Source organism: Oratosquilla oratoria, chromosome 4 (genome assembly GCF_046742065.1).
Source record: "Oratosquilla oratoria isolate Oo_2021 chromosome 4, ASM4674206v1, whole genome shotgun sequence".
Classification (NCBI taxonomy): Eukaryota; Metazoa; Arthropoda; class Malacostraca; order Stomatopoda; family Squillidae; genus Oratosquilla; species Oratosquilla oratoria.
The window spans coordinates 80,044,024-80,184,506 of NC_134780.1; the positions used below are offsets into that span (position 1 = coordinate 80,044,024).

Genomic DNA, 140,483 nt, shown 5'->3' on the forward strand with positions numbered 1-140,483 from the left:
TCTGCACCGAATGAGAATCAGCCAACAAATAATGAACTTAAACTGTCAAGAAATAGATTTAATTTTGGAAGTGGGTAGAAACAAATTCGCCAATCGTGTAGTAAATGAATGGAATAAATTTCCTGCAGAAGCATTGCAATGTAGTGCAGTTCGAAGTTTTAAGATTCATTTAGATACACACCTAAGCAGTATGCTGTAATGCCTGCCATTCATTTTATTTCTTTATTCTATTAATTATTATTTATCTATTTATTATCATATATCTGTTAATTTTTATTCTTTATTTATTTATTTTTATTTTAAATTATTTTTATTTTTGTGTTTTTATTATCTATCATTATCTATTTATTCATTTTAGTTATTTACTTATCTATGTATTTATTTGCTTGTTATTATTTTCCCCCGCATCAGACCCAGTTATGGACCAAAAGGTAACCTATCGGCATGCTCTTCCTTTGTAATCTTTAGTAAAATGAGTGCCGGAACCCAAATGCGCACAGTACACAAATGTAGATCAACAAACGAAGCACAAATGTCCCAACACAGATTCAAGTAATCGAACTAAGCTCACCTTTGTACGTTCTCGACCTTGATGGCGTAGGGAAGAGCCAGCTGGTCCAAGACTTTGGTGAAGGTCTTGTAGTGTTTGGGTGCTACCATGACATCGACAGCGATGTCGTCAGTTCGGAGAGGTGTCCAGAAATCGAGTTCATACTTCTCTCGAACTTCCTCGAGCACTTTGACTTCTTCCTGGTTGCCGAGGTGGAAGCTGAGGACGCGGTACCTGAAGGAGGCGAAGAAGAAACTTAATACTTCGGGAAGGAAAGATTATCTCAAAGATGTACTCAAGTAGTGTACATCAAGAGGATGAAAAGCTTTCTTTCTATCAATATTTTACATTGAGAAGAAATAAATAAGATAAAACGAAATTAGATCAAATAAAATATAACAAACACAACAAAAATAGATAAGATCTATGGACATGAAAATAAGATCAAACAAGATATAATGACCTAAAGTAAAAATTGGATAAACTACATACAGAAATAGCATAAAATGAGAATAAAAGATAAGATAGAGAACTGAATAAAATGAATTAAAATAGAATGAAATGAAATCTGTCTTCGCACAGCGAGATGCATGGCTGAACTTAAAACATCCTAGTGAAAACCGAACGTAAGGTTTGCAAGTCACCCTCCTTTGTATTCCCTTGCATGACTGGCTAGTCTGTCCGTGTCGTCAAGCTACACTAGACAAATAAACAAGTGAATAACTAAACACACATACACACACACGCGAGCGCACGCACACACACTCTCTCACTCTCACACACACACACACACACACACACACACACACACACACACACACACACACACACACACACACACACAAGTTCTATACACGTAAGTTAAAAGGAAAGATCCCTGGCTACCACCTGTGCTGTTCTTCCCCGACCCCTGGTCCTCGAGTACTAGGCGACACCCAGAGAATCCCCTGGTGCCTTTGGCGCCAACGCTCTCACCCCGAGTAGTCGACAACGTCGTCCTCGGCGCCGGCGATGGCGGCGCTATGGGCGACAGCGACGGAAAGTGCCAGTGCCAACGCGGTGAGAGCCAACTTGCCCATGATGCCTTCTTGGGTCCGTGCAAAGGTGCAAGTGCCAGGAGCCGGGCACCCGACGCCTTATATCTCTCTCACAACGAGAGAGAGAGAGAGAGAGCGAGAGAGGGAAGAGCAGAGAGGGAGGTGGCGAGTGGGTGCCCGGTGGGATGACTTGAGGAGTTCGTTTGCTGTGGGCACTGGGAAGCTGTAGGAGTACGCAGTCTGAAGCGGCTCTAGGAGTATTTCCACTAAGTTGGCTGTTCTGTGGGAGTTCGCAGACTAAGACTGCGGCAAGTTGCAGCTAATTAAAGACAGGTTGTGACAATCGAAGGGGAGGTTGCAGTAAATCATGGACAGGTTGCAGTAATCCATGGACAGGTTGCAACAAATCATGACAGGCTGCAGTAACCCATGAACAGGTTGCGGCAATCCATGGACAGGTTGCCGCAGTTCATGGACAGGTTGCCACAATTCATGAACAGGTTGCGGCAATCCATGGACAGGTTGCCGCAATTCATGGACAGGTTGCCACAATTTATGAACAGGTTGCGGCAATCCATGGACAGGCTGCGGCATTCGAAGGAAAGGTTAGATCAAATCATGAATAGGTTGCGTCAAATTATAAACAGGTTGTGGCAATCCATACACAGGTTGCGGTAATCGAAGTTGAGGTTGCCGTCATCACTCATGGAAGGGGTTGATGCAACCCACGGCGAGGTTGAGGTGGTGACGGTCGTGAGAAAAAACAAAATGGCGGAGGCAACAGGCAGGTGCTGGTGATAAGGGTTATGTTACGTGGCGGGGTTGTTCATCATATCACAAGGTGGTGATAAGTACTGTGGTGGGAATGGTGAAAACAGACGGACGGCGTCGTGGTGGTGGGAAGACAAGGGAGGAAAAAGGGTTGATAAAAACGGGAGGGAGAAGAGGGAGGGAGGGAAGACTGGAAGAGAGGAGGAAAGGGAGATGGTCGGAAAGTGGGGTGGAGAAAAAACATCTTTCACTCTTTCAGGTCGATAAGACTTATTTGTTTATATATTTATCCACTTATTTATTTAATTATTAATTAATTTATTTGTTTATTAATTCATGTATTTCATTTATCTAATCATTTGTTAATGTATCTAATTATTCATTCATCTATCTACTTTTGGTGTAGTGTCAGTGTGGTACACTCGGTTGATGATGTAATTGATTGTGCGGTTTACGGAAATATTTGTATATAACCCTTCCACGTTGAGACAAGCAAGCCTTCCTTTAGCAGAGTTAATCTTCAGGATGTCTAGGAAGTCGGATGTAGACTGCAGACTGTAGGTGGTAGGAGTGTAAGGAGTCAAGATGGTGCAGAGTTTCTTAGCAAGTTTGTACGTTGGTGCAGGATGCCATGAAACTGTGCACCAGCTTTTACACTCCTACCACCTACAGTCTGCAATCTACATTCGACTTGCTAGACATCAACCGAGTGCACACGATGACACTACACCAAAACTAGATACCCCAGATACACAACTCTGACTGCTTGAATGCTGCACTAAAGAGGTCCCATTCATTTGCCCCCGCGGAAACAAGTACTGTCAAATCGATGGTGTGGCAAAAGTATCCTCCCTTGGAGTTTTAATGGCAAACTTCTTCATGGGCAGCATAGAAGAAGTATTCAGAAAAACAGAGAAACCAGACATTTACTGTCACTATACTGACGACATTTTCATAAAAACCAAGAACAGTCATGAAGCTGAAAAACTACGACACCTACTACAAGAGACCTCTATGGAAGAGGGTGTTGACGAAGCTTTGCGCTTCATTGACATCCTAGTGGACCAAACTGAATATTCTTTTAACACACAAGTGTACACTAAACCCACAAAAACCCACAAACCCTGGTCACTGCCTTAATGGTTTTAGTGATTGCCCTCAGAGATATAAGGACTATACCATCGGTGCCTACATTCGAAGAGCACTCACCCACTGTAGCACATGGAAACAAGTACACAATGAAATTGAGCGCTTCACCCAACTACTAATCAATGATGGCTTCAGTGAAAAAGATATTAACCACCAGACCAAGAAAATAATGAACTGCTGGTACAAAGATGATAAAAAATAAAAATATAGAAAAAATTAACATCTATTATAAATCTACATTCTCATATGCCTATAAAGAAGATGAACGTACAAGGAAACAGATTATAAAGAGGAATGTCAAACCAGCCAACCCAGTGAAAATAATAAACTTGGTGATCTATTATAAGACAAGGAAAACAAGCCACCTCCTTCTTAAAAATAGCCCCTACCAAGAGAGAAAGGAACTTCAGAAATCACATATCATCTATAGGTTTACTTGTGCACGAGGGAACTGTGAAGTCCTCCCCTCCACCTATATTGGCATGACGACAATGAGGTTATCCCGTTGCTCTTTATACCACCTTACATCAGGAGCCTCGAAAAATAATTTAAGAAAAGTCCATGGCACATTATTAACAAGAAATATCCTAGAAGAAAACACTGAGATTTTGGAGATATGTACAGATACCAGACACCTCCCAATTTTACAAGTATTATACATTGAAGAGTTGAGCCCAAATCTCAATATACAAGCAGATGACCTTAGGGCCCTCCCAAGTATGAGACAAATCACCACAAGCCCAAGCATAAGACATAACCCAACAAATCAAAGCCGAGACAAAAACGCCGCAATCCCAAGCACAGGACATTTTGTCACAACATGGAGTTGGAGGTTTTCCCCTAGCACGTGACATTTCATCACCGCCTGAGTTATCAGGTAACATCTCCCAGGTGACCTGGTAACCTCCCCCAGTGAAGAGCAAGTATAGAAATTTAAGTATATAAAGTAACATAATTAAATATAACACCAGAATATTTTTTATTCTGAACAGCTAGAATATTCCTAAGAGCTACTGAAGAAGGGTCATGAACCCGAAATCGCCATATAGCAAACATAACCACCTACAGTGAAATCATAAACTTCCTTTCAAAGGAACATAAGTCCATAGTAAGACATATGGAAAATACATTTATGAAAACAATAAATGAACAATTAGGCATCACTTTCAGTGATACACACACACACAAACACACACACACACACACGCACACATATATATATATACATATATATACACAAACTTAAGTTTGCTATCCGATCGTTCGTTATCCGATCTTGTTTTCAGGAACGCAACCCAATCGTATAGTGGGGAAAACCTGTACGTATACATACATACATATATATATATATATATATATATATATATATATATATATATATGTGTGTATATATATATATGTATATATATATATAATGTGTGTGCGTATTGTATATATATATATATTTATATATATATATATATACATACATATATATATATATATGTATATATATATATATATAGATATAGATATATATATATATATATATACATATATGTATATATGTATGTATGTATATACTGGTATACATATAAGATGTACAGTATGTGTGTGTAAATGCAGTTTATGAATTTTGAACGCACTTACACAGACTGTACGACTGTGACCAAATCGTAACTGGGGAGGAGCTTACACCAGAAGACGCTTGGCTGCGACTAAGCAGTCAGGGTCATTGACATTCACCTAAAGGCACCAGGGGATCTTGGTAGGTGAGCTCGAAACCGAACACGCCTCTCTGGCTTGCCACCGGTATCAGAAATAAAAATTGAAAAAAAGGTATGGGAGAGGAACACATGTCATGGTCCACATGTATGAATGGGTTGAATTAGGCCTATTGTCCGGAGAAGAGTGATAATGGAAAAATATTTCGTAAACTTGGGGCCTCCTTAAAAAACCCTCAAGGTCAAAACAGTTTCAGAGTCATCGCATCGTTTCGTGGCGAGAGTTCGGAGGAAAAAAATCCACATGCCATGTAACTCGTGATGAACGACAGAAGATAACTGTACTGAACCAAAAGGGAAAAAAAAATGCAGCTTTCTTTGTTGCAAAAGAGAGGCTGCATGTGGCTATTTATTTACCTATACAAATATTGTTGTTTATATATATATATATATATATATATATATATATATATATATATATATATATATATATATATATATATATGTATGTATATACATATATGTATTTACTGTACTTGTATTCATTTACTTGTTTACTTTAGCTATACAGCTAATTACTTATTTCTTTATCTAGCTACTTATTACCTATTTGTTAAATATTTGCCTAATTATTAACTTCTCTAATTGCCATTTACGTACAGGTTTTTTTTATCTTTCATTGATATTTTTTTTTCCAGTATTGCATTCATTTACATTTCTGGATGTTGGTCCTCCCGTAGTGCTTATGCACTTGCCCACCTCTTACATAAAAAAGATGCCCAGAAAGGGGGATATCGTAAGTGTGGGGGGGCAACTTTCCTTTGCTCCCCCTCCGGGGGTGTGTGGGAAAGTCCAAGGGGGGAGGGGGAGGTGGGGAGGGAGGGAGGTAGGGAGGGTAACGCGTCAGCGTGAGAGAACGCCCGCTGGTGGCCGTCCGGGTCGACACAACTCTTCGGCGTCCTCAGTAGGAAAAGTTGACGTAATCTCACCCAAATTCAAACCAAGAGATAGTTAATAGTCCAGCGATAACCAGCGTTTCTATCCTGTGATCAAAAAGAATTAATTTAAGGAAAATGGTAGGAGAATGGATGGGAAACAAAACTAAAAAACTGATCATATTTTTTTCAAGAGAGGAGTAGTCGCTATTCATAAAAGAATGTTGGGTGATTTTGGTCTAGAGAGGTGTCACTAAAACGTATGCAGTCGTGGTCAGAATATATCAGTATACAGAATATAGGAATATATAGTGAATCACTCTGTCCAATTTCCTCACAATTTGTAGAGAATTCTTTCAGTCTCTCGCTATATACATACCCTTCCTCTAAAAAAAGAAAAGTTATATACATACATACATATATATATATATATATTATATATATGTATGTATTTATATATTCATATATATATGTGTATATTACACACACACACACACACACACACACACACACATATATATATATATATATATGTATATATGCATGTATGTATGCATATATATATATATATATGTGTGTGTGTGTGTGTGTGTGTGTGTGTGTGTGTGTGTGTGTGTTTTAGACCAAGAAATAAGAAAAATATATGATATTGCATCGGACTTGAAATATCCTAAATATGTTGTAGATAAAGCACAATATAGGGCCAGGAAGTCTTATTTTAATACATCCCAAAAATTAATTTTTTGCAAGAAAAATCTTTTAGTTCTTCCCTTTCATGAAAATCTTGTAAGACTTCCTCGCATCCTTAAGGAGTTCAATATTAATGTTATTTTCAAAAACAGTACCATCAAAGAACTCCTCATTAAAAATTCCCCTTGCGATAATGTAGGATGTGTCTATAGTATTCCTTGTAAACACTGTAGCTCCTGTTACATTGGCCAAACTGGTAAAGAATTAAATATTAGGATGAATCAACATAGATATAGTGTAAGGATGGGCCAAATGTCTAGTGGGGATTTTGTCAATGTAAGAGACACTAACCATAGTAATTACCTTTTAGAAAGGAACATCATTGAATCCAGTTTTATAAAGAGCAATTTTGATCACAACATCAACTTGAGTTTAGGTTTATTAAACTAAATAATTTCATAATTAATAGGATAGTAAAGCAGTACCATGGCTCCTAATTGTGCCAGATGTCCTGTGGACGTTTCGGCCACATGGTTATGCTCTCTTGTATTTGCTGTTTTATTGTTTTATTATTACTATTATTAGTTCCATTTGTATATGAATGTATGTGTATGTATATTGTCCGAAGCTTTTATGTGGCTATTACTTTCCCCAGTTTTCTTATTTCTGTATAGATATTGTATTCTATTTCTCTTTCTTGTACTCTGAGGATGTCGTAATAGACGAAAACGTTTAGTATTCTGACTTTATTTTCCCTGTTGTTTCTGCAATATATATATATATATATATATATATATATATATATATATATATATATAATATATATATATACATATGTATATATATACATATACATATATATATATATATATATATATATATATATATATATAATATAGACTGAGTCACAAGTAAAAATAGAATAATATACTAGATATAACTCAAAACAGGGGTTTATTTCCAAGCAAGTCCCAAGAAATAATATAGCAAAAATATACTTAAATGCAAATAAGAAGTAATGCCGTAATACATGTGGTAGTTCTACACAAATATTAGAATGAAAGATCACAAAAGTTGTTTGGACAATAATACTAAGTATAAATATAATTGCTAAGACTGCTGGACAAGTATGCATCTCAAACAAATTTCCTAGAAGATACTTTGAATTACATAACTTTGAATTATTTGGATTTATATATCAAACTTGTTCCATAAAATTGAAGCTGTGAACTTGAAGGATCTTTTGTCCAACGCAGTTCTAAAACGAGGTATTAACAGAAGCTCCACTGAATTGTTTGTTGTGAGAGTGTTTACAGCGTACGTGGACTGAAAACAGTTCTAATAAAACAGAAGCTCCACTGAATTGTGTGGTGTGAGAGTGTATACAGCGTACGTGGACTAAATTATGTTTACTCTATCTGCTACTGTAAACCAGTTGAGGCGACTAAATTGTGATACATCAAGATATTTTCTAGGATTTAATTTAGATTTGTGGAGATTAATATCCAATGTGTACAAGACTACTGCGTGTCATTAAATCTGCAAAATATTGAGTTCATAGATTTTGTTGTCAATGCACCATCTTGTAGATATATGTATAACTATTGTACAATTTGTACTACAATTACTTAAGTATTAAGTAAATAAATTAAGCCCGTGTCCCCGGTTAGTCTCAACCTAAGGAAAAGACAACATTGTGTCTTTTGGGGTCTATTGGTTGTTAAATATGTCTTATCACACACATATAAGTGTAAATATTTTGTTTTATGGAGACACAAGTAGATAAGCGAATGGTAAAATGTGTTTATCCTTGAAAAATAAAGAAAACGAAATTTCACTTGGATAGAAAACAAAATAGATAAGGGGTAACTATATAAATTATCAAAAGGTGGTCAAAATATAGTTTGCATAATGTTTAGTATTGGTTATGATAATACAAATGGCAATTTAGTGCTAGAAAGACCATTGATGACCATTCATTCTGACTGAAAATGACCAATAACATATTTAGCCAGAAAACAGGAGAATCCCAACGAACCGTAAACAATTTTGCAAATTATCAAGTAATCAAATCATAAAAAGGAACGACAAATCCCCTGAACTAGAAATGAAAAAGTTTCATTAACTAATCTAATTAGGTTAGGTTATGCTAATTGTTGGGTCAGAAATCGAGTAGAATGAAGTGAGAATCCTATATTTCGAATAAAAAGGTACTCCATGCTCACGAAATTGCCGAAAATATATATTTTCTAAGACAGTCACAATGGTCAAATTATAGGTTATATTCTGACTGACTTGAAGTGATTTTATTCAATTAAGGAAAACATCTGGAAGTCAAAAGCTATATATACTATCTGCCCCTCAACTGGATGATTTTTTCTTACGGTAATCCGGACATTTTTATAAGCAACACGCACGCACGCACGCACACACACGGAAAGAAAATCAAGAAAGGCAGCTACAGAAGATATCTGAAAAAGAACAGCTTTCCTCACAGAGTAATAAAAAGTTGGAACAAGTTAGATGAGAAAGTGGTGTGTGCAAAAACAATACATGAATTTAAATATAGTTTAGATAAAATGAGATATGAAGACGGGACACTACGAGCATAGCTCCCCTTTCCGCAAAATACAACTAGGTAGATACACACTCACACACAAGTTACAAAAGTGAACATGGTTTTTCCGCATAGCCTAAGATCGTACCTCAAATAAATAAAGCTGTTAAAATTCATTTAAGAAAAATAATAAAATAAGGCAATGAATAGATATATTAATATATTAATTAATTCATAAATAAATTAATAGATCAATGAATTATTGAGTAATAATTAAACGACTAAATTAATAAACAGAAATTAATGATACATAAATATATATAAGTAAATAAATTAATAGATAAAGAATATGCCAACATGACGGCGTATTAAAAGCTGTTTATATAATATATATTTTTGTTACATATAATAACCATTTTCATTACCTGTCAAAAAATTATTCTTATTTTGAATTTGAATCGAACGCACTCGAACGCGGCGGGTGTGTCTCGCGGGTACAAGAAGTTTCAGATCAGCTGATTACCCACTCCTGCCCTGAGACGGTTGAATTTGTTTATGCAGTTCCTCTCCACATTAGCAGAAGGACTAGGCTCACTTCACGAAAAAGAAAATAAGAGAAAATGAGTAAATAATGAGAATAAGAGTAAATAGACTATATACTTAGAGAAGCTTTGAGACCACGCCCAGCGTCAGCTATTATAGATTTTATGCGTAACGAAATACGGTCGGTATTTGCGATGGTGTGAGAGGATATGGAGCAGTCTTTTTTGTGGCTTCTCTCTCTCTCTCTTTCACACACACACACACACACACACACACACACACACACACATGCAGCAGAGGTGAATACACACACACACACACACACACACACACACACACACACACACACACACACACACACACACACACACACACACACACACACACACACGCACGCACGCACGCACACACACACACCTCGCCTGCCACTACGGCGGTCCAGGTTCGACTCCCGCTCAGAGCTGAAATTATTTCAGTATTGCTACGCTGCGGAGTGTGTGCGTGCGTGTAAGGTCACAGCATTACCCATAGATCGGTCATACGAGCTCTGAGCTCTCTTACGGGAGGGAAATAGCTGTCGATCACGAGTCCAACACGTGATCCAAAGATAATGGTGAATATACACACACACACATATATGTGTGTGTGTGCTATATATATATATATATGTATATATATATATATATATATATATATATATATAATATATATATATATATATATATATATATATATATATATATTGCTGGTAACCACTAAGGAAATCGGAAGAAAACAGTAATCCCCAAGCGCTTTCGTGTAATTCCCCTGAAGTTGTGAATTACACGAAAGCGCTTGGGAATTACTGTTTTCTTTTGATTTCCTTAGTGGTTACCAGCAAAATTTGTGGATCATGTGCTGTTTTTAGTGATCTTTCTGCATACATATATATATATACATATATGTATATATATATATATATATATGTGTGTGTGTGTGTGTGTATGTGTGTGTTATCATTATTTTTATCATTATATTATTATATATATGTATATATATATTTATATATATGTACATATATATATATATTTATATATATATGTGTGTGTATATATTCATATATATATACATATATATATTCATTTATATATTTATTTTTATGCTTATTTATTCTTATTCATTTATCAATTTATTTGGTTTACTTCTTTTTTGATTGATTCCCCAATTTATTCATCAATATATGAGGTCGAGTTATTTTCGTAGCAATGAAATTAATAAAAAAAAAAAAAAATACAGTAAACATACGTGTTGACCTCCTTGTTTAATATGCCGTTGGCACCGGCTGCTGCCGCGTCACTCATGCAAACTTCTCAGCATCGTCTCCCCCTCAACGTCTCCTACGTCTTCGAAGCTTATCGTTTCCTTGCGTCCAGTTAGTTAAACATTTTCATTTGTTGTTTTCTTGTTGTGTCCCAGTAACCCGACAGCTTACACCATTAACTCGTATCACTGGGGATGAAGGCTGAGTGGAGAATGGTTGCATTAATTGTGATTTTTCGAAACGGCCCGAAGGGATTTCCACCCGTCTTCTCAATTTTCCGCACGAGGTTGGAAGAGTCGCCATGTATATGAAGCAGCTGGTCCTGAGGTGGAAGTGACTGCGCCTTGCTGCACTGCTTCTGACCCCGGTAGTGTGCCGGAGACAGGGAAGACCTTTCATCCAAGAAGACCTATGGGAGTAAATGTTGCAATCAAGACAGACTGCAAGAGACTGACGTCACAAGACACGTCATAGCACGTTACACAAAGTAACGTTCGCTCCAGCACCATGCACGCAAATGCGCACACACATTTTAGGAGTAATGTGGTACTGGGCCGCTAACGAGAACCTGACCTTCCCACGATAACGAGGGAGAGCGACCTCACAACCCAGGTCAAACGCCCAGCGGTCAGCTCCGCTGTCAACTTCCACAAGGCGACCGTTAAAGACTACCATACGATGACATTTCTTCTGTATATATATATTTTCCCTCCCTGTTCTATTTCATTGATGCCATGTTTTCCTATTGTTCTAGGTTAGGTATATTCATTGTAATTAGCAAAATATTGAGTGTATCACTCAATTAGCTTCACGCCAATTTTGGCCACTTGTATATCAGTGCTATCTGTAAATTGACGTAGTGTCGACCGACACCAAACCCTTCTTCGCCACGGCTCAATGCTCCGTGGACAGATTGAGATTTCACCACGCTGAGGCTCGAGCAGGCAGTCTCCTCTCTGTTATCCACGCAGAATAAAGTCCATAAAGCTCATCATTGTTTACATTCGAAAAACCTGCTAATCGTTGGTCGCCTGGGCACTCAATTATCTACCTCTAAGCCTCCGAAGAACTTATCAACAGTGTAGATAGGAGCGCAAATCCTCACACACGAAACAAGGAGTGGTGGATGGGAGTGTGTGCGTGCCTTGGCTGACTACGTCTTCTATACAGGGAAAAATCCCCCTGATATATAGGTAGATATCTATCATTGTCATCATTATTCTTGTTATTGTTATTCTCATCATTATTATTAACATTATTATTATTATCATTATTATTTTTATCCTTATTATTATTATCATTATTGTCACTATTATTATTATCATTATTATTATTATTATCACTATTATCTTCATTATAGGTTCTATCAAGCCAAAAGACTACGTGTTTTTATTCAGGTGAGGGGACGAGTGACCTTAGCCTGGACTGGGTCTCGACCTCTCGGGGCCCCTTTCAGCCCCGTGTCCGCCCATCACCCGAATGGAATTATCCGTCCGTTGCCGTAACGTAACGGAACCTCCAAGGAGCGTGTCACATCTGATCAAAGAAACCAACTCACCAAATATTTCATTCTGACTGCCGCCTGGCGATTTTATTCAGCTGCTGGGCACCTCAGGGAGCCAAAGGGTTAAAGTGTCTATCTGCACACCACTACGGACCAGAGACACGAAGGGTTCGTTTATGGTTATCCCTCTTGAGTTCCTCCCATCCTTCTGCCCTGCTATTATCCTTCCTGAAATCTATCCTTGGTCACCTTCGTGACTGAGACTTGCCAACGTAGTGGTACCGTCTTGGCCTGCTCACTCAGCGGCCCTGAGTTTGGTTCCCGCTTATGGCTAAAAATCACTACACCAATGCAGTTCGGCACCCGCTCCGTGCGTTCGTGCATGTGTGTGTGCGCGCGTGCATGTGTGTGTGTGTGTGTGTGCGTATGTGTGTGTGTGCATGTGTGTGTACGTTCACAGATCGGGCCATATATAAGTTCTGAGCTCTTATTCTGAAGGGTAATAGCTGTCGATCGAGCGATCCAAGACCATGGTGAATCAACTTTTTGACGAAATATTCATCGAAGATAGAAGCGCTGGTTATTGTAGATAAAGTAATCAATACATGTACGTCCATTGCGTAGCTAGTAGGCGTAAGCGCGAGGCGGCGGCGGTGGCGGCACTCCCAGCTTCAGAATCTAACGGTTTTAACCGCCTCTCGTTCTCCGCAAACTCTCTCTATTTATCTATCTCTATTTCTCTCTCTCTCTCTCTCATTCTCTATCTACCTATCCATTTCTCTCTATCTATCTCTATCTTTCTATCTATCCATCTATCTATCTATCTATCTATCTATCTATCCCTCCCCCCTCTATCTCTCTCGTGGTCGATTGTTGTCCAACGCAGTCACCACATTCTTCGCATCCCTGAGTGAGGCAAGAAGATGGAGTGGGTTGTTCTCGTAGTGTTTCGTCAGCAACGCCAGCGGTTCTGTCCTCTTGGACAACATCGCGCCAAAGAGGTCAAGTCACAAAGGTCAGGTCAGTTAAAAAAAAAAAAAAAAAAAAAAAAAAAAAAAAAAAAAAAAAAAAAAAAAAAAAAAAAAAAAAAAAAAAAAAAAAAAAAAAAGGGACTTTATATATGGGGAGCTTACTACGCCAGGAGGCGCTGAGTAACTGCGGCCGAAGCCACTATCTTTGTCCAGTTGTGTGTTTGGACTGTTGGGGGCAGGTAACAGACACTATTGGGCATCGGAAAGGGATGAGGGACTCGAACCCATTACCAAGCGAACGCGAGACCAGCGCACGACGAAGGAATAACAGAAGATAGAAATGATCGACGCTATTTTTCGATTGAAGGCGAGTCTCAAAAAAGAAACAAAAATGCATGACTTTGATTACACAAGTCGACGAAGCAAGCACTAAGACAATATTGCATTATATTGCATGACCCAGCATTCACGAATCCAGATGCTCTTAATGTACAGACTGTACCGTCCCTAGGGATAGTCCTCTTCTGATGTTTAGCGCCGTATCATGAGCTCAAACATACATGAATGGACGGATAATGAACTCTTCTTCTTCAGATTTAGTTAAATTCTGCGACATTTTTTCAATAAAAACCGCGAGCGTATTCGCAATAATCAATTCAAAGGCGCTATTATACAATGTTTAACTACTATGACGTTCCGCCGATGAATGATGATGAATGGCTACGTGGCTCGGGGATCTTCGGAAATCTTGGCAAATCCGTTCTTATAAACATGATTCTAACCAAAATATGACTATTACGATGATGGAATCGACTGGGATCATTTACAAAACCATCTCTAAGAGGGAGTGGGTTGTTTAGGAAAATTATTTCGTCTATTGCATTTTCATCTCTAAAGTGCAGCGCCGGCAACAGCGGGTTCGCTGTGATGGAAGTAAGATCTACCTCAGCCCAATAGATTCGTGTGATGCCAGCTAGAATAAAGACTTTAAAGAATACCACAAGGATTGTCCCTTGACATTTTATTTCATTCTTATTTTATTTCATTATTATCTTATTTATTCGTTTATCTATTTGTTTATTTAATTATTTATATTTTTATTCACTATATTTTTTTCTAATTATTGATTTGCTTGTTTATTAATCCATTTATCTATTACCACTTTCCTTTTGCTAAATCCGTACGATTTAGCTCAGATGCGAGGCAGCCTGGTGAGATTTCAGACTTAGTGGTCCCCTGCAAGACCAGCCTACCCATGGGAAGGACTGTGCGACCTTCGTACCCGACCACCATGTGTCTTCATTCGGCCTGATAAGGTTAGAAGCCCAAATCGACCTTTGGACGTGTGGTTGAGGACATTTGGGCCTTCTGGAATGGCCCCGATTGCGATGGGCGTCTGGAATCGGTCTCGACTACAGGGACTACAGATACCAGCGCTGGTCAACTGCACCTCGCATGTCCGCAGACTGCAGGGCGGGGGAAGCCAGAAGCTTTCCCCCGCCCTGTACAAAAAGTACTTTTTGCACTGGATGTAATATACGAAAACTCTCTGCTTCGTTAGTTTCTTTTTCCAAGTGGTCTACTTTGCATAAGTGAACACACGTACCCGTGTCGTTATTAGCATATATATACATATATATATATATATATATATATATATATATATATATATATATATATATATATATATATATATATATATATATATATATATATATATATATATATATATATATATGGGGCAGAAACAGGGAACATAAGAGAGGAAGAGAGAAGGAGTTCGAATGTGTTTGAAATGAGGTGTCTGAGAAGTATGATGGGGGTTACTACGCTGGATAGAGTGAGAAATAGGAGGAGAGCAGGGGTGGAAAGGGAGTTGGGAGATAGGGTTGATGAAAGAGTATTAGGATGGTTTGGACACATGGAAAGAATGAGTGAAGACTAGTGAAAGAGGTATGGAAGACAGATGTGGAGGTAGTGAACATGAGGGGACGTCCTAGGATGAGGTGGATGGATGGGGTGAAGGGGGCTTTGGGGAGGAGGGGAATGTCTGTTGAGGAAGGATGGGAGAGGATAGAAGACAAGGGTGAATGGAGAATGGTTGTATATGGAGGATGTTGTGATGCATGAGGTGGAATGGGCGGGGGATGGGGGATGAGGTAGTATGTGTGAGCAAAATTTGACGCAGCCAAAAGGGATTTCTCCCCGTCTTCTCCTTTTATGCATGGGGAGACGGAAAGGGGGGTTCGCCGATTTAATGAAACGGCCTTGCTGTGGATGTGCTGTGTCTTGCGACACTGCTAGATAAGAGGGAGGGTGGAGGGGGTGTGGAGTGTATTTGGGGATGGAATGGGTGGGAATGATTTTATGCCTTTTCCTTTTTGGCTACCCCCCTTGTAAGGGGGAAAAAGCCTTGGTAAATGTATGTATGTATACAATGAAGTGCAGTGCAAAATGTATGGAGTACGGAACTGGACCGAAGAACGTACTGATGGAAACGAGTTAGGTGCAGCCTGCCACGCGGTTTCGTTTCAACAACAAAGAGGGAGGGGAGGGGAGGGGAGCATCACAGTACACGCACGTTAAGGCTGAGAGATTTCCCCATCTGCCATACGTAACAGCAAGATGCCGAACCGGCTTTATTTTATGTGTGTTGACTGAACAAGGCGTAAGGCGAATGTACGACCATATGTAGAAATACCTTTTTATTTATTCATTTGTTGGTTATCTAATTATACATTATTTATCTGTTTGTTCATTCACTTATTTATCTTTTTTATTATTTACCGGGAGATGCTCTTGGGCGAGTCTTGCAGTCTTTCCTAAGTCAGGAAATACCAGCAACGATGTCCTCACATACGATATGTCTTCATCGGCAGATCCAAAGGACCATGCGTCTTCTCGTTTCTCTCTCCCTATCTCTCTCTCTACAGTATGTTTGTGTGTGCGTGTGTTTGTATGTGTTTGTGTGTGGATGTGTGTATGTGTTTGTGTGTGTGCGTGCGTATGTGTGTGTGTGTGTGTACACGTACCCGCCCATGTGTGTGTGTGTGTGCGTGTTTGTGTGTGTGTGTTTACGTGTGTGTGCGTGCGTGCGTGTGTTTACATGTGTGTGCGTGCGTGTACGTGTGTGTACGTGTGTGTGCGTGTGTGTGCGTGCGTGTGTGTGTGTATGTACATGTGCGTGCGTGTACGTGTGTTTGTGTGTGTACGTGCATCCTCTCGTTCATCAATACAAACTCCTTTAATGTGCTGAAATCGGTAATGTATAAACAAAGTTAATTGAAACACCGTAATTCAGTCAAGATAACTAACATTTCAACCCTTCGCCGTATAAAGTTCCTCTGGCGTGAATAAAATCGCCTGACGGTATCTAAAATAAATAGCTAAAATCACACAACTCAGCGAGAGCGTCGAATGAGGCCAAGGAAAGTTGATCACTATCCTATGCAATGTAGTAATTGCGTTTTTCAACTTGTTTCAATTTATAATGGCTGAATAAATTAAACGTGACAATTTGAGTGCACACTTCATAAATAGACATTATTTCTGTAGCACTTCGTTAGAAGAAATGCCATACTCGAAACCATATAGCAGCAGCAAGCCTGGGAAAGCGCAGCCTCTCATATTGTTTACATTGCAAGCAGCGCCCAAATCAATGACGTGTCTCTGGACTTGCTTGGATGCGCATGCGCACGACTTGACGCCTGATATGACGTCATTGAAGCGAATGCAGACCATGTATATTTTGTCGTATTTTTCAACTGTTTATTTAATAAATTACTTATCTTTCTATTTATTGATTTGTTCATTTATGTTTATCTACTTATTCACTAATTTATTTATTTCTACATCGACGCTCCTTCAGTTGGTTCAAAACAAATGCATACGTCATCAGAGCAAAGAGGTGTGATTATAAAGTTAGATGAGTCCACAATCTTATGAACCCCTTCGGTGCAGTTGATGCCTGGTTATTGTCAAGCGATTTTATTCACCGAAAGGAAACCTCCATGCGCCAACCAGGAAAAGATCTTCAATAAACGCCAGCGAGGCGGTCAACGGAGCTTAAAGCAGATGACAACTATATAGCGCCGAACTCGCCGCCGTCTCCCCCTCTTTTAGCAAATGCCAGCTCCCGTAGTAGATAGGAATACAGGGAATATTAACAATTTCCATTTCGCCAAGATACGTTTTGTCAATTTCCCATTTCTCCAAATTACATTCGGTCAACTTTCTCGTTCGCCAAATTACTTGCCAATTTTTTTCGCCAAAATATGTTGAGACTAAATTCCCATTTCTTCAAATTGCCAAATGCAAAATTACTATTCCTCCATATTCCCATTTTGCCAAATTATGTTTTCCAATTTCCAATTACGCCAAATTGTTTTCCAATTTCGTCAAATCATGTTTTCCAATTTCGCCATATTACGTTTTGCCAAACTTCCATTTCACCAATGTAGGTTTCCGCCTGATACACCTCACCCGAGGGAGTAGGGTGAAATGTAATTTGGCGAAATGGAAAATCGCCAGGACGACCAGCGGCGGCGTCCTCTGGCTCAATGTCCGTGGGTGCATTTGCCTAATTGCAGTGGACAGGATGTGCGTGTGTGTGTGTGTGTGTGTGATTCACCATAGTCTTGTATCACGTGTTGGACTTGTGATCGATAGCTATTTCCCTACCGGAAGAGAGCTCAGAACTCATATATGACCGTGGGTGCATTTGCCTAATTGCAGTGGACAGGATGTGCGTGTGTGTGTGTGTGTGTGTGATTCACCATAGTCTTGTATCACGTGTTGGACTTGTGATCGATAGCTATTTCCCTACCGGAAGAGAGCTCAGAACTCATATATGACGGTGAATGTATGTGTGCGTGTGTGCTTGTGTATGCGTGTGTGTGTGCGTGCGTGTATGTGTCTGTGTCCACGTGTACATGTGTGTATTTACCTAGTTGTATCTTACGGGAAGGGGAGCTACGCTCGTGGTGTCCCGTGTCCGTATCTCGCCATATCTAATTTGCTCTTAAATTCGTGTATGGTTTCTGCACACACTATTGTTTCGTCTAGTTTGTTCCATACATCCACCACTCTGTGGGGAAAGCTGTTCTTTTTCAGGTCTCTTCTATAACTGTCCTTTTTGGGCTTCCTTCCATGTCCCCTTGTACCTGTTTCTCTTATCCCAATTCAATAAGTCTTCTCTATCAAAGACTTTCATACCTTTCATGATTCTGTAGTCAACAAGTCACCTCTTTTTCTTCTTTGTTCCAGAGTCGGCAATTCTAGTTTTGACAATCTCTCTTCATATGACAGATTTGATAGTGTTGGGGCCACCATCGTAGTTGCTCTCTGGGTTTTCTCAATTTTCCTTATAACAAATTTGGGCCTTATCAGTGTGACTAGCATTCTTTTTATATAATTTCTTCATCCAAGTAAAAGCCAAAGAGGCTCATATAACCTTCCACACCCTCGTCCATGTCATTCACATAAATAGCAAATTTATTGGAGCCAATACTGATCCTTGTGGAACTCCACTAATCACTTCTTCCCAAGTAGAACTCCTATCTCTGAGCACTACTCTCGTTTTTTTTTTTTTTTTTATGCAAGAAGTCCTCCATCCATCTCATTAGCTTACCTTGTATCCCTCCTATGGTTTTCAGTTTTCTTAATAGTTTTTTGTGTGGTACTTTGTCAAAAGCTTTTTCCAGATCTAGGAAAGCACGATCAGCCCATTCGTCCCTTCCTTGTACTATATCTTGTAGTCATGAGTAAAAACAGATAAAATTTGTGGCACATCTTTCCTGTCTAAAACCAAATTGTCTCGGATTTAATATATTATTCTCCTCCAGATGATTTATCCATCTACTTTTTATAAAAATTTCCACAAAATTGGGCTACTATGTGTGTGTGTGTATAATACACCATGGTCTTGGATCACATGTTGGTCTCGTGATCGACAGCTATTTCCCTCCCGGAAGAAAGCTCAGAGCTCATATATGACCGATCTACTGGTAATGCTTTGACCTTACACGCGCACGCACACCCAACTCCCCGCCACGAGAGTTAGAGTAACAACTCGCAGCGCAGCGATACTGAAATTATTTCAGCCCTGGGCAGTATTCGAACTCGGACCGGCCTAGTGGCAACCGGGAACTCTAACCACTACGCCACTGTGTGTGTGTGTGTGCGTGCGCATGTGCGTTTTCAATTTCAGTAAAAGTTTATATGGCAATGTGATTCACCACGGTCTTGGATCACGTGCTGGACGCGTGATCAAGAAATGTGACCTTCCCGAAAGAGAGCTCAGAGCTCATAAGTGGCTCGATCTATGGGCATCGCAATGCAAAGAATAATTGTGAGATTGTTCGGTCTCAAACAGTCCACTGCTGAACGAGGGTCTCTCCCAGCCTTCTTCATAAGTCGCACAACAACGCCAGCCTTTGCCACACTACTCCTGCAAGCTTTCCTCTCTCGTTTCTTAAAATTCTGCCTAGTCATCTCCACTCATAAAAGAACACTGATCACTGTTAATTTATGATATCCCTACGTTCTGCCTGAAACTTCACCTTTACAACTTTTATAAACACCTCTTTGGGGCGATAGTGTCCCCATAGGAGATGGTTACTGTTGACAAAATACCCTCTTTCGTTCTATGATCCCCCACCAAAACGTCGAAGACAGCGGAGGAACTTGTCTACATTGTAAACACACTTCCTCCTCCTCCTTCGATCACCCCAGGACGGAAAACCCACGACAAAGAGTAACAAGTTCCTGTGTGCGTTCGAGTCCCGAAAGCACTAGGTCGAGAGGTCCTCTGCATCCCTCAGCACTCCCCAGGAAATGCTGAGTGGCTTTGCTGACCGAGGACGCCCCGGCGACGGTGGCGACCCAGATTGCTGCAACGACCATCGCTACTCAGACCAGACCGAAGCCACATAACAACGGGTACAGCGTTGAGGAGGAATGAAGCGAGGGATAATAAGTGGGGAAGTGGAGAGTGGGATGTGGGGATAATCGAATCAAGACCCGTGTTTCCCTCTTCCACCTTTCTCATAATTGTCCTAATGTCTCAATATAAATATATATGCATTTATTAATGTATTTTATTTGTTATTTACATTATTATAGTTTTTATTTATTATTAATATGATTTTTTTTTTGCATCCGACCTAGATATGGATCAAAAGGTCTCCTGTCGGTATGCTCCGCCTTTGTAATATATATATATGTATATAAACAATTAAATAAACAAACATAAATAGATTGATAGATTAGATTGATAAATAAATGAGACAAGATAATAGACAAATAGGTAGGTAAATGGTTAAATAAACAAATAGAAGGATATCTCATCACCCACTTAGGGCTTACCTACTTTAGAATTATTTGTCCCAATTAACTAGAATTCGTAATTAGTTTAGCTAGGTTCTGATCAAATCAGAGGGAAGGAGAATATAAACTAAATATTTTCCATTTACAAAACTCCATTACTAAGAACTTTAGTTAATTATAAATGTGTATGTAATAATAAAACATTAAACAACATTTATAAGCAATATACATTATTACCTAGAGAGGTAGTGAGAAATGGGGGATTAATTTGTCTCTTAATAATTCGCCATTTTTATCTAATATTTTCAATTAACACTTTCACTTTAAGCTATTTATTAATATTTTTAGTTTGCAGTGGAGAAGATAAGACATTTACCTATTTATTGGTCGTGATTGTGAAATAACAATCACTTTCCTAATCTTCTGTCAGGACTTGGAGTCAGCAAATAAAAATCACTTTCCTGGTCTTCTGTCAGGACTTGGAGCTAGTCAGCAAAGAACAATCACTCTCCTAATCTTCTGTCAGGACTTGGAGATTGTCAGCAAAGAACAATCACTTTCCTAATCTTCTGTCAGGGCTTGGAGGGAGTAAGCAAATAAAAATCACTTTCCTAATCTTCTGTCAGGACTTGGAGATAGTCAGCAAAGAACAATCACTTTCCTAATCTTCTGTCAGGACTTGGAGGGAGTCAGCAAAGAACAATCACTTTCCTTATCTTCTGTCAGGACTTGGAGAGATTCAGCGAAGAACCGACATTCGATCTGGTAGACACCATTCAGGCCGAGACGTTGTTGAGGGTTGGCCAGAAGACATCAGGAGAAACAGTACACTGTTCTTCATCTCCACTTCTTCCTTATTACCTAACTACGCGTACACTTTCGGAGTAATTTATATACTTGCATAGGTATGACGTCACTTTAGGAATATATTAAGAACGTTCGAGTTCTTTTACACATTCAAATCAAGGTTCGTTTTAGAACGTCACTTCTACTTTCGTTCTCACACCTGCACTAGCTGAATCGCACGGGCGGTTTGACTATACATATAAAACGAACTTCTCTATTGCGTCCGCGGTCTAGTGAGACGTTCAAAACGTACCTCTATAACCACTTGCAATCATGTACCTTATGTGTGTGTGTGTATTTATTTACCTAGTTGTATTTACCTAGTTGTATTTTACGGGAAGGGGAGCTATGCTCGTAGGGTCCCGTCTTTATATCTCATTTTGTCTAAACTATTTTTAAATTGGTGTGTGTGTGTGTGTGTGTGTGTGTGTGTGTGTATGTATTCACCTCGGATCTGCTTCAGTCTCTTGTCGAGACAGCCAGACACCACCCTACTGCAGTGAGCTCAGAGCTCATTATTTGCCGATCTCTGGGTAGGCCTGAGACCACTCGCACAGCACACACCGGGACAGCAAGGTCACAACTCCTTGACTAACGTCCCTTACCTACTCACTGCAAGGTGAACAGGGGTTACACGTGAAAGGAGACAAACCCAACTTATCTCCGCCCGACCGGGGAATCGAACCCCGGTTCTCTGGTTTGTGAGGCCAGTGCTTTACCAATCCGCCACCGAGCCGTGTGTGTGTGTGTGTGTGTGTGTGTGTGTGTGTGTGTGTGTGTGTGTGTGTGTGTGTGTGTGTGTGTGTGTGTGTGTGTGTGTGTGTGTGTGTAATTATTATATTATTTCCATAATCATGAAAAGAATGACTAACGCAAATAAGTAAATTAATAGATAAACAAACAAATATGTCAATGAATAATGTATTGAGTTTAATGGTACCTATGAATAATTATCATATGTAATTTCGTTATTTTTCTTTGCATTTGTATACATACGTATGGTCTATATGGCATCGCGGGATTTGTTTGAAAACTGACCCTCTGGCCTATTCTTGCACATCACTGTATTGCATTACCCATGCCATTTCGACTGAAGGTGAAGAGCATACGCCAAGAGGCGCTTAGCTGCAGCCGAAGCATCATCCTTACCCGCTTTGGGGACTGTTGGGAAGTCGGAGAGGAGTGCGGGGTTCGAACCCATAGCTAAACAAATGCGGGAGCAGTACGCTTCCGACTACGCTACCAGAGCACCATACATGTTTATGGTCGACCAAGAGGAGAGAAGGACAACAGCCATGTCGTCTTGGGAGTCTGAAAATATAAAAATAAAAGGTTCGTTTTTGCTCTTGCCCAATCCCGCACCGTCGCTCATATAAATCGTCCGACAGCTGCCGAGTTATCGGTTAGTTCATGTGCGGCCAATTCATACACCGGTCGCTTTGATAAACTTTGATAAACTTTGGGAAGGTTTTAACTGAGAGGATTAAGAGCGGAACAGAGGGAGTAATTGGTGAGGAACAGTGTGGGTTTAGGAAAGGTGGGGGTTGCGTGGATCAAGTTTTTGTGGTAAGACAGATATGCGAGAAAGCTTAAGGAAAAGGTAAAGGAATATTATTTGGGCATTTATGGATTTGGAAAAGGCTTATGACAGGGTAGTCAGGAAGGCACTGTAAGAGGTATTGTGTATGGGATTGGGGGAAACTTGTAAGAGGATTTTTTTTTTTTTTTTCTTAACGAGAGTAGTAGAGCCTATGTTAGAATTGGAAATGGAGAGAGCGAGTGGTTTGAGGTAAAGGTGGGGCTACGTCCTATCGCCATGGCTGTTGAATGTGTGTATAGATGGAGCGGTGTGGGGCGTAGCCGCGTAGAGGCAAGGGTAATGGGCAGAGGACTAGAGGTGGTTTAAAGAAAACGTAGATTAACTAAAATGAATAAATAAATAGGCAAATGAATAAATTATTGATCTAATTAATGATTAAGTAATAAGTAAATGAATAAATGAAAAAACAAATTGATTAATAAGTAAATGACTGATGGCAATTCCTACGACGTCTCAAACCTTCATGGAATGTCGTTTTTGAGCGATCGCGCGCGATCTCATTTGATCGAGGGGCAGGGTGTGGGGGGGGGGGGACCTGCACGAGTTTCAGTCAGAGTTTCTCAACTTTTTTACCCTTGCGTAACCTTTAAAATGAATTGCATGTCTCAAGGAACCCCTGCGGGAAGAAAACATATACCATATCTTTCTCATTTTATTTTCATTGTAATAATAGGTTAGATAGGATGATATCTATATTACATTATTGAAGTAACCAAGAATATGTTGTGCGTGTTGAATTATAATACGTATATGAAATTAAGTAAAAAATCAAAAGTGCATTAGCTTATCTCACTTGTTCTCGCGGAACCCTTAGGGACCTTTTGCGGAACCTTAGGGTACCGGGGAACCTTGGTTGAGAAACGCGGCTACATACGCCTTATACTGTACCTTGCTTTCACTTTAATCTCCCTCCAACAGCTACTCGCTCGAGCCTTTGGCATGAATAGTAGCATCCCCCTACCCCCGCTCACCCGCCCTCATCTCCACCTGAACGGCCACCTTAGGGCATCACGCGCAGCCTCCGTGATTACCTAGTTCACAGGACGAAAGCCGCTCTGTTTCTGTTCGTTCAAAAACGACGACAGGTTTTTGGGTGATGAAGAGGTTGGGGTGGAGAGAGGGGCTTCCTCCCCTCACAAATGGCACCTTGAGTTATCTTGTTAGCCCTGTAGATACAGCACAGCTTCAGAGGTATTTTGTCAAGTTTTGGTATAAGAGTGGAAACTTGGCGGAGTACACCTGTAGTGATCCCTTTCTTACTTAGTTATTGCATATATTTATTGTATACGTAACTCTCCTTTAACATTTACAATAAATATATATTGAGATTACGTACTACATGTATGATAAATGAGTATTACATATACAATAAAGGAGAGTTACGTATACAAGAAATATATGCAATAACTAAGTAAGAAAGGAATCTCTACACACCTACGGCCCTTATCTACTTATCAGTTTCCATTTCTTTGGGTAACCTTCGGTCTCAGTACCAATAGATATGATATGGTATCCGTTCATACCAAATCCTGGATATAGTGTTAGCTTGTGTCGTCTTCCGAAAACTCATTTAAGTCACTAAATTCTACTCCTCATCCCATAATGGAAGTACAATGATTACTCTGGCTTTCTGGGGGTGTCAGGTGGCGAGTGAGTGGTGTTCATCTTCAGTGATCGTCTTGTTTAACCTTGGTGAATATTTCCCGTCTTCCTGCAAGGACCCAGCATTCCTTTGAGGAGAGAATGGTACGCGTGAAAACCAGACACACTAACGACTTTTCCGATGTGCGAAACCCAAAGCTCACCCCAAAACAAATATCCAATAAATCTCCAACTTCTGGTAACCGCATGTTGTGCTGGGCGGCGGATTGGGACCCTTAAGAACATAAGAATAAAGGAGACTGCTAGAGGCCATAAGGCCTACACTATGCAGTTCCATGACCATTACTACCTGTCATCCTCATCCATAAAGTTGTCTAACCCTTTCTTAAAACAACCGATAGTTTCAGCACATGGTTACTAAGTCTATTCCATTCGTTGACAACCCTATTAGTAAAACAATTCTTTACTATTTCCTTCTTAAATCTAAAATTGTCCAATTTAAATCCATTACTGCGAGTCCTGCCCTGTTGTCTTAATACGATGACCATGTTTGCATCACCCTTGTTAAAGCCTTTGATCCACTTGAACACCTCTTTTAGATCACCCCGGCACTCTGCGTTTTTCCAGAGTGTAAGTTAAGGTGCATAAGCCTCTCTTCGTAGGGTAAATTTCTGAGCCCATGTATCATTTTGGTCATTCTTCTCTGTATTGATTCTAGTGAATTGATGTCTATTCTATAAGACGGAAACCAAAATTGTACCGCATAGTCAAGGTTGTGTCTAACTAACGCTAGATAGATTGATTACCTCTGCACTTCTATTCGTAACTGCCCTAGAAATGAAACCTAATGTTCTGTTAGCTTTATCCCTGGCAGTAATGCACTGTTTCCTGGATTTAAGGTCAAGACTCACTAGAACTCCCAAGTTTCTCTAACACTCAGTTTTCTCTAAAAACGTGTTATCTAAGCCATATCTGTTTTCGGGGTTGTGTAGCCCTACGTTTAACACGCTGCACTTTGAGATATTGAAGTCCATTTGCCATTTCACCGACCATATGAACAATTTGTTAAGATCATCCTGCAGAATCTCGGCGTCGTCTCCTGACCTAATTTGGTGTCCTATTTTAATGTCGTCCGCAAACTTACTAACATCACTATTAATCCCATTGTCCAAGTCGTTTATGTACATAATGAACAATAAAGGACCCAAAACCGAGCCTTGGGGGGACTCCACAATAAACACTCCCCCACCTGGATTTCATACCATTTATGGTGACCCGCTGTTTTCTATCTCTGATCAAGTTTTAATCCATTCTAACACTTTTCCTCCTATGCCATAGGCTTTGATTTTATTTAATAGTTTCTGGTGGGCACCATCTCGAACGCTTTGCTAAAGTCAAGATAAATAACATCGTAACCATCATTGTTATCAAAGGATTACAAAGGCGGAGCATGCCGACAGGAGACCTTTTGGTCCATATCTAGGTCGGATGCGAAAAAATCATAATAATAATAGAATAATAAATAAAAACTATAATAATGTAAATAATAAATAAAATACATAAATAAATGCATAGGTATAGTTAAATAATAAACAAACAGGTAAATAGTAAATAATAATAATTTGACATATAACTAATAATAAATGAGAATCAAACAGACAAATGATAAAAAAAAATCAAATAATATAAAATGAATTATAATCATTACAGCATCTTGCTTAGATATTTATCTAAATGATTCTTAAAGCTTCGAACTGAATTACATTGCACTACCTGTGCAGAAAGTTTATTCCATTCATTAACTACACGGTTGGCAAATTTGTTTACCTACTTCCAAATTGAATCTATTTCCGAACAGTTTGACAGTTTATCTGATACCTTATATACGTTAGTGTAAAAAGATAGAAGATTAGTCACACATGACTTACCCTTGAAGAAACCATGCTGTGAGTCATGAATCAAATCATGTCTCTTGATGTGAGCTCTGAGTCTATTAACTATTACTGATTCAACCATTTTACCTATAACTGATGTCAAACTGATTGGCCTGTAGTTGCATATAGACGATTTACCTTACCTTTTTAAACAACAACATTTCCCTGCCTCCAAGCAATAGGCACAAAACCAGTGTCTCCAATTTATTAAATATCTCTGTTAACTGGTCGTAGATTTCAAATTTATACTTTTTAAGCACTCTCAGAAAAATTACGTCTGGACCCAGGGATTTTGTAGCTTCGAACCAATATATAATATCAAATCTCTCTACGCATGCTTTACCTTGCAGCAAATAAAATTGATTTATTACACTTCTGTTGTTTGTATAGTAAATTTATAGTTTATCCTCCCTCCACCTGATTAGGTGATTCTTTTCATAGTCCCTCTCTGAGCTGTTTCTATTGCCTAAACTATATTCCGATACTTCCCCCCTGACTCCCACGTAATCTAAAAAGAAAAAAAAAATGCAGGATGCCTACTTCTCGCTCAAGGGATTCAGCAAGGAACCGAAATCCTTTGGATGACAAGTACACCCGTCCCTTGTATATAGATGATTTTTGCCGTAAAAGCGATCCCAGTTGTCGACAAATGCTCATCCATAGCCTTACAATGCTTTGCCAGCCTGCAATTCATTGCCCTGGAATACCACGTGCCTCCAACTGCACGCCTCGGAAGGATTCCACATACAACAGGAACCCCTCCCTTATTTCTACTCCTATTTAGCGCATCCCGGAACCGCGCAAACAATTCCTCCCTCCCTAACTTACCTATGTTATTCCCTCAGCACTCAAGCAAACTATTGGTTTTACCCCTTCCCCGACTATGCATTCTTCTATCCTGTCTCTAACATCACCTATCTCCACCTCGGTGAAACACACCTGGGTCCTATGCTTCCTATCTTTGTCGCACAAGGCCCTATCTAAATACTTCACCTGGCTATTTCCTACAACCAAAATTTTACCTGTGGGCAGTGATCTAGAGATTACCCTACCCCTCTTCTCTTACATTTCCTTTGTTTCTTATCCTTGTAGACCGCGAGAGCTTGAAAAGAGTTTCTGCATTCAAGCGGGCCTGGCGAGGGCTTTTTACCATCTCTCCGTGTTTTGTTTGTCAGCGTTTCCACGCAGGTTCCAAACATGGTTTGTCGTCCGTGTTTTGAGTCTTCGAGCGAAGAACTCGATTCTCCTCTATAAGGCCTTTAACAGTCCTCTCTAAGGCTATAATTCTACTACGCAGAGATCGTATCTTTTCACCGCTGATCACTGAAACACAACCACTCGCCATTTCACTGTTTAAAGCAACTACCCCGGTTTGACCTGACCTGAGTGACGCCTACTACTCACCTTAGAGGAGGTGATGGGATATCATAATTGTATGTAGAAAGCACATACTCGTACTCGGTTCTCTGCCTCGCGCCTGTCTTGGCTGTGTTGTCTGCCGGCCAGGGCGTTTGATATCTGTCACCCAACAATGAAACCAGAGGTTGATAAAGTCACAAGAGAAGTCCTGACAACTCAACTTTTCATAGCTTAAATGTTGACCATTTTAACTATTATCATTATCATCATCATTGTCTATTTATCTTATATAACTCCTGTTTTTCCTCTTTCACAGCTGCCTGAACACCTGTAGTATCGACTCTCGGGTTCTTGGTGCTCAGGACGAGTTGCCTTCACCTTCATAGCACAGTAATATCTTGTATTACCTGTTACCGTTTCCAACACAGTGAGAGAGAAAAAAAAAATACCTACTGCCAAATATCTATTTAAAAAATATCTTATTTCACACCAGATGATTTATGTTGACATTTATCATTCCGTTTGAATATATATATATACATATATATATACATATTATATATATATATATATATATATATATATATATATATATATATATATATATATATATTGTCTATAAACCCACTATCGGAGAAATAATATCGGAAGTACAGGAAAACTGTATATTTCGACTACTAACTGTAGTCCTCTTCAGCAGATAGTAGTCGAAATATACAGTTTTCCTGTACTTCCAATATTATTTCTCCGATAGTGGGTTTATAATGAGCTTTTACAAATGTGTTATAACATACTAGTTTCCATGTGTATATATATATTCTAGTTGCGTATGGAAAACACAACTTTCCAATGCACCTGACATCGGCGCCCACAGGCACCTAGAACAGCTGGTCGCCTGCCTGACCGTTTCACAGTGGACCTTGAACCGGCCCTGAACACCTGTGCCTTCAGGGGATCCAGCGTAGGGCGGCAGGTCTCCCCTAACGACCCACCAGGCACCAGAACGTTGGTTCTTATTCTGGGGGCCATGACAAGAATTTAGGGAAGCATGGGCTGCTGTTACAAAATATACATTTCGATGTGATGTGAGGTATACGAAAAATATATTATTCTGTCCTGGCAAAAGAAATATAAGATAATTGTGGTCGTCGACTCTGTTATAAAGTAATGAGTTGTATCAACATGTATCAACTCTGTATCGACATTTGATTATTATTATCATCTTACTTTTTTGGTGGAGTGACATTTGGGAGAAAAATAACGGGGAACCACACGAATATTAAGAATTCACGAATGGGGGAGGGATAGAGTGAAGAATGTGAAGAACAGTTCGTGCAGATAGTGTGAGACAGACATGACCCGGCACCCCTCGAAATCGCGCGACGAGAGGGCACAACCCAGAGCTTCGTAAGCAAGAGTTAGCTCGACCGTTTCGAGGTTGAAGTCTCGGTCATTCACCCTCCAGGGAGGTGCCCCTCCATTGTCCACTACGAAGGTCGTCCCGCTGCGGACGCCGTTGACCGTATGGTACCAGAGGCCTCAGGGATGGGAAGAAAAGGAAGTGGAGGAGTGGGAGTGTTGTACGTTATTAGTCGTACACAGCGTACAGGAAGGGTGGGAATGCGCCAAAGTTATGTTGTGCGACGTTATGTTGTGGTGTCCATCTTCTGTTGTAGGTTATCCGTGCAGGACCCGCAGTCGTAGCTCGTATTGTTCGAGTTGTGCACACACACACACACACACACACACACACACATGTGGTGTCACAAGATATCTTTCTCACAAGAGTTAACATGCTAAGCCACCTCACAGGGCGGGGAATAGCTGAAATGTTGGAAAAAATAACTGGGATGTGAAAAAAAAAGTTTGTCATTCCGATCGTATTGTGGGAGGAAGAGGAGGAGGATTTTTAGTGAAGGTCCAGGGCAGGATGTTCTGGGTGCCAAAATCAGCCAAATATTTGATACAATAAGAGCCCTTACATGCCTAATAATTAAACATATTTTGAAAATTTTATTTAATATCCCTATTGCAGAAAGGATAAAGGAAAGATATTTCATATTCTGTTGATTCTAACTCAAAATTCGTATATTACGGTAACATATTCAGGGCTCCTTTGACATTTCTTATTATAATTATTTTGGCAACCTTGTGGGCGGCATGTCCAGACAAGAATTGTCACCCCCACACCTAATGTGCCGCCCCAGGGCATATGCCCCCCCCCCTCCCACCATGTGGGAGATCTGGCCCCAATCCGCCCCCCTCCCCACCCCCAGCGCTCATGCGGTTACCAGACGTTGGAGATTTATTAATTATTTGTTTTAAGGTGAGCCCTGGGTTTCTTATATCGGACGAGTCGTTAATGTGTCAAGGCTAGTGAAGTGGAGAAGAGGAAAATCGCGGAGGGTTATGTAGAGGGTATGGTAGTGAGGATCTAGTCTAGTCTATTAAATTCGGGAGTGAAGCTCCCACGGGCTTTTAAAGTGAGCCTGTTTAGAGGGTGATTTGTACATATGTGTGTGTGTGGGCCCAACCACACACCCTCATACATTCACAAGATGTGCACACGCATACAAAATGCGCATGCACATCTCAGTGAATGCACCCTTCAAAATATAGCTAAAGAGGTCGGGAAGGGGGTGGGGTGGGGTGAGGGCGAATTCTCCTACAACTATCACCCAGAATGTGGTGTCTACCCCCCCCCCCCACACACACAAAGATGGGATATATCTATTCCCTTCCCTACTTTTCATGGCTGGAATGAAATTCGATTATCTTATGTTAAGGGTGTAAAACATAAAAAAGAATTCAATGTTTTTTTATCTTTCAAATACCTCATGAGACTGTGTATATATATATATATATATATATATATATATATATATATATATATATATATATATATATATATATATATATATATATATATATATAATACACACACACACTGAACGTAACTATTCAGCGTGCAGTAATTAAATTACAGTCATTTCTTATTTTCCCTCATGATTATTGTTGGCCTATTTCATTATTTACCATTTTGATGGCTCATATTAACGTTGGGTTGGTGATTTTTAGAGTGAACTGTAAACTCCATTCGCCGTCATTGGGAAGGTTTATGGCTAAATCTTTGCCAAACATAATACTCTCTATTATATTTCTGTCACAGTTATCACTAGGAAGCAATCCTGAATCACAACCGTTGTCGGAATAAAAGCCCATTCTACCTAACAGAACCTAATATACCATATTCAACGAATGGCCAACTGCCCTGATTTGACCAAAACATATGAAACCGGTGAAAATAAGATACCGCGCTAAAGTCACGTTTTGGTGAAAACAGTCGTTTCGATACGTACGCTGTAAATATACACGTACAGTCACTAAAAATATATAGGTAAGAAATCGTACGGAAATGGACGTAAGTAAACGCTAAACTCTGACACATTGTTCAAAAGACTTGGAAACTGTTGGTACGCATTCGAATGGAATTTGTATCACATTAATAATGCTTCACAGTCGACAGAAACCATAAAAGATTGCAAGTCACAGCGGATAGGATGTTAAAGCGACACTTCCAGAACGATGATGTATTCTTATTGATAATTATGCTTTCTCAACAGAAGACGGGACACGATGGAAAGAAAATAAGAAATATGGTTTCTTTATTTTGAACAAACCCTGTATGTGGTAGATAAGTTCAATACGTTAGTCAGAAGAAGAGGAACTACACTACCAACTGCCTGCTGTCCCAGGCGCCTCGCTCCAACACTACTGCCTCTCATATCCACTTGTTAGACATTTATTACCTCAGGATTAAGCATCAGCGGCTCATTGCCGTCACCTGTGTGTGTGTGTGTGATTCACCATGGTCTTGGACCACGTGTTGGACTCGTGATCGACAGCTATTTCCCTCCCGGAAGAGAGCTCAGAACTCGTATATGACTGATCTATGGATAATGCTGTGACCTTACACGCACACACACACACACCCAACTCCCTTCCTACGAAAGCTGGAGTAACAACCCATAGCACAGCGATACTGAAATTATTTCAGCCCTGGGCGGGATACTAACCTGGACCTCCGTAGTGGCAACCGGGAACTCTACAACTGCGCTACGAGTTGTGTGTGTGTGTGTGATTTCAGTAACAATTCTTGTCGGTGCAAATATAATTACTTTCAGTCTTGTCACATCTCCACACATCAAATGCTTATTCTACACCACGTTTTTATAACAAGGTGTAAAAGGTAGGGCGCAACTCTGTCAGGAGTACCAACTGTACAGGAACATCGATTCTGTTTCACTCGTCTCCCACGAACACCTAAAACCACCAACCCATACTTTATGAGTGACTGTACGCACATATGCACGACTTACATTTTTTACTAACACTTCAGAGGTGTTAACTCCCCTAGCAATAGGTGTGCGTATGAAGAGCGATAACTGTTGATCACCAGCTCAGCACTTGATCCAAGACGATAGCTGCGAATCCCACGCGCTTTAAAGACGGGGCCCCATTCCCAAACCCTAGCTCAAGTCCTGCTAAGGGTTTGAAACATTCTCAAACATTGCAAGTCGTTACTGTAACCCTTGCTTTAAAAGGCGGACTGTGTTTCGTTTTTCAGAGCAATTTCGACCCATTAATAGGGTTGGTACACTCAGCCTATTGTAAACAGGTAGGTTCCATCTTGTTCATTCACCTACGACGGTACACAGTAGGCTTTATATTCATTTTCATATTACACTGTCAACAAATCCTGGCTAAACGGTTGTTGTGAATGTCAGTGTATCCAGTTGATGTCGAAAGAGTATTTCACGTGTTCGGTGAAGCGCGCTGCACGGCATACTTATAAATGTAGTGTTGAAGTGAAATACGAATGATAAATCACAATGTTGATTTTTTCATTTACTTATCATTACACAACATTTAAATCACAAATAAAAAGTTCACATGATTTGATTGAGATTGATTAAATATAACAAAATTATTTTTATTCTAAATGGAGCGATCGGAAAACTTCACTCAAAGAATGGAACAGCGGTTGTAAGACTTTCATGATAAAAGAGAGAAGTGTTATGGTCTCATATCCCATTTTCCAACTATTGTTCTAGAGTATTATGAGGAATGTCATTCATCGCTCACTACGACTTCGGCTGTTAACGTTTTAACAAGAGTCATCCTTAACATTTCCCATTAATAACAAAACTTGCCCTTATGTAGTGGGATTCTCTCCTGTTGCATCAGTCCCCTATTTGTTTAAATATCCATGTAGTACAAGTCTGTTCTCAGCATTTACACTTACGGAAAACTTGCGCAGGACTTTTGTCGCTTTTTATTATTTCAAATCCCAAATGACTAGACCAATCACAACTAAAGTCTTGACAATGTTGACCAATTATTTTTTAGATTCATTTCATCATGACCAATCCGATTAAAGCTTTGTCGCGCTTACGACCAATCAGATTTGAGCTTCGTTCCCGCGCTTCCAAACACCAATGGCTGTCACCCAAGCCAGATCTGTTTGTACATACAACTTCAGAATATAGGTAAGAATAATAATTAATGTTGCTTTTAATAATTATTGGGGAATAATAGCAAATGCAAGTTACGTTATGACTGTTAGAGTTAAAAGTGCTTAAGTGTCCGTTGTGTTTACGGCGTGGAGATGTGGGATACATGGAGGGTGTCGGAGTTGGAGAGCTGGTACTGATCATTGCCCCGACAATTTGTGCAGTTCAGCGCAATGGCCGCCTCTAATCATCAGTTCTAATTGTCAACAACTGTGGAAAAAATCGTAACCGCAGAAAACTTGGCGATATCATTTACCAGAACCGTAGTTTGTGAGTACATAACATTTTGATATAAGGCCAGCTCTTCAGCCTCCCAAACCTACACTCAGCTTTCCCTTGGCGTAATAGTATTTACAACGTTGTGTGCTTAATTTGGACTTTTTTGGTGATATTTATGCCTGGAAATATTAGTGAGTGCCACTAGTTGGGTTATCGTGATGTTTTCAAGTTCGTTTTGAGCAAAACAGGTGTGGTTATGGAAGTGGGTTGCCCCAGAACAAAAATGGCTGGATAATAACCTCTCGTTTTCATTCTGCCTGGTTTTGACGTCTCAACGACCTCGCAGCGCTCCATTCCTGTCGAAATCGGTTGAATTGGCTCTGAAATAGGTTGAAAAATGTCAAATTTGGTGACTTGAGTTTCGTTTGTGAGTTTCTGGGGCAAACTGGGGAATCTGGATATTGGGATGAGGTGGAAGCTCAGGGACATGAGCTTTCCTGTTTGGAAAGTTCGTAGCTAAATCAGTTAATAATACGTGGACAGGGAGAGTGTGAGGGAAATCAGACTCGTTTTTGTTGTGGATCATGTTAAGAGGGCCTGTTATGAAGTATTGAGGAAATATGCAGAGTAGTGGTATTATTTAAATGATTTTCAGTTGTAGAAGTAGTGTCTGGGTGTGCAAGTGCATGAATTTGGGTGAAAATTTAACATCAGTAATCAGTCCTGGATATGTTGATGTTTTAGATAAACTATAAATGTTTTGCATTTGAATTATATAGTACATATATTGTATTATATATATGGCAGGTGCCCATGTTGTGCTAGTTTTGTTAAAACATTAGTGTAAAGCAATTTTATTTTCAAATTTTTAGCACAGTGCAGGAAGGGGTTGCATGTGTGCCCATCCCTATGTAGATGCCACTTGCTGGGCTTGGAACTTATCCCAAATTAACTCGATGAAATTCCCATATTTCCAGTTCATTTACCCCACAAGGAGTATATGCGGCTTCAGTTTCATGCATTTGGTACTTTAGGAGGGACCGATGATGAGAACTATGAAATGGTGGTTTGGCAGGACAGATGTCAGAGGGTGATCTTGCTGTCCATCATGAAAACCTCCCTCTCTCTCTCTCTTTCTCTCAAGAAAAAATAAATATGTACATATAGTCCAAGGGCTGATAGTTGGTCGCTGGACTAGGTCCACTATGTCTTTGACTATGTTGATAACATCACTAATATCTTAGCACGCCAAATACAAAACGGTAGCTGAAAGCATGCAGACATACAAACAAAATATCGGCAACCTCTCAATGGTCAGTAAATTATCACTCTTATGGGTCAAAAGTCATAAAAATGCTTGGCCGACATTTGACACATCTGACCACATCATCCATAAAAAGCTCCACATTGAAAGCAAATATAAAACTTAATGTGCTCCGAGCAGTCACAGGCACATTTAAACAAAGAAAATAATATAGAAAATTCTTAAAAACTACTCTTAATGATGCATTCACATCAACAATGAAAAAGCATACACCCACCAGGCAACACAAAGGATGAATGATAATGAGCTTCACAAAAACAACAGTAGAATATTACACTGAAACTGAAACGAAAAGAGCACGTGAAAATAATAGGCATAGATCTATATGATAGCCCTCAAACCCACCTATATCTCACATCACATATAAACAACTCTCCATATGATACAAAAAACAGCCTCAGCACCATTCTGCACAAATGTTTACAGTATCTACCCGCAATACCCCATGTGTCCAGGCACACAGATCAGGAAAGGGTCACTCCATAATAGACTGCAAAATTCCCTGTTCCACCAAACTTCCAGAGATCAGTTGTGCACAGAAGTCACTTTCAAGGTAGATCAGTGACACTTTCGTACTAAAAACTATCAACAAGAAATCAAACTGCAACAGACACCAAATGACCAAGATCCACAACACATAATATGAAAACTTTGTTTCTCCTATCTAACACTAATACAAAATATCTTCATTGAGTGATTGGCCTGGTGGCTCTGGCCCGTTTCTTTGAAATCCAAGCTTGTCTGCAAAAAAGAGAGAGAGAATCAGGGCAATTGATTGATTAGCTTTTGTACTATTTATATATATTTTATATATATACACTACCCACACTGTTTGCAGTTTGCTTTAATCAGCTGGTCATAATAGGTTAAACTATTTATTATTATTATTTTTTTATGTGTGGAGGTTATTGCACTAGCATTGTAGAAAAAAATTTAATTGCAGAATTTGGCTACAGTTGGTCACCTAGAATATGTTTCATGGGTTTTTATTAAAACAAAAATGTTCAAGTTTTATCATAATTTTGCTTTGTTGACCTGATTCAGTAGATTTTTATATTTTTGCTTTGTAAGACATGATACTGTAGATTTTTTGTTACATGCACTGAAATGAATTAGTCATTATGTGTACCTTCATGTTTATTTATCATTATTATTATTTTATTTTACTTTTTTTCCATAGCATTTGACTTAGTGTTATACATGAACAGTAGAGGAATTAAGTTCCACAACAAATTGTGGAGGGACACTGTATCTGGTAATGAAGATATTTTTGTTGTAATTCATTATGAAGGTTCTTGTTTACATCTGTTAGGGAGACCATAGTGGAGAATGAAGTTTGGATTATACATGAAGTGAATTTGTTAAATCAACAAGACACATTAACACAGTCTTTGAATAAAGAACTTGTTTTCCCAATTGTACAAACTGACCCCAAAATTTTGTGCTAATTAGTATATACAGATTTGCAACTTATGACCAAATTGTAAATATGAAATAGTGTTTAATGACGGAGTATTTTCCCAATTTCCTGATTTTGGATAATAACCATTACCCATAATCACTGTCTGATATGGTTTAAGCATGGTATTACATCAACTTAGGTATTAAGTGCTGCATTTTTGTATTGTCACTAACTTTGCTTTATTTTGTCAAGCATATATTAAGAACACACGCATTAATTAAGATATTCTTATTGGCAAGTATGGTTTTGTGAAAAAATGGCTGTAGAAATTTTTTGTGGATAGCATGTATTCTTTCTTGAAACTGATTGTTCTTTGGACTGCAACTAGGTGTATCTGTATTTGATAATTTTGCTTTATTACCCTCGTCACTTTTGAGTACAAGTGCTTGATAAATCTAGGCCCTCATTGTGGTTTGATTGAGAGTGCGCTTTTATTCTCTTCATAGTACAGGTTCCCTGTACTGTGGTATTGACTGCACATTTATATGCAGTCAGTACTGTAAGGATATGATTGGTACTCCTGCAGACCAATTTTAGTATTCATTATGCCATGTTTATGCTGCTCTTCATGAATCTCTTGAGACACCACATTCATTTTTCATGCTGTTGCAGTGGGAATTGAAGACTGATTGTAATCCCACATATTGTGGAAGGCAAAATAAGGTGGGATGAAGGGATTGGGGAGAGCATTTACTTGTTTCTTAGTGAAAAGTCAAGGCAAGCTTCGACTGTTTCTTTTACAAGGTGAAAAAAGGCTATTTGTGTGTATCTACAATATAACTTTTTAATTGATGTACTTATTTTTACAGAATTTTCACCACATATCCTTGTGTCACAGTATTGTGTACTTTTAGGTTACTACTAGGGTTTTATGAGTGCTAAATAGTTGAAATGGTAAAGCATAAGTAAAATAAAGTCATAGTTCAGGAGATAACTGCTTTAGCTGTACTTGATATTTTCTTTTAACTTTGTTTTAATTAGACTACAGAACTAAATTTTTACAGACGTTTGAATTGATATATCAAAAGAAGTTCGGTAAGACCTGGATGGACCCTGATTATGACGCCCATGCTCCAACAGGTTGGTTCTGTCCCAACAGATGGTTTAATTAATATAGAAAACTAGTGGTTTAGTGAAATTTAACCTTTCTAATTGAAAGACCTGTGTTCTCAATATAATTTATTAACATTCTGCTAGTGCACTCACTAGACAAAAAACATTACTTATATGATACACATACTCCATGCAATAAAGACCCCACAGTGAAGGGAAAGGAGAAATTGCACATCCTCAGAATAGTAGGTGCATGATTTAGACAGCAAAGACACATATCCTTAAAAATAAAGAACTATGCTTGGCTATGTATCCACATGGTGATATTTGACAGTTTAAACAAAGACATCCAACAGACACCACCAAATGAAGCATTAAGACCAATAATTGGCTGTAAAAGAACACCAAGTGTGTCATAATGTTGGACCCACCCAACCCTCGCATCACACCATGCAAACAACCCATTAAACAATATAAAATCAACTCCAGCAATGTTCATTATAAACATATACAGTAACCTGCAACCAGTACCTTAATTGCACACACTCAAATCACAAAACAAGTACTCAACTGGCTTTCTATGCCTCTTGTAGGCTTGCGGCTCCCAGGTAACCAGCCTTGGCCATTGGTTCATCCCATAACTCACTCAGAGATGAGATTTTGTGTTGTTTGGATAGGGTGAGAGAAGGGTAGTATAGAATTAGGTGCACAGTGTCTTCCTTGTGGTGGTTGTATTGGGGCTGTTGGAGTCACTAGCCAGGCCAGTTCTGTGTTGGCACCGTTTTAGTGCAGGGTGGTGGCCTAAAGGCATTGTGCTTCTGTGGTTTTTCTTTGTCATGGGAGTGATTTCTTATCAAGCACTCCACAATAAATTGCTATGTTCTGTGCTTGAACTATTTACAGAATACAGGGGGGGGGGGTCACTTCCAGTGAAAGTAATGATTGTATTGACATGCCTACATTCAGCCCAATACCCTTCATGAAAATTGTACCAATGCAGAATTGACTTGGCAACAAACTGTAATTACCACAGTATGTTACAATTAAATGCATACAAATAGTAGTCTTTTGTTTCTTCAGGGATAGATCTGGGTGATGATGTAAGGACCATTGCTGGCCACTGTAGGATTGTGGTTTTCCTGTTGGTGAAGCTTGATGCAACAATTATTGTATTCCTGTACCATCAGCACTTGTGCCTATATGTAGGTGCACTGTCAGAGGACTGGTCACAAGACCTCTATCAGCTTTGGCTTTCTCCTCATTTGATCATAGAAAATCTTACTACTGGTGACTGCTCTCTTCTCATTCCTTTCCAGTCAGTAACATAAAATTGGATTTCTGCTATCATAACATGGGTGCTAGTCCATTGGTTTACCCAGAAGGGATGTAAAAGAAGTCCTGATGTCTATTGTTAGCTACAATGGGGCTTTGGTTTTGTCAGTGGAAGTTTAGTCAACAATTCTAATTATGAGGTGCTGAGATGGGAGGGGCATTAAATGTGTTTTAATATGTATATTTGTGTGTGTGTGTGTTTGCTTTGACTTTGTCACCTATTGTAGTGGAAATTTGCAATTTGTGTTTACCTAATTGTAGTAGATGGAAAAGAGCAATGATTGTGGGGTCCAGTCTCTAAGGCCGGCCAAACATGTGCAGTTTAAACCGACAGTTACAACTGTTCAGTTATAACTGTCAGTTGAAACTGCATGTGTGTGGGTATCTCAATGATACTGAGATACCCATGCACATGCAGTTTCAACTGACAGTTATAACTAAACAGTTGTAACTGTCAGTTTAAACTGCATGTGTGTGGCTGGCCTTACTCTCCGATTATCATACCAAGTTTCAAATTAGTGTGAGTGTGTGTATACAAACTTGAAAGGGCAAAAATTTCATATGTATAATGGTGTGGTGGCTTGAAAACAGTTTTTATTTCTGACATTATTTTATTATTTCTTTAACAGGAGTGGGACAAACCTTAGTGTGATTAGAAGAGCTTCAGGAATGTTCAGGAAATTGGTCTCTTATTTGTGGAAAGGGATATTCAGACTTGAGGACCTTAAAACTGGTAAGATATTTTGTAACAAATTATGGTTTTTCAATAGTAGAACATTCTTAATTGGCAGGTGATTACTTCCAGATAGATACTGTGTTTAAGTTGGATCTTCTAGTTAAGTTTACCTTGTTTATGATATGGCAGATGCATGTACTTAGTGAAAGATTTTTGATAGGTACGATCAATCAGTCAGTTGCACCTGGTCTGTTGCAGAAGACCTATGACATCCAGGAAATCGGTAACAGCTTCTGGGTATGACTAGTCACTTAGGGGAGATATATTGTGCTGTCTGAGGATTGATAGTGTGGTGCATTGTATTATGAGGTGATCTATGTCTTCTGCATGGTGGATGTATCTGGGGCAGTTTGAATCAGCATTTTTATTACATAAATAGCAATGTCCAAGCATATTGACCTCTGACATTCAGTATTGCATCAATTTATGCTAAGTAAAACATTGGGGTACTGTTTAGGCAGTGGGGGCTTTTTTGACATAGGAATTTACTGAGTGTGAGAAGGAAAAGGTCATTATAGATTTTATTATTAGAAGCACACATATTTAATGTTATTGATTTCACATGTTTGAGCATGCAAAGAAATTTTTTTTATTTGCCTTAAGATGTTTTCCTAGGATGAGGTGGATGGATGGGGTGAAGGGGGCTTTGGGGAAGAGGGGAATGTCTGTTGAGGAAGGATGGGAGAGGACAGAAGACAGGGGTGAATGGAGAATGGTTGTATATGGATGATGTTGTGATTGCATGAGGTGGAATGGGGGGTGAGGTAGTATGTGTGAGCACAAGTTGACACAGCCCGAAGGGATTTCTCCCCGACCTCTCCTTTTATTATGCAATGGGGGGACGGAGAGGGGGGGTTGCCGATTTAATGAAGCGGCCTTGCTGTGGATGTGCTGTGTCTTGCGACACTGCTTCTGACCCAGGGTAGTGGACAAGGTGCAGGGATGACCCATGATCCAGGAGGTGCTCAGATAAGACGGAGAGTGGAGGGGTGTGGAGTGTATTGAGGGATGGAATGGGTGGAAATGATTTTATGCCTTTCCCTTTTTGGCTACCTCCCTTGTAAGGGGGAAAAAGCCTTGGTATATGTATGTATGTAAGATGTTTTCCTTGTCTTTGCTCCTTACTCGTGAGAGGATTAGGAGGGAGGGTCAGTATGTAAATGAAGCTGTGGGGGTGAACTTGTTTTGGCTGTTGGGCCCTGCTGTTGAAGTACTGTGTCTGCATTGCTTCTGACCCAGACATGGGTGAGGGGCAAGGATGGCCCTTCATCCAAAAGTAAGATATTTTTATGAGGGAAATCAATTTCTTAAGAACCAACCTTGACTACACTTCCACAACATGGTTCCCAGCAATCAATAAGACAGCCACAAACAGATAAACTGTAAAGAATGAAGGCATAAGAGTAGTAACAGGATGCACCAAAACGACTCCTAATGGACACATGCATGCATACATACATATATATACCAAGGCTTTTTCCCTTACAAGGGAGGTAGCCAAAAGGGAAAAGGCATAAAATCATTCCCACCCATTCCATCCCTGAATACATTCCATACCCCTCCACCCTCCCTCTTATCTTAGCACCTCCTGGATGACGGGTCATCCCTGCACCTTATCCACTGCCCTGGGTCAGAAGCAGTGTCGCAAGACACAACAAGGCCGCTTCATTAAATCGGCGACCCCCCTCTCCGTCCCCCTTCCCTTTGGGCTGCATCAAATTTTGCTCACACTTACCACCTCCTTTCCCATCCCCCCATCCATTCCACCTCATGCATCATATCATCATCCATATACAACCATTCTCCATTCTGTCTTCTGTCCTCTCCCGTCCTTCCTCAACAGACATTCCCCTCTTCGCCAAAGCCCCCTTCACCCCATCCATACACCTCATCCTAGGACATCCCTTCATGTTCACTCCCTCCACATCTGCCCTCCATACTTCTTTTACTAGTCTTTCTTCACTCATTCTTTCCATGTGTCCAAACCATCCTAATACTCTTTCATCAACCCTATCTCCCAACTCCCATTCCACCCCTGTTCTCACCACCTCATTTCTCACTATCTAGCCTAGTAACCTCCATCACACTTCTCAGACATCTCATCTCAAACACATTTAAACTCCTCTCTTCCTCTCTTATGTTCCATGTTTCTGCCCCATAGAGTGCTGTTGGCACAATCACTCCTTCATACAGTCTCCTCTTAGCATCCATTCCCAAATGTCTATTCCTCATTACAGTTTTTAATCCACCAAGGCATTTACTTGCTTCTCTCAATCTACATTCCAACACCTCCACCTCCACTCCACCTTTTCCTGCCACATTTGCATCCAAGTATCTAAAACTATCCACTTCTTCCAGTCGCTCTCCCTTAATGCTCACTTCCAGTCTATTGGCACTTTCACCCCTTGTACATCTCATCACCTTACTTTTACCCACATTTATCTTCAGCTTTCTTCTATCACACACTCCCAAACTGTCACAACTTCCTCAATCCCTCCTCCGATCCTGCCACAAGCGCAGTGTCGTCTGCAAACAACAGCTGGCTCACCTCTCACTTTTCTCCATTTTCTTTAACCATCTCCAATCCCTGACCCACTACCCTTGCATTTATCTCTCGCACTACCCCATCCATGTATAAGTTGAACAGCCAGGGCGACATAACGCATCCTTGATGAAGTCCTACCTTTACCTTGAACCACTCACTCTCTCCATTTCCAATCCTGACACAAGCTCTAGTACTCTCATAAAAACTCTTGACAGCTCCTAGAAGCTTTCCTCCTATCCCATATATCTGCAAAACCTCCCACAGTGCCTTTCTGTCTACCCTATCATAAGCCTCCTCCAGATCCATAAAAGCCCAAAAAACATCCTTCCCCTTTCCTATAGCTTTCTCACATATCTGTCTTACCATAAAGATCTGATCTACACAACCTCAACCCATCCTAAATCCACACTGTTCCTCACCAATCCCCCTCTTCCTCTCCTAATCCTCTCAATCAAGATCCTCCCATAAGCCTTCCCAACTACACTTAACAAGCTAATCCCTCTGAAACTACTACATTTACACTTGTCCCCTTTTCCCTTGTAAAGTGGAACTATACAGACACTCCTCCAGTCCTCCGGCACTCTACCCTCTCTCCAGCAAACATTAAATAACCTCACCAGCCAGTCCAACATCACTGTACCTCCTTTTTTTTTGACATTCTGCATGGCATCCATCCAGACCAGGTGCCTTACCTGCTTTCATCATCTTAACAACTGCCTTCAGTTCATCCTTCCTTATTTGTCCTCCATTTTCCTCACTCATCACGGTCATTTTCTTAGCATTTCCCACTGCAACTATCTTTCCCTCCCTATCCTCCTTCACATTTAGCAACTCCCTAAAATATTCTGCCCATCTTCCCCTTACTGCCTTCTCTTCCATTATCATCTCTCCATTTACACCTTTTACCTTTTCTTCTCTACTTGATTTGCCTCCTCTTCCTCTCTTAATATCTTTCCAAAACATTTTTTTATTACTTTCAAAATTTTCTGTCACATGCATACAGAAACCAAAATCCTGCCCATATAACACCACATGAAAATGGTGTGATTTGCACCAGAACCCTAAACAGCACCCTCCCTTTACACCATATTTCACAACCACAAAAAGACTGCATACATGTACCAAAGGCTTTTTCCCCCTTATAAGAGAGGTAACCAAAAAACAAAAGCATAAAACCACTCCCACTCATTCCATCCCTAACATTCTCCGCTCCCCTCCACCCTCTTCCCTCCCTCTCATCTTGGCACCCCCTGGATGACAGGTCATCCCTGCATCTTGCCCACAGCCCTGGGTTAGAAGCAGTGTTGCAAGATACAACACATCCACAGCAAGGCCACTTCATTAAATTGGTGACTCCCCTCTCCACCCCCTGATGCAGAAAAGGAGAAGACGGAAAGAAATCACTTCGGGCCGCGTCAGTCAATTTCTCACACATACTCCCTCACCCCCACCCCACCCCCACCCACATCCCTTCATGCATCACAGCATCATCCACACAAAATTATTATTCACCCCTATCTTCTGTCCTTTCCTGTCCTTCCTCAACAGGTATTCCCCTCTTTCCCAATGCCCCTTTTACCACATCCATCCATCTCATTGTAGGTCGACCCCTCATGTTCACTCCCTCCACCTCTGCCATCTACTCCTCTTTTTCTAGTCTTTCTTCACTTATTCTTCCCATGTGTCCAAACCATCCCAATACTCTTTCATTGGCCCTATCTCCCAACTCCTTTTCCATCCCCGTTCTCCTCCTCACCGCATTTCTCACTATCCAGCCTCCTATCATACTTCTCAGGCACTTTATCTCAAACACATTCAAACTCCCCATCTTCCTCTCTTATGTTTCATGTTTCTGCCCCATACAGTGCTGTCGGCACAATCACTCCTTCATACAATCTCCTCTTAGCATCCATTCCCAAATGTCTATTTTTCATTACATTTTTTAATCCTCCAAGGCATTTACTCGCTTCTCTCAGTCAATATTCTACCTCCACCTCCACTCCTCCCTTCCCCGCCACATTCGCACCCAAGTATCTAAAACCACCCACTTCCTCAAGTCTCTCACCCTTAACCCCTTCCATACGGTGCCGCACACGTAGGCGTCATGGACTTAGATCTTGGTGGCAGCAGCCAATGCCAGCCGTACGACGTGTCGTAATAATACTCGCATCATAAAATATAGTCACCGCTTATATCGATCGTTCTCTCTTCACCCGTGAATTTTGATAACCATAGAAAATGCGATTACAAAAGAATTAGAAAGAATGTCATTATGGAGGGGCGACTACAATAAATATAATCAAGACGCCGATATGGCAGCCTCGCTAATACACTCGCTCCCCATGACGCCTACGTGTGCGGCACCGTATGGAAGGGGTTAATACTCACTTCCATTCTGCTGCCACTTTCACCCTTTTTACATCTTATCACCCTACTTTTGCCCACATTTATCTTCAACTTCCTTCTTTCACACACCTTCCCAAACTGGCTTATCTCCTACTTTTCTCCATTTTCTTTAACCATCTCCAATCCCTGACCCACTACCCTTGCATTCACCTCTCACACCACCCCATCCATGTATAAATTGAACAGCCAGGGCGTCATAACACATCTCAGACGAAGTCCCCCTTTACCTCAAACCACTCACTTTCTCCAGTTCAAATCCTAACACAGGCTCTACTACTATTGTAAAAACTCTTGACTGCTCTTAAAAGCTGTTCCTCATATCCCATATGTCTGCAATACCTCCCACAAGTGACTTCCTGTCTACCCTGTCATAAGCCTTTTCCAAATCCATAAAAGCCCAAAAAATGTCCTTACCTTTTCCTAAAGCTTTATCACATATCTGTCTCACCACAAAAATCTGATCTACACAACCCCTACCTGTCCTAAACCCACACTGTTCCTCACCAATCTACCTCTGTTCCTCTCCTAATCCTCTCAATCAAGATCCTCCCATAAGCCTTCCCATCTACAATTAACAAGCTAATCCCTCTGAAACTACTACACTCACATTTGTCCCCTTTTCCTTTGTAAAGTGGAACTATACAGGCACTCCTCCAGTCCTCCGGCACTCTACCCTCTCTCCAGGAAACATTTAAATAACCTCCATTTTCTTCACTCATAATGGTCATTTTCTTAGCTCTTCCCACTACAACTACCTTTCCCTCCCCATCCTTCTTCACATTTAAGAACTCCCTAAAATACTCTGTCCATCTTCTCTTCCATTATTGTCTCTCCATCTACACCTTTTACCTTTTCTTCTCTACTTTGTTTGCCTCCTTCCTCACAAAAATATGTACTTAGGTAACTAAACAAGCCCTTCAAGACAAATTGCCAAAGTCAGCTCTCCAACAACAATTTCAAGATATGAGACCCATAGAAAAAAAATCCTCCCACACTATTATGAATCACACTGGCATGCCAGCATTCAGGACACTGTCCAGTATTAAAATATTACCAACACAGAATAGGCCTGGTCATAGATTCAAACTGCCCCAGATGCAACTACCACACAAAAGACACAGAACACCTTATAGTACAATGTGTCAAATTAATAATTGTAAGGTAACAACACAATATATCTTAGAAAAAGTGGTGAGAAAGTCCAGTTGAACCAGGAACACTTATAATCTAACGTTTTGGCTTTATGTTGAGATGTTAATAAAGTCAAAATGTATTCCTGGTTCAACCTAAGTTTATTTACTACCTTTTCCACTTAACTGTAGCACCTTCAAACAGCAATATATCTTCTCTATGTGACTTGGGTCCTACCTTGAAACTGTTGCCAATTACCTGAAGGACACTGGTCTTCTGCAAGAGAGACCAGGGACAACTGACTGACTGATTACACATACTATTAGTTGTAGTGTACAGGAAAGGAGCAATGCTTGTTGGGTCTCACCTCCTATTCTACAGTTTATCATGCCTACCTTCAAATTCATGTATTTTCAACTTATTCTGTATCTTTGATTTCTAATTATCATATTTAGATTTGAACTCGTGTATTGTTCCAGATTGGGCTATATCTCTTAGGCTATTCCAAGTATTTATTCATCCATATGGAAACTGTTGGTTTTGTCAGTACATTCTTTAACTGTTTTTACACTCAACAGCTACACAATAGACCACAATTTATTCAAATTCTCTCACAGCTATTCAATAGGTTCAATGTTTATCAGTGGCAAACAATGGTATGTGAATAGCTGTGTTTGACTACTCATATGTCACACTTCCAAAGATTCAGGACGATAGCTGAAGCCGATTCCAAAGTGCAGACGATTTATATGGTGTTGCAAAATAGTATTTTTGTTGCCTAAATTTGTCTAATAGCAAAAATATTTTGTGGGAAGGTTGGCAATGCTTCTTAATTTATCCTGCTTTGAGAGAGAGAGAAAAAGAATATATATATATATATCACACTGCAGTGACCTTTCAAGTAGCCTATGCTAAAGTAGATAATTTACTATTGGCCAGGTATGAGATAAATGACTATTTGTGGAGACTAAACTAAATAAGTAAATATTCATAAAATGTGCAGCATCAATAATGAAGTCATAATTGGATGCACAGATAATGAATCCATTTGACATACATTATTAAGATTCATAAAGGTTAGGCTCATGTGTGCATGTTTAATGGATTCGTTATCTGTGCCCAATTATGAATTCATTATTGGTGCTGCATATTTTAACATAAACCAGTGCAAGTTCGCAAATTCTGGATGATAAGCTTACACAAATGACATACCACATGCTTAGGCCTAGGCCCTATGATAAACCATGGAGCTGAATATGACTGACCCAGCACTTCTAAGCTATAGACTGTGTTGTTGGCTTATGCCTATGTGACATGAAACTGAGAATATCATGACTGGCACTAGGCCTATGGCTATCCCCCCCCAACCTGGCCTGATGTGGGGGGTGGATGAGTAATTCATGGTTTGGACTATGGCCACAGCAATTCATTGATTAGGTTATCTCTGACAACACTGTATGGGGCAGAACCATGGAGTTTAACCTCTTCAGTACGGGCCAAAATCTCGCGGGCAGCATCAGCTGCCAGATGTACGATGTGTCGTAATAATACTCGCATCATAAAATATAGTTACCGCATATATCGATCGTTCTCTCTTTCACCCGTGAATTTTGATAACCATGGAAAATGTGATGAAGACAGGTTAGAGAGTATGTCATTATGCAGGGGCAACTACAATAAATATAATCAAGACGCCGATATGGCAACCTCGTGTATCCACTTGCTCCTCGTGCTGCTTACGTATGCGGCACCATATGGAAGGGGTTAAGAGAGGCAGAGAGGGAATATTTAAGTGTGTTAGATAAAATGTCTGTTATGCTGTCCCCCAACACCTTGTTACTGCCCTGTACCATGTTTCTGAATATTCCTTTTTTTATTTTTTATTCTATTTATTTATTTATTTTTATTTTATTTTATTATTATTATTATTATATTTTTGCCTACCTTGTGGCGGGGGAGGAGAATGCTACCACCAAGTCTTTCCACGTGAGTTGTAAGAGGCGACAAAAAATGGGATGGGGGATGGGATTAGGAGTCCTGCTACCTGTAGCCCGAAAGGGGACATTCCTAAAAAAAGTAAAGGCATAAGAGGGTCTGGGAGTTTCCCAACCAGTATCCTAAGGTTTGGTTCTTTTAATGTGCATGGATGTGGTACAGATGAGAGTAAAAGGGAAGAGATAGGCAGTATGTTTGCGAGAAGAAAGATGGATGTGCTGGCTTTGAGTGAAACTAAAATGAAAGGGAAGGGCGAGTGTGAGTTTGGGAGTGTAACTGGGAGGTACTCAGGAGTGAAAAGGGGATGAAGGAGAGAAGGGGTGGCTATACTAGTAAGTGAAGAGATAAGTAAGCTTGTAGTGGAGTGGAAGGAGGTTTCATCAAGGTTGATGTGGATGAAGGTGAAGCTGGGAAGGGAGATGTGGGTTTTTGTAAGTGTATATGGGCCTGGTAGTGAGAAGAGCATAGAGGAAAGAGAGGGTTTTTGGGTAGATACAGATGAGTGCATAGAGGGATTAGGGAGAAATGTCAATGTAGTTGTATTGGGAGACCTTAATGCTAGGGTAGGAAATGAACCAATAGACGGAGTGATTGGGAAGTATGGAGTTCCAAATAAAAATCATAGTGGAGAATTGATGGTGGAGATGTGTCTTGAAAGAGAGTTGATGATAGCAAATACCGTGTTTAGGAAGGAAGTCAAGCATAAGTACACATGGGAGAAAGTGGTGGTTGGAAGGGTGGCAGATAGAGCATTAATGGACTATATAGTGGTGACCAGGAGTATGGTAGGAAGAGTTAAGGATGCACATGTTCTAAGGGGAGAGAGTGGGTGAATATCAGATCATTTTCTGGTGGAAGATAAATTGAGAGTGGAGAATAGGTGAAAAAAGGAAAAGGGCAGACGGTAGGGAGTGAACTGCTTAAATGAGAAAGAAGAGGAGAATTATAAGAAGCTGAGAGAGGAGTGTTAGGGAGTGAAGGATAGAGTAGAACTAGGAGTGGAGGAGGAATGGGGATGGTTCAAGGAAGGAGTTATAAGGTTGGAAAGATGGTGTGTGGTACAAGGAGGGCGGGAGGAAATAGAAGGAAGGGTAGTGAGTGGTGGGATGAGGAAGCAAAGAAGGGTGTAGAAGAGAAGAAGCAGGCATTCATAGATTGGCTACAAATTAGGACGAGGGAATCATATGAGAGGTACAAAGTAAAGAGAAGAAAGTTAAGCATAAGATAAAGGAAGCAAAGAGGAGAGCAGATGTGAAATGGGGTAAAAGTATGACAGAAAATTTTAAAAGTAATAAAAAGATGTTTTTGAAAGAAATCAAAAGAGGAAGAGGAGGCGAATCAAGTAGAGAAGAAAAGATAAAAGGTGCAGATGGAGAGATGATAATGGAAGAGAAGGCAGTGAGAGGAAGGTGGGCAGAGTATTTTAGGGAGTTGCTAAATGTGAAGGAGGATGGGAAGGGAAAGGTAGTTGCAGTGGGAAGCACTAAGAAAATAAGAGTGATGAGTGAGGAAAATGGAGGAGAAATAGGGAAAGATGAAGTGAAAGCAGCCATCGCAGTGAATTTTCGATTAATATAAGAAAAAAAAATTTGAAATATTCGAAAAAACTCCCTGTCATCTAGTGGCCTTTGGCAAGCCAGTCCTGAAATATTTCAGCGAAATTCCAAAATATAAAGGAGTTATGTCTAGTTTTCTGACTCCCCACCCTGCTTCCACCCTTGACCACTGGTGTATCATGTTCGTGTATATATATATTTTAAAAAGATAAAAAAAAAATCGAAAGCGATTTCCCCGTGATGTATTGGCCTTTAGTAACCCCGTTCTGTAATATTTCTGTGAAATACTAAAAAATAAAGGAGTTATGACTAAATTTCTGACCCCCCTCACTTCCTATACCATGCTTGACCCTTTGCTGTATTATGTTCGTGCATATGTACATATAAATTCGAAAGCAATTTCCCTGCCATCTAGTGGCCTTTGTCAACCCTGTTCTAAAATATTTCTGCAAAATACTAAAAAATAAAGGAGTTATGACTATTTTTCTGACACCCCCACTTCCCACTACACCTTCGCTGCACATATATTCGACTAAGTTATTTCATCGCAATAAAAATGGAACAAATGTGATGTACAACCACTCCTCGTATAACGACGACAATTGGGACCAGTGTGCTGTTGTTAACAGAATTGGTCGTTAAGCGAAAGTGTATACATATACGTACATGTACTGTATGTACAATGTCCAGCAATACATATATCTTTATTTTCGTGTATTTTACCTCTTTTATACAGTACATTAAAGCTTTACTGTTTATTTACGGTGGTTAGGTTCCTAAAATTACTGTATATGACCAAATCCACGTATGCTGACATTCCATATTGAATACCCGGGTATTTTTTTAGTTTCGACCATTGGCGCAAATTATCAATAGAAAATTAATTATTAATTTTGTAAATTAAAATGTATCAATGTAATATGCAATTTTGTGGGCGGAAATGAAAGTAAAAAATACCTTGCTACAAGAAAATATGCTAATGAACGAAGTCGGTAGCATAGGCTCGGGACGCCATCTTGTCGTCTGCCAACGTCTCTCGCGACGACGACAACGAGGACAAGCCGGATGACATTTAATTTGCAGGTAATGATTTATTAAACACAGGTGAGGTTAATTTAGCTTAGGTTAGACGAATTAATTTATCATCCTTTCATTTCTTCGACATCGGCATCTATCATAACAAACATGGTGTACCATTCGTCCAACATGACTTCGTTACTTACGAAATCTGTTTTAGCATTTTTTTTTATTTCCGCTCACAAAATTGCATATTACGTTGATACATTATAATTTACAAAATTAATAATTAATTTTCTATTGCTATATTGCGCCCATGGTCGAAACTAAAAATTTACCACTACCGGTATATACTGTACCCCAGGTAGTTTTTGCAGCTTGCAGGATGGTAATGTAGACCTAAGCTTCAGAACACTTTACCTCACAGCTAATATCCACCGTACAAGTTCATTTATAACATCATACAAATTTGCCTCAGCCAACTTAATTATCGTACACGACATCGTAACTTCGGGAGATTTACTGTAAACGACGTCATAAAGCCCGTCGTTACTCCGAGTTGTCGTTAACTGAGTAGGTCGTTAAACGAGGAGTGGGTGTATTTTGTTATTCACAAATAAAAACTAGCTGGAAACTTGTCCTACACGTGGGGAAAGCACTTCACACTTGAATACGTCAGAAATGTGAGTAAACTGAGAGAATTGTTGTGAGTAGGTGGAGAAAGCAAATTGTCACTCCTTGGAGAACTTTTATTTACTTTTATTTGAAGCTATAATGATTTCAAGAATGCCTAAACATTCGAAGAAGGAACATGCGTTTCATGAAAGAGCTAAGAAACTGAATCAAATTATTGAGAAAGTGTACTTCTGCCTCGGTTATTACTGGAGATGATCATAGTGACAATGAGGGAGGTGGTGCCTCCTGAAACCCTCTCCTTCTGAGCGGTTAATACCTCGTAAATGGGGGGACCAGGTACCAGCTACACTTTATAATAACATGTGAATGACATAGAATGCATGAAGATTGGCGCAAAGAAAAAAAAAATCTAAATGAAAAATATATAAAATGCAGGGAAATGTATTTTGAACTTCAAAGCTCAATATCTCAAAACTACACTTTTCTCTACATTTTTTCTATCTCCTCCAAAACTATTTGGCCGATTTTAATGGGGTTTAGATAATTTGAAAGCTGAATAGATTTGCAATTTTTCATTGTGGCGTTTTTCATTTTTTGTGATAGAAGTCCATATATTGTATTCTATGTAAAAAAATTGACATTAAAAAAAAAAAAATCTTTCTCCTAAACTAAGAGGAAATTCCAAAAACTGTACAATAATTATTTAGGTATTGCTATAGAGCATTTGTGGTATGTTTTTCAGCATGTTCAGTCAATGGATAAATGAGGAGATAGAACGTTTGTGATTTAATTTTTTTTTTTTTTTAATTCATTGTTTTTCAACCAAATGATATGTAAATTGGTGGTGAACATCACAGTATATATATATATATATATATATATATATATATACACATATATAACATAATAAAAATTCGCGAAATTCCTATCGTAATTGACGAAGTTCGTTCTCGAGTGCGACGGCCCCCTAAGATGATGAGAGCAGGTAAGGCACCTGGGTTGGATGGATGCCATGCAGAATGTCTGAAGAAAGGAGGTACAGTTATGGTGGACTGGCTGGTGAGGTTATTTAATGTTTGTTTAACCCCTTCCATACAGTGTCGCCTACGTAGGCGGCATGAGGAGCAAGTGGATACACGAGGCTGCCATATCGGCGTCTTGATTATATTTATTGTAGTTGCCCCTGCATAATGACATACTCTCTAAACTGTCATCACATTTTCTATGGTTATCAAAATTCACGGGTGAAAGAGAGAATGATCGATATAAGCGGTGACTATTTTTTATGATGCGAGTATTATGACGAAACATTGTATGTCTGGCAGCTAATGCTGCCCGCGAGATTTTGGCCTGTAGTGAAGTGGTTAAGAGAGAGTAGAGTGCCAAAGGACTGGAGGAGTGCCTCTATAGTTCCGCTTTACAAGGGAAAGGGGGAGAAGTGTGAATGCAGTAGTTTCAGAGGGATCAGCTTGTTGAGTGTAGTTGGGAGGGTCTTGATCGAGAGGATTAGGAGAGGAACAGAGGGTGTAATTGGTGAGGAACAGTGTGGTTTTAGGACGGGTTGTGTAGATCAGATTTTTGTGGTAATACAGATATGAGAGAAAGCTATAGGAAAAGGTAAGGATGTTTTTTGGGCTTTTATGGATCTGGAAAAGGCTTAAAACAGGGCAGACAGGAAGGCACTGTGGGAGGTACTGCAGATTTATGGGATAGGAGGAAAGCTGTTAAGAGCAGTCAAGAGTTTTTATGAGAGTAGTAGAGCATGTGTTAGGATTAGAAATGGAGAGAGTTAATGGTTTGAGGTAAAGGTAGAACTTCGTCAGAGATTTGTTATGTTGCCCTGACTGTTCAATCTATACATAGATGGGGTGGTGTGAGAGGTGAATGCAAGGGTAGTGGGTGAGGGGTTGGAGATAGTTAAAGAAAATGGAGAAAAGTGGGAAATAAGCCAGTTGTTGTTTGCAGATGACACTTTGCTTGTAGCAGGATCAGAGGAGGGATTGAGGAAGTTAGTGACAGAGTTTGAGAAGGTGTGTGAAAGAAGGAAGCTGAAGATAAATGTGGGCAAAAGTAAGGTGATAAGATGTACAAGGGGAGAGAGTGACAGCAGGCTGGAAGTGAGCATTAAGGGTGAGAGACTGGAGGAAGTGGATAGTTTTAGATACTTGGGTGTGAATGTGGCATGAAAGGGAGGAGTGGGGTTGGAGGTAGAATGTAGGTTGAGAGAAGTGAGTAAATGCCTTGGTGGATTAAAAAGCATATTGAGAAATAGACATCTGGGAATGGATGCTAAGAGGAGGTTATATGAAGGAGTGATTGTGCTGACAGCACTGAACGGGGCAGAAACATGGAACATAACATAAGAATGAAGGAGACCGCAAGAGACCATAAGGCCTACACTTGGCAGCTCTGTATCCATCACCACCTGTCATCCCCATCCATAAAATTTTCTAATCGTTTCTTAAAACAACAGAGTTTCAGTGCTTACTACATAGTTGATGAAAGAGTATTAGGATGGTTTGGACACATGGAAAGAATGAGTGAAGAAAGATTAGATAAAGAGGTATGAAAGGAGTGAATATGAGGGGGCGTCCTAGGATGAGAGGGATGGATGGGGTGTAAGGAGCATTACAAAAAGAGGAATGTCTGTTGAGGAAGGACGGGAGAGGACAGAAGATAAGGGTGAATGGAGAAGGGTTGTGTATGGATGATGCTGTGATGCATGAGGGGGAGTGGGTGGGGGATCGGGGGTGAGGAAGTATGTATGAGAAAAAAATTGATGCAGCCCGAAGGGATTTCTCTCCGTCTTCTCCTTTTCTTCATGAGATGGACGGAGAGGAGGGTCGCTGAATTTATGAAGTGGCCTTGCTGTCTTGTGACACTGCTTCTGACCTAGGGCAGTGGACAGGATGCATGGATGGCCAGTCATCCAGGAGGTGCCAAGATAAGAGGGAGGGTGGAGCGGAGTGGAATATGTAGGGAATGGAATGGGTGGGAGTGGTTTCTATGCCTTTTTCTGTTTGGCTACCTCCCTTGTAAGGGGGAAAAAGCCTTTGGTATATGTGTATGTACCTTCCCATACTCCATCACCATTTCCTTTAACCCCCTCTGACCCTGCCACAAGTGCAGCGTCATCAGCCAGAATGCATGAAGATCGGCGCAAAGAAAAAAAATGTAAATGAAAAATAAAAAATGCAGGGAAATGTATTTTGAACTTCAAGGCTCAATATCTCAAAACTACACTTTTCTCTACATTTTTTCAACCCCAGGCATAAGGGGGTGGGGGGTTGAAGATAGTTAAAGAAAATGAAGAAAAGTGCAAGATGAGCCAGTTGTTTTTTTGCTGATGGCTACCTTCCTTGTAAGGGAGAAAAAGCCTTTGGTATTTGTATGTATGTTTGTATCTTCAATCCTGCCCATTACCCTTGTATTTATCTCCCGCATCACCCCATCCATGTACATATTGGATAGCCATGGTGACATGACACATCCCAAATGCAGTCCCATCTTACCTCAAACCACACTCTCTTTCCATTTCTAATTCTAACACAGGCTCTGCTACTCTCATAAAAACTCTTGACTACCCTCAACAGCTTTCCTTCAATCCCATGTATCTGTAAAACCTCCCACATTGCCTTCTAGTCTACCCTGTCGTAAGCCTTTTTCAAATCCATAAAGGCTCAAAAAACATCTGATCCAGGGAATCCCTACCTTTCCTCAACCCAAACTCTTCTAGTATAGAGATCTTGGGCCCAGTCCAGAGACCAAGTGTCAGCCCCACAGGGCTGCACCTCCTAATGGATATGAAGGGTTCAAAGGGTTTCGAAAATGGGCAAGCTCTGTTGTTCATATTGCAGGATGACTACAAGCAGGTACCCATCATTGGTTCTTATCAACATATGGATGCGTGAATAGTAATGTTTAGTCCTTATGGATGGTTGAGGTGTGTGTATGAGAGAAGGAGTGTATAAAATAAATTTACACAATGAAAGGAAATTATCATTTGCCTTAGGCCAGGATGGAGTGTGATGAAGGCAGCTCCCTGGAAGATGGGGCAGCCAGCTCATTGGAGGATGGGGTGGCCAGCTCTTTGGAGGATGGGGCTGCCAGCCCCCTGGAGAATGGGACAACGAGCCCCGTGGAGAATGGGCCGATCTGCCCCCTGGAGAATGGGACAACCAGCCCCTTGGAAGATAGGGCAATGACCCCTGTCAAGCATCATAACTCAGGTGAAATTCTTCAGCTTTTTAGTGTCATTGATTATTATGAAAAGATTAAGTGAAGAATAACTTGCAGAATGTGGAAAAAGGAAGTGGATGAACAGAACTTGAGGGGAAGACCAAGAATGAGGTGGATGGATGGATGGGGTGAAGGGATCTGTCAAGCAAGGGAGAAGACAAAGGATCTTGTGAATGGAAAGTGGTTGTAAAGGAAGGGATTTTTTCTTGTGCTCTGTACATATCTTGAGTGGATGCTAGAGTGAATGATAGTTTGCTGTGTATTGAAGCAGGTGAAAGGTAAACCAAGTCTGGCTCATGGGCCCTGGTGTTGTGTTGTTTCTTGCTGTGTAAAATTATTATATCTTATTTTGGCACCTTCAATTACAAATAATTTCTTTTTCCAAACAGATTTTGTTTATGGTTCCCCAATGCTGAACTCCATTTCGTCAGAAGCTTCAATGGCAACTACTGACTCTACTGCAGGTACTGTAGAATCTGAAGGCTGGGCTGCAGAAATTCTTTCTCAAAACAATGGTTTGGAAGATAGTGTTGCCAGTTCAGAGGATTGGTTGCTCAATAGCCATAGTAACCATAACCACAATCACAGTATGGAGAGTGTCGAGTTAATAGAAGAAAAATATTCCAAACTCTCATTAAAGAAATCGAGAAAAAAGACTCAGCCAGTTCTCTATTTTGATGAGTATGGCAACCTGACAGCCTCACCCCAACCAGCATCATCATCTTCGTCATCATGTCCTACTCTTAGTAGGAGTGATATAAGTGATGATGACCTTAGTCATGACCAGAAGTCCTTTTCTAGTGTTCCTGGGGATACAAAATTTTGTACAGAAAATGCTAGTGATTCTTATGTTGAATTGCCCAAAGTTGCTGACGATAACAAAATGAACCAGGAAAGTTTACAGGAAGATTCCAACATCCAGAAGTCTCCATTTCTCGTCTCCCCACAAAAAACGTCATCGAAGTTGAGAAATGGTGAGGTGCGGGCACCAAGGCCAAAGGTAAAATCAAGATCACTGTCAGGAGAAGTAATGATAAATACACTAGTTCTGACACCTTCAGATGAGGAACTTCAAGGGGCCTTTAAAAGCAATTTTGAGTCAGGTTCAGCCACTAGTCGTTATGGAAGGGCACGAAAAAAGAAAACGGAAGATGGATTTTTCTTTGGCACATTGAATTTTAATGAATTACGTAAAATTACCAGCACAAGCCCAAAGAAAGGTAAAGGCTCAGCTGTGAAAACAAGCCCAGAATTAAAACGTCAAAACTATGTTAAGAACGAAGTGAAAAAATCCCTCAACTTTGAAAGAGATATTAATGATGCAAATATATTAAGTAGAAATGTAGATAGTGTTGAAAATGATATGCAAACTAACTGTGATATACCAAGTCATCCACCTCAAGTAGTTGAAAATAGTGAATCCGGTGTTTTGGAATGTGATGCAAAAAATATGGAAACAAAAGTCAAAGAGGAGCAGGAGGTGACCATGAATGGCACTGATGAAGAGATGTTAGAGAATCAAGAACTTGTAATACAGAGTGCCACTGAAAATGTAGACAACCAGGTCACATTAAAAGAAGAGTTTGAAATAAAGGAGGAGGGTGAACACTTGAGTACTGAGATAGAGTATGGGTTGAAACCAGAGAATGAGCATTTGCATTCCGATGCAGAGGTGAAAAGTGAAAACAACTATCATGATATCTGTCCAGATAAAGTTGAAGTTAAAGTTGAGAAATATAAAGTTCCAAAGAGGCAGCGAAACAAGGTTTCATATATTCATAGTGAAGAAAGTCTACTTTGTGGGGTCATGCCAGAAGTGAACGCCTCAGATCTGATGGTGCCATCAGACCTGGGCAGCACCGAGACTAGTGAGGGCAGCAGTGATGAGTTTTGTATTTCAAAAACTAAATCAGGGAGGATGGTGAAGAAGCCTTGTCTCATGGATATGTCAGATGAAGAGAAAAAGCAGAGAGAGTTACGGGACAAACAGAAACAATTAGGATTTGAATCGATTTCTAATCTACAAGAAGTGAGTAAATTATTTGTTTACAATATAGCATAGAGTATTAGACTTTGATTAATAGGTACTAAGATGTATTCATTTTGAATGCTTATTTGTTTGCACATTACTTACAATATGTAATTTTATTTTTTGGTTGATAAGGTATGGCCCTTGGAATACCGAGTAGACATGATGAAAATGTTAGAGAAAGAACACCCATGTGAGTACATGGTTGGAGATATGGTGTGGGTTAACATCAGAGGAAGTCCACTTTGGCCAGCTCTAATGTCCTATGATCCTGAGGAAGCAGAGTACACCAAAATTGCGGGTAGGTTCAATTTTTTGTTCAAGTTTATTAGATTAGCATGTAATTGTTTATATAATCTCTCTTTTTCTTTCTTCATACCTTGTCTGTCTGCATATATTTGTATGTATATATATATATATGTGTGTGTGTGTGTTTGTGTATATACACACACACACACACACACACACTTCAACGAACGGACGGCATAGACGACGTTCTGAAGAAAAAGTGAAATTTCGTGGATCCCAAAGCAAAGGAAGTACCTATTGTATTTACAGGGTGGGGGGGGGGGGAAATTGCTCGTGGTGTAGGGAAAGTAAGGAAAAAGGAGAAGGGGAGGGATTACTGAGGGAAATGGAAGGAAATGAGGAAGGTGAGGACGTGGCCCAGGCAGGCAGACGAAATCTAAACAAACGAGGGCCGGACCAATTTAGCGATGAGGAAATGTCTAATAAAAATGTAAAGATCAGAAGTATAGATAAGAGCAATACAGTAGATGATGAGAATATTTTCCAGGGATTTAAAGAGGGTGGGGGGGACACAACCCCCCCCCCCCCCCCCCCCCCGATTAACAAGACTAGAAGAGAAACTCGATAAGATGTTCGAGCACTGGGAATTTAAGTTCGGTCACGTTAACAACATTGTGCAGAGAGTTGAAAAATTGGAAGAACTAGAGAAGGCGAACAAAAACTTAACTAAGGAAATTGAAGAATTAAAAAAACAGTTAACAGAAGTAAAAGAAGAGAATAAAGTCTTAAAGGAGAATAATAAGGAGAACAAGGAGGGTTGGAAAAAAATCCAAGAAAATAGCAAAGTTGCATTCGCTGACATAATCAGACAGCAAATGAATGAACAAACTGAAGACTCAGTTATTAAAGTGATGAGACAGAAGGAGAATATAGTAAGAGACTTAGCAGACAGAAAGAAATGTATAATTATATTAGGAATGGAAGAGAAATATAACCCAGATAGAACCACAAGAATCAAAGAGGAAAATGAAAAAGTAAGAAATTTACTAGAATTAGTTCAGGAAGATGAACCAGAAATAATGAAACAAATCGAAGAGAAATTCAGGCTCGGGAAATATAGTACAGACAAGACCAGACCAATTAAGATTAAATTCAGGTCACAAACTACGGCTGAGAATATCTTATCCAAAACAGGGAAACTAGCAACAAATGAACAATATAAAAAGGTATGGATAAAAAGAGAAATGAATAAAGAGGAAAGAGAGGAAGAAAAACAGAAAAGACTTGAAGCAAAGGAAAAAAAAAACAGAAAAGACTTGAAGCTAAGGAAAAAAACGAGAGAAGAACGGAGTCAGAAAAAGAGAGATTCTATTGGAGAGTAGTGAATATGAAACTAAAGAAAGTCGACATACAAGAGAAAAACAAAAGGGAAACAGAGAACACAATGGAAGTGGCAGAAAACTAAGAGTGTCTTACACAAATATAGATGGATTAATAACAGGATTGAATGAGCTGAATGATTATTTGAAGGAAAAAGAACCAGACATAATGGGAATTGTAGAAACAAAATTAAAAGGTCCACTACCACCCAACAGTGTAGGACATGATGCATATAATTATTGGATTAGAAACAGAGTGAAAAAGGAAGGGGGTGGAGTTATGTTCCTGACTAAGAAGGATATAAACGTGAAGTGTGTCACATATGGAAAGAATACAGTAGAGATGATAATGATGGAAGTAGAAGACAGAGATAAGAAGACCAGAAAGTTTGTAATAAATTATGTGCCCCCGAAAACAGCCTCATGGGAAGAGAGTGAACATAAAAGTATGTTAGAGGACACAAAGATAGCATTAAACAAGATAATGGAAGAGGGAGGAAGAATAGTTATGATGGGCGACTTTAATTGCAAAGAAATCTGCTGGGAAGAAATGACAGTAAAGGGTGGAGACGGCTCATGGGGAAACGCTCTACTTGAGATGGTTACTGACCATACAATGACACAATGGATACAGGAGAACACTATAGGTATAGAAATGAAGAAGAGCCATCGAGACTAGACCTAATAATTACATCTGAACCTAGAATAGTGGACAAAGTTGAATATAAAACACCAATAAGTAAAATTGACCACATATTGATTGAACTGGAACTTAATGAAGAAAAATATATGAAAAGAAATGAACAATATAGAAAAGGAAGAATGATGTATGAAAAAACAAACTTTGATAAAATAAGAGAATTCTTTCAAAAGGAAAACTGGGAAGAAATATACAAAGAAGAAACAACAGTAGAAGAGAAATGGAATATTTTGACAAAAATTTACAAAAAAGGAGTGGAAAAGTATGTCCCAATACAAAAACAAGAAAAAGAATATGTAAAATGCTGGTACAACAAAAGTTGTAGGGAGTTAAAAGACAAAAGAGACAAAGCCTGGACCAGATGGAAAAAAGACAGAAGACCTGAAAAATGGAAAATATATACCTGTTATAGAAATGAATATGTACAAACATGCAGAGGAAAAGAGAAAATATGAAAAAGATATCATAGAAAAGTGTAAAGATCAACCAAAACTATTCTACAGATTTGTAAACAATAAACTGAAAAACAAAATTAAGACAAGAGGGAGTTGAATACACTGAGGAAATGGAAATGGCAGAAATTATGAACAAACATTTTAAATCGGTGTTTACAAGGGAGAACATACAACCTGAAGAGAACGAATGGAAAGAGAAAGTCCCCCCTATGGAAGAAATAGAAGTAACAAAGAATGAAATATTAACACTTGAGTAATCTTGATGTCAGAAAATCGCATGGACCAGATGAAATAGCAAACTGGATACTGAAAGAATGCAGGAATGAACTGGCAGACAAAATACATAGCATACTAAACAGTTCCTTGAAAGAAGGAAAAGTTCCAGAAGATTGGAAAAAAGCAAATATAGTACCTATATATAAAGGAGGAAATAAAGAAGAACCTACCAACTATAGACCAGTCTCTCTAACAAGTACAATAGCAAAAATTTGTGAAAGAATTATCAAAAGTAGATGGGTAAAATATTTAGAAAAAAACAGTGTTAAATCCAAGGCAATTTGGATTCAGACAAGGACGATCATGCGTCACCAATTTAATATGTTTCTATTCAAGGCTAATAGATTTAATACAAAAAAGAGATGGATGGGCGGACTGTGCATTTCTAGACCTAAAGAAAGCTTTTGACAAAGTACCACATAAGAAGTTGCTTAAGAAATTAGAAACTGAAGGAGGAATACAGGGCAAACTACTAAATTGGATGGAAGACTTTTTGCAAGAAAGAAAAATGAGAGTAGTGATAAGAAACCAGCACTCAAAATGGGATGAAGTAATAAGCGATGTTCCGCAGGGAACAGTTCTGGCCCCAATAATGTTTGCTATATATATTAATGATATGGATGAAGGAATAGAAAGCTATATGAGCTTCTTTGCAGATGATGCAAAACTACTGAAAAGAGTGAAAACTGAAGAAGATTGTGAATCACTACAGAGAGATCTAAATAAAGTACAGGAATGGAGTAGGAAGTGGGAGATGGAGTTCAATACAAAAAAGTGTAGTATAATGGAATTTGGAAAAAGCAAAAACAGAATAACAGGAGCATATAAATTGGGAGAAGAAGGAATAAAAAAAGTAGAAAATGAGAAGGACCAGGGAGTCATTGTTATGAATAATATGTCACCTGAGAAACATATAAATAAGATTTTTGGAGAAACTTATAATTTAATAAGAACAATCAAAGTTGCATTTACATACCTGGATGAAGAAATGGTGAAGAAAATCCTAATCACCCTGATAAGACCAAGATTGGAATATGCAGCAACGATATGGTCACCAAGTACAAAAAAATGTATAAGAAAACTTGAAAGAATACAAAGAGCAATTACAAAATTGGCACCAACACTCTCAAAACTATCATATGAAGAGAGACTAGAAAAACTTGACCTACAGACACTGGAGCAAAGAAGAGAGAGAGGAGATTTGATAGCTATTTACAGAATCATGAAAGGCATGGAAATTACTGATAGAGAGAATCTGATCAAATGGGATGACAGAAATACAAGGGGACACGGAAAGAAAATAAAAAAAGACAGCTATAGAAGAGATTTGAAAAAGAACAGCTTTCCTCACAGAGTAATAGACAGTTGGAACAAGTTAGATGAGAAAGTGGTGTGTGCAAAAACAATACATGAATTTAAAAATAGTTTAGATAAAATGAGATATGAAGATGGGACCCCACGAGCATAGCTCCCCTTCCCGTAAAATACAACTAGGTACAACTAGGTAAATACACACACAGAGAGAGACAGACAGACAGACAGTGGCTTTTTCCCCTTTACAAGGGAGGTAGCCAAAAACAAAGGCATAAAATCTACTCCCACTCATTCATCCCCACATACTCCACTCCCATTCACCCCCTTCACTCCCTCTTTTCTTGGTTCCTCCTGGATGATGATACCTGCATCTTGCCCACTGCCCCGGGTCAGAAGCAGTGTAGTAAGACAGCACATCCGCAGCAAGGCCGGTTTATTTAATCAGTGGAACCCCCACCCCCCCTCCATGCAGAAAAAGAGAAGATGGGGAGAAATTCCTTCAGGCATTTCATCTCAGATGCATATAAACTCTTCCATATGCTCCATGTTTCTGCCCCATACAGTGCTGTCTGCTAAGTCACCCCTTCATACATTCCCAAATGTCTATTTCTCATTACACTTTCTAATCCCCCGAGCATTTACTTGCTTTCAATATACATTCTACTCCACCTCCACTCCTCCCTTTGCTGCCACATTTGCACCCAAGTATCTAAAGCTATCCATTTCCTCCGGTCTTTCTCACTTAATACTCACTTCCAATTTGCTGCCACAGTCTCTCCTTGTACATCTCGTCACCTTACTTTTACCCATGTTTATCTTCAACTTCCTTCTTTTGCACACTTTCCCAAACTCTGTCACTAACTTCCTCAATCCCTCCTCCGATCCTGTTACAAGTGCAGTGTCATCAGCAAACAACAACTGGCTTATCTCCCATTTTTCTCCATTTTCTTTAACCATCTCCAATCCCCGGCCCTTTACCCCTGTGTACTTTTCACACCACTCCAGTCAGTCATTACTCCTGTGGTCACAGGGTCATTCTGTAACCCCACCCAGTGATGGGGTTGTAAGCTGTGTAGGGAGACAACACACCTCCACAGCAGTATCTAATTGTTGAAGCTAGATTACTTTGAATGCTTCATTATATGGCAACCCTCTCCCCTCATCCCCACAAAAAAATTATGAAAGTGAGTGATAAGAAGCCTTTGAGTCAAACAAGTTTGTCATTTACAACCCCGCTCCTCCTCCTCCTCCTCCTCCTCCTCCTCCTCCTCCTCCTCCTCCTCCTCCTCCTCCTCCTCCTCCTCCTCCTCCTCTTGCCTTCAAATATACAAAAATCTGTAGGCCTCATTTTGTATACCCTACCCAACTTGTACTTGCTAAGGTGCTCAGAATTTAGTGCATATAGGTTGTGCTCTGACTTTTATTTTTATTGCAGTGTCCCATAGCCCGTACAAAGTGAAAGGTGGGCGCACATACCACGTTCAGTTCTTCAGTGATAATGCGCAGCGGAGGTGGATAGCTGGAACAAGTCTCCTTCCCTTTCATGGTTATGATAAAATGATCAGATACCTCACAGAGCTTAAATGCAAGGTATGTTTTTTATGTATTTATTTTTCTAGACTACCCAAACAACAATATAACATAACTCAAACCAAAGTACAGTACTACCTCTCATTAACAGACTAAAAGGGGGGTAATGGTGTCCGTTGATGTGAATAATCTGTTGATTTGGAGTGGTTTTTGGGTGGCATAGTGATTGCATGCAATAAACAACAGCACCAAAAACACAGCGAAAACACCGCAAACCCGGCTAATTAATGTTCTTTAATGAGAGGTCTCACTGTACTTACCATAAAGTAGCATGTGACAATGATCGGCATGCATTTCTAAGCAAAAACCTTGAAACCACCCACCTCTGGCATTATATACAAACACTGCCCAACATATGCAACATGAAAATTGATGATATGGTTATTTTGTGAGTGACTTGGAAAAAGTGTAGATATATCCTTTATTAACTTATTACAGGTACGAACACTGAAGAAATATAAGCGAATAACTGCCGAGTCTTTTCTGAAGACATTGGTACATATCCAGAGGGGCAGAACTGGTGTTAAACATGAACGTTGGACTGAAGCAATTCAGGAGGCTGAGGAAGCTTTAATTATAGACAGGTTGGTGCATAAGTGTTAGGGTCTCCATGTATAGAACAGTCTAAGTTTATAACCCATTATGCATGGAAAGGAGTGGGTGAGGGAGTATGTGTGAATGATATTTTGACACAGCTGAAAGGGATTTCTCCCCAGTCTTCTCTTTTTTCTTCTTGAGGGGATGGAGAAGGGGATCGATGATAAATGAAGTGGCCTTGCTCTGGATGTGCTGTGTCTTGCTGTATTGCTTCTAACCCAGGGCAGTAGGTGAGATGCAGGAATGACCTGTCATCCAGGAGGAGACAAGAAAGGAGGGGGTTGAATGGGTGTGGGGATGAAGTGGGTGGGAGTGGATTTATGCCTTTGATTTTGACTACCTCCTTTGTAAGGAGGAAAAGGCTTTTGGTATATGTATATATGTACCAAAGACATGTCATTGAGTAAACCCTAAATAGAATTAATCAATTTAGGGGAAAGGCCCAATGGTTATATCTGAAAGTTCGGTTTACAAGGTGGTGTGTGTCTTTGCTTCTGAGCAGAGTTCAATTTTTTAGAGGTGACATTTATCATAAGAGTTAAAAAATTTACTGTGTACTGCTTCCAAAACTGGACAATGGTTAGAGTATAAAGGTGATGTCTGCCAGTGTTCAAAGTCTGGTAGTGGTACTAAACTGTATACTTGATAATACGTTAATTATTGTTAATTTTTTAACAAGGTGTTTGGATAATCCATGGTTTGGTGTATGGTATTTATTGTTGGTTCCTGGAGTGTTTTTTAGGTATATTGGCCATCCCCTTGTAAGGGGGAAAACCCCTTTATTCTATATGTGTGTGGTATATGTACCATTATGTTATAAACATTGTTAACCACTTCCATATGGTGACGCCTATGTAGGCGGCATGAGGAGCAAGTGGGTACTCGATGATGCCGACGTCGCCATCTTGATTATGTTTATTGTAGTCGTACCTATGTAATTTCCATTCTCTCTAAACTGGCTTCATCAATTTTCTATGGTTATCAAAATACACGGGTGAAAGAAAACGAACGATTGAGCACTGACTTTATTTTTTATAATGCGATTATTATGACGCAACATCGCACGTCGGGCAGGTAATGCTGCCAGACATGCGATGTGCCCTGGAGTGAAGAGGTTATTTTAAACAAGGTTACCAAACATGAATCTGGTTGAGTGGTGCAGTGTCAAGAAGGGTGTTCCATTTGTTGGAGACCAGCCTGAGGTGAGGACATTTGGCTCAGTGTTTATTGAGCCAAAGATCTCTTAGCAACCTTGACTTTATTTTCTTCACTGTTTCCCATTAGGAGAGTCTACATCCAGTGACTGCTCTCCCAATGGAAACCAGTGACATAATCCCATGTAAACAAAGCAGGCAGTTTCTTCCCATAGAGAACTGTAGGAGGGCTCAATGATTCTTGCTAGTTAGGCTTTAGGATTCCATTCAAGACAATTGATATTCATACATATATACACCAAAGGCTTTTTCCCCCTTACAATGGAGGTAGCCAAAAAAACAAAGACATTAAAACCATTCCCACCCATTCCATCCCCAATACACTCCACTCCCCTCCACCCTCCTTCTTATCTTGGCACCTCCTGGATGACAGGTCATCCTTGTATCTTGTCCACTACCCTGGGTCAGAAGCAGTGTCACAAGACACAGCACATCCACAGCAAGGCCGCTTCATTAAATTGGCGACCCCCCCTCTCCATCGTCTCATGCAGAAAAGGAGAAGACGGGGAGAAATCCCTTTGGGCTGCGTCAAAGTTCTTTCACACATACTACCTCAACCCCCCATCCCCCCACCCATTCCACCTCATGCATCACATCATCATCCATATACAACCATTTTCCATTCACCCCTGTTTTCTGTCCTCTCCTGTCCTTCCTCAACAGACATTCCCCTCTTCCCCAAAGCCCCTTTCACCCATCCATCCATCTCATCCTAGGTTGCCCCCTCATATTCACTCCCCCCACATCTGCCTTCCATACCTCTTTTACTAGTCTTTCATCACTCATTCTTTCCATGTGTCCAAACCATCCCAATACTCTTTCATCCACCTAATCTCCCAACTCCCTTACCACCCCTGTTCTACTGTACACATTAGTAATTTTTTTTCTATTATCACCAGGTATGAAAGAATACAGAGGTACTCGGTTGAAAACCCAAGTAGTGAGGAAGTCCAGCCCAATGGAGCAAACAAATTGAAGAATAATAAGCGATCTTTAGACAAGAGTACTGATTCCATCAATTCTCCAAACAAGAGTCTAAGTGAACCACCTCTGAAAAGACGAAGAGGAAGACCCACAAAGTTTTCCATAGTTAGTGAGGATACATTTGATGAATGCTCACCCATATCCAGCTTGAAGCATCTCAAGTCACCCATGTGTGATTCAACAGATGAGGAATTCTCTGGTTTTGAGGACTCTGTTTTGGATGTACAAAAACGAAAATCCAAGTTGAAAATGCTCTCCAAGAAGGATGAAGAAAGTATGTATGCTGTGTTTCTGCAGAAAAATTTACACAGTCTCTTGCAGGCCTCACCCCACTTGACAGAGATTGGGGCAAAGAAACAGTTACGGTGGAAATGGAAAAAAATGACTGATGCACAGAAAGCAAGATACAAATCTAAATTCTCTCATTGTGAGAATGGTGACGTTAAGCGCAAACTTGCATCAGACTTTGCAGAAGATGGCAAAGATTCTGACAATTCCACGTCTAAAAGAACACGAAGTGAAGAAATAGAAGAAAAGGGTGTTTATCGTGTAGTTCGAAATGAAAAAGTTTGTAATGTGTGTGAGACAGTAAGCCACAAAGGTGGAATGGACATGGTGCGGTGCAAAGGGCCTTGCTGTGGAACCTTCCATTTAGAATGTCTTGGCATGGGGGGTTGCACAAATAAGGAATTCAAGTGTAGTGAGTGTTTGACTGGGATACATCCATGCTTTATATGCAAGTCCTCAGAAGGGGAGACAATAAAGTGCAGTGTTGTGTCGTGCGGCAAGTTTTATCATGACGCCTGTGTCAAAAAATGGCCTCAAGTCTACAAGTTAAGACAGAATGAGGTTAGTAAATTTTTCATGTTTATTCGTTTGCTAGTACTTATATTTGTAACAGCATATGGTGTTTAGACTCTTTAACTTGAATAAGAGAAAATTAGGTAAATCTTTGAATCATAGATTTGCTCTGGTGAGCACAAATCAGATAGAAAGGGGTGAATGAAAATATGCTGAATAAGTACCTGTATAGTTTATAGGGATGATGGATAATAATTTTTCTTTTTTTGTATTGGGTTATCCCAGAGGTTGATATGTCCTCGCCACATTTGCCACATGTGTGCAGCTATGGTGGATGACATGAATGACCCTGTGGCTCGAACACATCCCTTTACAAGATGCCTGCGATGCCCAACCACTTATCACACAGGTAATAGCTATTGGGTGAACATCAGTGGTAAAAGGACCAGTGAACATTTTATAGTTAGTTTATATATTGTATGTGGCTGTTTTGTATATATTATATGAAGGTTTTGATTGAGAGGATTAGGAGAGGAACAGGGAGTAATTGGTGAGGAAGAGTGGGTTTAGGACAGGTAGGGGTTGCATGGATCAGATTTTTGTGGTAAGGCAGATATGTGAGAAATCTTTAGGAAAAGGTAAGGATGTTTTTTTTGGCCTTTATGATGGGGTAGACAGGAAGGCAATGTGGGAGGTATTGCAGATATGTGGGATAGGAGGAAAGCCGTTAAGAACAGTCAAATTTTTTATGAGAGTAGTAGAGCCTGTGTTAGAATTAGAAATGGAGAGAGTAAGTGGTTTGAGGTAAAGGTGGGACCTCGCCAGTGATGTGTTAAGTCACCTTGACTGTTCAGTTTATACATGGATGGGGTGGTGCAGGAGCTAAATGTAAAGGTGGTTGAGGACTGAAGATGGTTAAAGAAGATAGAGAAATGTGGGAAATAAGCCAGTTGTTGTTTGCTGACAACACTGCTTGTAGCAGGATCAGAGGAGGAATTAAGGTAGTAATTGACAGAGTTTGGGAAGGTGTATGAAAGAAGGAAGTTAAAGAAATGTGGGTGAAAGTAAGGTAATAAGATGTACAAGGGGAGAGGATGGCAGCAAATTGGAAGTGAATATTAAGGGAGAGACTGGAGGAAGTGGATAGCTTTAGATATTTGGGTAAGAATGTGGCAGGAAAGGGAGGAGTGGAGGTGGAGGTAGAATGTAGATTGAGAGAAGCAAGTAAATGCCTTGGTGGATTAAAGAGTGTAATGAGGAATAGACATTTGGGAATGGATGCTAAGAGGAGATTGTATGAAGGAGTGATTGTGTTGACAGCACTGTATTGGATAGAAACATGGAAAATAAGAAAGGAAGAGTTTAAATCTGTTTGAGATGAAATGCCTGAAGTATGATAGGGGTTACTAGGCTAGATAAAGTGAGAAATGAGGTGAGGAGAGAGGGTGGAAATGGAGTTGGGAGATAGGGTTAATGAAAGGGTATTAGGATGGTTTGGACACTGGAAAGAATGAATGATGAAAGATTAGTAAAAGAGGTGTGGAAAGCAGAGATGGAAGGAGTGAACATGAGGGGATGACCAAGGATGAGATAGATGGATGGGGGTAAAAGGGGCATTGGAAAAAAGTGGAATGTCTGTTGAGGAAGGAAGGCAGAAAACAAGATAGGAGTGAGTAGAGAATTGTTGTGTATGGATGATACTGTGATGCATAGAAAGGAGTGGGTGGGAGATTGGGGGGGGGGGTTAGGGAGTATGTGTAAATGATGTTTTGACTTGGGGCCCAAAGGGATTTCTCCTCATCTTATCTTTTTCTGCATGAGGTGATAGAAAGGGGTAGTCACTCATTAAATGAAGCAGCCTTGCTTTGGATGTGCTGTGTCTTGCTACATTGCTTCTGATCGAGGGCAGTGGGTGAGATGAAGGGATGACTCATTATCCAGGAGGAGCCAAGAAAAGAGAGAGAGATGGATGGTGAATGAGAGTGGAGTATGTGAGGATTAAATCAGTGGGAGTAGAATTATGCTTTTGATTTTGGCTACCTCCCTTGTAAGGAGGAAAATCATTGATATATGTATGTATGTAGGTGTTTCATAAAAGTGAAATAGTTAGGTAATTGTGATTTGTTATAGGTTGATATTTATAAGCTTATTTTAGTGCTTGTGTGAAAGTCCATGTCTGAATTTTTGGTTTTGTTTCTCTTGTAATTAGCAATGTTGTTAAGGGTTTATGACTTAATTTTCACATTGAGACCAATGATGGATGGTGGCCTGTGGTCATGCAAGATGGACAGCATACATATACTGAGAGGCTCTTTCCCCCCAAAAGGGGAGGGGTGGCCAGCCAAGGCATATACTCACCCTCACCCAGCATACATCTATCCCATACTCATTTTTGATCCCTTTTGTCCAATTCTTTGCATGCAACAAGACAGCACCTCCACAGCAGGAACCAGAAGCTGAAGTTGGTTTACCCCTATTTCTTCATTACATGACAGCCCCCCCACCCCCCTTATCCACTTAAGAATTTACAATTCTCGATAAAAAATTAGGTTCATCCTATCTGCCTCATTTAGATTTGGTTTCTACTTCATACTGTGCTATGAGTACAATCACTCATTGTGTTCATCACCTGATACTATTTTTCAAACACATTTTGTTCTTTGTGTTTGCTTCCCTCATAACTATCATTGGTCATTCACTAGCTCCTCCATTTCTCCATCTATTGCCACATGTAACTCCAAATAATAATTGCTAATAGAATCTAATATCACATGGAGAGGCACAGTGTGATTTATGACTCCCAGCAATGGTTCACCTAAGATAAGTTATATGTAATTAATCTTCTATCTTTTTACACAAATCTACAAGGTGTCATAACAATGATAGTTATGATGTCATTTACCTTGACTTAGCAAATCATTCGACTACTAAATAAAGTCAAAGCCCATGGCATAGGAAGAAAAGTGTTTGAATGGGTTAGAACATGGATCTATGATAGAAAAGTGGGTCACCATGAACGGTGTAACATCCAAATGGGGGAGTTTCTCAGGGCTCGGTTTTGGGGCCCCTATTGTTCATTATGTATATAAATGACTTGGACAACAGGATTAGTAGTGATGTTAGGAAGTTTGCATATGACACTAAGATAGGACATCAAATTAAGTCAGATGTTGAGATAGTGCAGGAAGATCTTAACAAATTGTTCACATGATAAAATGGCAATTAAGCTTGTTATCTCGAAGTGTAGTGTGTTAAACTACACTAGGTTTACATAACCCAGAAAGTAGATATACCTTAGATAACACCTTTTTAGAGAAAACCAAGTGTGAGAGAGACTTGGAAGTTCTAGTGAGTCTTGACCTGAAATCCAGGAAACAGTGTATAAGTACTAGAAACAAAGTATTAGGTTTCATTTTTGGGACTGTTGTGAATGAAAGTGCAGAGGTAGTTATCACACTAATAGGCATTAGACCCATCCTTGACTATGTGGTACAGGTTTGGTCTCCATCTTATAGAATGGATATCACTTCACTAGAATCAGTATAGAGGAGAATGACCAGAATCATACCTGGGCTCAGAAATTTACCTCAATGGGACAGGCTTAGGTACCTGGAAAAACACAGTGTGGGGTGATCTAATAGAGGTGTTCAAGTGGATCAAGGGCTTTAATAAGGGGGATCTAGACAAGGTCATCACATCAAGGCAATAGGGCAGGACTCTGTAATGGATTTAAATTGGACAAATTTAGATTTAAGAAGGAAAATAGGCAAGAACTGGTTTACCTATAGAAGAGTCTGAATGAAATAGACCTAGTAACCAGATAATAGTGCTGCAATTATTGGTTGTGTTAAGAAAGGGTTAGATAACTTTATGGATGGGAATGATAGGTGGTAATGAACATGGAACTGCCTAGTGTAGGCCATATGGTCTTTTGCAGTTTCCTTCGTTCTTATGTTCTTATAGCTCCTCCAGCTCTCACCCTTTAAACCCGCCTCTAGCTCATCACCATCATCACTCTTACATGCACGTGTGCACACACACACACACACACACACACACACACACACACACACACACACACAAATAAAACATATAACTTTGCCACCATCTGTTTCACTGTCCTGAGTCCCAGGAACGTATGTAGTGTCATGTACATACAGGTATTGAGTGTACTAGGAATTTAAGTTTCTTTTCATGTGCTGAAAATGGCTTTTTCACATTATGGATTTAATTCTTTACAGGTGAAGAGTGCATTGCAGCAGGTTCTGATGAAATTTCATTGGGACACCATATTTGTACAAAACACCTCAAATTCCCCAAAAATTCTGTCAATCATGTTAATGTCAATTGGTGCTTCTGTTGTTCCAAGGTAATAAATAAGTATTACTTATATTCCTTTATATTTTTTACATTTTTCTCTCTATATTTAAGATAGTTTAGATTTTTGTTCTGTTGTTTCTGGTATAGTTGAAGGAAAGTGTAATAGAGTAATTGTAACTGATATTAATTTTTTTTCTTATCCTATTTTCAGGGTGGTTCTCTTTTACTTTGTGACCAGTGTCCAGCTGCATTCCATGCTGATTGTATGAAAATCACGGCTCCAGAAGATGGTTATGTGTGTGAAGATTGTGAGAATGGAAAATTTCCAATATATGGAGATGTTGTCTGGGTTAAGCTTGGAACGTATAGGTGAGGAATTGTTTAAAGTTTTAGTTTCTTTTGGATAGTGAAAAAAAATGCATGCACACGTGTACATACCCCCATTGCTGAATCACAGCATGGGTTTAGAATACTACACTCCACACTCTAATGCCAGACCTCACACAAAGAGGTTTTGATGGCATCAATTGAGAGAAGCTCACACACAGAACACTTTTCATACTACTAGACATTAGTAAAGGTTTCACTGCTGTCCTTTTCACAATCTCACAAACAAAATATATAACACATGCACAGTAATACCAAAAGATGGCTGGCCAATTCTCTGGTAGGTAGAAATGCCTATGTGTCATATAATGGCCAATCATTACACACCAGAAACTTTAAGAACAAGAGTACCACAGGGCTCAGTTCTATCTTCCACACACTTTAATCCATATATGTATAATATAGTTAAGACTCAGAGATCACATCGAGAAATAATTTGATTTGTGACTCGCAGCATGGTTTCTCCAAGGGTAAATCATGTGTGACTAATCTCCTGTCCTTTTATAGAAATGTAAATAAGGCATCAGATGACAATGATAGTTATGATGTTATTTACCTTGACTTTAGCAAAGCATTTGACAAGGTGCCCTACCAGAGACTACTAAATAAAATCAAAGCCCATGGCATAGAGGGAAAAGTGTTAGAATGGAATAGAGCTTGGATCAGTGACAGAAAACAGCAGGTCACCATAAATAATGTAAAATCCAGGTGGGGGAGTGTTTCTAGTGCAGTTCCCCAGGGCTCGCTTTGGGTCCCTTATTGTTCATTATGTACATAAACAACTTGGGTGCTAAGATTCTGTAGGAAGATCTTGACAAATAGTTCATATGGTTGGTAAAATGACAAATGAATATCTCAAAGTACAGTGTGTTAAACATAGTGCTACACATCCCCGAAAGCAGATATAGCTTAGATAACATGTTTTTAGAGAAAACTGAGTGTGAGAGAGACTTGGGAATTTTAGTGAGTTCTGACCTTAAATCCAGAAAACCGTGCATCAGTGCCAGGAATAAAGCTAACATAGCATTAGGTTTCATTGCTAGACTGTTATAACTTACAGAGGTAATTATCAGACTCTATCTAGCTTTAGTTAGACACATCCTTGACTATGTGGTACATTTTTGGTCTCCGTCCAGTAGAATGGAATTCAGTTCACTAGAATCAGTATAGAGGAGAATGACCAAAATGATACATAGGCTCAGAAATTTATCTTACAAGGAGAGGCATAGGCACCACTCACATTCTGTAAAGACACAGGGTGCTGGGTGATCTAATAGAGCTGTTCAAGTAGATCAAAGGCTTTAACAAGGTCATCATAATAAGAGAAGAGGACGGGACTTGCAGTATTGGATTTAAACTGGACAAATTTAGATTTCAAAAGGAAATTGGCAAGAACTGGTTTACAAATAGATTAGTCAATGAATGGAATAGACTTAGTAACCATGTAGTGAGTGCAGAAACTATTGGTTGTTTTAAGAAACGGTTAGACAGCCTTATGGATGGGGATGATAGGTGGTACTGGACATGGGACTGCCTAGTGTAGGCCTTATGGTCTCTTGCAGTCTCCTTCATTATGTTCTTATACAACATGACATACAGCATTGTTATCTCATGTAACCATCCTGACAATGCAAGACCTAAAGTATCTTGCCGCACATGATAAAATTAATTTTGAGTGCCCTAGTTTAAGAAACATTGGATCAGGTTTTGCATGCATGTTGTTCTTGAAAGGTAGTCATTGTGACATGCTAATACCAAATCATCATAATCATCATCGCTCATTGTTATCATCTTTTTCTTCTTCACCATCTTTGTATTAATATTTTAGAGTACATAAAACTTTTTTCCTTTATCCAGATGGTGGCCAGGACAGGTGCTTCATCCACGTTATATTCCGGACAACATAGAAAATCTACCACATCAGCAGGGTATGTTCTGTGTTCACTTCTTTGGTTCCAACGACTACTACTGGGTCACTCGAGGGCGGACCTTCTTGTACCAAGAAGGGGTGAGTAACAGTTGGTTCTTCAGTAGTAATAGAGCTGAGGTAATGTTTGATGCTTTAAATCTAGAAACATATTACTTGTTTCCATGTAGATCACTAGCAAAATTCATTAGATTCATTGTATATACATACACCAATGGCTTTTTCCCCTTACAAGGGAGGTATCTAGAGTCAAAAGGCGTAATTCCACCCCCACCCAATTCATCCCCACCCAATTCCACTCCCATTCACCACCCTTTCCTCCCTCTTTTCTTGTCTCCTCATGGATGACGGGTCATCCCTGCATCTTGCCCATTGTCCTAGGTCAGAAGCAATGCAGCAAGACACAGCACATCCAAAGCAAGCTCACTTCATTTAATTGGTGACCCACCTCTCTCTCCATCCCCTCATGCAGAAAAAAGAAGACTGAGAGAAATCCCTTCAGGCTACATCAAAATATCATTCACACATAACCACTCCCTAACCCCCCCCCCATCACCCACCCACTCCAATCCATGCATTACAGTGTCATCCATATACAACCATTCTCCAGTCACCCCTATCTTCTGTCTTCTCCCTTTCTCAACAGATAACACCCTTTCAAAATGGCCTTCATCCTTGGTCACCCCCCTCTTCTTCACTCCATCCACTTCTGCCTTCCCACACTTCTTGTACTAATCTTTTTTCACTCATTCTTTCCATGTGACCATACCATCGCAATGCTCTTTCATCAACCTTATCTCCCAATACCTTTTCCACCCCAACTCTCCTCCTCACCTTATTTGTTACGCCATCTGACCTTGTAAATACTTGATGTAAATACCCAACTCCTTGTCTGGAGGGCTTGTTCACAGTCCAGTAATGCTGAAATTTTTTCAGGCAGAGCTAGACTTGGAACTTGTATCAGTAGATTAGTGATTGAGAACTGTACCACTACGCTGTCAAGCCTGTGTGTGCTTGCATCTTTAGAATTATGCACTGCCTGTACATGCTGCATCACTGCATTGCATGTTAGCTGGTGATGTGTATTCTTATGGATCATTATAATAGCTGTATTGAATAGTCCTTTTGTAAATACTTGCTACTAAATAATATGATTTGGTTTATTTTTAGGACAAAGGATCGAGTTCAGCTTCAAGCAAAGCGCTGGAGAAACAGTTTCGTCTGGCACTTGCAGAGGCAGCTGAAATGTACAGAGCACAAAAAGACCATAGGGCACAGAGAGAAGCAAAGAGATCTGAAAAGGGAAATGTTGTAAGTTGCTCAAGAGCTTTTGTATGACAGTATATATATATATATATGGTATTAAGATGTGCAACCATCTTTGTCTGAGAATGGGTGGGTGGGGGATAAGGAGTAGTACAGAAAGACAATTTTGTACAGCAGTTTAATGAAAGCAAATTTTAATTGTCATTTTATAATCTCAATCCCTTCAGTAAGACCCTGGCCTTAGCCAAATGAAATTTGCTGGCACAAGTCAAAACAAAACCTTAGCAAGGTGTCTTTTCAATGAAGGGTTATATAAAGATAGCCCATAACCTCTTCAGGACAGGGGTTGTGCCATAAGCTACATGAAATTGGCATTAGCTTAACCACTTCAGTACGGGACTTAAATCTCACGGGCAGCACATGCCAGCCGTATGACGTCACGTAATAATATTCGCATCATAAAATATAGTCGCCGCTTATATCGATCGTTCTTTCACCCGCGAATTTTGAAAACCACAGAGAATGGGATTCAGGGCGCATTTGGGAGAATGTAAAAACACAGGGGCGACTACAATAAATATAATCAAGACGCCGATATGGCAGCGTCGCGAATCCACTTGCTCCTCATGACGCCTACGTGTGCGGCACCGTATGGAAGGGGTTAAAAAAAAAAAAAAAAAAAAAAAAATTGCTATCTTAGGAAATGGGGTTGATCACATGTGTCCAGAGAGGGTAGGGCAAAAGGTTGTGTAATGAGATGAGAATGATGTTAAATGGGCTGTAATTGCATATTAAGTGAGCAGGTGTTTTTAGACTTACACCATTACAAGGGGGAGTGGGGCCTTTGGTGTATATGTATATACAAGATAATTTTGGCATTAACCTTTTCCATATTATGATGCCTATGTAGGCATCATGAGGTACGAGTAGGTATACGAAGATGTTGCCATTGGCGTCTTGATTATGTTTATTATGTAGTTGTAGCTGTGTGACCCCTGAATTCTGTGACCTGCCTTGATCATGTTTTCTGTGTTTATTTCTGTGTTTATTATTACTCAGCCTTTACTTTTTCGTTTAGGAATGTCCCCTGTGGGGCTACAAGGAGAAGGATGCCTAGTCCCACTCCCCGTCCCTTCTTGCCTCTTACGATCCAAGTGGAAGAGAAGGCAGTAATGGGAAGATGGGCAGAATATTTTAGGGAGTTGCTAAATGTGAAGGAGGATAGGGAGGGAAAGATAGTTGCAGTGGGAAATGCTAAGAAAATAAGAGTGATGAGTGAGGAAAATGGAGGAGAAATAAGGAAGGATGAAGTGAAGGCAGTTGTTAAGATGATAAAAGCAGGTAAAGCACCTGGTCTGGATGGATGCCATGCAGAATGTCTAAAGAAAGGAGGTACAGTGATGGTGGACTGGCTGGTGAGGTTATTTAACGTTTGCTGGAGAGAGGGTAGAGTGCCGGAGGACTGGAGGAGTGTCTGTATAGTTCCACTTTACAAGGGAAAAGGGGACAAGTGTGAATGTAGTAGTTTGAGGGATTAGCTTGTTAAGTGTAGTTGTTGTTGTTGTTGTCATTCCCTAGACTGTCTGTCCGAGCAGTCCCGAGTGTAGTTGGGAAGGCTTATGGGAGGATCTTGATTGAGAGGATTAGGAGAGGAACAGAGGGAGTAATTGGTGAGGAACAGTGTGGATTTAGGACAGATAGAGGTTGTGTAGATCAGATCTTTGTGGTAAGACAAATATGTTTTTTGGGCTTTTATGGATCTGGAAAAGGCTTACGATAGGGTAGACAGAAAGGCACTGTGGGAGGTTATGCAGATATATGGGATAGGAGGAAAGCTTCTAGGAGCTGTCAAGAGTTTTTATGAGAGTACTAGAGCTTGTGTCAGGATTAGAAATGGAGAGAGTGAGTGGTTCGAGGTAAAGGTGGGACTTCGTCAAGGATGCGTCATGTCGCCCTGGCTGTTCAACTTATACATGGATGGGGTAGTGCGAGAGGTAAATGCAAGGTTAGTGGGTCAGGGATTGGAGATGGTTAAAGAAAATGGAGAAAAGTGGGAGGTGAGCCAGCTGTTGTTTGCTGACGACACTGCGCTTGTGGCAGGATCGGAGGAAGGATTGAGGAAGTTGGTGACAGAGTTTGGGAGAGTATGTGGTAGAAGAAAGCTAAAGATAAATGTGGGTAAAAGTAAGGTGATGATATGTACAAGGGGTGAAAGTAGCAGTAGACTGGAAGTGAGCATTATGGGAGAGCGACTAGGATGCAAATGTGTCAGGAAAAGGTGGAGTGAAGGTGGAGGTAGAATGTAGATTGAGAGAAGCGAGTAAATGCCTTGGTGGATTGAAGAGTGTAATGAGGAATGGATGCTAAGAGGAGACTATATGAAGGAGTGGTTGTGCCAACAGCACTGTATGGGGCAGAAACATGGAACATAAGAGAGGAAGAGAGGAGTTTGTGTTTGAGATGAGGTGTCTGAGAAGTATGATGGGGGTTACTAGGCTAGATTGAGTGAGAAATTAGGAGGTGAGGAGAAGAACGGGGGTGGAATGGGAGTTGGGAGATAGGGTTGATGAAAGAGTATTAGGATGGTTTGGACACATGGAAAGAATGAGTGAAGAAAGACTAGTAAAAGAGGTATGGAAGGCAGATGTGGAGGGAGTGAACATGAGGGAACGTCCTAGGATGATCTGGATGGATGGGGTGAAGGGGGCTTTGGGGAAGAGGGGAATGTCTGTTGAGGAAGGACGGGAGAGGACAGAAGACAGGGGTGAATGGAGAATGGTTGTATATGGATAATGTGATGCATGAGGTGGAATGGGTGGGGGGATAGGGGGTGAGGTAGTATGTGTGAGCAAAATTTGACGCAGCCCGAAGGGATTTCTCCCCGTCTTCTCCTTCTATGCATGGGGGGACGGAGAGGGGGGGTTGCCGATTTAATGAAGCGGCCTTGCTGTGGATGTGCTGTGTCTGGTGACACTGCTTGTGACCCAGGGCAGTGGACAGGGTGCAGGGATGACCTGTCATCCAGGAGGTGCTAAGATAAGAGGGAGGGTGGAGGGGTGTGGAGTGTATTGAGGGATGGAATGGGTGGGAATGATTTTATGCCTTTTCCTTTTTGGCTACCTCCCTTGTAAGGGGGGAAAAAGCCTTGGTATATGTATGTATGTACAGTCAAACCTCGGTTATCGAACGCTTCTGTTCTCGACCAAATCGGTTTTCGACCAAAAAGTTCGAGAATTTTACGTCTCAGAACTCGACCAAATTTCGGCTCTCGAACAAACCGAAAGAAGCCGAGCGTACCCGAACGCGGCTCATTCGCGAGCCGAGAGAACTCGAATGCTAAGGACGCTTCCTCCGTAGCGCATTTGCGATCAAAGTTCATTCCGAGCAGACGTGTTCGTTCTTATTTACGTAAATCTGACTTTTTTTCATCTTTGCATCGTGTATTAGCCCCTAATCATGGGTCCAAAGAAAGCAAGTTCAAGTGGTGAAGAAAAGAGGAAAATAGTGCGCAAAACTATTGAATTTAAAAAAGAATTAATAGCGAAATATGAATCTGGCGTTCGTGTGTCTGCGTTGGCTAAGGAGTTTGGGATGGCGAAATCGACGATAAGCACCATCCTAAAAAATAAAGACCAGGTTAAAGCAAGTGATGTGGCTAAAGGATCAAGTGTTTTTAGCAAACAAAGGCCACAGGTATTGGAGGAAGTGGAGAAACTTTTGCTGATTTTCGTAAATGAGAAACAGTTAGCAGGTGATACTCTTAGTGAAGATGCAATTTGTGCCAAAGCAAGACAATTGTATGAAGATTTGATAAAAAAAGATTCTAGCATTATTCCGGAAGGGTTTGATTTTAAAGCAAGCAAAGGGTGGTTTGAAAAGTTTAAGAAAAGAAGTGGGATACACTTATTTATGGTAAACAGTATACAGTGCAGTTTATGGTGTAAAATAGTAAAAAAAAAAAAAAAATTAGAAAAAGTTGTTTTTTAGACTTGGAACGGATTAAAATTATTTACATTGATTACAATGGGAAAAATTGTTTCGGTTTTCGAACAAATCGCTTTTCGAACAGCCTTCTCGAACGGATTATGTTCGAAAACCGAGGTTTGACTGTATTATTACTCAGAGTGAAAGAGAACAAATAATACAGCAGTGACTTTATATTTTATGTGAGTAGTGTGATGTATTGTACATTAGGCACCCAATGCTGTGCACAAGAATTTGATATGTATTGAAGGGGTTAAGATTCACAATGGAATTTTTTTTCCTTGTTTCAGAAACCTCCACCATTTATTAAGATAGACAGCAACAAACCAGTGGGCAATGTACGGCTTGGCAAATTGGACTCGGCATCTGTCAACAAGTGTGACTGCAATAGTGAAATGGAAAATCCATGTGGTTCTGACGACAAATGTATAAACAGGTGAGTCTAAGCACAAGGTGCTATTTGAAGGATAAGCACATCACAATTTTCAAACCCAAATTTTCTTAAGGGGGTCGTCGCGCTCGAAAACGAACTTCGTAAATTATGATCGGAAGTTCGCGAATTGTTAATATGTTATATATACATATACTGAGATGTTCACCACCAATTTTCATATCATTTGGTTGAAAAACAATGAAGTTATTAGTAAAAAAACAGTTTTTGACCAATTACAAAAGTTCTATCTCCTCACTTATCCATTGACTGAGCATGCTGAAATAAATTCCACAAATGCTCCATAGCAATACCTAAAAAATCATTGTGGCGTTTTTGGAATTTCCTATTAGTTTAGGAGAAAGAATTTTTTTTTTGAAACGTGTCATATTTTTTTTCAAAATGCAATATATCAACTTCTATCACGAAAAAAAAAAATCCCCACAATAAAAAGTTTGCAAATTTATTCAGCTTTCAAATGATCCAAACCCCATTAAAATCGCCCGAGTAGTTACGGAGGAGATAGAAAAAATGTAGAGAAAAGGGTAGTTTTGAGATATTGAGCTTTGAAGTTCAAAATACATTTCCTTGCATTTTTTTGTATTTTTCATTTCGATTTTTTTCTCTGCGCCAATCTTCATGAATTCTATGTCATTCACATGTTATTATAAAGTGTAGCTGGTACCTGATCCCCCGTTTTACGAGGTATCAGGAGGTCAGAAGGCGAGGGTTTCAGGAAGTGACGTCTCTCATTGTCTCCAGGTTTGCTTAATAAAACCCCCCGGCTTGAAATCGGAGCTGAAAGATAGTTAGATAGAGATAGATAGACTTTATTTGGCAATGAATCAACGTTTTTGTCTTGTTCAAGTGCTTTTGTAATGATGGAATTGACTCTAACCAAGTGAGAAAGAAGATTATGTGTCCTTCCAAAGTTATGATCAATGACAGTCGCTCTTGTGATGAAAAAAAAGCACACGGAGCGTCATTTGTAGTCTCGTGACGTATGAAACGTATGCTCGATGGTTGCGGTGGCGTCATGTGAGAAACGAGGATAAGGGGGGCGGAGGAAGGGTTAACACATGTCCCGCTTCGCGCGTCGCGGGCTGGCGCAGCAGCAGCACTGTTCAAGGTCACTGCTATGAGTCGTCACCAGTATCTCAATGATTTTATTCAGTTTCTTAGCTTTCATGAAACACACACGCTTCTTCTTCGAATGTTTAGGCATTCTTGAAATGATTATAGCTTCAAATAAAAGTAAATAAAAGTTCTATATATCTATCTATCTCCAAGGAACGAGAATTCGATTTCTCTCCACAATGATTCGCTCAACTTACGTACCGAGTGAACAGATCGCAGACTAGGATGTGTTTCCAAGTAGTCTATATTAGTAAATAACAAAATACAACGCATTTGTGCCATTTTTATTGCGATGAAATAACTTAATCGAACATTTGTGCAGCGAAAGTGTACTAGAAAGTGGGGGTGGGGGGCAGAAAAATAGCCATAACTCCTTTATTTTTTGGTATTTCGCTGAAATATTTCAGGACTGGCTTGCCAAAGGCCACTAGATGACAGGGAATTTTTTTCGAATATTTCGATTTTTTCGGACATTTATCGCGACGACCCCCTTAATTGAGTTTTAGATTGTAACTAATTAGGTTAAATTTGTTTTTCTGTCACTTTGGAATTTTCTTCAGTTTTTATTGTCATTTTTATTTCACCAAAATATGCCTTAAAAATTGGGACAAGTGGTTATATTGATGATGTAATGCTGTGAATCTAAACACAAATCTGCCATCAATTTTGTGCATTTAAAGTACATAGGAGATATACAGAACTGCGCTGTGGATCTTTAGCTAATGTTTATAATTTTAATTGTTTTTGAGCCACATAATTTTGTCTGTGAGAGAGGAAATTATATTCATAGAGAAATTATGCTACTTTATTATACTGTGACTGCCCCTCCATTATGCTGTCCCCCCACTCTTACTACTGTCATATACCACTTCTCTGATCAGAGAAGTGGTACAAGACAGTATTAAACATTAGCAAAAGGTCCACAGCGCAGTTCTAGGAGGCGAGCCAGCTGTTGAATATAATTTCCTTTCCAGACAAAATTATGCGGCTCAATAACAATTAAAATTATAAACATTAGCAAAAGATCCACAGCATAGTTCTGGGAGGTGAGCCAGCTGTTGTTTGTGGATGACACTGTGCTTGTAGCAGGATCAAATGAGTGATTGAGGAAGTTGTGACAGAGTTTGGGAGAGTGTGTGAAAGAAGAAAGTTGAAGATAGATGTGGGTAAAAGTAAGGTGATGAAATGTACAAGGGGTGAAAGTGGCAGCAGACTGGAAGTGAGCATTAAGGGAGAGCAACTGGAGGAAGTGGATAGTTTAAGATACTTGGATGCAAATGTGGCAGGAAAGGGAGGAGTGGAAGTGGAGGTAGAATGTAGATTGAGAGAAGCGAGTAAATGCCTTGGTGGATTAAAAAACATAATGAGAAATAGACATTTGGGAATGGATGCTAAGAGGAGACTGTATGAAGGAGTGATTGTGCCAACAGCACTGTATGGGGCAGAAACATGGAACATAAGAGAGGAAGAGAGGAGTTTGAATGTGTTTAAAATGAGGTGTCTGAGAAGTATGATGGGGTAACTAGGCTAGATAGAGTGAGAAATGTGGTGAGGAGGAGAATAGGGGTGATAAGGGAGTTGGGTGATAGGGTTGATGAAAGAGTATTAGGATGGTTTGGATACATGGAAAGAATGAGTGAAGAAAGACTAGTAAAAGAGGTATGGAAGGCAGATGTGGAGAGAGTGAGGGGGTGACCTAGAATGAGATGGATGGGGTGAAAGGGGCTTTGGGGAAGAGGGGAATGTCTGTTGAGGAAGGACGGGAGAGGACAGAAGACGGGTGAATGGAGAATGGTTGTATATGGATGATGTTGTGATGCATGAGGTGGATGTGCTGTGTCATGGGTGGATGTCATGGGGAATGAGGGAGTATTTATGAGAAAAATTTGATGCAACCGTAAGGGATTTCTCCCCGTCTTCTCCTTTTCTGCATGAGGGGACGGAGAGGGGGTGTTGCCGATTTAATGAAGCGACCTTGCTGTGGATGTGCTGTGTCTTGAGTCACTGCTTCTGACCCAGGGCAGTGGACAAGATGCAGGGATGACCCATCATCTAGGAGGTGCCAAGATTAGAGGGAGGGTAGAGGGTGGAGGGGAGTGCATTAGGGATGGATTGGGTGGGAATGATTTTTATGCCTTAGTTTTTTGGCCACCTCCCTTGTACATACATATACCAAGGCTTTTTCCCCCTTATAAGGGAGGTAGCCAAAAAGGAAAAAACATAAAATCATTCCCACCCATTCCATTCCTGAATACACTCCACACCCCTCCACCCTCCCTCTTATCTTAGCACCTCCTGGATGACGGGTCATCCCTGCACCTTGTCCACTGCCCTGGGTCAGAAGCAGTGTCGCCTTTGGTATATGTATATGTATGTATGTACAACTTCTCTGAATGTGAATTTCCTTATTTGCTGAATCCTGTGGTAGGGGAGAAAGAATACTACCACCAAGTGTTCCCACTTGAGTCATAAAAGGCAACAAAAATGTGATGGGGATAGGACTAGGTGTCCTACTCTCTGTAACCCCAAAAGGGTCTTTGAATGTGTATTGATGTGGCACAGATGAGAGTAAAAGGGAAGAGATAAGCAGTATTATTGTGGGAAGAATGATGGATGTGCTAGCATTGAATGAAACAAAGTTGAAAGGGAGGGGCAAATGTAAGTTTGGAAGTGTAGTTTGGAGGGTATCAGGAGTGAAGAGAGGATGAGGGAGAGAAAGGGTGGTTATACTGGTGAGTGAAGAAATAGGTAGGAGTGTGGTGGAGTGGAAAGAGGTTTCTTCAAGGTTAATGTGGATAAATGTTAAACTGAGAAAGGAATTGTGGGTCTTTGTAAGTACATATGGGCCTGATAGTGAAAAGAGTGTAGAGGAAAGGGAGCCTTTTTGGATAGATTTGAAAGAGTGCATAGAGGGTTTAGGGAGAAATGTCAAAGTGGTATTGGAAGATCTCAATGCTAGGGTAGGAGATGAAATAGATGGAGTGGTTGGTAAGGGTGGAGTGCCAGGAAAAAATCTTAGTGGAGAGTTGATGGTGATGTGTCTAGAGAGTTGATGATAGCAAACACAGTGTTTAGGAAGAAAGTCGAGCATAAGTACCCGTGGAAGAGGGTGGTAGATAGGGCATTAATGGACTATATAGTGGTAACCAAGGGAAGAGTAGGAAGATTTTTAAATTTACGTGTTCATAGGGGAGGGAGTGGGGGAATGTCATATAATTTTTTGGTTAAAATTAAGTTGAGAGTGGAGGGTAGATAGGGAGAAGGACAGAAAGTAGGGAGCTGCTTAGAGTAAACTGCTTAAATGAGAAAGAAAAGGAGGAGTGCAAGAAGAAACTGAAAGAGGAGTGGGAGAGAGTGAAGGATAGTAGAACTAGAAGTGGAGGAGGAATGGGGATGTTTCAAGGAGGGAGTCACAAGGTGTGAGAAAATGGTGTGTGGAATGGGGAGGACGGGAGGAGATGGAAGGAGAGGTAGTGAGTGGTGAGATGATGAAGCAAAATAGGTTGCAGAAGAAACAAGCATTCACAGATTGGTTGCAAAATATGATGAGAGAATCATGAGAGGTACAAAGAAAGAAGTAAAGCATAAGATAAAGGAGGCAAAAAGGAAAGCAGATGACAGAATATTGAAAGTAATAAAAGGATATTATGGAGGGAAATTAAGAGAGGATGGGGAGGCGAATCAATTGGAGGAGGGGTAAAAGGCACAGATGGAGAGATGATAATAGAAGAGACTACAGTAAGAGGAAGATGGGCAGAGTATTTTAGGGAGTTGCTAAATCCTAAATGTGAAGGAGGATAGGGAACAAAAGGTAGCTGTTGTGGGAAGGGCTAAGAAAATGACCGTGATGAATGAGGAAAATGAAGGAGAAATAAGAAAAGATGAGGTGAAAGCAGTTATTAAAATGATGAGAGCAGGTGAAGTAACTGGGTTGGATAGATGTCATGCAGTGTCTAAAAATGGGAGGTATAGAGATGGTGAAGTAGCTGGTGAGGTTGTTTAATGCTTATCTAAAACAGGGTAGAGTGCTGGAGGACTGGAGGAATGCCTGTACAGTTACACTATACAATGGAAAGGGGGACAGCCTCTACTACTCCCATAAAAGTTCTTGGCTGCTCTTAACTTTCATCCTATTTCATATATCTGTATTACTTCCCATAATGTCTTCCTGCCTACTGTCATAAACCTTTTCCAAATCCATAAAGGACCAAAAAACATTCTTACCTTTTCCTAAAGCTTTCTCACATATCTACCTTAACACAAAAATCTGAGCCTCACAAACCCCACCTGTCCACCCACACTGTTCCTCTCCTAATCCTTTTAATCAAAACCCTCCCAAAAGCCTTCCCAACTACATTCAAACTATCACACTCATATTTATCCCCTTTTTCCCTTGTAAAGTGGAATTATGCAGGCTCTCTTCCAGTCCTCCGGCACACTACCCTCCTTTAGACAAACATTAAACAACCTCTCCAGCAAGTCCACTACCTCCATTTTTTAGACACTCCACATGACGCCCCTCTAACCCAGATGCCTTGACTTCCCTCGTCATTTTAACTGCTTTCATTTTATTTATTTATTTATTTTTTTTTTTTTTTTCTCCCTCTCTTCTCCAACCCCAATTTTCCTTATCCATCACAGTCATTTTCTCAGCATCTCACACTGCAAGCACCTTTCCCTCCCTGTTATCTTCCACAGTCAGTAACTCTATAAAATACTCTGTCCATCTTCCTCTTACCACTGCCTCTTCAGTTATCTCACCTTTTACCTTTTCTTCTTTACTTGATGCACCTCTCCCTCCTCTCTTAGCTTCCTTCCAAAGTATCTTTTTATTACTTTATTTTGTCATACTCTTTCCTTATTTTACATCTCTCCTTTTTGCCTCCTTTATCTTGTATTTTTCTTCTTTTTTCATTGTACCTCTCATATGTATTGTTCAATTTTGCAACCAGTCTGTGAAAAGTTGTTTCTTCTCTTCTACAACCTTCTTTGCTTCATCATCCCACCACTCCCTACCTTCCCTTCTATTTTCTTCCATCTTCCTTGTTCCACACACCACCTTTGTATACCTGCTGATGTCCCTGTATTTGGGCTCAAACATATACCCACGCGACCCAGGCATGGTCTCCCAATCCTCTCCCTTTGAGATCAACCAATTCATACCAGTTACTCTCGCTCGAAGTAGAAGAATTTTCATCATCACTCTTAAGGAATATTCCGTTTGTATTGAGCTTACCATGGTCAACAATAAGCTGCACATCAATGGAAGATGTCACTGGTCACAAGGTTTTTGCAGATGATGGATGTTGGGGCAGAACAAAGATGAAAAACAGTTTGGTATCTTCAATTATTAGGGGCAAATTGAAAAAGAAAAAGAATATATTGTTTTAGTTTCTAGATATGATTTACCATACATTTATGCAAAGTAGTACATATGCTGTGTGCTTATCCTTTAAGCTTTTGTTGCCTCTCATGTGCTGTCATAGTTTATAGATTTTATTGTTGATATCAGATTTAGGTAAAGATGGATTGAAACTTGAATTTTAACCTGTGCTATTTATCAAAACTAAATAATCAGGCATTGAGTTGTAAGTTGTAAAACATTCCATGCTGAAGGAGATAACATTTGACCTGGATGTCCAGGTTAGGCACAGGCATTTTCAAAAGTAAAATTCAATTTGTATTGGCTCATAACCCAGATCAGGTAAGACTAGTAGGGTATGGTGATTTGTAGCCTTGTATCTTTTCCACTCCTTCAGTTGAAGTACAAGGCAGAATATATTTGTCATGTGATGATGATGTATAAAACTTGGATTAAGTTGTTCAGAACCCGCAAAATGCTATGAAAATAGAACTAAAAACTAAGGGATGATTGTAAATATTGAAGATATGGAGGTACTTTAGAAGACTTAATTCTCTTCTTTGGATTTTTTTTCATCAGCTATTTCATAACCTTTCCAGTAGTTCTAATCCTTAAGAAAATAGAGGATGAATGAATTGATACTGCAACCTGCTTAATAATTTATTTAAGAGTTAATGAAGAAAGGTGGAGGGTTGATAGAATGAAACGGTGGGAGTAAACCAGTTCCAGCTGCAGGAGTGCTGTGCCTCACTGCATTGACTTTTGACCCAAGCAGTGTAATGGGGGACAGTACAATCCAGTGTCCATAAGATGCATAGATAGGAGGGATAGTTGAACGAGTTTTGTGTATGATGTGTGTTTATACCGTAACTTAGCCACGGAGGGAAAAGACTAGTATACAACTAGTGCAATCTGGAGCATGCAGGTATCATGTCTTCATGGTTGCAGGTTCAAGTACCGTATCTGCAGTTCCGAGCAGTGACTGTTGCCTGCACCATCAGTCTAAGTACATAGGACAAAGGTGAAGGCTTCATCCTTAGCTACGCACCTGCATATGCTCTGCACCACCCTTTTGCCACATCAAAAAATATATGTTAAAGGACAGTTTAAGATGGATGAAAGAAAGTGTAGAGGAAGATGTACAATCTGAAACTTGTCTCTATACCAAAGGCCTCTTGCTTATATGGAAGGTAGCCAGCCATGGCACCTACACCCATCCATTTGTTTTCACTTCATCTGAGCACCACATGGATGAAGGGTCACACATCTCATGCCCACTGCCTAGGTCAGAAGCGACACAGCAAGACACAGCACATCCACGGCAGGACCAGCCGCAACCCTCTCCTCTTCCCTTCGTGTGGAAAATAGGGAAGACAGGGAGAAATCCTGGCTACATTAAATTATCATTCATACACAACCATTTCTCACTCATACCTATCCTTTTCCCAGCTCAACAGACATTTTCCACCTGCTCAAAGCCCATTTCACCCCAACTATTCATCTTATTTTCTGCCTTCCCATCAGATTTGCTCCATCCACCTCTGCTTTCCACACTGCAAATCTTTCCTTGATTATTTTTTCCATGTGTCCAAACCTTCTCAATCTTTCATCAGCCCCATCTGCCAGCTCCCTCTATACCCTTGCTCTCCTTCTCACTTCATTTCTTGCTATCCATCTTCATAATCCTTATCATACTTTTCAGACACTTTATCTCAAACGCATTTAAATTTCTCCACTTTACTTCATAATTCCAATTCTCCATCCTATACAGTTTTGTAGACACAATCATCACTTCATGTAATCTCTTTGCATCCATTCCCAGATACCTAATTCTTACGACACTTTCCGGTTCAATCAAGACATTTGCATATTTCCCTCACCCAGATTTACTTTCCACTTATTCTAATGACATATCTACCCAAATGCTGTCACTAACTGCATTAAACTCTCCTAACCCTGCCACAAGTGCAGTGTCATCAGCAAATAATAACTTACTTCCCTCCAGTGTCCCTAACCATCTCCAAACCTGTACCCATCACCCTTGCATTTACCTCCTATAACACCCCATCCATGTACAATAAACACCCCTGTTGCACTCCCACCATCACCACAAACCACTCATTCTTGCCAGTCCCTATCATAGTACTACTATTTGTGTAAAAACTTTTAACTGCCTATAATGGCTTTCCTTTGGTCCCATATATCTGCACTACCCCCCCATGATGCCTTCCTGTCTACCCTGTCATAAGCCTTCTAAAAATTTATAAGGGCCCAAAAAGCATCCTTACATTTTGCCAAAAAGTTCATGCAAATCTGCCTGTACAACAAAAATTTGATCAGTGCTGCTCTTCATCAGTTACTCTTGTTCCGCTCCTAATCGTTTCTGTTAACACCTCTCATATGCTTTTTCAGCTATACATCAAACTGATCCCTCCAAAACTAGTACATTCACATTTGTCCTCTTTTCCTGTATAAATCAGAGCTATACAAGCACTCCTGTCTTCTGGCACCCTCCCCTCCCTTAGACACATTAAACAACCTCAGCAACCAATCCACTATAACCACTCTTCCCTTTTTCAGGCATTCTGCATGAAACCCGGCCAACACAGGTGTCTTGCCAGCTCTGATAATTTTCAGTGCTCCTTGTACCTCATCTTCTCCTATATCCTCTATTTTTCCTTCAATCCAGGTGCCTTACAAGTTCTCATCATTTTCAAAGCTCTTTGTATCCCATCTTTCTCAGTGTCTTTCATTTTCTTCTCCCATCAGTAATTTTCTTGGCTCTTCCCTTTGCCACAATGAATCCCTCCCTATCCTCCTCAGTATTCAACAAAATACTCTACCCATCTTCCCCTTACTGCTTCCATTAACATTTGTTCATCTGCACCTTTTACCTTTGCCTCTCTACTTGACTCAACATCCTCCCTTAACTTCTTTCCAAAATATCTTTATTATTTTCAGAATTTCCTGTCTTGCTATTACCCCATTTTTCATCTGCTCTCCTCTTTGCCTCCCATACCTTACATTTTGCCTCTGTCTCTCTCACCAACCTCATCTGCTTCCGTAGTCCATCTTTGCAACCAATCTATACATGGTCACCTTTTTGCTTTTACTAGTCTTCACCTCATTCCACCATTCACTACCCTTCTATTGTTTCCCAACCTCCTTTTTCCACATACCATCATGGCACACCTTGTCACTTCCTCCTTAAAACAAACCCATTACTATTTACAAATGATTGCAAAGGCGGAGCATGCCGACAGGAGACCTTTTGGTCCATATCTAGGTCAGATGCAAAAAAAAAAATCATAATAAATTAATTAATAAAAACTATAATGTCCTGTATCCCACACTTTTCTCTTCCTCAGGCATTACTTCACCTTTAATTCTCATTCAATTTGTTTACCCTAAGCACCATTCTGCCTTCCATCTTTTTCCACTTCCAGTTATCTTCCACTTTCAATTTCCCTTTTACCAAAATATGAACTGACATTCTCCCACCCTCTCCCCAAAAACATGGATATTTAGAACCCATCATATCCTTCCTCTGGATACCACTACAACTCCATTAATCCCTTATCAACCACCCTACTCTAGCATTGAGATCCCCCAACACTGCTACATTGACATTGTTTCCAAAACTCCCCAGCATTTATTTAACAATCAAAACATCAAACCAAAATACCTAAATTGAACAGCCAGGGCGACATAATGCATCTCTGATGAAGTCCCACCTTTACCTCAAACCACTCACTCTCTCCATTTCTAATTGTAACACAAGCTCTACCACATATAAACATACATATACCAAAGGCTTTTTCCCCCTTACAAGAGAGGTAGCCAAAAAAAAAGGCATAAACACCATTCCCACCCATTCCATTCCTGATACACTCCATTCCCCTCCACCCTCTACTCTCCCTTTTATCTTGGCACCTCCTGGATGACGGGTCATCCCTGCATCCACAGTGCCTTCCTGTGTACCCTGTCATAATCATTTTCCAGATCCATAAAAGCCCCAAAATACATCCTTACATTTTCCTTTAGCTTTCTAACATGTGTCTTACCACAAAAATTTGATCTATGCAACCTCTACCTGTCATAAACCCACACTGTTCCTCACCAATTACTCCGTCTGTTCCTTTCATAATCCTCTCAATCAAGACCCTCTGTTACGAATCTCACCCACACTTCTGACTTGTAACACATAGTAAGAGTGAGTGAATGAATGAGTTCCCAAGACCCCATGTCTTTGGGATATCTTGAAGAAAAATTACAAGGCCTTCTGACTCGTAACACATAGTAAGAGTGAATGAATGAACGAGTTCCCAAGACCCTACATCTTTGGGATGGCTCACTTGCAGGTTGCCACTTGATTTTGCTGTATCATGAAAAGAAAAATGAAATGCACAGATAACATTTAACACTATTCATCAAAGTTAATAGGATTACATGAGTGATTACAATCAATGGACATACAAATGAGTAAATAAGTTTCAAAACAGAAGATTCCCGCTCGAAAAACTTTAATGGGGGTGAAAGAGAAATTTGATTACCAATGAAAACACTGTCTAGGCTTCCCGCTTCACTGCCATAGATGTCACATACACCTAAATGAAATTCTAGCTGAGTCAATTATCTTACAAATAATATGGGGAGTACTGAGGACTTACGTCAGCTGACAATCCTCCTGAGGCGACACAACCTCTACATGGCACTTCATATCCTAAACTGAACTCTCTGACACACCTGAAGGCACCCTGATTCCATCTACAGAAATCCTCTGATTGGCCCATAGGATTAGCATCTATGGAGAATGACCCTGATTGGCCAAGTTAGCTGAAACGTTCTGCGCCGCTCTAGGCTGGTGGGAAGTGTTATGCACAATGAAGAACAAACGCCTAATTGTATCGAAACCGCTTCCTCCTACGTGTTCTCTGTAATCGGACACTCATATTTGTCCCCTTTTCCCTTGTAAAGTGGAACTATACAGCCTCCAGTCTTCTGGCACTCTACCCTCTCTTAAACAAACATTAAATAACCTCACCAGCCATTCCACCATCAATGTACCTCCTTTTTTCAGACATTCTGCATGACATCCATCCACCTGAGGTGCCTTACCTGCTCTCAGCATCTTAACAATTGCCTTCACTCCATCTGTCCTTATTTCTCCTACATATTTCTCACTCATCATGGTAATTTTCTTAGTTCCCACTGCAACTACCTTTCCCTCCCTATCCTCCTTCACATTTAGCAACTCCCTAAAATACTCTGCCCATCTTCCTCTCACTGCCTTCTCTTCCATTGGTGATTACTTTGCCAAAACTATTGGCAATTCCCCTCTTCAAACAGGGAGAAAGGAAAGTATTGTAGGTGTTACAAGGATGGAGGAGTGAGAAATATGGAGGTGAAACAGTTAGGGTAGAAAGTGAGCAGTCATATAGAGTAGATCAAATTGCTAAGATGATTAGGGCATTTGTAAAAAGTCAGTAAGGTAAATGAATAGCAAAGAGGGTATGGGAAAAAGTGGATGGAGTGAATTTTTCTGTTGGTGAGGAAAAGAGTGCAAAAGATAGTAGTGAGTGGAAGGTGGTTGTAAATGGATGAAAAATGTATGTGGCCCAAAGGTTCTTCTATGTTCTGTAAATATGTTTATGTGAATAAAGTGTACAACACTAATATCTCTGGGTGAAGGCATGATATGCCTGTGTGCCTGAAGAGAACACCTTCAAGCCTAGGGTTGCGTAGGGTTTTCCCTAAGGTTACCCATCAAAATGGAAGCTGTTTGTGGTATTTAGTGATAAAGTAATTAGCACAATGAAAGAAGGTTATTCTAGATAGGTTTGAATAAATATTAAATTTCCTACATCAGAATAGAATTGCCTGACAGGCAATGGCCAAAGCTGTAAAATGCAGTAAACATATTAAAAGAAGTTTTTATGTTTTATCAGTCAGAGAGGCCAGTGAAGGTACCTGCTTGAGGTGGCCCTTTAAAAGTTGTACAACACAGCTGTCCATTTTCAAAATCCGTCAACCCTTTCACCTTTATGAAACCCTCAGGGGCTCACCAGTATTTTTTACTCCTTTTCACACATAGAGGGTTTACAACTGATGACTGCTCATTTCCTACTACTTTCAGCCAGTGACATAGAAACAGTCCCACATCAATACAACACAGACAAGCCCAAAGTTTCTTCTCATAGAGCTGTATGGAAAAGCCCAAGGACATTTGCCAGTTGTTGTGGGCCTGTGGGTTTTTCAGTTGGTGGAACTTGAGGCAACATTATCATTATTTTTATTATTATCATTATATAATACACATGGAAAGTTGAGTACACAGTGCACATAAATGATTGTGTATAGATTATAACCTTGATATGTACCATGCTTTGATGCTGTGTTTTGCAAACCATAACTTGTGAATCTTGTCCTCTTCATAGGCATGGATTCCTCAGTTATTGCCATCCTGCTTGAATATCCAATCTATTATTCTGTGTGTAGTCTGATTTTTGTGTTGGGGGAGGGGCAAATTGTTGGCTGCTTTTGGTGAGCACGTGCACAAGTTTACCCTGTTGTTGTTGTCAGTGCCTGATTACATTGGCTGTTTATGGCCCAAAAAACTAACCATTTATTTGTGGAACCTCTTCCTTACCTCCCTCCTCCCACCATGCTATTGCAGAATGCTGATGTTCGAGTGCATAAGGGAAGTGTGTACGGCCAAGGACAAGTGTATGAATCAGCGGTTTCAGCGAAGGCAGTACCCTGATCTGTCCTGCTTTAAGACGAGTGCCAGAGGATGGGGACTGAAGACCAACCAGGAAATCAAGTCAGGTGTGGTAAATTATTCTATAGGGAGAATAGGGAGGGCAGTTGTTGTGGGAAGGGTGTAGCATATATGGTAGAGCTATTGTAGATAACTTCCTATAATCCTTGAATTGGTCAGAGACCATGTATGACCTGGAATACATGTTTTTATTAACCTGTGTGTTGCTTACTTAATGTTTAGCAATGTATTGTGCATGTTCGAGTTCCCAAAATATTTTTTATGCATAGGATAGTTGTTAATATGCTTGTTGATCCAAATGCATAACCTACTCACTTGATACACATGCTTTCATTTTTGGATCTGTGTGTAACATGGTCATGTGTACTGAACTCATGTGAACCCATAGAAACACACATGTATTAGATAAAAAGAAATAGCTCAGATTGTCAATGTATGGGAGAATATACACATGCACACTTCAACGTCAAGAAATGTAGTATAATAGAGTTTGGAAAAAAAAAATAATAATAATAATATCAGGACAATGTAAAGTCGGTACAAAGGAAGTAAAGAAAGCTCCAAAAAGGTCTTAGGAGTAACTATTAACAGACATGTCCCCAGACAAGCATATAAACCAAATAGTCGAGAAACTTACAGTTTACTATGATCAATAAAGGTGGCTTAATTACATGGGTGAAGTAATGGTTAAAAAATTATTAGTCACACTGATAAGACCAAGATTGGAGTACGCTGTGCCACTATGGACACCCACCACAAAAAAGAATATAAAGAAATTAGAAAAAATCCAAAGAGCGACAACAGAGATGGCTCCAACACTCAAAATTTATATATGAACAAAGATTGTATAAACTGAAACTACCAACCCCAGAACAAAGAAGAGAAAGGAGATCTATTGGCCATTTACAGAAGCATGAAAGGTATGGAAGTCCTTGACAGAGAAGACTTATTAAAGTGGGGTAAAAGAAAAACAAGAGAGCATGAAAAACTCAAAAAGGATAGTTATTGAAGAGATCTGGAGAATTTTTTTTTTTTTTTTCACAGTGGTGGATGTCTGAAACAAATTAGACAAAACAGTAGTGTGTGCAAAAACCATACAAGAATTTAAGAATGAACTAGATCCTGAGAGCTACAAAGACGGGTCACTATGAGCATAGCTCCCCTTCTTGTATAATATAACTAGGTAAATACACACACACACACAAAGAAAAGAGCTGGGGGGGGGGGTTCCACACAGAGTGGTTGATGTTTGCAAATTGGATGAAACAATAGTGTGTGCAAACACCATACAAGAATTTAAGAACAAACTAGATATTGTGAGATACAAAGACGGGTCACTACGAGCATAGCTCCACTTCCCTTATAATACAACTAGGTAGATACACACACACTACTTAAATGGGACGGAAGAAATACTAGAGGACATGAGAAGAAACTTAAGAAAGACAGTTACAGAAGAGATCTGAAAAAGAACAGCTTTCCACACAGATACATGGAACAAATTGAGAGGGAAAACAGTGAGTGCTAAAACTATACATTATTTTAAGAAAAAATTAATGTGGAGAGATACAACTGCGGGTCACTACAAGCATAGCTCTTCTTCCACAAAATACAACTAGGTAAATACACATACACTGTCACACTTAAACACACTGAAAGATGTTAGATATGGGAGCTTGTTTGAAGAAAACAATTGAGAGTAGTGACTGTGACTTTAAGAGTAGAGATGAATTGGGAAGAATGAGAAGTTTGCAGAAATGAGGCATCATGGGGTAATACTCTGGTAATTGCATGAAAGAAATAGAAAAGGAAGTTGGAGAAATTAAAACAAGCCTATATACATCCATACACAAGATTACTAACACCGTACTGAAAGCAAGAAACATATTCTTAGAGGCTACATGAAAAAAGACAAGCCCTAATTATACACCAGAGATGAAGGGACAAGGGAAGACGGTTGCTCTATATATGAAGTGGTCTTGCTGTATTGCTTCTGACCTGGGCATTGGGCAGGAGACAGGGATGAGACTTCATCCATGAGGAGCTAAGATGAGAATGAAACAAAAGGTGGTGGATGGGAATGGGTGCATATCTTGACTGGCTACCTCCCTTATAAGGGGGAAGAAGCCATGGGATTATTGATACATCAGAGATAACCACCCTTATCAAAATAGAGAAACAAAATGCCAACTGAATACCATGAAAGAAGAAAATGAACTTATTCAACAATTAAAGATGTTACAAAACTAAGGAACAAAATGACAAAAAACTGGGAAGAATACACACAAAATATAGATGAGAAGCAACAAGTGTGGAATACAAAAGCCATTAAAAACTATGAAACCATTCACCACCCATGAAACAGTTGAGAAATGTGGAAATTTTCCACCAAAACAGCAGAACACAATCAACAACTACCATTTGCATATGTATGTCAAAAGCCTTTTTGGTTGAATCGGAGAATGCACCTGTCTAAATTCCATTTGTCCTGCCACAATGCTATGCAAGAAGACAACACCTATATAGCATGGCCTGACAACCAGAGCTGGTTTACTTGCACTCCTTCATTATATGGTAACCCTCAGCCTCATCCACACAAGAAATTCATGAAGTACAGAAGAAGAATACCTCTTGGCTGCATTGTATTGTTATCCATTTACAACCACTCCCCATGGACTCCTGTTTTTTGTATTCTCTCAGCCTTGGTTGACAGCCATTCCTCTCACACAAGTGCCCCTTTTACCTTACCCATCCACCTTATGGTCTTCCCCATAAGTTCTGGGAGTGTTAATAAAATACAACCTGTCCCCTGACAAAATTATCAATAAGATTGTGGGAAAGAAGTATGGATTGCTGTAGAACATTAACCTCTTCAGTACGAGTCAAATATTCAAGCACACATTAGCTGCTGGACGTATGATGATGCATCACAACATGTACATTATAAAATATAAAATTACAGCTGTTATACATGTTCTCTTTCACCTAGAATATTTGTAACCACTGAAAAAATTATCAAGCATATTCACTGAATAAGAGGGTCATTCAGCTAGAACTACAAAATAAATATAATCTGGAAGCCAAACCTGGCATCCTCTCATTAACGGACTAAAAGGGGGGTAACGGTGTCCGTTGATGTGAATAATCCGTTGATTTGGAGTGGTTTTTGGGTGGCATAATGATTGCACAGCTCTAAACAACATCACCAAAAACACAGCGAAAACACCTCAAACACAGCTAATTAACATCCGTTAATGAGAGGTAGTACTGTACTCACTTATGCCTCATGACACCTATGTAGGCATTATCATATTCAAGGGATTAAGGTGGCTTTTCACTACATGGATGAAGAGGTGATGGCAAAACATGTAAACTCTTATAGTGTGCATCAGTGGTGTTGGAGTGTTCATTTGTTGTCATTTGGCTGAGGGCAGCCATATTGGATTTGTGTGGTTCAGTGAACAGATACCAGGTGGCTGTGTTGTTGAGCTGCTATGTGGAGTGCTGGGTCCTCAGTGTAAAGCAAGAGGCGACTGGAGCAAGACTGGTCTAATAAGTGGTATAGTTCTATACACAGAGTAAAAGATAAGCAAGATTGAGGGGATACCAATAAAGTTACTAAATTGGTTCCGAACCACTATGATAGATAAATTATACAAGGAAAGACTAAAATCATTAGACCTGTTTACATGAGAACTGAAGAGGAGTTGACATATGATGTTCAGGTCATATGTGTATGTGTATGTTTACATGATAATGAGTATGATTAATGTCAAGTATCAAATTTGTTCTTGCAGGGGAATTTGTGATTGAATATGTGGGTGAGTTGATAGATGAAACAGAGTTTCGTCGACGTATTGAACAAATGCACACTGTTAAAGAAGAGAACTACTATTTTCTCACCATCGATAAGGACCGTATGATCGATGCAGGGCCCAAAGGCAATTTAGCCAGGTAAGGATATGCATGCAAATCTTGTAAGGTCTTGCAAACTTATCTTCAAATTTTGATTCCTGTATTTATTTGTTTATGTATTTCCATAATATTTTATATGTATAATAAAACAGAGATGAAAATTTCCTTTTCAATTAATTTTTTCACAGTAATTATACAGTATTTAAAGTAGTATAATTTTTAAGTGAATTTCTTGATTAGTAATGAAATATTTACCTCATCTGTCACTCTTCATAGTCAACAGTCTCAGTCTGTTGTCTCAGTTCTCTCATGCAGGAGACACAAAAATACTAGGAAACTGGGATGAGGTGTTGCTCTCTAGTGTAGGACAGTATTGTATTAGGTGCTATGTATTTTCTAAGTTATGATTACATCAAAGATAACTTAAAGTCTCTTGCCAGGCTGATTCTGTGTTAATGGTTTAGTGTGTGGTGGTGTGAATGTAGACATGCCAGTGAGAGCCCTAGGGCAAAGTAATTTTTAATCTGTATAGAAGTATAGAATGTGGTGGTACATTAAGTCCACTCTTTCATCAGATGCTAAACATAATCAAGATTTTATATGTGAATAGTAGAGCCTGTTAGAATTAGAAATGGAGAGAGTGAGTAGTTTGAGGAAAAGGTGGGACTTTCCCAAAGATGTGTCATGTTTCCATGGCTGTTCATTATGTACATGGATGGGGTGGTGTGGAAGGTAAATGCAAGGGTAATGGGCAGGGGATTGGAGATAGTGAAAGAAAATGGAGAAAAATGGGAGATAAGCCAGTTGTTGTTTGCTGATGACACTGGTTGTAACAGCTAAAAAAAAAAAAAAAAAAAAATAATAATAATAATAATAATACTATCCTGAACCACTTCTTTGAGTATTTCCATTTTTGTCTGTCTCCTGTGATAGGGGAAGAAAGAATACTACCGAGTCTTCCCACTTGGGTTCTAAAAGTAGTTAAAATGAGATGGAGTGATTGGGCTAACATCCTGCTCACTGTAACCCTGAGGGGTACATTCCTACGAGAAGTCAAGGCTAAAGAGGGTCTGGGAGTTTTCCAAACAGAACCCAAAGATTTGGGTCTTAAAGTGCGTGGGTGTGGTACAGGTGAGGATAAAAGGGAAGATATAGACAGTATGTTTATGAGAAAGAAGATGGATGTGTTGGTGTTAAATGAAACTAAGATGAAAGGGAGGGGTGATTTTGAGTTTGGAAGTGAACAGAGGACGAGGGTGAGAAGGGGTGATTCTACTAGTAAATGAGGAGATAGGTAAGTGTGTGGTGAAGGAGGTTTCTTCAAGGTTAATGTGGATGAATATGAAACTTGGAAGGGAGATGTGTGTTTTTGTAAATGTGTATGGTTCTGATAGCAAGAAGTGTAGAGGAAAGGGTGGCGTTTTGGATAGATGTAAACAAGTGCATAGTTTTGGGAGGACTGTCAATGTAATGATTTTTGGGAGATCTCCATGCTAGGGTGGAAGGTGAACCAATAGTTGTATTATATGGGAAGGAGAGCTATGTATCTCTCAGCATCTAGTTTGTTCTTCAATTCTTGTGTGGTTTTTGCACATATTGTTTCGTCCAATCTGTTCCAAACATCACTGTGTGGATTTTTTTTTTTTTTTTTTTTTCTTTCTTTCTTTCCAGATCTCTTTTATAACTATCCCTTTTGAATTTCTTTTTATGTCCTCTTGTATTTCTTTTATCCCAATTTAGTAAGTCTTCTTTGTCAAGGACTTCCATGCCTTCCATGATTCTGTAAATGTGTGTGTGTATTTACCTAGTTGTATTTCATGGGAAGAGCTATGTATATATGTGTGTATATATATATATATATATATATGGAAATAAACTCATCTGCTGGGATTCGAACCCCCGCCAGAGCGGAATGCTTCATATAAAGTGAGGACTGTACCGCCTGTACTACACTGACCCTTCAAAACAGAACGAATTAGGGTCAGTGTAGGGTCAGTGTAGTACAGGCGGTACAGTCCTCGCTTTATATGAAGCATTCCGCTCTGGCGGGGGTTCGAATCCCAGCAGATGAGTTTATTTCCAATTGTCAAAATGGCACATATATATATATATATATATATATATATATATGTACACACACACACACACACACACATATACCAAAGGCTTTTTCCCCCTTTCAAGGGAGGTAGCCAAAAAACAAAGGCATGAGGAGATGGAGAGTGCAGGGGTCATCAATTAAATGAGGTGGCCTTGCTGTGGATGTGCTGTGTCCTGCTATATTGCTTCTGATCCAGGGCAATGGGTAGTATACAGAGATGACACATCATCTATGAAGATGACATATCATCTATGAAGAGCTAAGGTTAGAGGGAAGTGTGGGTGATGGTAGGTACTTGCTTTTGACTTGGCTACCTTCCTTCTAAGGAGGAAAAAGCCCTTGGTGTGTGTATGTATTGTGTGTATGTGTGTGTGTGTGTGTATATATATATATATATATATATATATACACACACACATATACACCAAATCACATATATAATATTATTTAACCCTATCATTCTTCTCCCTTATTATAGTCCTATTCCAGGCAGATCATTGAAGCAAACTGTGAATATTGTCTTTCTCAGGTTTATGAATCACTCGTGCCAACCTAATTGTGAAACCCAGAAGTGGACAGTGGGTGGAGACACACGGGTTGGACTGTTTGCTCTCAGGGATTTACCGGCAGGCACTGAGCTCACTTTTAACTACAACCTGGAGTGTGTGGGCACGGAGAAGAAGAGGTGTCAGTGTGGCTCAGAGAACTGCAGTGGCTACATTGGTGTCAAAGTACAAAAGGTAAGAAGGACTAGTGTTTTGCTTCCCATATGTGTAGATTATAGATTAGAATTATTTTATGTGGAAGTCATAAGTCTTTCATTTAGCTGGTACCTTTGGGCTGCATCAAAATATCATTCACACATACTCCCTCAACCCACCATCCCCCACCCACTCCCTTCCATACATCACAGCATCATCCATACACAACCATTCTCCATTTACCCCTATCTTCTGTCTTCTCCTGTCCTCAACAGACATTCCCCTCTTTCCCAACGTCCCTTTAACCCCATCCATCCATCTCATCCTTGGTCGCCCCCTCATGTTCATTCCTTCCACCTATGCTTTCCACATCTTTCATTAATCTTTCTTCTCATTCTTTCCATGTGTCCAAACCATCCCAGTATTATTTCATCAACCCAATCTCCCAACTCCCTTTCGACCACCCCTCTTCTCCTCACCTCGTTTTCTCACTCTATCCAGTCTAGTAACCCCTACCATACTTCTCTGGCACCTCATCTCAAACATGTTGAAATTCCTCTCTTCCTCTCTTTATGTACCGTGTTTCTGCACCATACAGTGCTGTCGGCACAATCACTCCTTCATACAATCACCTCTCAGCCTCCCTTCCCAAATGTCTCTTCTTCATTACACTTTTTAATCCCCCAAGGCTGTTTTTTAAGGTTTTTAATCCCCCAAACTTGCTTCTCTCAATCTACAACCTGTCTCCACCACCCCTCCCTTACTATCCACTTCACCAGTCTCTCTCCCTCAATACTTGCCTCCAATTTGCTGCCACATTCTCTCCTTGTACATCTTATCACCATGCTTTCTCTCGTAACTCTTGATTGCCCTTAACAACTATCCTCCAGTCCCATATACTTGCAAAACCTTCCACAGTGCCTTCATGTCCACCCTGTTCTAAGCCTTTTCCAAATCCATAAAGGCCCAAAAAAAATCCTTATCCTTTGCTAAAGCTTTCTCACATACCTGTCTTTTCACAAAAATCTGAAAATAAAAAGGTAATAGATGAAATAATGGTGAATGGGGTTGACCACAATCTTTGAAAAAATTAAGATAGTATACTGCTAGTTAGATCAGTGTCATTGTACTGGCAATTACTTAGGGACAATGAGTGTGGAGGTCACACATGTTTGTACAGCAGAGAAACTGATTCCCATGGGTGAATATGGCTTATTCTGCACTTCATTCTGTTATTGTTCTAATTATATGTGATTAACCACTTCAGTATGACTCAAATTCTCACGCACAACATCAGCTACTATATGTTATTTTCATCACACTACTTGCATTATAAAATATAAAGTCACTGCTGTATTACTTGTTCACGTTTACTCTTATTAAAAATAAACAAAACTTGATCAAACCAGTTCATAGAATCCAGGGATAACTCATGTACAACTACGAAAATATATATAATCAAGATGCCGACACAAGCATCCTCGTGTACCCACCCGTGCCTCATGATGCCTGCATAGGGGTCATTGTACTGAAATGGTTAAGTTTGACATCACAGAAATCCCCCTCCTAATGGGCTAGAATGGTGTCACCTTACAGAGGGGCCCATCTTTTTAAAATCCAGATCCACCAAATAAGATAACTTTTTAGGGATTTCAACTGTTCATATGATTATGGGAACTTTACCATCCAGTTGATTTAGGGACTGAGATTGTGACCACATAATGATAAAATATTCTGTACATTATTTACATATTTAGAAATTTTCATATCTCATAATATTCATTTACTGTGTTGTTTACAGAATGAAATTAATGGTAACAAAAAAAATGGTAAAGAGGGGAAGCGAAAAAAGAAAAGAAAGAGAAGAGAGGCTAAGATGACAGAAGATGATTGCTTTCGTTGTGGAGCTCCAGGGGACCTCCTACTCTGTGATATGACCTCATGCCCAAAGGGATACCACCTGGAGTGCCTCGGCCTGGACAAGTTACCCAAAGGTAAGAAATACATTATTTTTGCATTTGATACATGTGAATACATGTAGACAGGAAAGAGAACAAGAAGACATTGCACACACACACACACACACACACACACACACACACACACACACACACACACAAGATGAGAGTAGTGCTCAGAGAAAAATATTCAGGTTGGAAAGAGGTGATCAGTGAAGTACCCCAAGGATCTGTATTGGCTCCAATAATGTTTGCTATTTATGTGAACGATATGGATGATGATGTGAAATGTTACATGAGCTTCTTTGGAGACGATGCCAAACTGTTAAGGAAAGTAAAAACTGAAAAGGATTGTGAATCACTGCAGGAAGACCTGAATAAGGTATGGAGCTGGAGCAGGAAATGGGAAGTGGACTTCAATATTAACAAGTGTAGCATAATAGAGTTTGGAAAAAGCAAAAATAGAATATCAGGACAATATAAAATTGGAACCAAGGAAGTAAAGGAGATATCCAAAAAAGATTTGGGTGTAATTATCTCAAATGACTTGTCCTATGATAAACAGATAAATAAAATTGTCGGAGAATCCTACAACTTGCTAAGGTCAATAAAAGTGGTATTTATATATTTGGACAAAGAAATTATTAAAAAAATATTGGTCACACTGATAAGGCCTAGACTAGAATATGCGGCAACTTTGTGGTCACCCAGTACCAAAAAGAATATAAAGAAAATAGAAAGAATCCAGAGAGCAGCCACAAAAATGGCACCTGTACTTGCAAAGACATATGAGAGAAATATAGATAATAGCAGCTCAATGGAAAGAAAAGATAAATACTTTTATGGATTTAATGAAGGAGATGACAACCTCCCCCGAGTAGTAAATCTAGAGGAGAAACTAAGAAAATGAACGAAGCATGGGAGGTTAGGTTAACCAATTAAGACTAGTTACACAAAGAATTGATAAACTGGAAGAACTAAAGAAGAATCAAAACCTAACTAAAGAAATAGAAGAATTAAAAAGACAGTTAAGAGAAGTAAAGGATGAGAATGAGGAATTGAAGAGGAATAATAAAGAGAATAAAGAGTCCATAGTAAAAGAGGTAAGTGGTTGGAAAAAAGTACAAGAGAACAACAAAATTGAATTTAGAGATATAGTGAAACAACAGATGAAGGAACAAACTAAAGACACAGTTATTAAAGTGATGAGGGAGAAGGAGAATATAGTAAGAGATTTTGTGGATAAAAAGAAATGTGTAATTATATTAGGGATGGAAGAGAAGCATAGTCCAAATAGGACTACAAGAGTAAAGGTGGAGAAGGAAAAAGTAAATAAGGTATTAGAAGTAGTTCAAGAAGATAACAAAAAACAGGGAAAGGAATTGAAGAAATATATAACCAGGGAAATACAATACAGATAAGGCCAGACCAATTAAGGTTAAATTCAGGTCACAAAGGACAGCAGATAATATCTTAGCAAAAACAGGGAAACTAGCATAAACTGATCAATATAAACAGGTATGGATAAAAAGAGAGATTAATAAAGAGGAAAGAAAGGATGAGAAAGCAAAAAGATTAGAAGCTTAGGGAAAAGACGAGAACAGAACAGAGTCAGACAAAAAGAAATTCTATTGGAGGAAATGGTTCATAACAGAGAAAAATGGAAGGGAAACAGAAAACACGATGGAAGTAGCAGAAAATTAAAAGTGTCTTACACAAATATAGATGGCCTAATAACAGGCTTGAATGAACTGAATGATTACCTGAAGGAAAAAGAACCAGACATAATGGGAATTGTAGGGACAAAATTGAAAGGTCCACTACCACCCAATAGTGTAGGACATGGTGCATATAATTATTGGATTAGAAACAGGTAAAACAAGGGGGTGGAGTTATGTTCCTGACTAAGAAGGATATAAATGTGGGGAATGTCACATATGGAAAGAATAGAGTAGAGGTGATTATAGTGAAAGTGGAGGACAGGGATGGGAAGAGCAGGAAGGTTGTGTTAAATTATGTGCCTCCTAAAACGGCTTCATGGGAAGAGAGGAAACACAAAAATATGTTAGACACAAGGGTAACACTAAATAAGATAATGGAAGATGGAGGAAGAATAGTTATAATGGGTGACTTTAATTGTAAAGAAATCTGCTGGGAAGAGATGACAGTGAAGGGTGGAGATGACCTATGGGAAAATATACTAAAGAAAAATATTGAACAAAGTAGTAATGTAGTAACATAGAAGGAAGAGTAGTTATTGGTGGAATGATAAAGTAAAGAAGGTTGTAGAAAAAAATGATTATTCATAGATTGGTTACAAAATAGGACAAGAATCATATGAGAGATACAAAGAAAAGAGATGAGAAGTAAAGCATAAAATAAAGGAGGCAAAGAGGATAGCAGATGTGAAATGGGGTAAGAGTATGACAGAAAATTTTGAAAATAATGAAAAGATGTTATGGAAGGAAATTAAGAGAGGAGGAGGTGAATTAAGTAGAGAAAAAAAGGTAAATGGTGAAGATGGAGATATGATAATGGAAGAGATGGCAGTAAGAGGAAGATGGCAGATTATTTTAGGGAGTTGCTAAATGTGAAGGAGGATAGAGAGGGAAAGGTAGTTGTAGTGGGAAAATGACAGTGATGAATGAGGAAAATTGAGGAGAAATAAGGAAAGATGAGGTGAAAGCAGTTATTAAAATGATGGGAGCAGGTAAGGCACTAGGATTAGATGTGTGTCATGCAAAGTGTCTATAAAAGGGAGGTACAGTGATGGACTGGCTGGTGAGGTTGTTTAATGTTTGTCTAAAAGAGGGTAGAGTACTGGAGGAGTGCCTGTATAGTTCTGCTTTACAAGGGAAATGGGACAAGTGTGAGTGTGGTAGTTTCAGAGGGATCAGTTTGTTGAGTAGTTGGGAAGGCTTATAGGAAGGTTTTGATTGATGTGATATAGTTCAAGCTGGAATAATACACAAGTTCAAATCTAAATATGATGATTGGAAATCAAGGATATAGATTAAGATGGAACTGTACATGAATTTGAGGCTAGTTATGATAAAGAATTAAAGAATTGGTGGGACCCAATGAGCATTGCCTCTTTCCTGTGTACTACAATCAGGTATAGTAGACGCAATGAGAAGTGGCCGCTAAGGCAGGGTTAGGGAATTTCCCGGTGTTGCCACATCTCCACAGATAACACGGCCCGCATGGCTCGCCCACCCGCCCGCTCTCTCTCTCTCTCTATATATATATTTATATATATATAATGTATTTATCCATGGTGAGAACGTGCGTGTGGATGCAATGCTTTCTGAATGCAGTGTGGGGGCATGGCCAGAGAGGGGATGGAGTGGCAACGTTGCTCTCTCCTACTCATATGCTATGTTCACGTCTCAAGGAAATGAAACCTTTGTATAGAAAACATTGCTTTGATTTTTACCTCAGTGGTGGTGTGTGACAAAAAATTATAATATAATTATATGTGGCAACATTATAAAATTATAAAATAAAATTTAAAATGAAATAGAATTATAAAATATATGTGGCAACACAGGGGGAATCCCCATGCTCTGCCCTAATGGCCAGTTTTCGATGCACTGAGTATAGTAAATACACACACACACACACACGTTAATTCCTTTTAGTCAGTAAATATGTAATATGTAGTGAAATATATTTTTATTATAAAACCTGATTATTTGTAGGCAGAGTAGAATGTTGCAGTAATCAATTTTGCAGGGAAATGGGTATGCCCATGGCACCATTGTGATGAATGTGGGCTGCGGGCTCTCAGTCGCTGCGACTTTTGTCCGAACTCCTTCTGTCGATCCCATGCTCCAGGGAATGTTCAACAAGTCCAAATGGTTGGGAATGTTTGCAATGAACATGACCTTAAGGAACTGCAGGCGGTGAGTTTGGCTCTGTCTGGGCTACATAGTATTTTGTATATATATATATATAGGCATGTCATAGCTCTTTGCTAGTCACATGATTAAAAGTCTTTATATTATTTTACTTGACCTGTTCAGCTTAATGACGATCATTGAAGAGAATCATGATTTAGAACCCAGTCACAGTTTCTACCCATGAGAATAATCTTATGCTCAGAAGGTGGTTAAAGGGAGTAAATAGGGAAGGATGATAAAAGTAGTGATTGATATTCTTTTAGTTAAGATTAGTCTTAAAGTAAACACTGCATGTCTGGCCCATTGTGTAGTCACAAAAATTTACTACAAAGCTTATGCACGTGTTACCTTCATCTGAGTAAGATATCACATTTCATTTTATGTATATGCCAAAAGGCATATTCTCCCTTCCAAAGGAGATGGCCAACCAAGGCATTGAAGGAATTAAAAGTCTGGAGAAATACTCTGGTGATGAATGCAAAGAAAAGACTGAATCCAATATGGCTTTCGTCAGCCTAATAACAACAAACGAACACTAACAATCCCCATTCCTCCTCCACTCCTAGTTGTACTCTATCCTTCACTTCCTCCCACTTCTCTCAGCTTCTTGTATTCCTTTTCTTTCTCATTTAAGCAGTTCGCTCCCTCCCTACCCTCTGTCCTTTTCCTCTTTCTCCATCTATCTTCCACTCTCAATTTACCTTTTATAAAAAAAACTACCTGATATTCCCCGACTCTTTCCCCTTAGAACGTACATACAAAACTCTTCCTATTCTCCTGATTACCACTATATAGTCCATTAAAGCCCTATCTACCACCTTTCCATCCACTACCCTTTCCCATGTGTACCTATGCTTGACTTTCTTCCAAAACACTGTATTTGCAATTGTAAACCAACTAATTACACTTTGATATTCTAAAGTACATAAATTCCTCAACATCAACTTATCCTTTTCTTTTCTTATATTCTTTTCATCCATCAGCATCAATTTCATATGTCAAGAAATAATGCTAACTGTTCATTCATTGAAAACACTACTCAAAACAGCTCTAAAAAATATGCACTGGAGCAAATCCTAATGTATATTGGGTTACTGTTACCCATGGGGATACAGAGAATTCTAATACCAAGTGGCACTACTCCTTTCATTCCAGCTACTGCCAAGCTATTTTGTTATTCTTTGTGACATCCCTTTTGAAATGGAGTTATAGCCAATCTCAATTAACCCTTTCTGTATCATATAACATTTCTCATTTTGTCCTGGCTGGCATACATATACCAAAGGCTTTTTCCCCCTACACAGAGGGTAGCCAAAAAAAAAAAAAAAAAAGGGCATAGAAACCACTCCCACCCATTCCATTTCCTATATATTCCACTCCCCTCCACCCTCCTCCCTCCCTCCTGTCTTGGCACCTCCAGGCTATTTTGTTCACCCATACTCATAACATATTTGTATTTGATTTTTCATTTCTACCTATTTACTATTATAGAATCCATAACTGTCATATTAATGAAAAGAAATTTAGGTATGGAATGGGTAAAGCTGTGATTGGGGATAAGTGTACTTGTACAATAAAATGGTACATTGTTAATTTGCTTGTGCGTTATAGGAAATTTAGGCCTCATTATACAGTAAAACAAGTTTGTAAATTCAGAGCCCTCACATGGAGGGGGAGGATTGCATATGCCCAGGGGCAGCAATTAGCCATGACTTGCTTCCCACAATGCTGACAAAATAATGATAATAAAAAAAGAAGTCAAAGAAGCCCAGAATATTTTACTGTAATTGTATTTATGTGTGACAATTTTTGCTTTAGAATTAACAAAATGTGAAATATTTTCCCATATCCTTTCTGCAATAGGGACATTAAATAGATTTCAAAATCTGTTAAATTATTTTGCAAACTAATAGCTAAAATGTCAACATGAAAATTTTATAAAGTTTGACTCAAAATTTCTTTAACACCCCCCCCCCCCCACACACACACACAAATGCTAAGTTGATTTACTGTTTTGGCTGAGGTGGGAAGTGATGATGGGTGTGGTAATCACTGAGAACTTCACCCCAGGGCAGCACTTAGGCATGTAAGGGATCAATGTATATTTCCCTATGACACTGAGAACTTTACATTGTAATTGTTCACAAAGTAAGACTGCTGAGGATATTTAACTGATACACTCAGTATGATAAACTTTAATTGCTGAAGAGGGGAGGTGGGTAAGTAGGGTACTTTTAAAGTTAAATATTCCTGGGTTGAGAATGCAAGATAGTGTAAAAGTAGCAGTCTTGTGTATTGGATTTTGATGTTCCTCTCTTTCAGCTCAGAGGTCGGATGGAAGTGCAGGGTCCAGGTGAGGGTAACCACAGCCAAGATGACCAGCAGCAACAAGCAGGCCCTAGCAGCAGTGATTTGGGAACTGCAGGAATTAATGGTGTGGAATCAAGAAAAAGGGAATTGTGCACAAGATCCAAAAGGAGCGAGCGAAGAAACGGAGATGTGTACACAGGACCACACTGCAATGGCTCTCAGGAACATCCAACCTCAGAGGAAAGCTCAAGCGTATCACTGCCACTTCAGTCCAAAGTTGCCAATAAGGTTCGGAAGCGAAAGAACGGGGTAGTGGGGGTTATATCCAGCGAAGAACACGAGAACTGTTCCGCAGTGCTCAATGTTCATGCAGGAGGTGAAGCCAAGAGTGAAAAGCCAAAGTCAGTTAAGATGATCAATTCACCAAAGAGCTCTGGCAAGCCCAGGGCAGCAGTACCTAAGCCTTCCATGGCCAGTGAGGCATAATTTGTTTTAGTTGAAGTCCTCTCTTCTTGTACAATTGGTCGTACTCATAACTTCCCAAGTTTGTCTTCTGCTTTGCTAAATACCAGCTTGCAAATCTTTCTCAAAATGAAAATACTGTCAAAACCTTGAAATTGTGAAAGTTTTCATGCATTGTCCAGCAACACTTGTGTCATTGTACTGTTTTATATCCTTTTTTTGTCATCAAATCTTCCTTGTGGTGTGTTGGTCTTTTGCTCCTTGTTCTTTTATTCCAACCAACTTCAGTGTTTTTTTCATTGTCCATCCCGTGTTCCTAGTATCTTCCTATTTGTTTTCTTCTTCATTTCACTCTAGTAGCATTAATTCTCTATTTTTTTTCCATGCACCCTACTCACCATTATTATTAACAGTTATATATTATTATTATTTATTATTATTATTACTATTATTATTATTTTTTTTTTTTTTTTCTTTCTTTTCTTTTCTTTTTTCTCTCTCCCATTTCCTTAACCTCTTGAATACGGTGATGCCACTGTATGTATCACGAGCTGTGAGTGTGGTATACGAGAATGTGGGTGTTGACTTCCTGGTTATATTTTATCTTGTTGTAGCTGAGTGACCGAGCCTGTATTCTTGATCACGTTTTCTGTAACATTATATTTATTCAGGTGAGAGAGAACAAGTATAACGGCAGTAAATTTATATTTTGTAATGTGTGTATTGTGATGTGTTATCGTACATCAGGCAACCTAATGTGTGTGTGAATATTTGACTTGTATTGAAGAGGTTAATGTCACTTGAAAACATTGTTTTTTCCTAGGGTCACTTCCATATATTATCGCTCTTCATTTTTGCCCTCACTCCCTCGGGTTTTCTTCATTTTACTCGTTATTTCCCATCACACCCTCTAATCTTCCTTCATCTGCTATTTTCTATTCACCTCTGAAGTTAAGAGTTTATAGATTTATCACTAGAAATTATGGGATTATATTTAATTGGATTAATATAGAAGACTTGTTCCCTTTTCCCTGCTCAAAACATGCTCTGCTTCTCCCAGTATATGGACTCGTCTACCTACATGTTGTTGTTGGCACATAGGCCTTTTGTTTTTGTTTTTTCCTGCTCCAAGCAGCAAGAACATAGCAGCTAATGTCTCATTTTTAGTTGGCGTCCTTCCCAACCTAGGCAAAATTGATATTAAAATTATTGATTCACTCTTTCACTGCCTTTTTCATTTTCACTTGCTTAGCAGAGGAACGTGTTTTTATGTTATGATCAGGTCATCATTTACGTTGTGTACAGGTTATCCCCATACTGATGTGAAGAGTGGCCTGAACTAAAAGATTTTATGCAGTTTGTCATATCCTAAGATAAAAATGTTAATGTACAAATACACCTCCCTCTCCCCATTGTATCCCTTTCAGACCATTCAACATTCATTCTTGCATTTTTCATTTTATTTTATTTTTTTTATGTTGTTCAATTTCATTCAATCATTTTAGAAATGTAGAACTGATCCACTATTCTTATCTCTCCATTTTCACCTTCCCCTACCCCCCTAATGTAAATAATTAGTATATGATTATCACTGGCTTAAGGAAAGCCATTGATAGAATGGATTTGCGTCTTTGTGGACAATAAACTTAAAGATGGATCTGAGTTTTATGTAACCTTTGTGGGGTGGGTTCATCCCATTATGAAATGATACATAAGAGAGTGAAATTAAAAAAAAAAAAAAAAAAAATCAAGTGTGTATAACAAAACCATCTTCGTGCAGGTGGTGATGATACACTACCAGATGCAGAGGATGGTGAATGAAGATACTGTATGTTAAAGAAAAAAACTGAAGGATAATTTGTTTAAAATTAAGGTCATGGTTGTTGTTGTCATTCCCTAGACTGTCTGTCCGAGCAGTCCTGTCTCCCCAAGGAATGCCACAGCCAAAACTGGGTTTTCCCACAAAACCTTTATAGAGTGTATGTTGTGTTGTTTGCGTGCATGATTGTGTATAATGCAGTCTTCCATTATGTGTTGTATGGTATGGGGTGAAGTGTTACATCCTGGGCAGCTGTTCACAATGCAGTCATCCAGCCTCTTCTGGTAGTAGCTAATGCCTCATTGCATTACCTTTGACCCAAACAGTATGATGGGACAGGAATAACATTCAAGAGGTACTGCAATGGAGGGAGGTGGGGTTAAGAAGGATTTTAATTGCTTATGATGTAGGAATGGAAAATGAATAGTTTTAGGTGATTGTGGGGTTGCAGAATGTTGCTATGGTTGTTTGTATATAGGATAGTGAGGGGTACTGGTGAATGTAAGAATGCAAGGCAGGGGTCTGAAATTGGTGAGAGTGGAGGGAAGTGGAACAAAACATTTACTCTAGTCCTCTGGGGCACTTTCCTCCACAGACACGTTGAACAATCTTGAACCCCAATATTACTCCCCCCTTTGTTCAAGATTCCGCATGACCCATTCAGTCCAGGTGCTTTTCCAGCTGCATGGGTGGTAGGAGTTGCAAAAGGGTAAATGGATTAAGGCGATGTGTTTCATGAAAGGGACTAAGGATGAACCTGCTGGGTAAGTGAATATACATTTTCCTCATGGTTAAATAAAAGATTGCAACAAATGGGTTAAGAATTTCGTGCATAGTGACACTGCAGAAAAGGCATACAATTTAGGAATATAAATACCAAGTGATGTGGCAGAAGACAAGTGCTGAAATGGGAGGGATGTTAAATAGATATCAATGTGTACAAAGTGGGTGTGTGCCTCTATTACCAACCCTCCAGGAAATCCCCTATACACAAAAGGGATACATTTTGTTTCATATATTGAAAGGAGACGGCTGGTGTGGTAAACTTGGTTCTAAACAGTATTTTCCTACCATTGAAGCGTATGCTTTTGGTATAAAATTTTCTTCTCTTTTCTGTTTTGTACCTTCAAATCTTTGTATATTGGAGTTTGGTACATGGAATTCCCATAGGGTTTTGAAAGGGTTTTTAATGTCGTGGTGTGTATACCAAAGGCCCTTTCATCCTTATTGTTGGGGCTGCCAAGTCAGAGCACCCCAATATCATCTGTATACCAAGGGCTATCCCTTTATGATGGAGGTAGCCAGTCAAAGAATGCACCCATTCCCATCCACCACACCTCTCATCTTAGCTCCTTGTGGATGAAGGGTCATCCCTGTCTCCTGCCTGCTGCCCATTTTCACTGAATGAACTTTATAGATCTTAGCACTTGGATTTGTCCTAAATCCCATAATTCATCCATCCTACCCACTGTCCAAGTCAGAAGCAATGCAGCGAGACAATACATCCACAGCAGGGCCATGTCACTGTTTGTTGATCCTCCTTGTTCCCTCGGAGAAAATAGAGATGGGAAAATCCAGGCTGCATCAAAATGTCCATACATAACCATTCTCTATTCACATCTATTCCTTACCTTCTTCCTTGCTCAACAGACATTTCTCTCTTCCTCAAAACACCTTTCACCACATCCATCTTGTCTTTGGTAGCTCCCTAAATTCACTCCATCCACCTTTACTTTCCACACCTCTTTTACTAATCTGCATTCATTCTTTCCATGTCCAAAATATTTAGATAATCTTTCATCAGCCCATCTACCAGTTCTCTTTCCACCCCTACTCTCCTTCCTCACCTCATTTCTCACTATCCAACCTAGTAACCTCTATCATACTTCTCACACTTCATCTTGAACACATTTAAATTTTTCCTCTCTGCCTCTTAAATTCCAAGTCTCTGCCCCATACATTGTTGTAGGTACTGTATTGGACAGAGACTTATCATACACAAGTCCATTCAACCACCGTCCCATCTCAGACCCTTAGGGATGAAAGGTTGCTTAGTATCTCATCAAGGTACAGCTGTATACAATAGTTGTGTATTTTCTTACCCTCTTGTTTTGATTTTATGTCCTGTCAAGATGTATTATGTTCTTGTGATTATTATTTATTATACTTGTTTAGGGTATTGGCTGCATGTTATTGTAAGGTTACAAGCTAAGTAGCATGCAGGTGATACCTTAGGGTTTATATGGGGCACCCCTGTGGACTAGAGTCACACATCGTTTTGCAATAGAGGAAATCTAGTCATAGAGAAATGATACCACTTTATTATACTGCAATTATCCTAGTTATGCTGTCCTCCCACTCTTTATACTGTCCTGTACCACATTCTCTAAATATTTGTTTTCTTTTTTGCTGAACCCTGTGGTAGGGGAGAAAGAATACTGCCACCGAGTTCCCACTTGAGTTGTAAAAGGCAACAAAAATGGGATGGGGATAGGACTAGGCATCCTACTCTTTGTAGCCCCAAAGGGGACATTCCTAAAAAAGCAAAGGTATAAGATTGTCTGAGAGTTTTCCAACCAGAACCCCAAAGTTTGGGTCTTTAAATGTGTGTGGATATGGTACAGATGAGAGTAAAAAGGAAGAGGTGGATGTGTTGGCATTGAGTGAAACTAAGTTGAAAGGGAGGGGCAAGTTTGAGTTTGGGAGGGTGTCAGGAGTGAAGAAAGAACAAGGGAGAGAAGGGGTGGCTATAGTAGTAAGTGAAGGGATAGGTGTATGGTGGAGTGGAGGGTTTCTTCAAGGTTAATGTGGGTGAAGGTGAAATGGAAAGATGTGGATTTTTGTAAGTGCATATGGGCCTAGTAGTGAGAAGAGTGTAGAGGAAAGGGAGGCTTTTTGGATATATTTAAACAAGTGCATAGAGGATTTAGGAAGAAATGTCAATGTAGTGGCATTGGGATATCTCGATCCTAGGGTGGGAGACGAACCAATAGAGTGGTTGGGAAGTGTGGAGTTCCAGGAGAAAATTGTAGTGGTGTGATAATGGAGATGTGTGTAGAGAGTTGATGATAGCAAATACAGTACAGTGTTTAGGAAGAAAGTCAAGGATAAGTATACATGGGAGAGGGTGGTACATAATACGATGACGTCTACGTCTGCTTCCTGATTATATTTATTTTGTAGTTGTAGCTGAGTGACCCTCTTATTTTGTGAACAGGCTTGATCACTTTTTCGGTGGTTACAAACATTCTGGGCAAAAGAGAACGAGTATAATAGCTATAACTTTATATTTTATAATGTGTGTATTGTGGTGCATCATTGTACATCAAGCAGCTAATGTGCACGCAAATATTTGACTCATATTGAAGAGGGAGAGAGTGGGGGAGTATCAGATCATTTGTTGGTCGAAGGTAAGTTGAGAGTGGAAGATAGATGGGGAAGAGGAAAAGGACAAATAGGGAGGTACTTCGAGTAAACTGCTTAAGTGAGAAAGAAAAAAGAGGAGAACAAGGAGCTAGGAGATGAATGGGAGGAATTAAAAGATAGAGTAGAACTTGGAGTGGAGGGATGAGAATTTTTCAAGGAGGGAGTCACAAGGTGTTCAAAGATGGTGTGTGGAACCAGGAGGACGGGAGGAAATAGAAGGAATGGTGGAATGATGGAGCAAAGAAGGTTGTAGAAGAGAAGAAATGAGCATTCACAGATTGGTTACAAAATAGGACTAGAGGAGAAAATATCACGGTAGGATATAATGTCAGTGAAGAACAAAATATAATTTTAGGAAGAGATACCGGACAGAATGTCAATGAAGGCCAAAATATCAAGATAGGATGTAATGACAGTGGAAGACAAAAGATCACGATGGGATGTAATTATAGTGGAGGAAAAAATATCACGGTAGGATATAATGTCACTGGAGGACAAAATATAATTTTAGAAAGGGATGCCGGACATAATGTCACTGAACGACGGAAGGCCGGCGTGAATCACGGTGACGTAGGGGGACAAAATGTACAAAATAGATCGGATGACCGTAATCGACCAGATGTCCGTGATGGGGGAAATGTTAATTTTGATAGGAGAAATGTTAATGAGGCATTGAATGTCAATGAAGGACCAAATAATAATAATATAGAGCAAGGCATAAATAAAAAACAAAATGATAATATAAGACATGATATTGAAACTCAAAATGTGTCAAAAAGAAATAATCAGGAGTTTCTTAAAACTATGTACTTTAATGCTCGTAGTATTAGGAACAAATTTCAAGAAATACAGGCGTATGTCAAAAGCGAAAATCTCGATATGATAAGAATAACTGAGACATGGTTAAATGGTACAGAGTTCGAAGCTGAATTTAATATTGCGGGATTTAAACACTTTCATCAGGATAGAAACCACAAGAAAGGTGGGGGTGTTCTATTGTACGTTAAAAACAATGTTCATGCTTGTGTTTTAGAGAAAGTGAAACAGGATGCATATGACAGTTTGTGGGTTGAGTTAACCCAAACAAATGGACAAAAAATGAATATAGGTGTAATATATAGGCCAAAGACATTATCATTAGCAGACGACAAACTGTTATTTCAAGAACTGTCTAGTTTCTGCAACCGGGATTTATTGATAATGGGTGATTTCAATTTTACTGACATTGATTGGATGACCCTTGAACATGGCCATATAGGTAGTCGCTTGATTGATTTTCTTGGTGACAATTACTTAATTCAGCATGTAAAAGAGCCCACAAGATATGGAAACTTACTCGATTTATTGATCACTAGCCGCGAAAGCATGGCAACTGATGTAGAAGTCGGTGAATCTGTTGCAAATAGCGATCACAACTTAGTCAGATTCAAACTCCTAAACAATTTTAGAATAGATACTTGTGCTTCTAAAATACCCGATTTCAGTAAAGCTCAGTTCATAGAACTACGTCAGGAGCTTCAGCTTACAGATTGGGAGGAAAAATTAAACGAAAGGCCTGTAGATCAGATGTGGGAAATATTTCAAAATACGCTCACTAAGATGATTCAAACTTACATTCCTTTTAAGAACAGACGTCCCCCAAATCAGGCTCGCCCAAAGTGGCTCGACAAAGAAACTGAAAAAAGTATTGCTAAAAAGAGACAGGCTTATAAGAAATATAAGTGCTCGGGTGCATCTAATGACTATGAAAGTTATGTATCAATACAGAGAGATTAAAAAAGACAATAAGAAAAAGAAAACGACAATACGAAATGAACATCGCTGAGAAATCCAAAGAGAATCCCAAAGAATTCTATAGTTACATTAGAGATAAAAAGGTTGTTAGGAATCACATTGGTCCACTATTATCTGCTGACGGTCAACTTGAATATTCAAATGAAGGAATGTGTAATCTCTTAAACAATTATTTTAGCTCGGTATTCGTAAACGAAACACCTCAAAGTGAATTCCAAACTGAAACCTGTGAAAAGTCTGGGGTAAACTTACTCACTACGGTAAATATAACAAAAGAAACAATTAAAAGGTGTATAGACAAACTCAAAGTTAATAAAACACCAGGGCCTGACGGTTGGCATCCAAGAATCTTAAAGGAAATGAAAAATGAGATTGTTGTTCCATTAGAAATTATTTTCAAGAAATCCATCATATCCGGAGATGTCCCAAGAGAATGGAAGCTAGCTAACGTTACTCCCATATTCAAAAAAGGTGACAAAAAGAAACCAAATAACTATAGGCCTATTAGTTTGACTTCGATCGTAGGAAAAATAATGGAAACTATCATCAGAGATGCTATCGAATATCATTTAGAAAGTAACCGTTTGATAAATGATAGCCAACATGGTTTCAGACGGAAACGTTCTTGCGTGACCAACTTACTCGAATTCTACAACACAGTTGTCTCGAATTATGACAAAAGAAACAATATAGATTTAATATATATAGACTTTGCAAAAGCTTTTGATACCGTCCCACACGAAAGACTACTTACTAAATTAGCTTTGCATGGAATAAGTGGTAGCCTATTAGGTTGGACTAGTAATTGGTTGAAAGGTCGAAAACAGAGAGTTGTTTTAAATTGAAAAACTTCTGGATGGAAAAGTGTTGCAAGTGGAGTTCCTCAGGGTTCCGTTCTTGGGCCACTTCTATTCATAGTATATATAAATGATATAGACCATGGACTAAAATCTACTGTTTCCAAATTTGCTGATGATACAAAACTGTGCGGAGTGGCAAATGATCACTCAAACCAATTAGATATTCAAGAAGATTTAGATAAATTACAGCAATGGTCTGAAAAGTGGCTAATGAAATTTAAGTTAATGCAAGGTAATGCACATAGGTAAAAATAACAGCAAGTACGATTACAAGTTATTTGGAAATTCGTTAACAAAAGTGGATAGTGAAAAAGATCTCGGCGTAATTATCAGTAACGACCTCAAATCATCCAAGCAGTGTATTTCAGCCTCTGAGAAAGCAAATAAGATTCTGGGATTGATTGCGCGATCTTTTGATTTCAAAAGTCCATCACTCATTAACAAGCTATATAAATCGTTAGTTCGTCCACATTTGGAATATGCTGTTTCCGTATGGTCACCGAATCTCATTAAAGACATTGACAGACTGGAAAAAGTACAACGGCGAGCCACAAAACTGATTCCAAATATCAAAAATAAATCATACGAAAATCGACTTAAGCACATGAATCTGTTTTCCCTAAAAAAGCGTAGACTCAGAGGTGACTTGATACAGGTCTTAAGATTTTAAAGGGAATTGACAACATCAAAAGTGACCAAATTTTCACATTGAATGAGAATCAGACAAGAAACAATGGTCTCAAACTGTCCGGAAATAGATTCAATTTGGAAGTAGGTAGAAACAACTTTGCCAACCGTGTAGTTAATGAATGGAATAAACTTCCTGCACAGGTAGTGCAATGTAGTTCAGTTCGAAGCTTTAAGAATCATTTAGATAAATACCTAAGTAAGATGCTGTAATTATTATAAATATGTTATATTATTTGTTTTTGTTTTGTTATAATTTGTCTGTCTGATTTTCATTTATTATTAGTTATATGTCAATTTATTATCATTTACTATTTACCTGTTTGTTTGTTATTCAACTATACCAATGCATTTATTTATGTATTTTAATTGTTATTTACATTGTTATAGTTTTAATTTGTTATAGTTTTAATTTATTATTAATATGATTTTTTTTTTTTTTGCATCCGACCTAGATATGGATCAAAAGGTCTCCTGTCGGCATGCTTTGCCTTTGTAATCCTTTGTAATCATATGAGAGGTACAAAGAAAAGAGAAGTAAAGCATAAGATAGAGGAGGCAAAAAAAGAAGAGCAGAGGCGAAATGTGGTAAGAGTATTGTGGTGTGTCTGACAAAAAGTTGCCCGTTGGTGTTGGTGAATGCCCGTTCTCTTTGGTAGTTGTTGCAGCACCGTCCGTTTTCTTTGTTGGTCACTTTCTCGGCGATAGCAGGGGGTGGGCCGGTGGGGGCAGACACTTAGAATTGTGATGTCCTGGAGAAAGGATAGGTCGTCTTTTAGTGTTGTTCTGTTGTAGGAGCTCCTTCCAGTGTAAGTCCTCTCATTTAAAGTGGAATGTCATCTGTTAGTGAACTAGAAGGCGGGCGTCATCAAGAGGTGAGTCCAATTGAATGACAAGCTATCTAGGCTCTTTTCGTTGACGAATAGTTCAACCATGGCCTCCAATTTACAACAAACATGATCAAGCCATTTACGGATTAAGGTGACATCCTTTCGTGGTTGAAGAAATTAACCTTGGTCGCAAAGTTACAGAGAATAAGTTATTTGGTCAGTTTTATTCCCTTGTATTTAGAGGGAGATGTGTTGGCTTATATTTGGAATTGAGTGGTGATAAACAGGCAAACGCAGAAAAAAAAATAATAACAATAAAATAAATAGATAAATAAATATATAAATAAATGAAAATAAAAACCTCCTTTTGCTGATGGTACATTTGTTGGCTTTGAGAAATTAACTCATAAGAAGTGTACAGGGGAACCTATAGATGTTTTTGCCAACGATATTAGAGGATTGATGTTTGTTAATGGGTTCTCAGACCATATTAGCGTTTCTTTGCAGCGAGTTCCAAATGTGTTGACAGTTGCTATGAGTGAATTGATTAGTCACGCCAGAATTATGGCGTCAAGACAGCAAGGTGGTTTATCGACTGTGACTTTTGAAGCGCCTATAAATGAGAGAATAAAGAAACCTGACACTAGCCTGTTCAAAGGGAAGTGTTTTTGTTGTAGTGGCCCTCGTTTGATTTGGGATTGCAGGGAACAAGAGGCGAGGTGCTTCAAGTACAATTAAATAGGGCATGTTGACAATCACTGTCAAAAACGGAACTCGAGTAACGAGTAATGTGTGACTACTGCGCCTTTAGTCACCCTTGCAATGCGAAAGCGTATTATAATGTACTGCCTATTGTTGCTTTAATCAATGTACGATTCTCATGCAAAGGCGCTTGTAGATATGGGATGTTCGTCAACGGTAGTTCACTCCAAGTACGAAGCTAACTGTGAAGGTGGTATCTTCATTAATGCTTTGATGGAAGCCAGATTGAGTGCAGGGGCACAGATTCATTGAAATTCGATGTCGTTGGTGTTTAATGGGGACAGCTGTAGTGTCTGATTATCTAATTGATGGTGTTGATGTTGTGCTTGGCGTTGGTGTCATTGACCGCTTGGGAGGTGTTACTGTCTTCCGAGGGAAGGTGTGCTTTGGTTCTATTGGTGTGGTGTCAGTTAATCAAGAAATTGAACAGGCCACTGTGGGTGATGGGACTATGTGAAAGCTGTCATTGAAAAGTCAAATTTCAATGCTTGGTTTGATGGACAGAAGTGGACTGTCAAGTGGTTGTGGAAGATTGATCAACCTGTGAAAATGAATGATAAGTTGTTACAATAAGAAACTTGAAGAAAAAAAAAGAGAAGAATTTGAGAAGGAAGTTGACAGATGGATAGCAGAAGGGATTCTTGTGCCTGTTCGCAAGCAAAGTTTCCGGGGGAGTTGTGAAACAGGTTGTACGATTCGTGGGTTTATATATCGGCAGGTTATGCGTACAGAGGAGAGGCACATGTGCTCAAGAAGTCTAGAGAGTAACTAACTGCGCGGGCGAAGGTGCTAGATGCTGTAAGCACACACAAGAGAGCCCTTGTTGGATGTATGAAAGGGGTTATGTCGGGGGGCATCGCTGTTGGTCAGAACACGCCATTATACTATTGCATACTGTGTTAGTCTCCTACTATGCCAATTACACTATCCCCCCCGCGCTCGCTCGCAGAAGAGATGCGAGGGGCCCTGGTATTCGTGAGCCGAGGATGAAGTTCGCTATTTCTTGATGGAGGAACCATTCTGTGCTGATTATCTGATTCTTCCTGCTGAGGTGGTCCGCCCAGACATTCCTCTTCCCTGGGATGTAGCGGGCTTTGAGTGACACTTGGAGATTCTCGGCTGGGTTAAGGATGCCCATCGTCAGAAGGCATAGTTCCTGGGAGACTGTGCCCCCTTGCTTGTTCAGGTAGGCTACTACCGAGGAATTGTCCGACATTATGCCCACTACTTTCCCCGAGACTTGATCCTTGAAGTGACGGAGAGCCAGGAGTACTGCTTTCAACTCTAGCCAGTTGATATGGGCTGTCCGCTCGACTGTGGACCAGGAACCGCTGATGTGATCGTCGTTGAGGTGGGATCCCCAGCCCTCCTTGGAGGCATTGGAGAACAGGAGGACTTCGGGGGGGAGATGGGCCGAGGGGCATCCCCACGAGCAGGTTGCACGGGTCCTTCCACCAGAGAAGAGAATCCTTGACTTCTTCGGTGAGGGAGATGTGTTGTAGGGGTTCTCCCTCTTGCGGGGCCCACTGAGACTTGAGGAGCCACTGTAGCGGTCGCATTCTTTGTCTGCTCCTGGGGATTAATCTCTCTACGGAGGCCATATGGCCCAGGAGGATTTGGCATTGTTTCGCCGTCAGGAACCCGGTCGATAGTGTCCTGTGCAACTAGGGAAGTGAGATTCTGGATCCTCTTTTCTACTGGGAAGGACTTCATTAGGGAGGAGTCCAGGACCATACCCAGGTACGTGACTCTCTGTCTTGGTAAGAAATCTGACTTCTCCGGGTTGACTACGGTGCCCAATTTCCGGACGAAGGTTAGGACCATTCTCAGGTGTTCTTGGCATAGCTGGGCGGAATGTGCAAGGATCAGCCAGTCGTCCAGGTAACGGAGTAGGCGAATTCCCCTGGAGTGGGACCACGCTGAAACGAGTTTGAACACTCTGGTAAAGACTTGGGGTGCTGTGGAAAGTCCGAAGCATAGGCAGGTGAACTGGAAGGTGTTGCCCCTGTGGACGATTCTGAGGAATTTCCTGGAGGAGGGATGCACTGGTATTTGGAAATAGACATCTTGGAGGTCCAGCGACACCATGAAGTCCCCTTCCCTGATTGACGCCCTTACGGACTCTGGAGTGTCCATTCGGAACTTCGTCAGGGAAAGGAACTTGTTGAGTGGAGACAAATCGATGACTGGTCTCCACCCCCCTGTTGTCTTTTCTACTATGAATAGCCTTGAGTAGAACCCCGGGTCCGGAGTCGAGACTTCCTCTAAAGCTCCTTTTTGGAGCAGAGTGGAGATTTCCTCCGCTAGGGCACGCCCGCGAGCCGAGTCTGGGTGGTAGTTGCTGACTTGGATGGGATAGGGAGAAAGGTTTGGGACAGTGTGAAAGGGAAGACGATAGCCTGCCTTGATGACTTGTAGGGTCCAGTCTTCCACCCCGGCCTCTTCCCATGCTCTTCAGTAGAGGGAGAGGCAACCCCCTATCTTGTGCAGACGGGCTGGCGAATTCCTAGAATTTCCTGTGGAGGGGTCCGGAGCCTCTATGTTTGCGTCTAGGTTCTCTAGTCGGAAAGGGGCGGGGCTTTTCTGTCTGCATTTTCGACTTGGAGTGGAGGGGTGGCCTTTCTTCTTTCTTCGAGTGAGGAAACGGCTGTCTTTGCGTCTGAGGGGTCCTCGGGGCTGATGGGGGGGGGGGGGTTGGCCTTGGCCTCGAGGTAGGGACGGCTACTCTCTCGATGGCTCTGTTATGCATCAGTTGGTTTTTGCTTGTGATTGCTGAATCCACCATGTCCGGGGGAATCAGCATGCGGGTTAGAAGGGGGGCCCTCTTCAATGGAGCATAAATTTCTCTGAGGAGGGGATCACTGGGGTCTCCTAGGATGGTGTCTCTCCTGCGTGACTCGATGTTGGCCCAAGACGTTGAGAGGCAGGCCACTTGATGCTTCAGGGCTCTGCTCGAGCTTTCCAATAGAGCCTGGAGGTTGCATTCCTCCTGGGGTTGCAGCTCGGGTAAAAACTCCCTTACTGAAGCCAAGACGCGTTCCAGCCAGGAGTTCACCGCGAGAGAGAGAGCCAGGCCCTGAACGAGGTCCCTGGATTCTCTGCCGGAAAGGATGACGTTTCTTCTGAGCAGGGAATCCACGTCCGCTTTGACAAGCTCTGGTAACCGAGCCTGGATCAAGGCTTCTTTAAGGTTTGTCCCTGATGGGATGTAGAAGCGTTTTTGCTGTTCCACTGGAACAGAGCGCCAGCGCGGTTTCTCGGTTGTCCGGTTTGTGAGTGCGTCGGAGGCCTGGTTCATGGCTCTTACCGTCTGTGTACTCCATGGGAGTTGGATTGGAGGTGGTTTTGTTGTTTGAGAATTGCCCGTCCTGAAGATTTCCGACTCGAACGTGGCTTCCTCTTCTTGTGGAGGGCTCAGTTGATTAGCTCTCCTAACTTTAGAGAGGATCTCTGAGAAGGAGGGTTTAACAACCATCGGGGATTCCGACTGGGAATCCTGCGAAGTTTGGTAACTTGCCCTCTCATCCCCGGTGCTGTGGACGTCGTCGTCGTCGTAGCTGGCGTCTGTCCGGTCAGCGAGAAACACCGCGTCTTCATCCTCGTCCCTGATCGGTTCGGGTGGGTTCCGATCAGCTGGAACATGTTCTAGGGGGGCTCTTGTGGGCGTTCAATCCTTGCGAACTTCGGAGTTGCCCGGATGAATTCGCGTTGTTCACCCATCATCTGTTCTTTCATTGTGTGAAAGAGGGAATAGATAGTGGGGAGAAGTTCCTGTAAATGCCCGCTTGGAGAGTCGCGATTAGGTTCAGATGGTCCGGGGGACCCTAAGGAGAGGCTCTTTCTTCTGGTAGAGGTGGGTTGACCCGCAAGTAACGCGCGCGTAGGCCCACCTCTGTCCTCGTGATCAAAGGGCATGGAAAGGTCTCCGTTGATCACCCGGCTCTTCCTAGGACGGGTTTTATGCGTACTGCGAGATTCCTGAGTAGAAGAGGCTGAGGGGCTCTTTGTCTTCGAACCCGGGTTCTTTGTCCGTGTCGGCGTCGAGTTTCCGGGATGGGTCGAGGGCAAGCCGCAAGCGACCTCATCCGGGTAAAAAACTCGTACAGGAGCGGTAGCTAGAGGTGGCCGGAGGCGCATGTCCGTCTACGCTAACCGTCCTGGTTGAAGGAATAGAGGACAACTTGGCCTGAGAATGACTCGAGGTGGACGTTGTACAACTTTCCTGTCTGCTACGCTTTGGAGGAGGGAGAGAATTGCTCGTCTCCTCTGAAGCCGTAGTCTGCCTTCTCTTGTTTTTGGGGGCGTGAAGGTGGAAGCCATTTCCTATGCTTGCACACCTTTTTCCCTGCATGCGCTTTCCCGTGAACATGAAAGTACACGGACCACTGACTATCATCCCACTGAATGCACGTCTCACACGGGGATGAAGGTGAACACTTGAGAGCTCTACACTTGATACACCAAATGTGAGGATCCGCTTGGGCTGGCGGTAAGGGGGTGAGACAAGGGTATCTCCCTTCGGCGAAGGCACACAACCTATCTTGAACAACAACAATACTGGAACCAGATTCCATACCTACAGTGAAGGGTAGGATACCCGATGGCGGTTAGGGGAATAATACAGGAAAAGGAGAAGGCACTCAAGAAATTCCAGGACACAGTATGGCGCAGGTAAACCCCAATGAAATTGAAGGACGACTAACTCCTTAGCGTCCTGGGAGTGAGCTGGCGACAATCGAAGCGGGTTGCTTGATTTTCGGCACACAACTTAAATATTGAACCGTTGGTTAATTAACGGTGCGCTGCCGTGCTAAGAAGGGATTTTGACGGAAACTCGGCGCAATAAGGGGGGAAACCGATAAAAACTAAATAGGTATTGTTGAGAGATGTTGACTCGTTGACTACCGCGAAGAGAACGGAGTATAGTGTGCGAGACTTGTGGTGGAGGGCAAGGGTCCCCCTTGCCCCAATTAGGGCCCCTTACTGAGGATAAGCGTTGCCCAGACCTACAGAGTGAGGATTTTAATTTAGTGGTAGAAATATTTGCGCTACGCGAAGTATCCTATTGTAAGGAGTACCTTAGGTTTGTATCAGGGAAAAATTCATTTTCCTGCGAAAATTACATTTTTCTCCCATTCAAGAAATCTTCCATCCAATTCAATAACTTTCCTTGTACACCACCTATTGTTTCAATAGCTTTTTGTGTGGTACTTTATCAATAGCTTTTTGTAGATCTAGGAAAGTACAATCCGCCCATCTGTCCCTTGCTCGAGTAAAGCAAATCAAGTTATTGGCACATGATCTTTCTTGTCTAAATCCAAATTGTTTTTGGATTCAGTATATTATTTTTTTCCAGATGTTTAATCCATCTACATTTGATAACTTTTTCATATAATTTTGCTGTTGTGCTTGTAAGGGAGACCAGTCTATAGTTAGTTGGATTTTCCTTGTCCCCTCCTTTATATATTAATACAATACTGTATTTACATTTTTCCAATCTTGCTGTACCTTTCCTTCTTTGAGAGACTAATCAATTATCTTGTATATTTTATGTTAGTTCATTTATCCATTCTTTTAATATCCAACTTGCAATTCCATCCAGACCGTGCAATTTTCTGACATAAAGGTTTGTTATTTAGTCCCTTATTTCCTTCTGTGTCACAGTCATTTCTTTCATGGGGGGGGGGGGGATCTTTCTGTCCTTCCAATTTTGTGTACTTTCAATTGTGAATGCAGATTTAAAATGTTTGCTCATAATTTCAGCCATATCTAATCTATATATTCATTATTCCCTTGACACATTTTTACTGTTTCTTGTTTATCATCTAGTTTATATTCACATACCTGTAGAATAGTTTGGGTTGGTCTTTTGCATTTTTCTATTGTCTTTTTCATAGTTTCTTTTTTCCTGCGTATTTTTACATATTCATTTCGTAGTTTGATATATATTTGCCACTTACTTTTTTTTCCATCTTTTCCAAGCTTTGTCTCTTCTATCTTTGGCCTCACATTTTTTGTTGTACCAGCACTTAATGTACACCCTTTCTTGCTTCTGTTATGGTACGCATTTGTCTATTCCCTCGTTATAAATTCCTTTTGACATGTTCCATTTTTCTTCCATCTTTGTTTAAGAAATTTTCCTTATTCACATTTTTAAGTTTGCTGGCTGAGTGGGTTAGGGCGTTGTTACTTGCAGCGAAGGTTGAGGGGATGGCGGTTCGAATCCTGCTACCGGCAATGTTGAACCAAGGGCATGGTTCAGCAAATTCCATGCTACAAAGCCCTCTGTGAGGGGCACCGTCCTAGCCTTCCGATAGGGGGAAGTTTGTGATGTTAAACCATATCATATCACATTTTGAAAAAAAAAAAAAAATCAGATTCTCAAAATTCATTTTGTTGTACATTAGTCTTTCTTTTCTATGTTTCTCATTTCTTCTCAAATCAATTAGTTCTTTTAGTTCAAAACTCTATTAGTATGTGGTCACTTTTCCCAACTGGTGTCTTGTATTCCATTTTATCCACAATTTCAGGCTCTGACGTAGACAGCAGTGTATTGGGCAGAAACATGGAATATAAGAAAGGAAGAGTTTAAATGTGAAATGAAATGCCCAAGAAGTATATTTAGGGGTTTAGGTTGGATGACAGGGTAGACAGAAAGGCACTGTGGGAGGTATTACAGGTATGTGGGATACGAGGAAAGCTGTTAAGAGCAAATGTTTTTATGAGAGTAGTAGAGCCTGTGTTAGAATCAGAAATGAGGAAAGAGTGGTTTGAGGTAAATGCGGGACTTCGTCAGGGATGTGTTGTTGCCTTGGCTGTTCAATTTATACATGGATGGGGTGATGCGAGAGGTAAATGCAAAGGTAATGGGTTGGGGATTGGAGATGGTTAAAGAAAATGAGGAAAGTGAGAGATAAGCCAGTTTTTGCTGACAACACTGTGCTTGTGGCAGGATCAGAGGAACTAATAAAGTTAGTGACAGAATTTGAGAAAGCGTGCCAAAGAAGGAAATTGAAGATAAATGTGGGCAAAAGTAAGGTGCTGAGATGTACAAGGGGAGAATGTGGTAGCAAATTGGAGGGGAGTATTAAGGGACAGAGACTGGAAGTGGATAGTTTTAGATTCTTGGGTGTGAATGTGGCTGGAAAGGAAGGAGTGGAGGTAGAATGTAGATTGAGAGAAGCAAGTAAATGCCTAGGTGGATTAAAAAGTGTAATGAGAAATAGACATTTGGGAATGGATGCTAAGAGGAGATTGTACTAAGGAGTGATTGTGCCAACAGCACTGTGTGGGGCAGAAACAGAACATAAGAGAGGAAGAGGAGTTTGAATGTGAGACAAGGTGCCTGTGAAGTATAATAAGGGTTACTAGGCTGGATAGAGTGAGAAACAAGGTTAGGAGGAGAGCAGGAGTGGAAAAGGAGTTGAGAGATAAGGTTGATGAAAGAGTATTGGGATGGTTTGGACACATGAAAAGAATGAGTTTAGAAAGATTAGTGAGAGGTGTGCAAGGCTGAGGTGGAAGAATTGAACATGAGGGGGCGACCAAGGATGAGATGGATGGATGGGGTATAACGGGCATTGGGAAAGAGGGGAATGTTTGTTTAGGAAGGGAGAAGACAGAAGAGAGGGGTGAATGGAGAATATGGTTGTGTATGGATAATACCGTGATGCATGGGAATTGGGGGGGGGGGTGTATGTGTAAATGATATTTTGACGCAGCCCGAAAAGATTTCTCATCTTCTCATTTTCTACATTAGGGGATGGAGTCACCGATTAAATGAAGCAGCCTTGCTGCAGATGTGTTGTGTCTTGCTACACTGCTTCTGACCCAGGGCAGTGGGCAAGATGTAGGGATGACCAGTCATCCAGGAATCAAGATAAGAGGGAGGTGGGGTGAATGGGAGTGGAGTACGTGGGGATAGGATGGGTGGGAATGGATTTTTGCCCCCCCCCTTTTTTTTGGGGGGGGGGTGCTACCTCCCTTGTAAGGGGGGAAATAGCCACTGGTATATGTATGTATATATTAGGCTGTATAGAGTGAGAAATGAAGTGGGGAGAGCAGGGGTGGAAAGGGAATTGGGAGATAGGGTTCATGAAAGAGTATTGGGATGGTTTGGACACATGGAACAAATGAGTGAAGAAAGAGGCGTGGAAGGCAGAGGTGGATAAAGTGAACATGAGGAGGCAACCAAAGATGAGATGGATGGATGGAGTAAAAGGGGCATTGGAAAAGAGGGGAATGTCTGTTGAGGAAGGGAGAATACAGTAGGGGTGAGTGGAGAATGGTTGTGTATGGATGATGCTGTGATGCATGGAAGGGATGGGAGGGAGGTGAGGGAATGAGTATTACTGATATTTTGATGCAGCCTGAAGGGATTTCTCCCTATCTTTTCTTTTCCTGAATAAGGAGACGGAGAGGGAGATTTGCCAATTAAACAAAGTGGCCTTGCTGTGGATGTGTTGTGTCTGGCTACATTGCTTCTGACCCAGGGCAGTGGGCAAGATGTAGGGATGACCCCTCATCCAGGGGGAGCCAATAAAAGAGGGAGGGGTGGTGAATGGGAGCAAAGTATGTGATGAAATAGGTGGGAGTGGATTTATGCCTTTGAATTTGGCTACCTCCCTTATAAGGGGGAAAAAGCCCTTAGCATATGTATTTATCTAGTTGTATTTTGTGGGAAGGGGAGCTACGCTCATGGTGTCCTGCTTTTGTATCTCCCAGTGTCTAGTTTGCTTTTAAACTCATGAATGGTTTTTGCGCACACTATTTCCTTGTCCAGTTTGTTCCAAGTGTGTACCACTATGTGGAAAATTGTTTTTCTTCAGATCTCTTCTATAGCTATGTTTTTGATTTTCTTTCCATGTCCTCTTGTGCTTCTCCTGTCCCAGTTTAACAAGTCCTCTCTATCAAATATTTCTGTGCCTTTCATGATTCGGTAGATGGTCAGTAGGTCACCTCTTCTTTGTTCCAGAGTTGGTAAATCTAGTTTAGCCAATCTCCCCTCATATGACAAGTTTGCAAGTGCAGGTGCCATTTTTGTTGCTGCTCTCTGGATTCTTTCTATTTTCTTGATATTCTTAACACTTTGCTGGGCCTATTGTGAAGCCCCCCGTGTCTTAAGTATCACCTAGTTTTCATCAATTTATTATGTTCAGTGAGCAACAAATCTGGTACATCAAGATAGCTTTGTACCTAGAAATTGAGATTCATAGGGCATTGTTTGACTGAAGTGGAAAATCATAGACAAATGCAAATCGGTAGAGGCAGGGGTAGCATCGCCTAGTATAGAATCTAAAGAGCACCACATGGTTGAAAGGTTTACAATGGACTATAAAACTTGTAAATGATAAAACAGTCTAAAATTAGAACATTTTATTCCATGGGGTAAAGAGCATTATCAAATACATGGTATTTATCCATTGCTGTGCAGCAAATTGTTCATGTCCAGCCACCAAAGGTAAAACCACATATCATGAAGATACATGGTAAAACAATACCTTTGGTTTAATTTAAATTTAGGAATAAGAACTTGATGCGAAATAAAGAAATTTTTACATAGATGTACAATTAGGAAAATTATTTCATTCTACACAAATTTTTCTGAACTGAAATCTAATCTATATACCAATAGGCTTCTTCCCATTTACCATTTAAAAGGGAGGTAGCCAGCCAAGGTATGCCCCTATTGGATAATAATTCCTATTTAGAATTTGTTTAAATCACCAGTAATTACATTTAGAGTTCAAGTATATTAACTCTTAAAATTACTTGTGATTAAGATTTCAGAATAGGAATTGTGAAGCTCCATTCTTGAATTAACACTACACATAAAGTAGGGACCTGCTATGTGTCTTGCTGGATTGTTTCTGACCTGGGCAGTGGGCAGAAGACAGGAATGACCTTCTACAAGGAGCTATGGGTGACATGGTAGGATGAATGCATGCCTTGGCTGGCTACCTCCCTTATAAGGGGAAAAAAGCCTTTGATGTATAGATAGCATTTATAAGAGTTGTTTGCAGAAGGATGCCCATCTCCTGCAGCAGACTAACTTTTGATAAAAATCTGTAGTACTGTTCTTCATAGTATTACATGTACAACTAATTTAGAAACTTCTTGCCACTTTTGGAAACATGATCAGATATTAATCCGAGGGGTTATAAATTTTGTACCACACACAACTGCTGATACAGCTTGATAAGGTTGTGAAATGTGTTGTTAGTCATTCATTGGGGAGTTGAGGGTTACATTTTATATTCCTTATGCATATATGATAGTCAATTTCTACCTGAATATAGCAAAAACATCTATATTCAGATACCAAGTCTAACAGTACGAAATGTTACATGACCCATGACAACTGGATCAAATGTTATGATTTAAACAAATTTTTCTTACAAATACAGTCACTATCCGAGTTACGACGTACGCGAGTTATGACCACCCGTACTTACAACCACATCTAGCAGATGCCTATTATGAGTTTACTGTACATGATTGGCAGCACAGCGCGTAAGATAGTTGTGGCAACCGGCATCGCGTACGGCAGTTATGGCAGAGTTGGAAAAGTTGCTATACACGTGGTTGGAAGATAATAGGCAAAGAAATGTGAGAGTGACGTTGCAAGCAGTGCAAAGTAAGGCTACAAGTTAATTTCACATGTTGAAAGAACATGCAGGTGAAGAATATGCTTCACATGAGTTCATAGCGAGTGCTGGGTGGTTTAATTGCTTTAGAGATGGTTACCAGGTTCACCACATGTTGTCAAAAGATGAGGCTGCTAGCAGTGATGCGCCTGCAGCTAAGGCATTTGTGGAAGAGTTTGATAAATTAAGGATGAAGGATATTTACGTACTTACGACCACGTCTAGCTGATGCCTATTATGAGTTTACTAATACGAATACACTATAATAAGTATTTTCTTTAACATACCATATCATATTAACAACTAAGCAACTGAAAACAATACTGTATACAACTGTAGGAGAGAAGCCAAACGCAGAGTATGGGATCCAATGTATTTAACGTTTCGCCCACCAGGGCTTCTTCAGAAATAATATAATGGACAAACATCTGACTCCTTATATAACCCAAGCTTGCGGGGAGAAACCAACATGAAACTGTATATATATATAAAAAGTAGAGACTGAACAACTTCACACCAGGCTTAATGACCCCCTTATGGGTCGAGAGCCTTAAAAAAGTCCACTATGTTATTTTGGGAGAAGCCCTGCCGGGTGCAATGTTAAATACATTGGATCCCATACTCTGCGTTTGGCTTCTCTCCTACAGTGCTGTTGCAGTCATTGCTGTACCTATATCTCACACTTAGAATGGATTGAAATGGATGAGAAAAATAGATCTTAAAATTCACATATTTTTAGAGTACATAAAACAATTGAAGAATCAAGAAAAAATTATTAAAAGGAAACTACAATTTAAAAAACTTAAAAATGGTAAGCAAGGTTATATTTAATGTGTGTGTGTATACACAGGTATAGTATATACATACAGTACCTGCATACGTATATATACTGAAATACAGTACAGTATTAAAAAAAAAAAAAAAAAAAATTATAAAAATGAAACTAAAAAGCATTGATAAATAAACAGTAAACAGCTTGTATTTAATAGTATTCAATAGAAAAAGTTACTTAAAAACGCAACAGATTGATATCATGTATCCTAGAGTAGAACCCTTGTGTCGGCCATTTTGAATAGGATCCTACTTACGACCGATCCGACTTACGACTGGTTGGTCGGAACCTATCTAGGTTGTAACTCTGATAGTGGCTGTATTTCCAATTAAAATAGAGACATCTCTTTCAAGCCCTTCTTTTGCATACTGAAAAATACAGTATTAGCTATCTCAACTGACCTTTTCCATTCTAACTGGCAAGTTATCTGGTTAATACCAGGCAATGTTATTCACCTGTGCAGTATCCCTTTGATAGTAAAAGGATTAACATTATATTCAAAGTAATTCCATGTAGACTAGTGAAGAATGCCGGGAAGAATGTTGACAACAGCACCCCAAACATGAATACAATCTGAAAAATGGCACTTGTCAAATTTTAGAATTCCTTCCTAATTAACAAACACTCAATTACACACACACACAAACAATATACGAGTTCAAGTCTAAATATGATAATTGGAAATCAAAGATATAGATCAAGTTAGAATCATACATGAATTTGAGTCAAGGTACGTTAAAAAACTAGAGAATACGAGATGGGACCCAATGAGCATTGCTCCTTTCTTGTATACTACAATTAGGTAAATACACACATGCACAATGCAATAATAATAAAGAGTGATGGAGAAAAAAAAATACATAACTGCTTGCAACAACAGTAACTGATGCTAGGAATCTGCAGGTAGTGGTCCTGAATCATCATCTTAACCCCTTCCATACAGTGCCGCACACGTAGGCGTCATGGGGAGCGAGTGTATTCGCGAGGCTGCCATATCGGCGTCTTGATTATATTTATTGTAGTCGCCCCTCCATAATGACATTCTTTCTAATTCTTTTGTAATCGCATTTTCTATGGTTATCAAAATTCACGGGTGAAGAGAGAACGATCGATATAAGCGGTGACTATATTTTATGATGTGAGTATTATTACGACACGTCGTACGGCTGGCATTGGCTGCTGCCACCGAGATCTAAGTCCATGACGCCTACGTGTGCGGCACCGTATGGAAGGGGTTAATATTTAAACCAGGGGTGGGCAAACTACAGCCTGCAGGCCACATGCAGCCTGCCAAGATCAAGCCAGTATACTCACATTATTATAAAATATAAATTGATAATTTTTTCTTTTCTTTAATTTTTTACTTTGGTTTTTTTTTTTTTTTTACTTAATATACTATAAAGCCTTTTAAAATGGTGCATCTCTAAATGTGGCCCTTGCACTGAAAATTTTGCCCATCCCTGTTCTAAGCCCATCTATACCCTCATCTCCATCTGGAGGTTTAGTCCCGAGGGGCTGACCCTTGTCTCCAGACTGGGCCCAAGATCTCTATCAACTTTACCCGTTTTCTTTACTTTTCATGTAAGGAGAGCCAAAAACAAATGAGTACTTCCCTCCTCCTACTATAAGGTGGTGACCGAAACCATCCCCCACTAATACAATACAGATAACAGACCGATTTTCTTCTTAGAGCCACCCACAGTGAAACTTGAGGCAATAAAATTATCATTGTAACATTCATCTCTATACCAAGAGCTTTTTCCCCCTTATAAGAGAGGTAGCCAAGTCAGAGGCCTTCCCTATTCCCACCCATTTCACTCCCCTCCACCACCCTTTTCACCCCTTCCATCTCCTCTCATCTCATGGATGACAGGTCATCACTGCATCTGCCAACTGCCCTGAGTCAAATGTAATGCAGCAAGACACAGTACATCCAAAGCAAGGCCACTTCACTTAATCAGTGACCCACCTCTTTGTCCCCCTCATGCAGAAAAAGAGAAGATGAGAAATCCCTTTGGGCTGTGTCAAAATATATTTCACAAATAAGCACAATCTACCCCCCTCCATCCCTCCCTTCCTTGCATAATGGTATTATCCATACACAGTCATTCTCCACTCATCCCTATATCCTGCCTCCTCACTTCCTTGCTCAACAGACATTACCCTCTTGCCCAATGCCCCCTTCATCCCATCCATCCATCTCATCCTCGGTCATTCCATCAAGTTCACTCCCTCCACCTCTGCTTCTACACCTCTTACTAATCGTTCATCAGTCAATCTTTTCATGTGTCCAAACCATATTTCATCAGCCTTATCTGCCATCTCCTTTTCCACTCCTCACCTCGTTGTTTCTCCCTCTAACCATACTTGACATTTCATCTCAAACATGTTTAACTTTTTTCTCTCTGCCTCTTAAATTCATCTCTGCCCCATAGAATGCAGTCATCACAATCACCTTTTCATACAATCTCCTCTTTGCATCCATTCCCAGTTGATTATTTCTCATTACACTTATTAATCTCCAAAGGCATTTACTTGCTTCTCTAGATCTACAATTTACCTCCATCCATTCCTCCCTTTCCTGCCATACAACCCCAAATACCTAAAGCTATCCACTTCCTCCATCATCTCTCCTTTTAGACTTGCTTCCGACTCACTGCCATCCTCTACCCTTGTACATCTCATCACCTTACTATTACCCATATTTACCTTCAACTCTCTCTTACTGAATTGTAACATCAATATGAAAGTTGTAGCTTTGAGAGAGGAAAAAAAAAAAAAAAAAAAAATCATATTTACCTGTTAATTTTATATATTCTTAGATTTCACTGTGTTTCTTTCATGGCCTTGTTGAGAGCTTGATCTAGATCATTAAGGAGATCCTCTTCACCCTCCAATCCAACAGACAATCTGATTAAACCATCAGTGATGCCTAATCTCTCACGCTCCTCCTTGGCAACTGAAGCATGAGTCATAATAGATCTGCAATGCAAGAAGTCAATGAAGTTGCTGCTTACAGAAAAAGAAAAGAAAAATGTATTTTCATTTACATGTTTGCTTTGTTACCCTCAATGTCAGGGCTTCTTGAACTTTACAGGAGAGGAGAAATTCCAATACCCATACCGATAAAATGGTACACATATAAACATTTTCAAGTGATTATTTTATTTTTTCTAACCAACAGATCATTATCCACAGAGTGAGGTGACAAGGAATAACAGGAGACCATTCCCACTCCACTCATTCACATTATGCTTATCCTTTACTCCTTGCTTAAACAGTCGAGTACTGTTCATCAGGCATGAGGGGTTTGTCCGTCTATGGCACCTTTAGCAGGCAAACCATCAAACTGCCTGTTCCCAGCACTAACATATGTCAGTGATGTCACTCCCAAAAGCACAAGGTAAGGTGTAGGCAGACCCACACAGTAACGAGCAGAATATCACAAGGTTCTGTCCTTGCACCAATTATGTTTGTCTATGTTAATGACATGATGAAAAGAACAAGCTATGCCAATGTGTTTGCTGATGATGCAAAAATCATGATAAGAGTGAAAAATTATGAGGATGGTAGAATATAGCAAAAAGATCTATATACTATTTTTTTATGGAGCCAAGAATAGGAAATGAAGTTTAATACCAAAAAAATACAAAGTACTGGAAATGGGCAATAGTGCCACAAGGTAAAGCAAAAGAGGAGAAAGACTTAGGAGTGTTGATAAAAGACAATCTGTCACCTGACAGACATATCAGCAGGATGGAAAGAAATTATGGACTACTGCAGAAGATCAAAGTGGCATTCCATTATACAGATGAAGAGAGGACGAAAAACTCATCAAAACTGATACATCCAAGACTGGAATATGTCAGTAGTATGGTCCCTCCATAGAGTGAAGGATATATGAAAGATTGAGAGAATACAAAGGGTAGCAACCAAAATGGTCCCCAGCCTGGCAGATAAACCATATGAGGAAAGACAAAGTACTGGGTCTGCCAACTTTTAAAGATAGAAGACAAAGAGAAGACATGATTACAGTGTTCAGGTCACTAAAGGGTATAGGTTGCATTGATAGAAGAGATTTTCTGATTAAAGATGGAAGGGCTTTAAAAGGTCATGGAAGTAAATTACATGATACATGTTGAAAGGATGTGAAGAGATACAGTTTTCCATATAGATTTGTGGAATAGCTTAGGTGATTAGCCCAAACTCAAACAGTACACAAGTTCAAATCTAAACATGTTAAATGGAAATCAAGATATAGATTAATTTTCAACTGTACATGATTTTGAGTCTAGGTATATTACAAAATTATAGAAAAGGAGACAGGACCCAAGCCTTGTTCCTTTCCTGTAAACTATAATTAGGTAAATACCATTAGGCAAGTTTGGACACCTGGAAAGAATGAGTGAAGAAAGACTAGTAAAGGAGGTATGGAAGGCAGATGTGGAGGGAGTGAACATGAGGGGACGTCCTAGGATGAGATGGATGGATGGGGTGAAGGGGGCTTTGGGGAAGAGGGGAATGTCGGTTGAGGAAGGACGGGAGAGGACAGAAGACAGGGGTGAATGGAGAATGGTTGTATATGGAAAATGTTGTGATGCATGAGGTGGATTGGACGGGGGAATGGGGGTGAGGTAGTGTGTGTGAGCAAAAATTTTTGACGCAGCCCGAAGGGATCTCTCCCAGTCCTCTCCTTTGTATGGGGAGACGGAGAGGGGGGGTCGCCGATTTAACGAAGCGGCCTTGCTGTGGATGTGCTGTGTCCTGCGACACTGCTTCTGATCTAGGGCAGTGGACAGGGTGCAGGGATGACCCGTCATCTAGGAGGTGCTAAGATGGGTGGAGGGGTGTGGAGTGTTTTCGGGGATGAAATGGGTGGGAATGTTTTTGTGCCTTGTCCTTTTTGGCTACCCCCCCTGGTAAGGGGGAAAAAAGCCTTGGTATATGTATGTATGTATGTACCATTAGGTAAGTACTGAGTTAGTAGGACATGATGTCTGCACCAAGTACATACTGGTCTTGAGAAGACACAGTAACAATGATTTATATAAAGCACCAATGTTTATGGAATGTAAAGTGTGACATCATGGTGATTGTATTGCACTAGGCCACTCACTCAAAACCCTTGCTTATGGTGGACTAATCATCAACTACCATGATCAGCAATGTGGGCACTTTCTCAGGCATAGTCAGGAGACTTTTCCTGGTGAGGGCACAGCCTGCTGGGCACAGCTCAAACATGTGGATGTGGCATTACCCAATAATAGTGGCAGTTCATTCCCTACTAAACCCCTCTTATGGAATGGGTTGCCATACAAGTCTATGCATTCTTACCTGCACTTCTCTTCAAGTCCCAGAAATGACTGTTACCTGCCCCAATAGCTCAAGTGCAAATGGCAAACATGACTGTTTCGGCTGCAGCTATGTTACTCATAGCATAGACCCTCCACCTTTATTCTTCTCCATCTCACTGTCATCCATGCATATTTTCACTCACTGGCATCCTAATCAAGCTCTTAGGACTTTTGATCTTGTTTGTTAATTTTTTCTTTAGTCTACCCCTTTGCACTCAATCCTGGTACCACAAATTCATGAGTATTAACATATATTTCCGTGTATAAGACGAGGTACAAAATTAGAGCAAATTTGTATGAATATATCTCATATCGGTAGTATAAGACGTCTGCTAAATTACAAAAGCATCAGTGTATCAAACCTACCGTACAAAAAGAATAGTTTTGTTTACGTGTATCAGCTGTTTTTTCCGCTTTTTCTCTTTTCTTTCTCATTACTTAACTGTATCCTTGTACCAGATAAATTACTTACTGTATCCTTATAAATTCAAAATGAATTAAATAACAAAGCAAATCATGTATGATGATTTTCTGAGAACACACGTCAACTAACTAACAAAAATGATTTGTTTACGTTCCTGGTTCGGCGTAGCTCACTCAACCGCACACAACGGTTGGCACACAACAATCTTGCGTTTATCAGCTGCTTGCCCATATCAATCATGGAGCCACCAACTAAAAGAAGAAAATACGAGGCAAGTTTCAAATTAAAAGTTAAGAAGTGGCCAAGGATTCGAACAATTGTGCTGCGGCAAGAAAATTCGATGTAACTGAGAAGATGGTGCGAGAATGGAGAAAGGAGGATGACCTAAGAAAAAACCCCAAAAAGAAATGTGCAATGCGAAGTGGAAGTGTACGTTGGCCTAAATTGGAAAACGATGTTGCAGAATGGGTAATCCAGCGGAGACAAGATGGGTACATTGTAACCAGAAATAAAATAAGATCACATGCTCTGAAATGGGCAAAATCGAACAAGGAAGAAGGTAAAGATTTTAAAGGAACAGTGGGGTGGTGTAATAGATTTATGAACAGGAAAAATTTAGTAATAAGAGAGAAAAAAATTGCCCAGAAACTCCCAAAAGATCTCGATCACAAAATAACCAGTTTTCACCGGTTTATCATTCAGCTACGGAAAAAGCATCAATATCCATTGTCACATATTGGAAATATGGACGAAACTCCATTAAATTTTGACATGCTTGGTAACAAAACAGTGGATTTGAAAGGAGTAAAATCTGTACACGTTAAAAAGTACAGGACACAAAAAAACAAGATTTACAGTAGTATTATCTTGTATGGCTGATGGTACGAAATTGAAGCCAATGGTTATTTTCAAACGTAAAACAAAACCTAAAATAACTTTTCCGCCTGGTGTTTTGGTTTAATTTCACCCGAAAGTATGGATGGATGATAGTGGTGTGAAATTATGGATCGACAATATTTGGAATAAACGGCCAGGTGGCATGAGAAATGAATGCAGTTTGTTGGTCTGGGATACGTTTAGGAGTCATATAACAGTGAATTCTAAAACACGGTTGGCACGAAGCAATACTGATATTGCTGTTATTCCAGGTTAAAAGTACCGTAATTTCATTAATATAGAATTATTCCTCGAATTTATTAACAATTGCCATTTACTATAAAGATATGCTGACGGTCAACTTGAATATTCCAATGAAGGAGTGTGTAATATCTTAAACAATTATTTTAGCTCGGTATTCGTAAACGAAACACCTCAAGGTGAATTCCAAACTGAAACCTGTGAAAAGTCTAGGGTAAACTTACTCGGTACGGTAAATATAACAAAAGAAAAAATTAAAAGGTGTATAGAGAAACTCAAAGTTAATAAAACACCAGGGCCTGACGGTTGGCATCCAAGAATCTTAAAGGAAATGAAAAATGAGATTGTTGATCCATTAGAAATTATTTTCAAGAAATCCATCATATCCGGAGATGTCCCAAGAGAATGGAAGCTAGCTAACGTTACTCCCATATTCAAAAAAGGTGACAAAAAGAAACCAAATAACTATAGGCCTATAAGTTTGACTTCAATCGTAGGAAAAATAATGGAAACTAGAGATGCTATGGAACATCATTTAGAAAGTAACCGTTTGATAAATGATAGCCAGCATGGTTTCAGACGGAAACGTTCTTGCGTGACTAACAGACTCGAATTCTACAACACAGTTATCTCGAATTATGACAAAAGAAACTATAGATTTAGTATATCTAGACTTTGCAAAAGCTTTTGATACCGTCCCACACGAAAGACTACTTACTAAATTAGCTTTGCATGGAATAAGTGGTAGCCTATTAGGTTGGACTAGTAATTGGTTGAAGGGTCGAAAACAGAGAGTTGTTTTAAATGGAAAAACTTCTGGATGGAAAAGTGTTGCAAGTGGAGTTCCTCAGGGTTCCGTTCTTGGGCCACTTCTATTCATAGTATATATAAATGATATAGACCATGGACTAAAATCTACTGTTTCCAAATTTGCTGATGATACAAAACTGTGCGGAGTGGCAAATGATCACTCAAACCAATTAGATATTCAAGAAGATTTAGATAAATTACAGCAATGGTCTGAGAAGTGGCTAATGAAATTTAACACAAGTAAATGCAAGGTAATGCACATAGGTAAAAATAACAGTAAGTACGATTACAAGTTATTTGGAAATTCGTTAACAAAAGTGGATAGTGAAAAAGATCTCGGCGTAATTATCAGTAACGACCTCAAATCATCCAAGCAGTGTATTTCAGCCTCTGAGAAAGCAAATAAGATTCTAGGACTGATTGTGCGATCTTTTGATTTCAAAAGTCCATCACTCATTAATAAGCTATATAAATCGTTAGTTCGTCCACATTTGGAATATGCTGTTTCCGTATGGTCACCGAATCTCATTAAAGACATTGACAGATTGGAAAGAGTACAACGGCGAGCCACAAAACTGATTCCAAATATCAAAAATAAATCATACGAAAATCGACTAAAACATATGAATCTGTTTTCTCTAAAAAAGCGTAGACTCAGAGGTGACTTGATACAGGTCTTTAACCCCTTCCATACGGTGCCGCACACGTAGGCGTCATGGGGAGCGAGTGTATTCGCGAGGCTGCCATATCGGCGTCTTGATTATATTTATTGTAGTCGCCCCTCCATAATGACATTCTTTCTAATTCTTTTGTAATCGCATTTTCTATGGTTATCAAAATTCACGGGTGAAGAGAGAACGATCGATATAAGCGGTGACTATATTTTATGATGCGAGTATTATTACGACACGTCGTACGGCTGGCATTGGCTGCTGCCACCGAGATCCAAGTCCATGACGCCTACGTGTGCGGCACCGTATGGAAGGGGTTAAGATTCTAAAGGGCATTGACAACATCAAAAGTGACCAAATTTTTACATTGAATGAGAATCAGACAAGAAACAATGGTCTCAAACTGTCCGGAAATAGATTCAATTTGGAAATAGGTAGAAACAACTTTGCCAACCGTGTAGTTAATGAATGGAATAAACTTCCTGCACAGGTAGTGCAATGTAGTTCAGTTCGAAGCTTTAAGAATCATTTAGATAAACACCTAAGTAAGATGCTGTAATGATTATAATTTATCTTATATTATTTGTTTTTGTTTTGTTATCATTTGTCTGTCTGATTTTTATTTATTATTAGTTATATGTCAATTTATTATTATTTACTATTTACCTCTTTGTTTATTATTTAACTATACCTATGCATTTATTTATGTATTTTATTTGTTATTTACATTATCATAGTTTTTATTTATTATTTTATCATTAATATGATTTTTTTTCGCATCCGACCTAGATATGGATCAAAAGGTCTCCTGTCGGCATGCTCCGCCTTTGTAATCCTTTGTACAAGGTAAATATAGTTTAATTACCTTTATTACCAGTTCTTATCATAATATGAATCATTTCCTGTGTATCGGTGGTTATCAGCAGGCTAGCCTACCAAGTCATCTCACGTAGAATTCAAGGTCTGATTTTTATAATGGTAGTATAAGACGACCCTCAATTTTAAGGGGTGAATTTTTGGATTTTAGGGTCGTCTTATACGTGGAAATATACGGTAATTACATACTATGTTCCTCAAATGCCAGCTCATGTTACGTTCTCACAAATCTTCTAGTTGCCTGGGTAGTGTCTCTCAGCTCAATAAATTTGACAAGCAACTGCCTGAACTAATTTGTTACTAATACAAAACAACCAAAGATTTATCCCTTTGGCTATAGGAGGGTTTTCCTAAACAAGTGAAAATAATAATTACTTTAAACAAAAACTGCTTTGAGTTAACTTACTGTCTAAATTATCACTATGGGAAGAGATTTCATTGTGGCTTTCACCAAGCAAATTTATTAGGAAACCTCCTACAGTCGATGGGTTAATAGAAAATGAAAAAGATTTAATTTCTATTAACACGTAATATTGCATGTTAATAACACAAACAAATCAGTCTTACGGTAGTTCTGCGAGACTTTCATATCCTCCCAAGCTCTCTGCCAAAGTGAAAATTTTTATGTGCTCAAAGAACTTCTGTGAAACTTTGAGGTTGTTTCCCTTGATGAAGAATGTCACCATACCAGAATGACCATAGCACTGTCGCTTTGCCAACTGCAATAACACAAAAAATATAGAAGACGAAGAATATATATATATATATATATATAAATCCTTATATTCAAGCACACTTGACCCTCTGTTTAATATAACTTCATTCAATGTATTTCAGATACAACTGAAGAATTTTGGTGAGCTGAATGGTTGTTCATATTCTTAAAATTACACTACAATACTTAACACATCCAGAATATTTAGAAGATCTCTATGGCTATTAAAAGTTTAATGCAGTTACTACTTCAGGTACTTCAATGATGCCCCTATGGACCAGAATCATACAGAGTTCTTTTATGACTGAAGATTATTCTAATTTCTAACTTCCATTTTCTCTCCCTTTTTATATCCCCACTAATTCTCTCCTTTACCACCTATATGACTCCAGCTCTTGTGTATAATATTGTTTGCAAGGATGGGAGCACAGAACGTGCATGGAGGTATGAAGCATACATCCACTCTTCACCAATCCAACATCCACTTGTCCCTTTTATCTTAACTACTTCTGGATGAAGGTTCATTCTTGTCCCCCACCCTCCCAGCTTTACCATGTTTTCAAAATTATAACCTCAACTGGATGAAAAGAGTAGTGTAGTTCCTGCACTTCAATGAAAGTTATTCTTCCTAAGCTGCACAGCTGCTCTACTGTGCTTACTGCTACAGTGACAATTGCATGCACAACATATTCAGCTTACCTCATGCTG

The 140,483-nt window shown here is 39.8% G+C and overlaps 3 protein-coding genes across 13 annotated transcripts in view; 1 reads left to right on the top strand and 2 right to left on the bottom strand.

Moving 5' to 3' along the window:
• Nucleotides 1-1,684, bottom strand: part of LOC143024950 (carboxypeptidase B-like) — an 8,306-nt gene extending 6,622 nt beyond the window's left edge. The window contains exons 1-2 of the mRNA XM_076184464.1: nt 1,526-1,684; nt 572-784 (exon numbers count right to left, since the gene is read on the bottom strand). Of these exons, the coding sequence (XP_076040579.1) occupies nt 572-784; nt 1,526-1,629 (317 nt within the window). The 5' untranslated portion in view covers nt 1,630-1,684. The remainder of the gene's footprint in view (nt 1-571; nt 785-1,525) is intronic.
• Nucleotides 1,685-33,560: 31,876 nt separating this feature from the next.
• LOC143024951 (histone-lysine N-methyltransferase NSD2-like) lies at nt 33,561-109,789 on the top strand. 8 transcript variants are annotated; one of them, XM_076184470.1, is made up of 22 exons: nt 33,563-33,926; nt 37,960-38,035; nt 39,089-39,210; nt 39,970-40,073; nt 55,375-55,591; nt 55,991-57,630; nt 57,766-57,931; nt 63,439-63,593; nt 64,032-64,177; nt 66,304-67,237; nt 67,475-67,598; nt 71,431-71,558; nt 71,721-71,878; nt 73,754-73,904; nt 74,994-75,134; nt 79,364-79,509; nt 92,679-92,830; nt 96,581-96,737; nt 99,329-99,539; nt 101,302-101,494; nt 105,194-105,363; nt 107,683-109,789. In XM_076184470.1, the coding sequence occupies exons 5-22, from the start codon at nt 55,381-55,383 to the stop codon at nt 108,154-108,156; spliced, it is 5,457 nt and encodes a 1,818-aa protein (XP_076040585.1). In that variant the 5' UTR covers nt 33,563-33,926; nt 37,960-38,035; nt 39,089-39,210; nt 39,970-40,073; nt 55,375-55,380; the 3' UTR covers nt 108,157-109,789. The 8 variants fall into 8 exon arrangements, with proteins under 8 accessions (XP_076040587.1, XP_076040585.1, XP_076040580.1 ...); XM_076184468.1 differs by lacking the exon at nt 33,563-33,926 and adding an exon at nt 33,983-34,220; XM_076184472.1 differs by lacking the exon at nt 39,089-39,210 and having other exon boundaries at nt 33,561-33,926; nt 107,688-107,859.
• Nucleotides 109,790-127,670: 17,881 nt separating this feature from the next.
• Nucleotides 127,671-140,483, bottom strand: part of Cth (Cystathionine gamma-lyase) — a 37,163-nt gene continuing 24,350 nt past the window's right edge. For 3 of the 4 annotated variants that reach the window (XM_076184473.1, XM_076184474.1, XM_076184475.1), the window contains 4 exons: nt 140,475-140,483; nt 139,628-139,779; nt 132,588-132,770; nt 127,671-130,361 (listed from right to left, as the gene is read on the bottom strand). The exon at nt 140,475-140,483 is cut by the window's right edge and continues 514 nt beyond it. In XM_076184473.1, the coding sequence (XP_076040588.1) occupies nt 132,614-132,770; nt 139,628-139,779; nt 140,475-140,483 (318 nt within the window). In that variant the 3' untranslated portion in view covers nt 127,671-130,361; nt 132,588-132,613. Of the gene's footprint in view, nt 130,362-132,587; nt 132,771-135,720; nt 135,818-139,627; nt 139,780-140,474 lie in introns of those variants that run through there. The other variant, XR_012966325.1, reaches the window with a different exon arrangement.

What these genes read in the sequence shown, in the direction of transcription:
- LOC143024951 (XM_076184470.1), top strand. Translation starts at nt 55,381, where the DNA reads ATGGAGTGTGATGAAGGCAGCTCCCTGGAAGATGGGGCAGCCAGCTCA. An exon ending in AGAGTACACCAAAATTGCGG is followed by an intron (nt 57,932 to 63,438) that starts GTAGGTTCAATT and finishes TTTTTATTGCAG; the next exon opens with TGTCCCATAGCCCGTACAAA. An exon ending in CCTGGACAAGTTACCCAAAG is followed by an intron (nt 101,495 to 105,193) that starts GTAAGAAATACA and finishes TCAATTTTGCAG; the next exon opens with GGAAATGGGTATGCCCATGG.